Source organism: Acinonyx jubatus, chromosome B4, assembly GCF_027475565.1.
Source record: "Acinonyx jubatus isolate Ajub_Pintada_27869175 chromosome B4, VMU_Ajub_asm_v1.0, whole genome shotgun sequence".
NCBI lineage: Eukaryota > Metazoa > Chordata > Mammalia > Carnivora > Felidae > Acinonyx > Acinonyx jubatus.
Genome location: NC_069387.1, coordinates 48879041 through 49023219, shown reverse-complemented (window position 1 = coordinate 49023219; position 144179 = coordinate 48879041). Strand labels below are relative to the sequence as shown.

The 144179-nt window shown below is 36.7% G+C and overlaps 1 protein-coding gene and 2 long non-coding RNA genes across 20 annotated transcripts; 1 reads left to right on the top strand and 2 right to left on the bottom strand.

Moving 5' to 3' along the window:
* Positions 1–29111: 29111 nt before the first annotated feature.
* LOC106965682 (uncharacterized) lies at positions 29112–97966 on the bottom strand. Of its 10 annotated transcripts, none has more exons than XR_008300130.1 (10): positions 84866–97966; positions 83676–83833; positions 57855–57974; positions 57259–57416; positions 48526–48712; positions 47734–47807; positions 42477–42532; positions 39021–39149; positions 36323–38219; positions 29112–35317 (listed from the first exon to the last, which is right to left on the bottom strand). It is a non-coding gene; the product is annotated as an uncharacterized LOC106965682 (long non-coding RNA). The 10 variants fall into 10 exon arrangements; XR_008300131.1 differs by having other exon boundaries at positions 39021–39129; XR_008300134.1 differs by lacking the exon at positions 48526–48712 and having other exon boundaries at positions 29114–35317; positions 39021–40607.
* A 16525-nt stretch (positions 97967–114491) lies between these two features.
* MGST1 (microsomal glutathione S-transferase 1) lies at positions 114492–130296 on the bottom strand. Of its 9 annotated transcripts, none has more exons than XM_015061757.3 (5): positions 130157–130293; positions 127170–127285; positions 124016–124162; positions 121697–121791; positions 114492–115100 (listed from the first exon to the last, which is right to left on the bottom strand). In XM_015061757.3, the coding sequence occupies exons 3-5, from the start codon at positions 124139–124141 to the stop codon at positions 114854–114856; spliced, it is 468 nt and encodes a 155-aa protein (XP_014917243.1). In that variant the 5' UTR covers positions 124142–124162; positions 127170–127285; positions 130157–130293; the 3' UTR covers positions 114492–114853. The 9 variants fall into 9 exon arrangements, with proteins under 9 accessions (XP_014917243.1, XP_053081859.1, XP_014917242.1 ...); XM_053225884.1 differs by having other exon boundaries at positions 127175–127285; XM_015061756.3 differs by having other exon boundaries at positions 130126–130267.
* Position 130297: 1 nt separating this feature from the next.
* On the top strand, positions 130298–142753 carry LOC113592983 (uncharacterized). Its single transcript, XR_008300139.1, has 3 exons — positions 130298–130533; positions 131152–131340; positions 137663–142753. It is a non-coding gene; the product is annotated as an uncharacterized LOC113592983 (long non-coding RNA).
* Positions 142754–144179: the final 1426 nt, after the last annotated feature.

Sequence of the window (144179 nt, the reverse complement as noted above, 5' to 3'; positions counted from 1 at the left end):
CATTATTTAAGAAAGGAAAGTGGACCATGATATGGCAAAATGAGACCTACATAGAATGAGTAATTTGCTGGGCTGCCTGGGTGGCTCGGTCAGTTGAGTGACTGGCTCTTGAGTTCGGCTCAGGTCATGATCTCACCATTAGTGGGATTAAGCCCTGTATCTGGCTCTGTGCTGAGGACATGGAGCCTGCTTGGAATTCTCTCTCTCCCTCTCCCTCTGCCCCTCCCCTGCTCTAACCCACAGGCACGTGTACATGCATATATGTGTGTGTTTGCAGATGCTCTCTCTCTGTCTCTCTGACAAACAAATAAATAAATACTTAGAGAATGAGTGATTTGCAGAGATTCACAAAACAAACTAGCAGCAGAATTAGAACCAGAATACATGTCTTGTCTACCAGAGCAGTTCTCGTTCCATTATACCATTCTTTTTCTCTCTCAGCCATCAGGTTGTAAGCTAACATAGAACAATTAATCATAGTACTTAGAGCTATAAAATTCCTGCAGAGATCATTTATTTTCAGCTTCTAGTCAATAAGCTATGAAGTATTTCCAGCTCTATTTTGCACATGAGGTAATTGGGATCAGAGTGATATGTCAAATATTAAACATCTAGTTGGTTTAGAAAGAAAGACCATAAGTCATATCTCCTTAATCTTAGATGACTATTCTTTCTGCTGTTATATAGTGTCTTTCAAAATAACTATGCCTCTAACTGAGGTTGAACCACCAACATAGCTAGCAATTAAAAGCAAAACATGTAAATACTTATTTACAGAAATTTTGGTTAAATATCATATTACAGGAGATGTTCTCAAATGGTAAATCAGAAAGTAAGATTCTCTGCATGATGTGGTATCTTGAATCTGGAAGCAGTAAATAGATATATTTTCCATTTTGCTCATTCTACGCATTTGAGGAGTTCGTATTTTGGAAGTAATACTTAAATCATGTCATTTTATGATGTTTTAGGATCTTCTAAAAAATTGAAATTTGACCCTTAAAGTAATGGGGTCTCATGTGTTCTAGGATGGATAGAGAGGTTTTGATGGAGGAGTTAATTACCCAGACTCAGGTACTATACAGACTGATTTTATTATATGTTTTTTATATTTTATTTATTTATTTATTTATTTATTTATTTATTTATTTGAGAGAGAGAGAGAGAGAGAGAGAGAGAAGACAGAGGGGCAGAGAGAAAGAAAGAGAGACAAAGAGAGACAGAGAATCTCGGGCAGGCTTCACACTCAGCATAGAACCCAACATGGGGCTCAGTCCCTCAACCCTGGGATCACGACCTGAACTGAAATCAAGAGTCAGGTTCTCAACTGATTGAGGCATCCAGGCACCCCCATGCAGCCTGATTTTTAAATCTTGAACCTACTCTGTTCTTTACATGACTCTCTTAAGTTTTGGTTTCTTAATATGTAAAATAGGATAATACTATAGGCTTCACAAGTTTGTATAAAGATTAAATGATATATGCAAAGTGCTTAGTACAATGACAGTAATTGTTCAATAAACATTAGCTAGTACTAGCTAGTAGCTCAATAAACAGTCAGTATTTGCTAAGATAAGCTTCCATAACAAACAATCCAGGAATCTCAGTGGCTTTAGATACAAATGTTTGTTGTTCACTCATGTTACATATCAGCTATGGATCAGATTTACTTTGGCTCTATTTCACTTCTCCAGTCTGGGATCTAATCTCCCATCCCCCTGTTGCCCATATATAAGACATGCTATTCTCACGGTAGAAGGAAAAGAGTAATGTTCATAACTGGTGGCTCTTAAAGCTTTTACATAGATGTGGTGTATGTTACTCCCCCTTCACGTTGTTTTGGCCAAAGTAACTCACGAAGTGAGAAAGTATATTTTTCCAAAGGGAGGTAATGGAATTACATGGCAATGAATGGAGATGTATAATTCTTTCTCATATAGACAGCAAATAATTGAGAATGACAACTAATTCTACCATAGTGACTCCATAAAGGTAAAAAGGGAGATATAGGAAGCACTTTACCACGAGCAAAAATAATTGGCTGTGTCTAATGTACCTCTACTACTAGTACGATGTTCAATAAGACATTGGTGCCTCTAAATTATAGGTTCCTTGTATGTTCAAGGACTGTTGTAAGAATTAAATGATGTAAAGACACTCAACTAAAGCCCTGTATGGAAATTCAAAGCAGTGATGAGCACTTTGGGAAACTGACCAATTGTTGCCCTGGATCGTAAACACAAAAATACAGGCAATCCAAATATTTTATTAAGAGCTCTGAGTGCTTATCAATCATGAGGGTTCCCAGTGGGCATAGGTAGGCAATAGTAAAACCATTTACCACCAAGAAAATCTCAAAAATGAAATAACTTGCTGAACCTCAGCAAAAACAAGCATGAACTAGAGATCTTGAAACAGAAATCATGAACCCTACTACTACACTCCCAAGATAAAGGAGAAAATGAATGACAAACTTACACTGATATACAATAGCCCCACATTGTCTTCTCAACTCATCATTCATTATTCAATCAGTGACTCACTCATTTGTCCAGTAATTATTTATTGTTCACCTGTTTTGTGCCTATTTAAGGGGTAGAGAAATAACGATGAATAAAACATAACACATCCATGATATTATGACCCTTGTGTCTAACTAAGTGTCTAATTAAGGAGACCAATATTAATTAGATAATTATATTAATAATGTATAATTGTAAAATAGGAAATGTGCCATTGAAGAAAAGAAAATGATCTCTCAAGAGTGTATGAAAGTGGGAACAGGGAAGACTTTTCCGAACAGGTGATTTTGACCTGAGATTTGAAAAGTACCTACCGTACGTAGTTCACTGGACCAAGGAAACAGGGGGTTGGGAGACATAACGGTGAAGAGCATCTCAGACAGAACACTCCAAGGTGAGAGAGTATGATACATTGAGAAACTGGAAATTCCCGGTGCCTGGAGCACAGAGAGGAAAGAGTGATGAGAGAGAGGATGGCCTGAGGCATGGAGGCTGAGTTCTACAGGGTCTTATAAGCTCTAACTATCTATCTTTATTCAAATATCAGTGAGACACCATTAAGTAAAATTAAGTAGGAAGGAGCTTGGTATAATTTGATTTTATTTTTTTAATCAAAGTAATATATGCATTCGTTAAAAATTAAATTGTGGAGGAAGATTTATAAAGGAAAGCGATAGTCTCTCATCTCAACTCCACACTTTCCTAGACTCACTCCCCAGAGGAAAAACCACTTTTAACCACTTTCTTTTTAGTTCTCCTTTCATTACTATGATAGTGCTAAATGAATTGTTTACTCTTTAATTTCTCAATCCATGCTCAATAATATACTTTTCAACTTCCTGGTACTGAAGGTGGAGATTTAACTCACATTCTTTCACTTCTCATTACCCCATTCACCAGTCAATTTTTAAATCATTATTTGAATGCTTCTGTCATTCCCTTTGTAACTGTAAATAATATATTTAAACCTCTATTATATGTTCCAGGAAATATAAATAGTATGTCTCTAGTAGTGCCTCTACTATATTAATATATTAATACCTAGATAACTCTTTTCTTCCTCTCTCCTCCTTATTCATTTCTATAACTACCACTTGCATCTATGTGCATCAGTGAGATTGATCATCATTGACTATACTGTCTTTATCTAATTTTGCTATCAAAAAATGCTAATCTTTTTTAAAATTTTTATTTATTTTGAGAGACAGAGAGAGGGGTGTGAGAATGTGCATGCAAGCGGAGGAGGGGCAGAGACACAGAAGGAAAGAAAGAAGGAGCCAAGCCGGCCCCGCACTATCAGCACAGAGCCCAATAGAGCTGGATCTCACAAACCATGAGATTATGCCCTGAGCTGAAATCAAGAGTCACTTGCTTAACCAACTGAATCACCCAGGAGCCCCTAAAATACGCTAATCTGATAAAAGTTAGTTGGAAAGCCCTTCCTCCATTTCTCTTCCTTGCAAGTGTTTATGCAAGATTGAAATTATTTGTTCCTTAGAATATTTAGAATTCAGCTGTAAAATTGTCTAGATTTGTTGCTTTCTACATAAAAACAGATTTGATTTCTTGTAATGAACAACCTATTCAGTATTACTTGCTCCATCAAGGGTGAATGTCCAGACCTCACATACCACTGGTCTTCTGGAGCAGTTTTTCTTGGGGAAGACCTCACTGAGGCAAGAGCAGTAGCTAGCCTGAGGGTCCACCCAATGCATTCCAGAGAAATACACAAGGATCTTTCAGGGCCCAATACCAAATTTCTATACAAGTTACCCTTCCCCTTAGGCTCCAGGGTTTTTAAGTTGCCTGGTTAGGAGGGGTGTCTGGGTGGCTCAGTCAGTTGAGCATCTGACTTTGGCTCAGGTCATGATCTCATAGTTTTATGACTTTGAGCCCCACATCAGGCTCACTGCTATCAGCACAGATCCCACTTCGGATCCTCTGTCTCTCTTTCTGTCTGCCCCCCTGCCCCGCTCACATTCTCTCCCTCCCTCTCTCTCTCTCTCTCTCTCTCAAAAACAAATAAACATTAAAAAAAAGAGTTGCATGATTAGGGAACAACTAGCCTCTTCTCTAGGATACATCAGCTGATGTATCTCAAGGATTCAACAGCAGAAAGATATGTTGCCCTCTTCAACACTGATGGGCTAACAGACTACTCTGATGTAATGGAGAGCTGGAATTCAAGTCCTGCAATGATAGCACTGTGACCAAATGGTGAAGAGTTTGTGCCCAGTGCTTCATCAGCCCCTTAGCTTTCAAGAATTGGGAAGAGAGAAACTTTTCCCTGGTTGGAATCCCAAGACTGATGATTCAGCCTCATGACATGATAGACCAATGTCTTGATCTGCTCTTATCAGCATTCTTTCAGAGCTGACCATAGTAACCACTAGGCTCTGACCAATTTTCATGGAGTTTTACTTAAAGCCAAACTCCTTTTCTGGAAAAGCTAGGCTATAGAAAATCTGTCTTGGACAGTTGAGCCTTACCTCTTAGGTTTTCTGTTTCTTCCTAAGTCATTTAAACAATTTTTTTTTAATGTTTATCTTTATTTTTGAGACAGAGAGAGACAGAGCATGAGCAGGGGAGAGGCAGAGAGAGAGGGAGACACAGAATCAGAAGCAGTCTCCAGGATCTGAGCTGTCAGCACAGAGCCTGACGCGGGGCTTGAACTCGTCAACTGTGAGATCATGACCCGAGCTGAAGTCAGACACTCAACGGACTGAGCCACCCAGGTGGCTCTTCCTAAGTCATTTTTAATAACATTTTTAAGAGAATGCATTTACTTCATCTAATTTATCAAATTTCTTCAGATAAAATTGTTCATAATATGCATATCACTTTTTAAATTTCTCCTTTAAAAATGTTTTGCCAATTGTAAGTTTTTTAAAAAAGCAATTTTTAACCTTGTCTTTCTATTATTGTAGTTTGTTTTTGTATTTGTTGATTCCATTTACTTAACACATTCGATTGAATTCTGACAACAAGCAAAGCATTCTTCTAGGTTCTGGAGTGAAAAAAGTTTAAAAAATCCCTTATCTGATGAAACTTGGATTCTAATGTAAAGACAAGAATAAATATGTAAAGTACATTCTGTGTTAAATATGATATACTTAATGGAGAAAAATACATCAGGATAGAGGAGTTAAGGGCTCTGGAAATAGGAGTGTAGTTTTGTAAAGGGTTGTCAAAAAAGACCTCACAGAGAAGGTCGCATTTGGGAAAGATCTGAATAAGAGCAGAGGGAACCCTGCCTTTCTCAGAAGGAAAAGCAGTATATATGGTGGTACCAGCATGATCCTGGTGTGAAAGCAATGTTGGGCACATTAGAAGGTCATTGAGATCCTTTTGTGATTGGTGTGGAGCCAGCAAAAGAGAAAGAAGTGAATGAGAGGGAGATACTTGCTTTTACCTCATTATTCCTTGCCTTCTAATTTCTTTGGATTTATTTTGGTATTACTTTTCTAATTTCTTGAGTTGAATACTTTGTGCAGTAATTTTTAGGTGTTCTTCTTTATTAAGACAAGTACTTAGGACTAAATATTTTCCTCAAAATATATGGCCTTTGCTAAAATACATGTATTTTATGTTTTATTTTTATCACTCAGTTTTAATAATATTCTAGCACCTATTTTATTTTGGCTTTGGTCTATAAATTGTTTGGCTAAAAATATATGGATATGCCAATTAATTATTGGGAGTTTTAGAAGGAAAGAGTAGTGAGAAGAGGGAAAGCAATGGTTACATACATAATGTCTGAGAATTTTATAGAAATTTTAAAAGATAATAATCCTCATATTCAGGAAGCTGATGAATCCAAAATGGATTAAAACATAATCCATCTCAATATGCTCAAATCTTCTATGTTTTTATTAATAATTACTGAGCCATGCATAACTGTTGAGCACTTTAAATATGGTTAGTGCAACTGAGGAATTGAATTTTAAGTTTTATTTACTTTAAATAAATTTAATACTAATACCCATATGTGGCTAGTGGTTAGCGTATTGAACATCACAGTTCTAAAATGAGGTTAGAAGAGGGCCTAGGGCTAATCCTTAAGAAAATGTGGCATTTGATGGCCACACAGAAGATGATGACTCTGCAAAAAGAACCAGGAATCTGTCAAAGAGGTGACAACAATACCTATAGAATGTACTTGCACAGAATCCAAAAAAAGAAAGTGTTTCAAGCAGTCAACAGTGTAATGTGCTGCTGAGAGAATCCAGTAATCCTTACTTTTGGTTATTTAAGCATAAAGAAATTTAGGAACTTGTAGCAGCATACAAAATGCCTTACAAGGAATAAATTCTTTCTTGTGCTTTCTGGAAACACCTCAAAACAAAACTATACTCCGAAGAATCTTCTAACCCTAAGGCAATCAGGGTTTGCAAGTCATTTTATAAAATCACTGCCACAGAGGCCAGCTCTTGAGCCATGCTATTTCTGCTACAATTCACACCAACAAAAGAGATGCCTTTTGATCTACCTCTCTCCCAACTCAGTTCCAAATGTAAGGCTCAGGGGAGCTCATGTGGTTTTTGCAGACTAAGTTACCTCCAGGAGACTAGCTGCAAGGGAGTCTGACAAATGATGTTTTTAGCTTGAGGACGTTTTAAATTGTAGGTGGAGGGATGTATTTAGTTGTGTTATCTTTATGTTATTGGTCTTTAACTTAGTACCACTTTAGCAAGACACTGTGTCCTATGTGATATTCATTTTTTGAAATATGTTGGTATTTGCTTTATGCCTAGAATGAGGTCAGCTTTTGCATATGTTTTGGGTCTTCCCCAGAATGTAGGATGTATCTTGTGTGTACTCTAATTTTGTGGTGTAAATTTCTAAAAAGATCCATTGGGTCCAGCAGGAAAACTGTATTGCTCAAATCTTCCATATTCATTCTTATGAATTATTATAAGAGTTTTATGTCAAAATCTCCCACTATGATAATGAAATTCATCAATTTTGACTTTTTATTCATCCATTTTGCATCATATGCACTGAGATTATGTTACTAGTGCACATTAGTTTTAAAAATTTCTATGTTCCTGGTGCAATTAAAACTGGTGAGTACGTACCTTTCATCAATTGGAGTGGTCTTCACCTCTAACAATATGTTTTGCCTTAATTTTTATTTTGTCCAATATTAATATATCTATATCAGTTTTCTTTTTGTTAGTGTTTTCCTAGTATAAACTTCCTTTGTTTTACCATCAACATTTCTGTGTCCTCTTTCTTCTGCTCACTTTCTTTCTTTCTCACATTCTTCCTGCCTCCCTTTCTTCATTCCTCCCCTCCTTCCTTCCTTTCTTTTCTTTCTTTTTTTCTACTCTTTCTTTTTGGCCCTCTATACTCATTTCTTCCACCTCCCCCACCTACCACCTCGGGCAAACACCAACCTATTCTCTGTATCTATAAGCTTGAGTTTTTGTTTTTGTCATGTTTTTGTTTGTTCTTTTGTTTGTTTGAGATTCTACATATGAAAGAGACCATACAGTATTTGTCTTCCTCTGACTTATCTCACTTAGCTTAATGCCCTCAAAGTCAATCCATGTTGTCACAAATAGCAAGATTTCAGGTTTTTAAAGGACTAAATAATATTCGTGTGTGTGTGTGTGTGTGTGTGTGTGTATCTCACAATTTCTTTATCCATCATCCATTGATGGACACTTAGGTTTCTTCCATATCTTGGCTATTGTAAAGAATGCTGCTATGAATATGGAGGTGCATATAGCTTGCTAATTAGTTAGCACTTTTGTTTTTTTTTAATTAAATTTAAGCTTATTTATTTATTTAGAGAGAGAGAAAGAGAGAGCACGAGTGGGGTGGGGCAGAGAGAGAGGAAGAGAGAATTCCAAGCAGGCTCCATGCTATCAGCCCAGAGCCCCATGTGGGGCTCAAACTCATGAACTGTGAGATCACCACCTGAACCAAATTCAAGAGTTGGATGCTAAAACGACTGAGCCACCCAGGTGCCCCAGCATTTTTGTTTTCTATAGATAGATAAGCTAGAGGTGGAATTGCTATACTATAATTGCTATACTATAATATACTATAATTGCTATGTGGTAGTTCCATTTTTAATTTTTGGAAGAACCTCCCTTTGTTTGTCATACTGGCTGCACCAATTTATACTCCTACTCACAGTGTGCAATGGTTCCCTTTTCTCCACTTCCTTGCCAAAACTTGCTATTTCTTGTCTTTTTGATAATAGCCATTCTGATTGGTGTGAGGTGATATCTCATTGTGGTTTTGATTAATGATGTTGAGCATCTTTCCAAGTACCTATTAGCCATCTGTATGTCTGCTTCAGAAAAATTTCTATTCAGATATTCTGCTTATTTTTATTTGGATTTTTCTTGCTATTGAGTTGTATGAATTTTGCATATATTTTAAATATTAGCTCCATATCAGATATATTTTAAAGATTAGCTCCTTATTTGATTTGCAAACATTTTTCTCCCATTTAGTAGGTTGCTTTTTCATTTTGTTGATGGTTTCCTTTGCTGTGCAAAAGCTTTGTAGTTTGATGTAATCACACTTGTTTATTTTTGTTTTGTTGCTTTTGCTTTTGGTGTCAAATCTAAAAAGTTACCATCAAGATCTAGGTCAAGGAACTTACCACATGTTTTCTTCTATGAGTTTTATGGTTTCAAGTCTTACGTTCAAGTCTTCAACTCATTCTGAATTAGTTATTGTGTATGTTTGTAAGATAGTGGTCATGTTTCATTCTTTTCCATGTAGCTGTCCAGTTTTCCCAACAAAATTTATTGAAAATGTTGTCCTTTCCCTATTGTATATTCTTGGCTCCTTTGTCATAAATTAATTGACCATACATGAGTGGATTTATTTCTTGGCTCTCTACTCTGTTTCATTGAGATATATGTCGCTTTTGTGCCAATACCATACTGCCTTGATTACTATAACTTTGTAATATAGTTTGAAATTGGGGAGCATGATGTCTTCAGCTTTGCTCTTCTTTCTCAAAATTGCCTTGGCTATTTTTTTGTTTTGTTTTGTTCTGTGGTCCCATACAAATTCTAGGACTATTTGTTATATTTCTTAGAAACTGTCATTGAAATTTTGGTCGGGATTACATTGAATTGGTAGGTTGCTTTGGGTAGTATGAACATTTTAATAATATTGATCCTTCAAATCCATGAGCAAGGAATAAGCTTCCATTTATTTGTCTCTTCATCAGTTTTTTTCATTAGTGTCTTGTAGTTTTCAATATACAGTCTTTCACCTCTTTGGTTAATTTATTCCTAGGTGTTTTATTCATTCTGACGAAATTGTAAATGAGATTATTTTTATAATTCTTCTTCCTGATAGTTTGTTATTAGTGTATAGATATGCAATAGATTTTCATGTATTGATTCTTTTATCCTGAAACTTTACTGAATTTATTAGTTCTAGCAGTTGTTGATGGAGTCTTTAGGGTTTTCTATGTGTAATATGTCATCTGCAAATAGTGGCAGTTTTACTTTTTACTTTCCAATTTGGATGTCTTTTATTTCTTGTTCTTGATTCATTGCTCTAGCTAGGATTTCCAATACCATGTTGAATAAAAGTGGTGAGAGTAGGCACTCTTGCCTTATTCCATACCTTAGAGACAAGGCTTTCTCATATGAAAGGTTAAAATATGATGTTAGCCTTGGGCTTGGTATAAGTGGCCTTTAATACATTGAGGTATGTTCCCTCTGTACCCATTTTGTTGAGAATTTATTTATCATGAATGGAGATGAATTTTGTCAACTGCTTCTTCTGCATCTATTAAGATGGTCATATGATTTTTATCCTTCATTTTGTTAGTGTGGTGTATCACATTGTTAGATTTGCAGATGTTGAACCACCCTTGTATCCCTGGAATAAATCATGGTGTATGATCCTTTTAATGTATTGCTGAATTTGGTTTGCTAATATTTTATTGAGGATTTTTATATCTATATTTATCAGGGATGTTGGCCTATAATTTTCTTTACTTGTGGTATCTTGTCTGAGCAATGCTTGCTTAATAAAATGAGTTGGAAAAATTCTCTCTTCTTCTATTCTTTTTGGAAGAGTTTGAGAAGGATTGGTATTAATTCGTCTTTGAATGTTTAATAGAATTCACCAGTGAACTTTTGTGGTCCTAACCTTTTATTTTTTAGGTTTTTGATTACTGATTCCATCTCCTTACTAGTAATTGATCTATTTAGATTGTCTGTTGCATTATGATTCAGTCTTGCTAAGTGTGTTTCTAGAAACTTACCCATTTCTTCTAGTTTGTCCAATTTGTTGGTGTATAAATGTTAATAATAGTCTCTTTAATCATTAACCTCTCTTGACCTCTCACTTGAGGTTATTTTCCTCCTGCCATAAATATTTGGATAGGTTCTTTTGGTGGTAATCTAGTTTAGTTTTCATGAAAATATTTTTATTTTGCTTCTCTATTTTAAATCAGATTTCACTAAGATGCAACTTACATCAAACATAATTGTATTTTCAGCACCTTAAAGGCATTATGTTATATGCCTTAGCTTACATTGTCAATCCACATCACTCCTTTCTAGGCAAAATGTCTTTTCTCTCTAGCTCTTTTTAAACCCTTATTTGCTTTGGGTTCTTCAATTTTCCTACCATATGACTTTAAATAATTTTTTTAGAATTTTCCTGCTAGAGATTAGTTATGTATTCTGAGTATGAAGATTGATGACTTTCTTTAATTCTGAAAAATTCTCAGCATTTATTACCTTGAATATTACCTGCCCATACTTCACTCTCTCCTTTTTTTCTGAAACTGTGATTGCATTATTTTAGGCCATCCCACTCCAGCCATATCTTATAACCACTATTTTTAAATTTTATTTAAATACAAGTTAGTTAACATACAGTGTAGTAAGGGTTCAGGAGTAGAATTTAGTGATTCATCACTTACATATAACACCCAGTGCTCATCCCAACAAGTGCCCTCCTTAATGAACATCACCCATTTAGCCCATCTTCCCACCTACCTCCCCTCCAGCAACCCTCACATTGTTCTCTGTATTTAAGATTCTCTTATGATTTGCCACCCTTTCTCTTTTATCTTATTTTTCCTTCCCTTATGTTCATGTTTTGCTTCTTCAATTCCACATGAGTAAAATCATAGGATATTTGTCTTTCTCTGACCGACTTGTGTTGCTTAGCATAATACACTCTAGTTCCATCCACATTGTTGCAAATAGCAAGATTTTTCATTCTTTTTGATTGCCAAGTAGTATTCCATTATGTGTATATATATATATACATATGTATATATATATATATATATATACATATACACACACACACACATATATATATACACATATATATAATGGAATTGTATACACACACACACACACATATATATGTATATAATGGAATTGTATATATATACAATTGCCAAGTAGTATTCCATTGTGTGTGTGTGTGTGTGTGTGTATATATATATATGTATATATATATAATGGAATACATATATAGAATGCAATTATATGTAATATAAACATACACATATAATATATGTAATATCATATTACATATATTACACATATATTATATTATGTATATTATATTACATTATAATATATTATATGTATTATATATAATGGAATTGTATACCTTTATAATGGAATTGTATATATATATATATATAAATAAATTGAATTGTGTATAGGTACATGTATGTATATGTATATGAAATAGAATCTATAAATGTATGTATGTATATGTATATACACAATGGAATTGTACATATATATATAAATTGAATTGAATTGAATATATATGAATGTATATATATGTATGTATGTGTGTATATAAACATTCCATGCCCATGGATTGGAAAAACAAATATTGTTAAAATGTTAATACTACCCAAAGTAATCTACAAGTTCAATGCAATCCCAATCAAAATAACACCAACATTCTTCGCAGAGCTAGAGCAAACAATCCAGAAAAGAACTTGAATAGCCAAAGTAATGTTGAAAAAAAATCAAAGCTGGAGGCATCACTATTTCAGACTTCAAGCTATATTACAAAGCTGTAATTATCAAGACAGTATGGTACTGGCACAAAAACGGACACACAGATCAGTGGAACAGAATGGAGAATGTAGAATGGAACCAGAAATATAGGGCCAACAAATCTTTGACAAAACAGAAAAGAATATCCAACAGAAAAAAGATAGTCTCTTCAGAAAATGGTGCTGGGAAAACTGGGCAGAGACATGCAGAAAAATGAAACTGGACCACTTTCTTACAACATACACAAAAGCAAATTCAAAATGGATAAAAGATCTAAATGTGAGACAGGAAACCATCAAAACCTACAGGAGAAAACAGGCAGCAACTCTTTGACCTCGGCGTCGCAACTTTTTACTAGACATGTCTCTGGAGTCAAAGGAAATGAAAACAAACATGAACTATTGGGACCTTATCAAGATAAAAAGCTTCTGCACAGCAAAGGAAACAATCAACAAAACTAAAAGGCAATCAATGGAATGGGAGAAGGTATTTGCAAATGACATATCAGTTAAAGAGTTAGTATCCAAAATCTATAAAAAAAAAAACTTACCAAATTCAACACCCAAGAGACAAACAATCCAGTGAAGAAATGGGTAGAAGACATGAATAGACACTTTTCCAAAGAAGACATCCAAATGGCTAACAGACACATGAAAAGATGCTCAAAATCATTCACTATCAGAAAAATATGTATCAAACCTCACATCTGTCGGAATGACTAAAATTAACAACTCAGGAAACAACAGATATTAGCAAGAATGCTGAGAAATGGGAACACTTTTGCACTGCTGGTGGAAATGCAAACTAGTGCAGCCACTCTGGAAAACAGCATGAAGTTCCTCAAAAAACTTATAATCACATTTTATTTTTCCCAATCCTTTCTCTTCATGCTTCTCTCTGTGTGGTCTTTAATCAACCTTCTAGATAATTAATTATTTCTTTAGTCATGTGAGTTTTTGTGAGTTTATACTTTGCTGCCCTAAATCTGATTTGAGAGCTCATTCCACAGAAATGATGGGTTTTTGTTTCCTCCAAGTATCTCTGGGCATGTCTTACTCAAGTCTACTTTTTTTTCTATGTAAGTAATTCAATACTTATTTTTTTAATATAAAATTTATTGTCATATTGGTTTCCATACAACACCCAGTGCTCATCCCAACAGGTGCCCTCCTCAATGCCCATCACCCACTTTCCCCTCCCTCCCACCCCCCCATCAACCCTCAGTTTATTCTCAGTTTTTAAGAGTCTCTTATGGTTTGGCTCTCTCCCTCTCTAACTTTTTTATTCCCCTTCCCCTCCCCCATGGTCCTCTGTTAAGTTTCTCAGGATCCACATAAGAGTGAAAACATGGTATCTGTCTTTCTCTGTATGACTTTTTCACTTAGCATAACAGTTCCATCCACATTGCAACTCAAGTCTACTTTAATTAAACATTTTGGCTTCAGGTTCCTGGACCATAATGATAATTTGAACCATAAACACATGTGAAGATAGAGATGTTGTTATAAATTTCCACTAAGTTTTTTTTTTTTTTCTATTCTACTTGGAAGCTTAGGCTCTAGGTCAGCAAACTCTGATTGACAACCAAATCTTACCTGCAGTCTGCTTTTGTACAGTGTATGTGTCACAAAAAAAGGGTTTTGTGTTTTAACATTTTTAAAAGGTGATGAAAGTAATTACATAAATAAAGAATATGTGACAAAGATCACATGTATAGCCCTCAAAGCCAAAAATATTTATTATCTATTCTTTTACTAAATAAAATGGCTAATCTCTCAGATTAGAGATCAAGGAAGGACCTTTTGTTTAAGTATCTATCCAAATCTTTTGCCCATTTCTTATGTTAACTTGTTTGTTCTTTTTTTATTGACTTGTAAATTTTCTTTACGTGTTCTGTATACAAGTTCATCATCCAATATGTGTTTTGCAAGTATTATCTCCCAGTCTCTGGCCTGTCTTTTGATTTTCTTAATAGTTTCTTTCAAAAAGCAGGTTTTTATTTTAATGAAATTTAATTATCATTTCTTCTTTTAAATTTTCTGTGTCCTATCAAAGGAATTTTGCCTAATCTAATGCTACAGAGATTTATTCATATATTTTCTTCTAGTAGTTTCAAAGTTTTAACTCTTACATTTACTTTGTGATCCATTTTGTGTCTTGATTTTTGTTCATAAAATCATGGGGGTTTTTAGGTATTTTAAAATATTTAAACTATTATGTAGCAGGATTATATGAGAAATCTGTGCTTTCTGTTCAATTTTGATGTGAACCTAAAGTTGCTCTAAAAAAAAAAGTCTAAAGGAAATCCTGCCATTTGCAACAATATGAATAAACCTGGAAGACATTATCTTAAGTGAAATAAGCCACACATAGAAAGACAAATATTTTATGATCTCACTTATATGTAGAATCTAAAAATGTGAAACTTACAGAACCAGAGAATAGAATGGTGCTTACGAAGGATTGGGGAATAGGGCTAATGTTGGTCAAGGGTACAAACTTTTAGTTATAAAATAAGTTGTGGGGATCTAATGTACAGCATAACGACTATAGTTAATAATACTATATTGTATTCTTAAAATTTATCAAGAGAGAAATCTTAAGTGTTCTCACCACACACACACACACACACAAAGATTTTAAAAAGGTAACTGTGAGGTAATAGATATGTTAATTAACTTGATCATGGTAATCATTTTGCCTTATATATATATATATATTTATATATATATGATTACAAGATAATTATGATTATATTACATAATCATAATATGTATATAATATATATAATCATCATGTTATCCACCTTAAAAATCACATTGTATGGCCTAAATATGTGAAATTTTAATTTGTCAATCATACCTCAATAAAGCTGGAAACAATGTTCAGTAATGTCTGTTAAAAAATTTGTGGTATATTATGAAACACTATATGCCAACAAATTGGACAAACTGGAAGAAATGGATAAATTCTTAAAAATATATAAACTACCAAAACAAACATGAAGAAATAGGAAACTTGAATAGACTGTTAACCAGTAAAGAAATTGAATCAGTAATCAAAAATATCCCAACAAACAAAAAGTCCAGGACCAGATTGCTTCACAGGGTAATTCTACCAAACATTTAAAGAAGAGTTAATATCTATCCTCCTCAAACTATTCCCAAAAATAGAAATGGAAGGAAAAATTTCAAATTTATCCCATGAGGGCTGCATTACCCTGATACTAAAACCAGACAGTGACACCGCTAAGAAAACTACAGGCCAATTCCCTGATGAACATGGATGCAAAAAATCTCAATAAAATACGGGCAAACTGAATCCAACAAAAATTAAAACAATCATTCACCACAATTAAGTGGGATTTATTCCTGGGCTGCAAGGGTGGTTCAACATTCACAAATCAATCAATGTGAAACACCACATTAATAAAAGAAAGAATAAGAACCATATGATCCTTTCAATAGATGCATATAAAGCATTTGGCAAAGTACAACATCCATTTATGATAAAAACTCTCAGCAAAGTAGGGTTAGAGGGAACATACCTCAACTTCATAAAGCCCATTTATGAAAAGCCCACAGCTAATATCATCCTCAATGGGGAAAAACTCAGAACTTTCCTTCTATAGTCAGGAACAAGACAGGGATGTCCACTTTCACCACTGTTATTTAACATAATACTGGAAATCCTAGCCACAGCAATCAGACAACACAAAGAAATAAAAGGCATCCAAAGGAAGAAGTCAAACTTTCCTATTGGCAGATGACATGATACTCTATATAGAAAACCCAAAAGACTCCACCAAGAAATTGCTAGAACTGATATACAAATTCAGCAAAGTCACAGGATACAAAATCAATGTACAGAAATCTGTTGCATTCCTATACACCAATAATGAAGTAACAGAAAAAGAAATCAAGGAACTGATCCAATTTATAATTGCACCAAAAACTATAAGATACCTAGAAATAAACCTAACAAAAGAAGTAAAAGATCTGTACTCTGAAAACTATAAAACATTGATTAAAAAAAAATTGAAGTGGACACAAAGAAATGGAAAAACATTCTATGCTCATGGATTGGAAGAACAAATATTGTGAAAATGTCTATATTACCCAAAGCAATCTACACATTCAATGCAATTCCTATAAAAATACCACTAGCACTTTTCACAGAACTAGAACAAACAATCCTAAAATTTGTATAGACCCACAAAAGACCCCAAGTAGTCAAAGCAATCTTGAAAAAGAAAAGCAAAGCTGGAGGAATCACTATTCCAGACTTCAAGTTATATTACAAAGCTGTAGTGTTCAGGACAGTATGGTACTGCCACAAAAACACACATAGATCAGTAGAACAGAATAGAAAATCCAGAAAGTAACCCACAAGTATATGGCCAACTAATCTTCAACAAAGCAGCAAAGAATATCCAATGGAAAAAAGACAGTATCTTCAGCAAATGGCGTTGTGAAAACTGGAAAGTAACATGCAAAAGAATGAAACTGGACCAGTTTCTCACACCATACACAAAAATAAATTCAAACTGGGAGAAGACCTAAATGTGAGACAGGAAACCATCCATCAAAATCCTGCAAGAAAACACAGGCAGTAACTTCTTTGACATCAGCCATAACAACTTCCTACTAGATATATCTCCTGAGGCAAGGAAAACAAAAGCAAAATAAACTATTAAGACTTCATTGAAATAAAACGTTTCTGCACAGCAAAGGAAACAATCAACAAAACTGAAAAGTAACCTTCAGAATGGGAGGAGATATTTACAAATGACATATGTAATAGTATTCAAAATATACAAAGAACTTATAAAACTCAACACCTGAAAAAACAAATAATCCAGTTAAAAAATGGGCAGAAGACATGAGTAGACATTTTTCCAAAGAAAGTGTACAGATGGTCAACAGACACATGAAAAGATGTTCCACATCACTCACCATCAGGGAAATACAAGTCAAAACTACAATGAGATATCTCCTCACACCAGTCAGAATGGCTAAAACTAATAACACAGGAAACAACATATGTTGCAAGGATGCAGAGAAAGGGGAACCCTCTTACACTGTTGATGGGAATGCTGCTCTGGAATTTCCAGACTACAGCCTCTCTGGAAAACTGAAATTCCCCCAAAAAGTTAAAAATAGAGCTTCCCTACATCTCAGCAATTGCACTACTAGGTATTTACCCAAAGGATACAAAAATAATAATTCAAAGGGAAATATGTAACCCAATGTTTATAGCAGCATTATCAACAATAGCCAAATTTGGGAAGAGTCCAAATGTCCACTGACTGATGAATGGATAAAGATGATGTGTTATATACGCAATGGAATATTACTCAGCCATAAAAAGAATAAAATCTTGCCATTTGCAATGACATGGATGGAGCTAGAGAATATTACGCTAAGTGAAATAAGTCATAAAAAGACAAATAACATACGATTTCACTCACGAGTGGAATTTAAGAAAGAAAACAGATGAACATGGTAGGGAGGAAGAGAGAGAGGCAAATCATAAAATAAACTCTATAGACAACATACAGATGGTTATCAGGGGGGAGGCTGGCAGAGAGATGGGTTAAATAGGTGATGGGTTTACCAAGGGCACTTATGATGAGCCCTGAGTGTTTTATAAGGGTGATGAATCACTAAATTCTACTCCTGAAACTAATATTACACTATATGTTAACTAACTGGAATTTTTTTTTAATTTTTTTTAATGTTTATTTCTGAGACAGAGAGAGTCTCTGTGAGGGAGGGGCAGAGAGAGAGGGAGACACAGAATCAGAAGCAGGTTCCAGGCTCTGAGCTGTCAGCACAGAGCCCGATGCGGCGCTCAAACTCACAAACCATGAGATCATGACCTGAGCCGAAGTCGGTCTCTCAACCAACTGAGCCACCCAGGCACCCCTACTAACTGGAATTTAAATAAGAATTTGGGAGTGAGGTGGGGAGGAAACTTGGAAGGAAAAAAATGTGATGTATACATATAATGGAATACTATTTGGCCAGAAAAAGAAATGAAATACTAATATATGCAACAACATGAATAAACACCAAAAAATTGCTAAGTAAAAAAGCCAGACACAAAAGGGCACATATTGTATGATTCCCCTTATATCTACTTATATTCCATGAAAACATCCAGAACAGGTGAAGTCCGTAAAGAAAGAATGCTGATCAATGTTTATCCATGTTTGTGAGGGGTTGGGGGCAGGGGTGAATGGGGAAAACTGTTTAATGATACAGTGTTTTCTTTTGGAACAATGGAAATGTTTTGGAACTAGATAGAAGTGGTACATTCACAATGCACCACACTGTGAATATACTAAATGTTACTGAGTTGTTCACTTTAAAATGAGAAATTTTGTTATGTGTATTTCACCACAATAAATTCTTTGAATGTTTATTTATTTATTTTTGAGAGAGAGAGAGACAGAGAGAAAGAGAGAGAGAGAATGAGTGGGAGGGGAGCAGTGAGAGAGGGAGAGACACAGAATCCTAATGCAGGGCTCAAACTCATGAACCTGAGTTGATCATGACCTAAGTGGAAATCAAGAGTCAGATACTTCACTAACTGAGCCACCCAGGCATCACTATCACTGCAATAAATTTTTAAAAATTTAAGAATCAAGGTGAATTCCTTATAAGCTTAATTCTTTTTAATGTGACCAAATCTATAAATTTATAAATTTTTAGATATTATCATTTAACATCTATTTTATATTTAAAATATCTTTCCAACCTTCTGAAATTTGCAAAAACAAAACAAAACAAAACAAAACCCAATCACCAGAATTTTCTTCTACTAGCTTTATGGTTTAACCAGTCTGAAACATATTTTGATATAAAATATGTAATAAAATATAAATATAGTAACAGCAGGCCTTCACAGGGAAAGAATCATGTGGGTTTGGAAAAAGTGTTTTGGAATGGAAAATATAACCGCAAGGCTATGAGTTAATGAGAAACCAGAGAGTATCCAATTGTCCTGTATCATAAAAATGAGAAGAATTTGTTTTCATTTTGTTTTATGTTGGGCTTTGAAATGAGTGAAACATAAAGGAAGGCTAAAACCTGATTTTAAGAAGACACCTACAAATGGACAGTTTAGGAAATGAAATGTTTGATATTCAATTTTTATGTTTATAATGCTGCATTGTCAATCCCATTTATTTCCCCAAAGAATCCTTAACCTTGGCTAACACCAAAAGCTCTTGAAAGCAGATGAGCAAGGTGAGTTTCATCTCCAGGACAATGTAGTGGAACAAGGTAGCAAAATGACCTGGGGGCTGAAATACCTCTTAAGAAGCAGAAATCTCAGGTAGGATGTATTTTCTCACACTGGACTTTCTACTGGACATAAAATAAGGGCTCAAGTTCATCTTTCTTAGATTTTTAAGAGGCAGTATGACTTTAGCTAATAGCTGAGCATTAGGTATAGACAAGAATGAAGACATTTCTAATATATTCTACAATTATGATTGTTCAAATGCACTGTAATAGAAAAGTAATTTAGTAAGTTTGTCATAAAGTACATGCTTGAAAGAAACTTGTTTGTATTAGCCTTTTTGAAATCGCTAAAATTTAAGTTAGGGAAGATCCAATTTGTATTATGCAGATAGGAAAAACAAACTCAAAACCAAAAATTATTTCATGCATTTAACTCATTTTGGAATGAAATTTCATAAGTTTACTTGTCACTTTTTAGGTTATAAAAAAACAGATGCTATTTTTGAACTCTACGTGTTCAAAGAGAATGGCTGATAATCTACTTTGCTAAGGACAATAAATTTTATCTCATGATCAGAAAAAATCAGGAGGACATTTTTACCGATTTTACCAAACCAGCAGGATTAACTTCCAACTAATCTTTCTGTTTTAGCAAAACCACATATAAAAGTGAATGAATATAAGATTTTAAAATAATTCCTTAGATATGAGTAATATCTTTCTTCCAAGAGCTCAAAGCAATTTGCTTTCTGTTCTTATTCAGTCAAGAAACACTTCTGTGAAGACGATGTGCATTACGTGAGAGATAAATATGTATTTTCACTCTCATTTTATAAATAGGAAAATTAAAACTTGATAGACTAAGTTGAGATTAAGTTTTGAGATTAAAACTTGATTTTGAGATTAAACACTTGAGATTAAGTTTTGGCTCAAGATTACAAAACTAAACTCAGATCTCCTGACTTCCTGACTTAATCTCTCTCCAAAGACTACTTACTCTCTGAGCAATGCAGAAATCCCCTTATCTCCTGCTGGATTTCAGTGAATGACCTTGTCAGGTCAGGCAGGTACCATGTTGTCTACCCAAAACTAGTTTCTTTTTCGCTTCCATATTTCCATCTATCTGGAATGTTCCTTACCCCTTTATGTATTCAAATACATCCTTCATGTTCCATCTCATCTAAAAATTATCCTTGGACTAAGGAGACTCAATTTCAGTTGGTTTAACCCACAAAACGAATATATTTAACCAATAGGTTTAACCAATCATGACCATGATTCTGCTGTAGATATCAGCACCTTTCAGAAGAAAATACCCAGTTAGTTTGTCCTCTTTGAGGGCAGAAACCATGTCTTAGTCATCTTTGTTCATTTAGTACCTATATAAGGCCAGATACAGTTGACAATGAGAGTAAATCTTACTGAGAAGATTGCTATATGTAGCCATGTTGATATATTTTATATATATATATATATATATATATGTATATATGTATCAACTTATACTAATGACATATTAATAACTTAGATTAATTAACCTGCATACCCTATACTAACTATTCTATTAATAACTTCTGAAACATATTAATATGTTTACATAACAGAGCACAGTACTGATTTAGTTGATGGCAAATAAAGCTAGCAATGACCTCACAACCACTATTGGCTCCCTATCCATGCTGCAATGTCTTTGATGTCTGTCAACTAGATTATGATGTTTAAAAATATGAGGAGTCTTTTTTTTGGTGCTCTTTACATCACACCATTCTTAGTCTCTAGCTGCAATCACTATGGTTATTCCCCTTTGCACTCTTGGCTTATTCTTCACCATTTACTCATATATTACCAGGTCCTCATAGGGTTTGGAACATGGTTATGAGAGTGGGGGGTGGGTGATGGCAGATGTAGGATGGCAACTGAGTGATCAGCTTCCTCTTTCTAGCCATGGCCACATTCCCTTTTAACATGTCTCCAACTCTTTCCTGAACTTCCAGACAGACATGTTTTCTAGATGGCTATGGGCTTTCTGCTTTACTAAATCATTTTACCTGTGGCTTTCTAGGTACTTAACAATGAATCAGGCACATAGTAGATGCTCAGTAATACTAATTAATTCATCAGCCACCTGGAAAGGGAGTGCAGCAGAGGCACTTCTGAAATACCAGAAGAGCCAAGGTGACTGATCTTAATAAGAATTACTATTCATCCCAAGAATCAGCAAAAGAACTGCTATTGCCAATAATGCTCTTAACTAACACAAGCCCAATCCAGCAAGCCATATTGGTATTTAGTCCAGTTGCCATCTATTCCCCTCTTGTCAAAGGGGGATAAGAAATGCCTTTTAGTTAAAATAACAGGAACATAGACTTCCTACTTTTCCATCTTCTTCGTTCACTGGAATAAGCAAAACAGAAATGTAATGCTATTGACAACAGAGATATGCAAGAGATTGTGAGATCATCAAAGAACTGGGATTCATTTATCTACGAATAATTAAGAATATACATTAAAAGTATGTATTAGGAGGAGGAGCCAAGATAGCGGAACAGCATGGAAGTTTTTTGTGTGTCTCGCATCCATGAAATACAGCCAGACCAACACTAAACCATCCTACACACCTAGTAACCTGATTGGAGGATTAACACAACAATCTGCACAACCTGAACCACAGAATTCAGCAGGTATGCAGAGCGGAGAAGTGAACTTGGGGAGCAAGAAGCCGCGAAAGGTAGGGAACCGCTCTTGAGGGCAGAGAGAGGACGGAGACTGGGGAGGGGGGAGAATATAGGAAAAGCACCCCTCCTGAAAAGCAGTTGGAGAATAAGTGGAAAATTGGAAACAGCTGCAGGCACTACACTAAAAAGGGAGAAAGGAGAAGGGAGAAAGGAGAAAGGAGAAAGGAGAGGGCTTAAATTCCATTAAGACTCTAAACAAGGGGAGAGCAAAGGCTGCAACTCCACAGCTCGATACCTGGTGGTGCTCTGGTGGGAAGGGCGAATCCCCAGGAACAAAGTGGAGTCCGGGAGGTTCTTGGGCCACATGGGGAAAAGCGGTTCCACTGCTGGAAGGACATTTGGTAGAGACTGTTGAAGCCACCTGGTCCCAGCAGACTCCAGAGGGAGGCCACATTCGCTGGTGCTGGAACAAGGTCGTTAAGCGTGAAGCCTGGTGCCAGATGTCTGTTGTGATTTTCCGTAATCCCTGAAATACTGCTGCTACACTATCTCGCAAACTTTTTCTGAGGCGGGCTGGCACCTGGCTGCCGTCTCGGGGCACCGGCAGCAGCAAGCGTTCCTGGCTGCAGCTGACATTTGGCCGTTGCTCATTCGGCCATTGCTCGGTGAGACCCTCCTGCAGAGGGGCAGAACAGGTCAAAGCCGCAGTCCTTCAGAAGTAAGGGGCCGGGGAAAACAGCCACATCTGAGACAAAACTCGGGAGTGAGGTACTGCCTGAGGCCTGATCACGGAGAGTGGAAAAGCGGGGTGTAGATGAGAGCTGAAGACAGAGGACGGCTGTGCGATTGCTGATCCAGGAGAACAGACTGGATGGCTGGATGGCGCCATTTTTCAGCGCTCCCGCGCATGCGCATGCGCACTGAGGAGCACCACAAGAATCCACCCCAGTAGGCTAGCAGCGCCATCTAGTGGAGAACGGAGCTGTTACACAGAGCCCCGCCCAACTGGGCCAACTTCGCTCTTCAAGAACACAAGTCTCACCACCAGCTTAATTTATGGACTATAAAGAGCTACATAGACTGATTTCTAGGGGAAAACGAAGCAATTTCAGTCCTACTTCAATCTGTTAGCAGGTTCATCTATTCAATTTTTTTCTTTTTTTTTCCTTTTTCTCTTTTGCAATTCTTTTCTTTTTCTTGAATACAGAAAGAGAAGAAATTCATTTTTATTTTTAATGTTTATTAAAAATATCTTTCTTTAATTTTTATTACTATATTTTTTTACTTTTGTGTAAATTTTTCCAAATTCTACTTTACTTCCATCATTTTATTTTAGTATACTTCAGTGTACTCACCTTTTCAAATTTTCAAACAATTTCCTTTTTTTCTTTCTTTTTCTTTTTCCTCTTTTTCATTTCTTTTCTTTCTCTTGAATGCAGAAAGAGAAAAACTTCATTTTTACTTTCAATTTCTATTAAAAATATTTTTAATTTTTATTACTATATTTTTTGGCTGTTATGTAAATTTTTTCAAATTCTATTTTACTTCCATCATTTTATTTTAGTCTACTACAGTGTATTCACTTTTTCAAATTTTCAAACACTTTCTTTTTTTTCCTTTTCTTTTTTATCTTTTTTCTTTTTCATTTCTTTTCATTTTTCTTAAATACAGAAAACGAAAAAATTCATATTGATTTCTAATTTCTATTAAAAATATTTTTCTTTAATTTTTTTCTACTATATTCTTTACTTTTGTGTATATTTTTTCCAATCCTATTTTACCTTCATCATCTCATTTTAGTTTACTTCAGGGTATTCATTTTTCAAATTCTCAAACGATTTCCTTTTTTTTTCTCCCTCCCCCCCCTTTTTTCCCTCTAATCTGTCAAACCAATTTCAACACCCAGACCAAAACACACCTAGGATCTAGCATCACCTATTCGATTTTGTGTGTGCGTGTTTTTAATTTCTAATTTTAATATTTTTTTAATTTTAATTTTTTTATTTCACTTTTTCTACCTCATTAATTCCTTTTCTCCCTTCAAAATGACAAAACGAAAAATACACCCCAAAAGAAAGAGTATGAAGAAACGACAGCCAGGGATTTAACCAACACAGATACAAGCAAGATGTCTGAACCAGAATTTAGAATCATGACAATAAGAATATTAGCTGGAGTCAAAAATAGATTAGAATCCCTTTCTGCAGAGATAAAAGAAGTAAAAAATAGCCAGAATGAAATTAAAAATGCTATAACTGAGCTTCAATCATGGATGGATGCAGCAGCGGCAAGGATGGATGAGGTAGAACAGAGAATCAGCGATACAGAGGACAAACTTATAGAGAATAACAAAGCAGAAAAAAAGAGGCAAAAGAGCACGATTTAAGAATTTGATAAATCAGTGACTCATTAAAAAGGAACAACATCACAGAGCGCCTGGGTGTCTCAGTCAGTGAAGTGGCTGACTTCTGCTCAGGTCATGATCTCACAGTCCGTGAGTTCGAGCCGTGGGTCGGGCTCTGTGCTGATAGCTCGGAGCCTGGAGCCTGCTTGTGTTTCTGTGTCTCCCTCTTTCTCTGCCCCTCCCGCATTTGCTCTCTGTCTCTCTCTGTCTTTCAAAAATGAATAAATGTTAAAAAAAATTAAAAAAAAAAAAAGGAACAACATCAGAATCATAGGGGTCCCAGAAGAGGAAGAGAGAGAAATAGGGGTAGAAGGGTTATGTGAGCAAATCATAGCAGAAAACTTTCCTAACCTGGGGAAAGACACAGACCTCAAAATCCAGGAAGCACAGAGGACCCCCATTAGATTCAACAAAAACCAACCATCAACAAGGCATATCATAGTCAAATTCACAAAACACTCAGGTAAGGAGAGAATCATGAAAGCAGCAAGGGAAAAAAAGTCCCTAACCTACAAGGGAAGACAGATCAGGTATGCAGCAGACCTATCCACAGAAACTTGGCAGGCCAGAAAGGAGTGGCAGGAAATATTCAGTGTGCTGAATCAGAAAAATATGCAGCCAAGAATTCTTTATCCAGCAAGACTGTCATTCAAAGTGGCATATACCAAAAGCAACAAAGATTAGAAAGGACCAGAGAACATCAAAAGAAACTCCAACTCTACAAGCATCATAATGGCAACAAATTCATATCTTTCAGTACTCAGTCTAAATGTCAATGGACTCAATGCTCCCATCAAAAGACATAGGGTAACAGAATGGATAAGAAAACAAGATCAATCTATATGCTGTTTACAAGAGACCCACTTTAGACCTAAAGACACCTTCAGACTGAAAATGAGGGGATGGAGAACCATCTATTATGCTAATGGTCAACAAAAGAAAGCCAGAGTAGCCATACTTATATCAGGCAATCTAGACTTTAAAATAACCATATTAAGAGATGCAGAAGGGCATTATATCATAATCAAGGGGTCTATCCACAAAGAAGACCTAACGACTGTAAACATTTATGCGCCAAATGTGGAAACACCCAAATATATAACTCAATCACAAACATAAAGAAACTCATCTATAGTAATACCATAATAGTAGGAGACTTCAACACCCCACTCACAGCAATGGACAGATCATCTAATAAAAAAATCAACAAGGAAACAATGGCTTTGAATGACACACTGGACCAGATGGACTTAGTAGATATATTCGGAACATGTCATCCTAAAGCAGCAGAATATACATTCTTCTCCAGTGCACATGGAACATTCTCCAGAATAGACCATATACTGGGACACAAATCAGCCCTATGTAAGTACAAAAAGATCGAGATCATACCATGCATATTTTCAAGCCACAATGCTATGAAACTTGAAATCAACAAGAAAAAATTTGGAAAGGTAACAAATACTTGGAGACTGAAGAACATTCTACTAAGGAATGAATGGGCTTAAAGAGGGAATTAAAAAGTATATGGAAGTCAATGAAAATGATAACACCACAACCCAAAACCTCTGGGACGCAGCAAAGGCAGTCATAAGAGGAAAGTATATAGCAATCCAGGCCTTCCTAAAGAAGGAAGAAAGATCTCAGATACACAACCTAGCCTTAGGCCTTAAGGAGCTGGAAAAAGAACAGCAAATAAAACCCAAAACCAGCAGAAGACAGGAAATAATAAAGATTAGAGCATAAATTAATGCTATTGAAACAAACAAACAAACAAACAAAAAAACCCAGTAGAACAGATCAATGAAACCAGAAGCTGGTTCTTTGAAAGAATTAACAAAATTAATAAACCACTAACCAGTTTGATCAAAAAGAAAAAGGAAAGGACCCAAATAAATAAAATCAAGAATGAAAGAGGAGAGATCACAACCAACACAGCAGAAATAAAAACAATAATAAGAGAATATTATAAGCAATTATATGCCAATAAAATGGTAATCTGGAAGAAATGGACAAATTCCTAGAAACATACACACTACCAAAACTGAAACAGGAAGAAATAGAAAATTTGAACAGACCCATAACCAGTAAGGAAATCGAATTAGTAATCAAAAATCTGCCAAAAAACAAGAGTCCAGGGCCAGATGGCTTTCCAGGGCATTCTACCAAACATTTAAGGAAGAGTTAGCACCTATTCTCTTGAAACTGTTCCAAAAAATAGAAATGGAAGGAAAACTTCCAAACTCTTTCTATGAAGCCAGCATTACCCTGATTCCAAAACCAGACAGAGACCCAACTAAAAAGGAAAACTATAGACTAATTTCCCTGATGAACATGGATACAAAAATCCTCAACAAGATATTAGCCAACTGGATCCAACAATACACTAAAAAAATTATTCACCACACCAAGTGGGATTTATACCTGGGCTGCAGTGCTGGTTCAATATCTGCAAAACAATTAATGTGATTCATCACATCAATAAAAGAAAGGACAAGAACCATATGATCCTCTCAATAGATGCAGAGAAAGCATTTGACAAAATACAGCATCCTTTCTTGATAAAAACCCTCAAGAAAGTAGGGATAGAAGGAGCATACCCCCAGATCATAAAAGCCATATATGAACAATCCAATGCTAATATCATCCTCAAAGAGGAAAAACTGACAGCTTTCCCCCTAAGGTCAGGAACAAGACAGGGATGCCCATTCTCACCACTGCTATTCAACATAGTATTGGAAGTCTTAGCCTCTGTAATCAGACAACATAAAGAAATAAAAGGCATCCAAATCAGCCAGGAGGAGGTCAAACTTTCACTCTGCGCAGATTACATGATAGTCTATATGGAAAACCCAAAAGATTCCACCAAAAAACTGCTAGAATTGATTCATGAATTCAGCAAAGTTGCAGAATATAAATCAACGCACAGAAATCAGTTGCATTCCTATACACCAATAATGAAGCAACAGAAAGTGAAATCAAGGAATTGATCCCATTTACAGTTGCACAAAAAACCATAAAAGACCTAGGAATAAATTGAACCAAAGAGGTGAAAAATCTATACACTGAAAACTATAGAAATCTTATGAAGGAAATTGAAGAAGACACACACACACACACACACACACAAAGATTCCATGCTCCTGGATAGAAAGAACAAATATTGTTAAAATGTTGATACTACCCAAAGCAATCTACATTTTCAATGCAATCCCTATCAAACTAACACCAGCATTCTTCACAGAGCTAGAATAAATAATCCTAAAATTTGTATGAAACCAGAAAAGACCCCGAATAGCCAAAGCAATCTTGGAAAAGAATACAAAAGCAGGAGGCATCACAATCCTTGACTTTAAGCTATACTACAAAGCTGTAATCATTAAGACAGTATGGTACTGACATAAGAACAGACACTGATCAATGGAACAGAATAGAGAACACACAAATGGACACACAAACGTATGGCCAACGAATCTTTGACAAAACAGGAAAGAATATCCAATGGAATAAAGAGAGTGTTTTCAGCAAGTGGTGCTGGGAAAACTGGACAGCGACATGCAGAAGAATGAACCTGGACCACTTTCTTACACCATACACAAAAATAAACTCAAACTGGATGAAAAACCTCAATGTAAGACAAGAAGCCATCAAAATCGTCTAGAAGAAAGCAGGCAAAAACCTCTTTGATCTTGCCTGCAGCAACGTCTTACTCAACATGTCTCCAGAGGAAAGGGAAACAAAAACAAAAATGAATTACTGGGACCTCATCAAAATAAAAAGCTTTTGCACAGCGAAGGAAACAATCAGCAAAACTAAAAGGCAACCAACAGAATGGGAGGAGATATTTGCAAATGACACATCAGATAAAGGGTTAGTATCCAAAGTCTAGAAAGAACTTCTCAAACTCAACACCCAAAAAACAAATAATCCAGTGAAGAAATGGGCAAAAGACATGAATAGACACTTCTCCAAGGAAGATACCCAGATGGTCAACTGACACATGAAAAAATGCTCAACATCCCTCATCATCAGGGAAATACAAATCAAAACCACAATGCGATACCCCCTTATACCTGTCAGAATAGCTAACACTAACACCTCAGGCAACAACAGCTGTTGGCGAGGATGCAGAGAAAGAGGATCTCTTTTGCATTGTTGGTGGGAATGCAAGCTGGTACAGTTGCTCTGAAAAACAGTATGGAGGTTCCTCAAAAAACTAAAAATAGAAGTACCCTATGACCCAGCATTGCACTACTAAGCATTTATCCACGGGATACAGGTGTGCTGTTTCAAAGGGACACATGCATCCCACGTGTATAGCAGCACTGTCAACAATAGCCAAAGTATGGAAAGAACCCAAATGTCCATCGATGGATGAGTGGATAAAGAAGATGTGGTATATATACACAATGGAGTATTACCCGGCAATCAAAAAGAATGAAATCTTGCCATTTGCAACTATGTGGATGGAACTGGAAGGTGTTATGCTAAGTGAAATTAGTCAGTCAGAGAAAGACAAAAATCGTAAGACTTCACTTCTATGAGGACTTTAAGAGACAAAACAGATGAACATAAGGGAAGGGAAACAAAAATAATATAAAAACAAGGAGGGGGACAAAACAGAAGAGACTCTAAATATGGAGAACAAACTGAGGGTTGCTGGAAGGGTTGTGGGAGGGGGGATGGGCTAAATGGGTAAGCGGCTTTACGGAATCTACTTCTGAAATCATTGTTTCACTATATACTAACTAATTTGGATGTATTAGTTTAAAAAATAAAATTAAAAAAAATTTCAATGGCAAAAAAAATCTGTATTAAAACATGGCAGATCCCCAATAGCATAGAGACTCAAGCACTTGCATTTTAAAAATCATGTTCATCAGTTTTAATTTATAAGGCAAAGCTTTCAAACTGAGAATTAATTGATTCTCTTACTCTTCCTTTTCACTGTTCATTAAAAAAAAATAGGTGTGGTACTCTCTCACTTATTTTTTTCCTCTCACCCATTTTTATTAACATTATTTAACATTCGTTGAACAACTCACGTATATACTAGGCCCTGTTAGGGATATAGAATTGGTCTTCTGTTTTACATTGTCTTGCAAAGGCACCTTCTGAAACATGATTTGCTACTGTAATCCACAAATGGAACATGATTGTACCCTTTGTTTCACCTTAAGCCAAAAGCAGCTCAAGTTAAATGCCAAGCTTCCCTGAGTTACAAATTTAGAATCTCTCTGAGGTGCTTGTTCACATGGTGCATTAGCCTACTGCACTGGTTGATTAGCAATGCTCTCTCAGAGTGGTATATTGACTTCCATGTGCGCTTATCATTTATCATACTTATGTTCATTTTATTCTTATCCCAATAATGACAGCTTTCATGTAAAATGAAAGGAGAAAATAAGATTAATACCTTCTTAGGACACCTTTCACACCATGCACAAATACGCAGGCTTCTGAATCAAACACATCTTCTCTGAATTTGTATTTTTGTATCATTATTATTATTATTATTATTATTACTCTCATTCAAACATGATCTGAAGATAACCATTTGTCATTTCTTCAGGAATGGTCGAGCAATAAAAGTGGCAGAGGAGTATAGAAAGCAAGAGAAAGGGGATAGAGAGGTTACATGATGTGCATGTTCAGTAAGGAGAAAAGCAATGACAACGGAAAATCAGACCAGTCGTCTGAGACAATACTCATTTTTAAACTTAATCATTTGAGAGTTTATTGAAGATATGTATTCAGCTTTGGAGCAATTTTGAAAGTCTGTGTTGGTGTTGATATCCAAGAGCTGCAGCAAGTTTGAATGAATTCCAACAACTGTAAACTTTTTTTTATAGGTACTTCTATCAGTTCAGAATTAACAGGATAAATGACAGCTGATTAATGCACCCTATCCTCTAGAAAAATTTAAAATTAGAAATATCCCTACTGCTGGAACTGCAAAGATACCTTTGCATGTTCTGTCACTTTATGACATTTTGTCTTTTTTGCTATTGGGCATGAAATGGTTAAAGAGGGAAAAAATTGAGTAGTTGCAGCAAGTGGGGTCGAGAAGTAAGTGGATTTTTACTGATGTTGTACAGGAATGTCATAGTGTTTATATTTACAGTCAATGAAGGGTGCCTTTCCAAATGGAACTTCCTCAGGAAGTGATCTTTTCCGTGGAAGGTTGCAGAACAAATCTCTCACTCTGTCTCAGTATGGCACAGAATGGTCAGTTTAGACACAGAGCTGCTGAGCAAGCAAAACTCCCATAGGAATAATAGGACAAAGGCTGCTGCTTAAAATTAATCTGAGGCCATTGCATTCTCAGTGATTAGACTTGTTTGCAAATAGCAATGCAGAGCATGAAACAAGGACATGACCAAACAAAACACAGATGACCTAGTGAATTGCGTGGGAGACAGGCACGTCAGCATCACCAGAAAACTGAGGAACTGACCAGAAATATATAGAAGGGCTCTTCCTAGTTCCTTAGAGAGGAGCACTAAAAATGGGTATCAGAAGCCTAGTGTATTACTTTGAGAATTGTATATGTTTATGTTTAACTTAAGTCCCAGTCTATGCCTGCAATTCTCATTCCCAAATGTGTGGGCCAACATTTTAACCTTCTCTGGTTGTGTTCCTAACGCCCTTTATTTGGAACACGGCTTCTTAACCTCAGCACTACTGACATTTTGGACCAGACAATTCTTTATTGTGGGTGGAATGCCCTCTACGATGTAGGATGTCTAGCAGCATTCCAGACTGCTACCCATTTTATGCCAGTACCAGCCCCACGGTGGGGACAATAATAATGTCTCCAGACATTGACAAATGTTCTGGGGCAAGAGTGATGTGGAGACAAAATTGCTCCCTTTGAGAATCACTGACTTGGAGAGATATATAAACCTTATACTAAAGTCAAGGTTCTGGCTAACAGATTTAAAAATTGTCTAGTAGAATTATGGATGGAGTCTTGGCCAGGTTTATTTCTGACTGGATATGCTCCATGTAAAAGGCAGGGACTGATTTTGCTGGAAGAATTTTTTGCTCTGAAGGAGTTCTTTTTGCCTCCATGGAAAGACTAACCTACAAAATGCAAGGAGCTAAGGAACTGATTCAAGGATTTCCAGATGTCTTTAGAGCTGGGCTCAATATCAGCATTCCACCTCTTATTGGAAGAAGGCAAAAGGTTTTCTGATTTGGTTTTGGTTTGTTTTGGAGTTTTTGGGTTGTTTTTTTTTGAGCCTCTTCTTTTACTGTCAGTAAAGTACAAAGCCAATGGAAATAAACTGTTTCAACTACTTACCTATTAAAGGAGCACTTTAAAAGCTCATTCACTACCTAAGCATATTCATTTGGATATCTTTAGTCATTCATCGTCATATATGATTTTATTATCCCTCAATATGGATAACAACAAATATTGAAAAAAAATATCTCCAAAGGAATTTGTCATTTCAGGAAAAAGAGTTTATTAAATTAGTAGCTGATATATCAGCACTTTGGAGGGTGGAAATGATGTCTGATACTAACTTCAGCCACTAACACTCACCATTTTTCAGCTCAGCCAAGTACCCAGGTGTGCAGGTGTTTACCCAAATTATTTAAAACTCCTGATTTCTGAACATTAAGGAGGTCTTGTTCAAAACAGGTGGTGCCATCATTAGTGGGACTTGTCGTTTGGTCAGTACTGCTAATTAACAAATATTCACTTTTGACCCTCAATTTTTTATTTCTGATTGTGAAGATCAGAAAAAAAGCTGTTTTATAAATATATTTTATTGGCCAAATGAAGAGTTGACTGACAGAGTACACACATTTTATGCATTTATAATTCCTTGAGGGATTATAGCAGTTTATGCAAGAATGTGCATAATGTATATAATCTCAGAGGAAAGTCATGTATATTCACTTGGGGAGAGGTAAGGAAGGGATTAGCAGAGGGTAAGGTGAAGGCAAGTAATGGGTTTGGGGAACACCAGGAAGTTGATGATTGGCGCATTGGAGAGATCGTGTATGAGTGTGTTTGAGGTCTACAGTTGGTAAGTATTCTGTTTGTTGCATCTGCCTATAACTTCAGAGATGGATCAAGATGCCTCCATAGCACTTTCTTCAACAACATTAGTGAGTTGTCAAGGAAGATTAAAATATGTAGGTCTATATTCTGGTCAATTCATTAATCACTCAGAATAAGATTTTTCTGCTACTATCTATAGTAACTTTTCTATAAAATTAGATAATGTTAAATTTCTGGACCTGAAAGCTGAACTTTTGTTGTAAATACATCTTTATGTATACTCTGCACTATTCACTGAAATTAAATGGCACTTTTTTTTTGCTTTGTAGCTGAAAGTCCTCATATTTTCCTCATGCTCAAAAATCATAGCATTAAAATACCCAGTGTTAGTGCAATAAGATTATTTCATATACAGAAATACAGAAATACCATACAGATTATTAAGTATAATTCAGTACAATAATTTTAACAGAACTGGTTAGTTTATTGATTGATAAAAATATTAATAATGTAAACAGATGGGGGTGTTTCAATTCTAATATTCCATAGTCTAAGATTACCAACTGAGAAAATAATTATTCCCCTAAAAAATGGCTTGTGCTCACATTGCATAATTCTGCTGTTCTCCATTGTCTTCAATATTGGCCACCGCCAGAGGCAAGTGTTAGACAAGACAGACAAATGGTCTGATCTAGAATGGCAAATTCTATGTTTCCTTAATACGGTCTCCTGGAATGACAGCAGTTATGTATTTTTAAGTCTGCTCTTCCATTATGGCGATAAATGGTTATTTAAATACAGTCAGGTTCAAATTATACTAGTGGAAAATGCAGTAGGGAAAAGTATCAAAGACAAAGAACTTTTAAATAAATCTCATCTCTCCTCCCACCATATGAGTTAATTTCTATGCCAGATGGCAGATGTTTATGCTGGTACTTAAAAGAAGTAAAAATTAAATGGATCTCAAAACTTAATTGTTTTTAGTTTAGAAATGTTCTCAAATAAAGGGAGGTTGGTAGAAATTTTACTTAAAATGATCCCCCAAACTCAGGATCTTAGTACATAATTGTAATTTGGAAAAAAATAGGTAGCTTTCAAGTAATTGATTATTTTTTCAGTCCATTATTGAATTTTGCTATTATTTTTCAGGTAATTTTAAAAAATGCAACCAGTTATTTTTTTCTAGAAGTGATTGCCAAAAATCTTCAAAGGACTATATTTAAATGTATAGTGATTCAATTAGCTCTTTAAAATCGAGCCATAAATGAGGTTTTTAGACACTCTTAATCATCATCTATGTCAGTCTAAGTCACAAAGTTACCTATCCAAGGCTATTTTATTTTGATGTGGATTAACACAACACAAATAACAGAGAGTCTTCCTGAAACAAGTAATTGCTACATGATTAAGTCCTGTTTACCCAGACAGAACTGATCAGCTTAACAACAAGAAGGCTTTTCTTTTCTCAAAAGGTTAGTATTATGGAGAAAAATTATGTTATTATAACATCGACATTTATTGCTCAAAATAGCAAACTTAACCTAAGTGTTATATAGAGATTTTCTTTCCTTTTCTGCAAATACATTGACCCTATCAGAAATAAACACTGCCTTCTTAATCTAAAATGCAGAATAAAATTTATGGCAGATATTTCTGGAAATCTCAACTGAAGGACAGCTATAAGCTCAAATAACTCTAGTAATCACTTGATTTTTTTGTGTTCAGTAAACTCCCCCAAACATTTCCTTTTGTACTAGAATAATGGCCATTTTGTATTTGGCCAAAACAAACAAACAAACAAAAATGACCAAAAAATAGTATTTTGATTAGTAAATTATAATGAAACTTTCTGTAATATTCTTGAATATCTGTATTCTGAACAATCAATTAAACAAGTCTCAATTGAGCCCCAAAGTTAAGTTTACTGTTTTACTCTGTACAATAATATGATTTCTGTGTAAGCAGAAATATAAAACAACTTTTTTCTTCCATTTTTTATAATGTGTGTGTGTGTGTGTGTGTGTGTGTGGCCACAAAGAAGCTTTTAGAAAAAAAATAGTTTCATCATCCAAGGCTAAGTTTAAGCTTTGTTTTCAGTTATTTATAAAGCCTAAAAGAAATTCCTGTTGATTTTATTTGAGGCAGAGTTACGGACTGCATAATCGATGAAGGTAGCCTGGTCTGAGGATCTGTGTGGTGCTGACTTCTCAAATGTGCAGCACCTCTTTACAAGGAAGACTTCAACTCCAACCAATTTTGCCCATATTTTACTTGGGAGCTGGCATTCTTAACAGAGTCCTCTTCAGTCTTCAATATGTAGGACACAAACCCTCTTGCAAGGGTCCGGTCTAGCTGCTTTCTCAGATTATCATAGACCTACTAGGGGACAACAGGTGAATCCATGAAATTCTAGAATGGCACCTATGGAAAAGAACATTATGCATTTATGTAAAAGAGGCTGCTAGTGAAGGTGCAGTGACAAAGATACTCCAAAATACAATCACTCAAAAAGAAAATAGAACTTTATTTCTTTCACATGTAAGAGTGCAGCGATAGGGGACAAGTTTCTAACACATAAAAAGCTTTACTTTATCTAGATTCCTTCTGCCTCATTTTCTAGCATTCCCTAAGTGTTGCTCATCTCACATGAGTGAAGATGGCTCACTACCACCCATGAAAGGATGAAAGAGATAGAAGGTACCAGTTTCATTGTTAAAGAAATGAGCTAGACATTGAACATATTATCTATCTGCTAGCCAGATGGAGAAATGTAGTCTCTAACAAGACAGCCGTGTGCCCTGCTAAAACTGGAGGATGGGGATAGGCATTGTGTTCCTACAGGAAAGAAGAAGTGAGTAGATATTAGGGGGCAATTAACAATCTGTACTTAAGCATTTAATAGATAGCTTATAATATAATGCTTTTGATTAATTTATCTTCCAACATATTTTTCCTGAGTGCCTACTTTGTATACAGCACTTCATTAGGGCCCGCAAGGGATTTTAAATATATACCAATTTTTACTCAAAAGGAAGGTCTGATATTTTTAAGGAAATCAGCTATATACACCAAATTCCATCAATAATAATATGAATTATAATGCTGCTGATAACAGAACATATGAAGGATGCTAAATGAGTGGCGTGGAAGATGTGTGCTATTCGTATTCAGTGTTCATTTCCTGCTGGAAGACGGAATGAGAGGCATTAGCTGGCTCATGGGTGCCCACTCTTGTTTTGCACTTTTCACCCAATAACAAGGGCCCAATACAAATAAGGGCATTTCATACCATGAGACCCATAATTTCTATCTTTAAAAATTATATGTATCTATGTATAAATTTATGTGTATCCATATCTGTATATAAATTAACAAAGAGCCTGCTGTTTTTCTAAATTCTGACGTAGATGTTATGCCTATACTCACCTTTTAGTTAAACAGCATCCGTTCTTATTGTTAGTGAGGTTGAATCAATCAACTGCATTCTCTAATGATGGAAGCAGATGGAAATAGAATGAGCTTCTGAATCTTCCTCAAGGGCATTGTAGAGGATGCTGCACCCTTGACTGAAAATTGCTCAATTTTGCAATAGAGTTGGCCAATGTAGACATAGTCTTATATTTTCACTAATTTTGAATTAATACTCTAGAAACCAGCAGCTGACAATGAGCCTGAACAGTTGGTTTCACACCTGAGGCCTCTTTTAAAAGACCATTCTCATCACAGTCAAACAACAGGAGGATATATTAGAGGGGAAATTAGCGCATTTTCTCTAAGACTACTTAAGTAGAGTTTCTCTTGAACTAATTAAGATTCGATTCTATTTCGGAAACTAATGTCTAAAGCAGACATTCTGTTTGGGAGTTATTAATAAACGAAAGCAGGAGGTTCCAGAACACTCGAAATGGTACATTTTTGCCTGGTGGATGTTCAATAAAAGCGCTTGTTGGAAACAATTAAGTAGAGAATGGCATTTTAAACGTATTAGCAAATGTTCAAGGTGAATGATTATGGTATATAAAATTATTAATGGGAACTAAGAACTTTGAAAAAGTAGAATGAGTGACACTCTTGACTATTGAAAACATCCCTGATGCTCTCCACATTAAGCTTGTAGACTCTTAGAATTTTTAGATGTGTGGAGGGAACAAAGGACAGCAACCTGACTTTTTATTTTTTTTCCAGACTATATTGGCTATAATATGAATTCTGGTTCCAATTTGAAAGGAAAAATATTTAAATATACGTATGAAATTTACATACTGGATGTGATGATTCATGCAGCCCGATTCAAAAAGATCAGCTGGTCTAAACCAGAAAATGCTAATGTAGCATGGAGGAAAATATTTTTGCCTGGCAACTTCAATAAGTGCTCACAAGTTGTCTGAGTTGCACTGTGCATTTTCATATAATAAATTGCTACACGTGTAAGTACTGGGCCAGAAAGCACTGTCTTGCCTTTCGCACAATGCATCTTTCACGGAGACCTGAAGGTGGATGTTACATTTACCTTCCAGTGATAACCATGCTACGTGAGGTTAGTGACTGCCAAAGCCCTTAGATTTGTATTTCACATCATATGACAACCCTCATTTTTTTTTCAAATAAAAGAAACTTCTCTGTGATGTTTCCTGTCATTTTATTTTAATAGCAGAAATAGGCATTCACGAAAGCCATCTGCCACCCACTATGAAGTCTCAGGGTCAGACTGCCTTTTACAAGTTGCATGGAACTGAGATTATCAGGGGACAGGAGTGATAGTTATCAGTGCTACAAAATTGTGGGAAATGTTAAATTCTTAGAAAAAAGGGAGGAAACATAAAAATGCTCAATATTCAAGATTTTAGGGCAGGCATGTTTTTTAGTGCCTGATACAAAAGAGGGGGTGTGTCAAGAGAAAGAAAAATAAAGAGTTCGTTATTGGACTCCTTTATCTTTGTTACCAGTTTCCATCTAGAGGAAAAATTTGTCTAATTGGGATTCTTGTAGTTTTCTGAGGCGGCTCATTCTGTTCCATGCTGATACAAACAATATCCTCTGCTGTAGCCATTTTAGACGACTCATTTTTCTTTCGTTCAAGCGGTTCATGTCTAATGACCTCAAACTAGAAATCTTTTCTTCTTCACTGTGGTATCAAAACCGTTCTTAAACCAAGGTTGATGAATTTAAGACTAGATGACAAAAGTAAGCTGTACCAGTTTCTTTGTCATGGCCAAGTTTCAATAATAACCTTCTCTTTATGCAAAACTGTTCTGTCAAAGTCCAATTACATACAGTAGAATCCTTCACTTTTCATCAGAATCATTATGCTTGACCTAGACAGCTGCTGAAAAAAATTCAGGGTTCTGTGAGAGGAATAGTAGTACAAAAACCTCAAACCATTCACAAATCCATTCCTTCTTTTCCCAGGGCACAAAAATACACTACCTACTGCCGGGTTCAGTATGGCCATGTGACTATTTGCCAATAACTATGCGCAGAAAATGCAAATGGTATGTGTGTGTGCGTGCGTGTGTGTGTGTTTAAATATAATTACTGTACTAATCAGCTTATTATACAAATTAATAATTCTTGAATAATCAAGCAATTGAGTCTTTAAATAAGTACAGATATTTCCATAAAATAAATGTTCATTTTTACCTCCAGAGAAACTTCAATACTTAAAAAAAGAATAAGAAAAGTAAGACCTATAAGTTATGTCTTAACTGAGAAACAACATGCAAGCCAGAGAATATGAACAACAGGCCTAAAGTGAAAAGGCTGAAGGGGTGGGAGATGTAAAATTTTGGGGAACATAGCCCATCACACTTTCTGTACTAATAGCCCCAATCCATTTAAATGTTAACTAGTTAAATTTAGACCTTAAAATACAGGATGTGAGCAGAGTTGAATCTGGTTGGTCACACTTTCCCATAAGATGTATGCCCTTCAGAATAAAGTGAATTAGAGAAATTGTTTCATATTCTTCACCTTGTGTTTCATAAATGTTTTGAGTTCAAAGGGATTCTATTTAAGAACAAGCCCCTACTGGTCTGTGGAGCGATTCTTCCCTGTCCGAGCACACACCATACCACCCCCCTTCAGGTGGCCACTATCCATATTGAAGTCAATAAAGGAAACTTACAGTCTCAAATCTAGGATGCATCTGGAAAACGGGCTGCTCATACACACCATTCTTTGCCGAGAGGCAGTCTTGGTACAGAGTACGGTATTTCTAGTTTGCTGTTCCAAGTCTGTGGAACACACAGCCCTGCTGGTGTCAGGTAAACATGTGCACAGGGGGAAATGAGGCATGGGTTCTTAGAAAGCAGGCAGATTGGAAAGCAAAAGGACTTTCTCTTTGAGAATTCCCTTCTCTTTATTTGTAGAGGTTATCCAACAATTTATTGAATTGCAACACATTACACCCGAGAGGACTACAAAGCTGTAGGATATAGAGGGGCCCCAAGATGGAAGGCTGCTCGGTGTCACAGTCACTACATAAAGCCTTGTACTGACTCAGGAACACGGGACTGACTGTCATTTGAGCAGAAATGCGTAACTATTAGGTTCAGGTTCTAAACTGTTGAAATTATATGTCAGGGTAATGCCTGTGAGTGCCTGTGAGTAGGAAGCCAGGGCATACAAACTCCATGGCTCAGGAAGGAACCTTACTCTACACTGTAATTCCAACAACTGGTAGATTGTTGGTGGGCATGACACTTGCCCTGAAGCAAAATACACACAGCCCTTGCTTAATTATTATCATAGACTCTTGGATTTAAATTTTTAATCATACTACGATCTGAAGCCAAATCACTCTGGGGCAAAAGAAATCATTTACCAGAGAAAGTACCCATTTTACCAAAGAGGGAAAAAAACCTTTTCTCTAGAGGCTACCAGTCAGGAAAAAAAAACAAAACAGGAAAATATTAATCATGAAAGCTTTTCTTGTTTATGGCATTCGATAGATTAAAGTAGGAAGAATAGTGTGATGAGAGAAATGTTACTTTGCATTTCTACCGCATTAAGTGTTTCATGATAACCACTATCGAGCATTCACTAGGTGCCAGGCTGCATGAGAAGTATTTTTACACAGATTCTTTTACATAATTTTCATGACCTATAAAGTAAATAGTATTTTTATACCCACTTTACAGATGAAACTTGTAAGTTACAGTCACATAGTCAGTAAGCCATGAAACTGGCATTTGAACCCAGGACAATTCATTGAAATAACTTATCATCCCCTTAGCTTCGGTTGTCTCCAAAGCAACCCCACTTTATTTTCCTTGTTTTTTTTTTCTATTACTTTATCACTTCTATTTTGCTTTACTGTTAGTTAATTTGTGTAACATTCACTTCATCCATTTATTGTGCATCTTCCTCTACATCTTCTCTTAAATTTTCTCCACCATGCAAGTAGGTTAAATATATGATTTAAGAGTTGCTTGGAAAGCTTCTTGCTTTATACTATCTCCTTTAATGGCCTGCTATGGAACCTAGAAATTTACCTTTTAAGAACAGTTACCTGTTAAGAATAGTTTGTTAATGGGGCGCCTGGGGGGCTCAGTCGGTTAAGCGTCCGACTTCAGCTCAGGACTCGATCTCACGGTCCGTGAGTTCGAGCCCCACGTCGGGCTCTGGGCTGATGGCTCAGAGCCTGGAGCCTGCTTCCGATTCTGTGTCTCCCTCTCTCTCTGCCCCTCCCCCGTTCATGCTCTGTCTCTCTCTGTCTCAAAAATAAATAAACGTTAAAAAAATAAATAAATAAAATAAATAAATAAATTCGTTAAAAAAAAGAATAGTTTGTTAAAGTTCAGGTACGGCATCACCAGACATCTGTTAAAACACAAAAACCCCTCTGAGTGTTCATTCACTCACTTCATCACCCACTCCATAAACAACTTATTTGAAAAACAAACAAAAAAACCCAAGCCATTGCAATTTAATCGGAATTTAAATGTGAAATCATTTACCAAAGATGGAGTATAAAGAATGGGTTAAAAGTGAATAGGGTGGAGGCGATTAACAACAAAAACAACACCCAGAGCATGAGCTATTTCTCCAAAGAAAGTTACCCTGAATCCACTGCCATCCTAGGAAGTATTAGGCAGCCTCAAACAGTGAGGGAAGTCACAAAAAAGAAGAGATGCCTTGGCGGAACAGAGACCACTTAAGGTTGGGAGCAGAGCTCTCACAAGGAAGGTGGGAGTAGGTAAGAGAAAATGTTTAGTAGTTTTTCATTTTGTCTAGGCCTACTTAAGTTCTTGGCAGCCCATATCACCTTGTCCTGCATGAACTCTAACTCTCTAACTGACCATATGGCTCCTCGAGTTCTCTCAATTTCTCATTCTGTCAGGAGAAAATGTCCATGCCATGCTTTTTCACTCACAGTTTCATTGAATGATAATGATAGCTCAAGTGGACATTTAGTTTTTCATCCAAACCGTTGTAAGGGGACACTACAAGAAACCACGGCTATCCTAGGCAACCCAGACATGTGTCTTCCTATTATAACCTTTATTGAGAATACACTGTAGCAAGCACTATACTAGATTCCTTACATGGACTGTCTCAATTAGTCTCCACATCAACCCTAGATATGAAGTGTCCTCTATCATCATCCTGAAACTACTGAGGAAACTGAAACATAGAAGGATTGTATAACATTTCCAATCCATTTAGCTTTTATTTCCATAATACAAGTGGGTAAAAAATGTGATATTCAGATCCATAAAGTATGCCTCTTCCATAGCCCATGTCAATCCTCGTTGCTGTTTGAGATTGTTGAAGCAAAGCCACTATAGAGACCTTCCCCATAAAGACAGACATGACCCAAGGCCATATTTGAAGTAAATTTCCACTGGGCTTTACATGTACCATCAAGGTCATGAGGGCAAAAGATGTAGTTGAGAAGCTGAGTTCCAGAATTCTTTGAGATATTCTAGCAAAAACCTGAAGCACATCCTGAATCAGATAAGATTCTCTACCTTGATCTGACCCTTGATCTGACATTTCCTTCCCACCGCTTCATTCCTGACCTTGGTTGAATCAAAAAATAAAAGTTGGCCGTATGTACTATTGTTGAATTAACCTCAAGTAATAAAAATTAGACAGAAACGTTTTTGATCTCATTTTCTTTTTCCTTTACTATACTATGCCACACTAGAGAGCCCCATGCAACAGGTAATTCAGACACCCCAAAACTCATGGGATGAGTAGGAAGTTTCTTAGATGTTGGTGTTCTCATCCCCATGCTTCTTTGGGTTTAAAATTTCCAAGAGGTGGAGAATCTTCTGGAGTTTACTATTCATAATTTGAGAGGAAGCGAATGAAAGAGAAGTTAACTGATTAATTTTGGAAAAACAAATAATGCCCTATTGTCATAAAGCTTTAATAGACTTTTGCAGTTTTAAGCGTTTTATAATTTGATAACAATATGTAAGCCAGAGTTGTCCCTAAAGCTCAGTAGTGCTCCAGGTATAAAATGCTGTCCCAAATTGCCTGGACCTGTTTGGATTTCTGTTAGAATTCCCAGCTTTCTCACTCTAGCTCAGCAGGATAGGTCATATAGCTTCCCTAACAAGCCACTACTTACCACTGAACATGGAGACTTCGAGATGTACTTAACCTTGATGGAGGGAAACCTTGTATCTAATAAAGAGGAATAAAAATCCCGAATTACTGCAAAGCACTGCAGCGGGCAAGCTGCAATTCCAGTCATATGAAACCTCTGTTTACAGTAAAATGATGATATGAATCACAATGACTCTCATATAAGGACTCAACTGCCTACCTAGTCATATTCCATATATTTAATATATAATTTCATTTTCATACAAGCTTATTATACATATTAAAGCAATACTTTTCCTTGTACAGCCAAGATTCATTGATAAAACAATGAAGTGAACTAACACCCTTCCTAAATAAAGTTTCACCAATAGCACCGTATGTTAATGGACCTATTTCATTGTTAATGTGACTGACTGCTTATTGATTCTTGCAGGAATCCGGCAAGGGCTTCAGAGTACAATTTAGTTTGGAGAGCTCTGGGTCCAACATCTATGCTCAATTACAACTTTCAGAAGAGGAGATCAATAAAATTTAAATTGCTTATGGTAATCACAACTTCAAATCATTGCGATCAGCATAAGCAATCTGCTGACCCCAGCCAAGCTCCTAAATTGAAACTTGTAATGAGTGGTCATTTAGTTTGGGTCCATTCATATTATTTTGGAGGCAGGTGATGAACAATTAAAGATCAGCCAGCACCTTCTCTGCACAACATTCCCATCTTTATTCCCAAAGTATTAATATGCAGTAACCCTCGGGTTCACGCTTTTGCACTGCTTTAATGGGTATTCTGTATGAATAAGCAATTATATTTTCTATTAAACAATTTCAGTGTAATTGAATTAGCAGCTATAATATTGCTAGGGCAAGCAAAAGCTTTCCTAGGGAAAAATTAAGTGATATTGGGTAGTGCAAATTAATTTATAGAACTGAAAAATGTAACCAATTAAATAGAATTGCCTTTGCTCCCCCCTCCTCCAAAATACAATTAAGCAGCACATTGTTTCAAAGAATATGTTTCAGAGCAATTTGTTTTCAATCATAATAGCTGTTTTTCATTCATTATGAAAAGCTGTCTATTATAATGAAAATTTCATAGGCAGTTTTCCTTGACAAAGCAGGTTGCAAGTTTAAACAAAGATAGCCTGCAGATTACTTCCTTGATAAGGAGTCACCTTAGAATTACATTTTAATAAATCATTGAAAATAAATCTTCTGCATTACAGCACGAAGGTTTAGAGAAAGAAAAAGCAAATAGAGAGAAACTAATCAATGAAAATCTCCTGCTGCCAATATAATAACAGATGGACAAATGCTAATATATAAACTGTATTACACTCACACACACAGCCAAAAAGAAAAATGTAAGATAAATATCACGGAAGTCAACTGTCACAAATGAGACTTGAGTAATAACCCCATCTTTACTATTCATCATCTACTGTGCCTCCTCCAAGCACTTTGCTGAATAATAAACTAGGGTATTTAGGGCACATTTTTTGCAACCTAATAAGATGGCCATCTTTAGATTACTACTACTAAGGTTCAAAGCATCTTACCAAGTTTTTCAAAACAAAGTAAAATGTAAACATATACATCTATGTAATGCATATACATAATACATACAACATATGATATGTACATAGATATTTGAAGGGAATTTAAAACTATAGCTGGAATCATTGTAAATATTTAATAAGTATACATTAGTTAAGAATTTTGTAGTAAAACTATTTAGTAATACCAATGTCATTTCTTTTATTCATGCTCAGCTCTGAAAAGACTGGCACAGAAGCCATAAGTCTCTCAACATGAATTCCATAAAAAGAATGGTTTAGATTCTTTAGAATTCTTTAGATTCTTTGGCTAGAACTTACAAGATTTTTATGCAGGGAATGACAAGTCAGGTCTTTAACTTGGGTGAAGTGAAGACTGACTGGAGGGCAGAGCGGACCAGAGGGAGGTAGGGCTTTAGTGACTCCTGCATTAGTCCAGGTTAGAAGGTGGGCATTTGAATTAAGGAACAAGTGGAGAAGGAAATGAATGCCATCAGTTTTCGGAAGCTGAACTGACAGAATTTCACATTTGATTGGCTGTGGAGAGGGAGAGGACTTGAGAATAGCTTGAGGTTTCCATTTTGGAAAACGTGGAAGGCTAATAATGCTATTTATGAGTTAGAGAACGTAGATGAAGAAGTATGTAGGGGAGGTGATAAAGTTCATGTGTTAATTAAGAGTATTTCCAAAATACTGAGTTAGATTAATGTTCTTTCTGGGCCCTTTGCCTCTAGTGAGGTAGTGGTGATTGAAAATGGCATTTATTGCAGAAATAGCTACCGATGTTCCTTAGGTAAGTTTATTTTTGCATATTCCCATTTATTTTTTATTTAGTATGTAGGTTAGGCCCATTGTCTGAGAGGGTATGGCTTCTGCACCTGAATAGAATTTTTTTTTTTTTTTGCAACTGACTGAAATAGCTATCTTTGGGTTAGTACCAAGGCTTAAAGGCATACTAATAATTTTCTCAAAAAAGATGGAAAATATAAGTATATTTGTAAATTCAGCCTCTGAATCTGATAAACATAGTGAATAGTGGTTTGAGGCTGCAAAAATTTTATCTAACATTCAGAAAATATTTGTCAAAAATTTATATTCATTTATTTTTAATTATTATTTTTTATTTCATTTTCTTTAGAGAGAGTGAGTGCAGGTAGGGGAGAGGGGTAGAGGGAGAGAGAGAGAGAGAAAGGGAGAGAGAGAATCTCAAGCAGACTCCATGGTCAGCATGGAGCCTGAAGCAGGGCTTGATCCCACAATGCTGGGGTAAAAAACTGAGCCAAAATCAAGAGTCGGAGGCTCAACCAACTGAGCCACCCAGGCACCCGTATATTCACTTAAAAGATGTAGAAATCAAAATTCTCTAATTGGGGAAAATTAGTAATGCCAAGTGTTTCCACAGTTCGTAAACAAAAAAAACAATTTAACAAATGGTAGTTATTTTTTATTTTATTTTGTTTTATTTTAATTTTTTTTAATTTTTAAAGTTTTTAAAATTTATTTATTTTGAGAGAAGGAGAGAGAAAAGTGCACGCATGCAAATGGGGAGGGGGCAGAGAGAGAGGGAGAAAGAAAATCCCAAGCAGTCTCCACTCTCTCAGCACAGAGACCGATGTGGGGCTGGATCCCACAACACTGGGATCATGACCTGAGCCTAAATCAAGAGTTGGATGATCAATTGACTGAGGCACCCCAGTAGTTTTTTTTTATTTTAAAAATACGAAGACATTCTGGAGCCTGGCACAATATTTGGCATATAACAGAAACTCAATAAATGTGAAATAAATCTGTTTATATTTGAAATGTAAATAGTGGCTTATATATTTTAAGTTGTCCATATCTTGAGGCAGTTGTTCATATATTTTAGCATCAAAGTATTTTGATGCTAAATAACTCAATTATTTAGTTATTTTCACATTGACTAATTTTGGCATTTTTTATTTATTAAATAATTATTAATTAACTATTTAAATATGTATTAATATTAATTAAATATTATTTATTTTAATAATATAAGGCGTTTTGCCATTTAATAGTTCAATATAACTTTCCATACACTCATAAACACACTCCCAAATAATTCACCTATCATCTATTTTGTTTTAATAACTTACTGCTGAGGGGCTCCTGAGTGGTTCAGTTGGTTAAGCATCTGACTTCGGCTCAGGTCATGATCTCATGGCCCGTGAGTTTGAGCCCTGCTTGGGGCTCTGTGCTGACAGCTCAGAGCCTGGAGTCTGCCTTGGATTCTGGGCGTCCCTCTCTGCCCCTCCCCCGCTCGTGTTGTGCCTGTCTCTTAAAAATAAATAAACAGTAAACAAAATTTATAAAAAAAATAAAATAACTTACTGATGAGATTTTTATGGTTATACAATATTAATAATATGGTTCATATTTCAATTTTTTGAAATAGATAATTGCAAAATATATAAATTTCCCAGGGAAATTCTTTCCATGGGTTTCATGACCATTAACTTAAACTTAACTTTCTTATATTGATTTCTGAAATTCAAGATCTGATGAAACACAGCAATATATGGCAGAGTATTTCCCTTTCTACACAAGGTTACCCTGTCTATCCATGCTTATGCATAGATTACTTTACTTGATGAGGCTTCTTGGTTCGGATGTTTCCTCTCATTCTGTAGCATCATCTGCTTTATCCCCTGAAGACACCCCTGTACTATTCAGCATTTCCATGCACCCAATCCTTAATAAAACATAACTTAAAACTTCAGTGCACTTTATCCAACATTTATTAAATACCTGCCGAGTGCTATGATAGGTGAAAAAAAAGCTGAATTAAATTCCTTCATGTATCATTTCTTCTTCCTTGGTGATATCAGTGGTTAAGAGTAATTGCTCTGAATAATCCAGTGGGTCCTTTACTCTGTGACTTCTAAACCTCATTTTCCTCATTTTAAATGGAGATTGTAATACTACCCGCATCATAAATTTGTTGCAGGGAAAAAAGCAATATTGATAAACTATTTGCAACCGTCCCTGAAAGATAGTATGTGCTCAGTTAATGTTGGCTATTACTCTCCTTTGCATGGATCAATTTTCAAACCAGTAGAATAGATTATTATGGAATTATGTACATTTACTACACTTATATCTAATTATAATCCTCAAAATTCTATGGAAAATGTCTTCCTATAGACATTTTCAAAATTTTAATTCCAATATATTTATATATACTTACTAATCATTTCTTGCACACCAGACAGTGGTGATGCAAATATCAAAGTAAGATTTGTTTCCATTATGGGATTAGGTTCAATAAACTGTTTTCATTCACATCTTTCCTAATGTAAGATATCTGGCTGCAGTCTTTCCTGGTTCTCTTCAAATCTCCCAGGTCTTTGTCTATTCAAATTTATTGAACATTTTTCACATTAACTACAAATTTCATCAATGATTCAATTTTGACACCTTGAACTTCTCCTTTTCACACTCTTAGCTAAGGAGTGCTTTTACTTATATGGTGGCCATGTCTTCCAGCAGGAAAATTATGTCTAAAATGATTCATCTTTGATCTCTTCTTCCTGTATACTTTTACAGGCTGTTTTGTGCTACCAAAAATCAAATACATGGGACAGCACAGTGATAGTTGACCTTTTTGATTTCTACTTATACAACTCATTATCCATGTGACTTTAGTCAACTTATTTGACATCTTTCTGTTTTGCTCATCTTTCTAATGAGAATAATTGCACTCACCTTTTGAAGTCTTAAGATACATTGAGATAGTGAAGTACAGTGCTTTCTGCAATGCCTTTGATACCTAAGTGTCCCTGAAAAGAGAATTCGAGATTAAATTATTGTTATTTAACTATTTAGTATATTGTTCTTGTGAAGCTTCCATAATTTTCTACATAAAATGTGTGAAACATATACACTCTCACCTTTAAAATCTTATTTAACAATTTAATTTTCCTATCAGAAAAAAAAATCAGTTTTTAGGAGTAGTACCTGGGGAGTGCAGATGGTTGGACAACAGATTATTGATTTCGGCTCAGGTCATAATCTCACAGTTTGTGTGTTTGAGCCCAACATCAGGCTCACACTGCAACATGGAGCCTGCTTGGGATTCTCTCTCTGTCTGTCTCTGCCTCTCCCCCAGGCTCTTGTGCACACGCACTCTCTCTCCCTCTCTCTCAAGATAAATAAATATTAAAAAAGAAAAGAAAAGAAAAAATCAGTTTCTAAATGAAATAATTTATCCCAGTACACTCTTCGTAAGTTGCAGCCTAGGCAGTGGGAAACCACATTGTGTTTATATATTGGAATCTGAATTTCAGTCCCAGTTCTGCCACTGACTGTGTTCAGTAGGTAAGCCACTTAATTTCTCTGGGCTGAGGTATTCTCATATGGAAGACAGATGGATTTCTAAAGTTTCTTATAACTCTATTCTGATCCTAAATATTTCCCTCCTTTCAAAAGTTAAAGCTTATGTTATGAGGTGAATTGGGTCCCTTCAGAACCCATATTTGAAGTCTTGATTTCCAGTACTTCAGAATGTAACCTTATTTGGAGACAGGGTTATTGCAGATGTAATGGTAAGATGATGTCATATCGCAGTGGAGTAGGCCCCTGATCCAATATGATTGGTGTCCTCATAAAAGGGGAAAACTGGAGACAGAAATGCACACAGGGAAACTGTCATGTGAAGACGAAGGCAGAGATCAGGCCAATATTTCTACAAGTCAAGAAACATCAAAGATTGTCAAACTACCAGAAGCGAGGGGAGAGGCACAAAACAGATTCTTCCTCACAGGCCTCAGAAGAGACCAATCCTATGGATGCCTTGAACTTGGACTTAGAGACTCCAAAACTGTGAGACAGCACATTTCTATTTTTAAGCAATCATTTTCTGGTACTTTGTTATGACAGCCTTGGGAAACTAATAAATCTTATTCCGTAATTAACTAAAAAATGCTGAGTGTCAATTATGATATAAATATATATGCATATATGTGTATCTGTATGTCTGTATAAATAATATAAAATACACTATCGGAGGCTTTGTTTGATTTATTGTATCAAGTAGACTGTTGATTGAAATATTGAGCAATTAAACATTGAATTCAATTACTGAACATTAGAGTTTCAAATTGAGAAAGATATATTTTAAGGAAAAGCTTCAAAATTATAATGGCTTTTTATATCAGAAAGGTCCCTAAATATATTTCCTCCTCTTTGAAGTCTAAGAGGATGTTGCTATCTCTAAATTGCCTCTCTCAGTTTTTAACAACTCCCTAAATGGGTTTCCTGAGCAAGTAAGAAGAGTAGAAGCTTTCCCGGTCAGCAGTCAGCATTCTTGGTTCATATCACACTGGTTAGTGCTTCTGAGGTATTTTGATTTTCTTATGAGACTGCTTTTCCCATTTGCCCTGCATGTCTTTCTGTTGCCCTTTATGAGAATGTAAGCCCTGTGAACTTAAGGTTCAGAGCACTTTCATCCAATCTGAGAACTATCAATTTGACCATTGCCTAAATAATAACCTGCTATGTATCCTTTCATCCTAAAGAAAGACCATAATTGATAATTTGGGCACATTCTATCACAAACCTTCTTCCACAAAGTAACGAGGGGACCACTTCTAATTCAAAAGATTTCAATATAGGCCAGGAAATTATAATGCCCTGTCATTCACTGAAACATAGTCATAGATGCTTTTGTTAGGGGAATATCTTAGGAATATTTTTAAAATATTTTTTTAGTTTTTATAAGTTTATCATAATGATTAAGAAGACCGGCTCTGGGGGTGCCTGTGTGGCTCAGTCGGTTAAGTGTCCGACTTTGGCTCAGGTCATGATCTCACAGTTCGTGAGTTCGAGTCGCGCGTCAGGCTGTGTACTGACAGCTCAGAGCCTGGAGCCTGCTTCGGATTCTGTGTCTCCCTCTCTCTCTGCCCCTCCCCTGCTCATGCTCTGTCTCTCTCTGTCTCAAAAATAAATAAAAACATTAAAAAAAAGAACATCAGCTCTGGAGTTAGACCTAGACTGGGTTCAAATCCCAATTTTACCACTTTAATAGCTTGTGGCCCTGGGATCATGATGTAACCTTCATAAACACATCTCATTTCTACGACTAATACCAACCTTGAAAAGTTATTGTGAGGATTAATGAGATAGTACTTAACACAGCACTTAGAGCATAGTACTGACTACCAAAGGCTCAGTAAAGGTTCTCTGTTGGGTTCTTCTTAGCAGTGACAGTAACATCAACAGCATTGCCAGGTTTCAGTCATTATGAACAATGGAAAATTTCAGTGGGGCAGACTGAGTGCCTCCTAGGTGATTACAGGCAACTAAATAGGTTCATTTGTATTGGCCACTTCTTATAGATGCAATCTAACTTTGGCCTCTGAATATTAGGACGTAAATCTGAAAGCGTTCAGTCCTATGTGACATGGGTTATCTACATAAACATAGGGTTCTCTGTGAGAAAGACTGATGTAGGACACGGAGATATAATAGAAAATAAGGACATAGACCGCAAATGATTGCTTTTAATTGAGTATGTCATCGGAAGGCAAAGTAAAAACTTTGAAACTCTCTACAAGTCTCGGGATTTTATACACTGCCCACGTTTAGTTCCTCTGTCAGACCTTCCATTTTATGTGTAATATAATACTGCTTAAGGTTATCAATCTTTAAAAAAGTATACCATTGCTTTATAGCCACTCCTGCTTTGCAATACAAATGACATAATTACTTGTTCTGGCTGGAGGGGGTCCAGTTCCTCTAGTTCATTTTTTAAATGCAAATCTTATTAAGTATTTTATCCTAAAATGGCTAATGCAAAAAGGGCAGTCCTAGACTAAGATGGACAACATGCCTAAAAAATAAATACTAGGCAAGTAATGAAACCTGAATTAAATCAGCGTAGTGGAAACCAAATTGATTACTTATTGAAATATGTTAACATGGTGTAATGGGTAACTGCCAAAGTCAGATATACAATAATATTACATGAATCATTGTCAGATAATCACAAAGGTTTATAAGAGCAATGAGAAATTTTAAAATCTTTTCTGCCGAAATCTAGAAGCTCATAAAAAAAATTACAGATAGTGATCCGTACATTATGTAGTTCAGTTAAAAAGATCCTTTTGTTTTTTACAGGTTCTCTTTTTGGTTTTCTTCAAAATTCATAGGCTTGTTGTCAAATAGAATAATGGGCAGTTTTTCTATAAAATCTTGCAAGAAACTTTTAAGAATGCTAAATGCATTGTCTCTGCTCAATTCATTTTAAGATTTCAGCTATGCAACAAAGTCTTTTTGAAAATTCTTTTTTTATTTTGAAATGTGGAATACACATGAAAAGTATATATTGTATATTTTTTGCGTGTACAGTTTAAAGAATTAAAAAAAAAAGAAACACCCAATGTACACACCACTGTCCTAATCTAAAAAAATACAGTTTCTGTCCTTGGAGCTACCTGGAACAATGCCTTTGAAGAGATTGCTTTCATTGAAGCTATTCTGAAAATAATTGAATTAAATTGTTTGGTTGCTTTAAATGTATCCATTGGTTTCTAGAATGTATCCATTAGTACTTATAGGCTTTTTTTTTTAACCCAATTGTTTAAATGTCCAGTTTCACACAAACGATTTGCAATGTAATTTAAAAAATTGAAATGTAATACTTCATACATTTGTTCAGTGTTTAACAATTAGAGAGCATTTCACAGCTATTGTTACTCTCCAAGTTGTTAACTTAAAAGATATAATACCTGAACAGCTCTTATTCATTTCACAACGTTTAAATAGCAGTAGGGAAACGCTGGAGCAGAAAATCCATCCAAACTCAGATAATTGTACTACCTTTAAATTTTAAATTTGATCCTTTACGCCTCAGTTTCCCCTAAGATACATTTGAAAAACACACTGCCTGCCAGGATTGACAAGGTATTTGAGTATTTTGTTTGCCTGATCAAAGAGAGCTCAACAAAGAAGGGAAAGCCCATTGACTCCTGCTGGGAAGAAAGTGACTTCATTAGCACATCATAGGGGTGCCCCTTTGAAAGTGTGTTAAACTGTGTTAACAGTTTGGTTTAGAGGTGGGAGTGTGACTGGTTTAAACTTGTCTCATTAATATACTAGTGTGATTCTGAGTTGGATTTTGCAAGCCTGTTACAGTATTGCCCCATTGCTCTCCCTAGAATTCCTTACAATTTCTACTTCTCCGCGGCTGACTGTTATCAAGGCTCTGTTCTTGAGTGATTTCTAGCCCTAGGACTCTTCCTTTGTTTCAGTCATCAAGAACTGTTAGCAGCTCATTTTCCCAAAGAAGGGCCATTTCAATGTATTCTGTTGTTTCAGCAGCCCTTTGTCTTCCCCTGGAAGAAGAAATGAACCCCCATGCTTTCCAGAGAGGCTGGCACTCAGAGAAGCATATTGCTTTATGTGATGAGAGATGTAGGAGGAGGCCCAAGTGACTGGACACACACACCCTAAGGGTTATCCGTGCAACCAATAATTAAGTTCTTAGAGGCTGATTACTTTCTGTTGCTTAGATGCAAAGCAAACAGAAGTGTCGTACACAGGATAAAAGCCAAAGAGCTGAGTATGTGTAAACCTCTTTTGGAAGATTTATTACATGTCACAATGTGGCTATAACTTATTCTCATCTGTCCCTCTTGGCACTTACCAACAGTGATGAAAATGGAGAGTCTTTACTCAGGGAACTCTTGACTGCATTACTATTAAATTATTTGCATATTGGTAGCACAGAGGAATCCTGGGATGGCATTTTTCCAAGTTTCATTACCCTAACCCTCACCACTCAATAAGAGTTCCCACAATCCCAATGAGGTGGAGAGAAAGCAGTGGAGCTATTTGCCTTCTGAGTATTTTCACCGTTAACTAATGAAGAATTGCAGGTAAATGACACTAACTGAAAGAATGGAAGGATGGAGGGATAGATGGATGGATAGAAGGCCCCAACAGTTTATTAACAAAGCAAAGTGGTTCATTGGAGGGGGTTTGGGGGGGCATTTAAATGAATGAGCACAATTGTATTGCAAAGCCACAGAGCCCCCTATTGGTAATACAATATAGTTTATCTTGGTTACTGCCGTTCTGTTTTGATGAACAGTTTCATCATGGAGTATTTGTTATGTCACAGACAGACAGATGACCATGAATCAATCTTTCTCCATCCAATCGCATGCCTTTTGCTAACTACAAAATGTCCACCTGCATATGCACTACGGTATACTCACCTCAACAACTAGACTTAAAAAAGTTCAGCACAGACCCCATATCATGATTTTCTCCATCTTACTAGGTTTAAAATTACCAGTATTTTTATGAGTTATTTTTAACAGTGTTAGCTTGACTTTTAAAGACCTAACCTTCCCCTACCTCACTTACAAATGAGATCTAATTTAAAGTGAATTTCTGCCTTTCAGACCAATTAGGGTAATGTTTCCTGCTTTCCTCTTTCATTTAGAATCTTCCACCTTGTTCTTCTATCAACACATTAATGCATTTCATTAGCAGAATGGAGATAGTTTGGGATAGGATTGGAGAGAACTAAAGGTCTTCTAAAATCCTTAGTAGCTTCCCCAAACAACCCCAAGTTAAATAATCACTTAATTATTTAAACGACAAGAGAATTAGCAAATGTGTGTTTGAAAACATCAACTCAATATTATTTGCATTGATCTATACCACAGACTTTAAATTTTAAGTGTATTTACTAGGGAAATGCGGCCTCCAGACAAGTGCCCTGAATCTGCTCTCAACTACATTGTTGCTCCGAATCTCCATCAACATGAAAATGCTGGAGCCATTGTTTTGTTTTTTTCTACCCTGACATGTCTCTTTATTTCCTCATGTGCATTACAGCAGCAAAGTCTTAATCCTGCTCATGCTTAGCTGAGGGCAGAATTAACCCTATTCCCTACATCTATCCCATTTCATCATGCTTTGATCCAATTAGTCTTTAACTCAAAACTTACTCTTCTTAGAAATTCTTCCTCATCGAACCCTAATCCTTGATTTACCCACAAATTCATATGATCTCTTCCTTGTTAATTATACAAATTCTAGAATATTACAGCAAAAATTTGTTAATTAACTGAAGCACAACAGAATGCCTAGATAAAATATTTATGTTCCTGTCACTTTTTCAGTCTTTTCTGAATTCTCATAATCTTGTACCCTATAAATACTGTTGTTCCCTAATTTGTTGTTTTAAAATTTTTCCTTTCTTTGGTCTTGTATAATCTTCCTTGAAAACATTAACCACTCTTATAGCCTCTTTTAACTATTGCCGATATACAGATAATTCCCAATGCCTCCTCAATATTTTCATCAGGATATACCAGAATTCCCTTCAACTCAATAAATCTATTTATTCAGCATTTATTAAGAGACTTCTGGTTCAGGCCATGATAGAGTACCTAGTTTTGTAATTAAATTCCCACCATAAACAACTAAAAAACTTAGAAAACTATATATGAGGGAACTGTTTTTAGGCATTTGATAGCAATTGGGACAAGGCTACAACCCATGAAAAAAGTCAGGCTCATGGGTGAGCACCATTACCACCTGTCAGAACCTTGGACATCTCCTGAGTTGACCTTATTCTGAGACTGCTTACAGGATGTCTGGCTGAGAGCAGGGGCTGGGAAAGACTATAGAGTGCTTGACGGAGTCAGTTCTGTTATGCTAAGATTAGGGCTCTTGCTGGGAAAGCCTGAAATCCTGACATATGATGATCATCTGAATGTATGTGCCCAAACATTTGGGCTCCCCAAATCCTCTAAATACTTAGATCCTATACAGGTGGCCTTTTCTGCATGTGGGGAAACACTGTAGAGTCCTCTCTCCCACAAGGAAACAGGGTCAGCTTCAGGATTTTCCCCACTATCTTCTTTTCTGCATGTCAGGACAAACTTTGATTTAAGTCATAGCAAAAGCAAGTCAAAGATCTACTGGGCTTGATTAGTGAGGAAAGAGACTATACTTAAAAAAAGAAAGAATGAAAGAAAAGAAAGGAAAAAGATATTCAATAATTAGCCAGCATTGATGGCGAAAAGCCTGTGCAGAGTACTCACAACTGAATTTTGAAGGTTCTTGATCAAGAAGACAGGCCATAATACTAAAAAAAGGAGAGTTTATTAATTCTCCCAGGGTATGACTTTAACACTTGGCAAGGACTCCAGAGAATGATGCAAATTTGTTGCTTTATAGTGGCTTTCAGAAGTTTAGAGAAAGTGATGGCCCATAATAATTGAAGTTGCAATGCTTGAACTGCCATGTGAGACAATGGGGAAAATGATAAAAAGTCTCAGGGAGGTGGGCAGGCTAGAATGGCTATATTATGTGAGACCAGAAGACCCACCAGAGGATTATGTTCCACAGAAACATAATTATGTTCCAGATTATGTTCCAGAGAAAATGTCATTCAGCAATGCCATCAGGAATCCACTGGTGTGAGGGATACCAGAATCAATAATAAGTTCAGTGGTGGCTCTGTTCCTCAGGCCAAGGTAGATTCTAGGAAATGCTGTCACAGAACTTAGTTTGTAAATGATAAGGTTTTATAAAACACATGAGCTTCTGGGAGTGGAAGACAGATTCTGCAAAGATTCTGGGACCTGCCACTTTAGCAAATTTCTAGTGCTCAATCATAAGGGCTATCCCAGGACAATCGCACCAACGTAAAGGCTTTTACTGTATCTTTCATCACCCACCACAAAGAACCACAATACCCAATTGGCCTCTTTGGGTTCTGGAAGCAGCACACATTCCACATCTAAGAATACTCTGGCCCATGTAGTGAACTGATAGACTTGAATGGGGTCTGGAATGGAAAAGGACTCTACAGCAAGTCCAGGCTGCAGTAAATAAAACCGGCAGTTTGGGACCTAAAATCCAGCAGACTTTATGATTTTGGAGGTTTCAGCAGTGTAAAATATGCAGTATGGATTTTATGACAAATTCCAGTGGGAAAATCACAATTCAAGCCGCTAGAGAAGTCATGCCATCTGCAGCAAAAATACAAAACAAAACTAAACTATGTTCCTTTAAAAAAGCAGCTTCTGGTATGCTACAAGATTCTTAGTTTATCCGTTTGTTTAAAATTTCCTATGAGCTCAATTATATTGGACCCACCAAGTCATGTAATCAAGTGGTCCCAGCAGCAATCCATCACAAATTGAAACTGTATGTACTAAGCAAAACCAGAAGGCATAAGTAAGCTATGTGAACAGGTTGCTCAGAACCACATGTCACTCACCATGGTTGTTTCACCATGGTTCCTTCAGTTTATTCATACCTATGGTCATGTGAAAGATTCTACCTAATCAGCTGAAGGAGGGAAACAAAGCCCAGTGGATGGGTTGACTAGGTTAATGGAAGGATTGGCTCAGTATGTGGTATAAGCTGAAAATGATATGCCTGCTCTATAGTTATTCTTAGAGGTGGCCTTAAAAGATATTGGTGAGGCAAAATTTTCCCAATAGGTGGAACTTTTAATGCTGTTTATGTCTATGCATGCTTTGGTAAAATAAAAGTGTTCTGAGTGGAAAATGGCTTAGCTAGCTTGCCAAGGAACTTATAGAAATAAATTGAAAGATCAATAACAAGAGAGTCTGGAGGAAAGGTTTCTGAAGGATATATAAAAATAGGTATAAGGTGAATATTTTTTTAATAAAAGCTAATGCCCACAGAAAACCAACTATGGAACAGGCACTGAAAAACCGAGCAGACAAGATAATTCAGAAAGTTGTCTTAAGTCAGCCTTTGTCATTAGCCACTTAGAACTAGCTAAAAAGGCACCCGGAAGGATTGACCACGGTGGCAAAGACTTAGATTATGTATGGGACTAATAGCATGGAATACCACTTACCAAGGCTAATATAGCTACTGTATCCTCTCATCAATTTTCCAGAAATAAGACTGACACAAAATGTGGCACTATTTCTGAAGGAGATACCATCACTCGGTGACAAGGTGACTACTTTTGGCTCCTCTTATCTGAGGATGACAAATGACATTTTTATTGGATGTGAGTTTGAATTCTGCTTTGTAGGACTTCAGCCAAAACTATTATCTGGAAGCCTACAGATGTCTAATTTACAGCTGTGATGGCCAATATTGTGAGTTAAGTTTGCTACACCATGGTACCCAGTTTTTGGTCAAACACCAGTCTAGATGCTGCTGTGAAGGTATTTTTTAGGTACAATTAATTTAAATTAGTAGATTTTGAGTAAAGCAGTTTACCTTCCTTAATGTTGATGGGCCTCATCCATTCAGCAGAAGGCATCAAGAGAAAACACTGAAGTCTTCTTCAGTGTTTATAGAATTCTTCCTATAGACAGTCTTTGGACTCAACACTGCACCGTCAACTTTTCTCTGAGTCTCCAGCCTGCTGGTCTTCCCTGAAAATTTGAGACTTGTCAGCCCCCACAATTATGTGAGCCTGTTCTTTAAAATATCTGTCTTTGTCTCTCTGTCTGTTTCTGTCTCTCTCTCTCTCTCCACACACACACACACACACACGATATGAAAGTATCCAAATATTGGGATCCACTAGTCATATCGTACAATGTACCACCCAGAATTAGCTAGCCTTAGAACATTGGAATGACCTGCCAGAGGTAATGCTAGAAGCATCAGCTCAGAAGTAATATTCTGTGAGGATGGGCTGCCATCTCTTAGGATGCAGCATCCATATTGAATTAGAGACGTATATAGCACTGTGTCCCCCCAAGAAAAACATGCATGCATACATGAACCAAAAGGTAGAAGTAGAAGTGGGTCTACATATATACCACCATTCCTAATGATCCACTGTAAGACTTTGAGATTTCCCTTACCACAACTCTGGATTCTGTGCAGTTTGAGCTCCTGGTCCCCAATAGGGTCATATTCTTGCCAGTGGACATGTGTAGCAATTGACCTATATTCTTTGATTGCCATCTGGGCACTTTGGAATGCTGAGATCAGGGAACAACAGACAAGAAGAATAGTTATCATCTTGTCAGGGGCAATTGATCCTTACCAGTAAGATGAGTTAGGATTATTCTTAGATAATGGACCAGAGAAAAATATTCATGGAATCTACTTGGATGTCTCTTGGTACTCCATTGCCTGACAGTACATGTGAATGAACAAATGCAGTAACTCTATTCTGAGAAGGGTTTTGTTATACGAAACTCAAACACCCCTAGGTCACTCCACTAGTCATGGAAACCAGCAGAAATAACACTGAGGATGAGGGTTATTTAAATCATTGTGGAAGAGAGACTATGAACACCAGTTGTGGTCCCAAGAACAACTACAGCAGTGGTGGTTATAGTGGTCCCACTAACCTCATGTTTTTTTTCCACCCTGGAAGAGAGGTCCATCAGAACCCTGAAGGGGCTACAACCTAAATACATAAAAAGTGAATCCATGTAATGCAAGACATGGATCATGTTAGTCATAGAGTTATTCCTCTCTGATCTCTCTTTGAGGAGAATTCGTCATTCAGTTGTATTGAGTATATTTAGCTAACAGCCTCCAACTGCAATGCTTTAAGGATGCACTTCAATGTTCCAGCCAAGGCTATGTTTTTGCCAGGCAGCACCAAACTAATGATTAAACAGAGCAGGGGTATTATAACCTGGCTATTTCTCACTAACATGGGACTTCTCAAACAGGTAGAATTTGCTTCAGAGCTCTCCAAAGAGTTAGTCAAGGTTGTGTCAGATTTGTATCATGGGATGAGGCTCTTCCTGCCCAGGTCTTTTTCTTTCTTAATTTCTACTCACAGATGTCAGATCAGCCTCACAATCTGACATACCTGCCTTCTGCCTTTTTATCTTTCACAGGAGTTACCTACTCCTCCCATCCTCCAATAAACATTTTGTGCTCCTTAATCTTGCATCAATGTCTGACACACTATGGAAGCCAGAAAATATCTTTCGAGTGCTAAGGAAAACAACTGCTAAAATCTAGCATGCTATCTCCAGTGAAATTATCCTTCAAATGAGAAGCTAAAATAAAGACATTCTCAGACAAAGGAGAAAAAGCTGAGAGGATGTGTCACTAGCAGCCCAACATTACAAGAAATACTAAAGGATTTCCTTCAGCTGTAAGGAAAATAAGCCAAGATAAAAGCAGAGAGGTGAAAAGAAATAAATGGCTCTGGAATGGTAAATAAATGGATAAACATGAAACTATTTACTATTTGGAGCAACAATCATATTTTTGGAGGGTTTTTACATTAGGATGAAAGGCATGACAAAATTAGCAAAATATAAAAAATGAAAAAGAGATGAGAGTGTATTAAGTGGAGTCAACTGGTAGAAAGAGCTTACATTGTTTAAGATGTTCTAAAAGTACTAATTTAAGGTATACTGTAATCAGTTAAAGAAGTAATTTCTTGGATAACCACAAAATAATGATACTAAAAGTTATAACCCCCCCAGGAAAAAGCTAATAGAGGAATAACAAAAATATTTAATCAATACAACAGTAACAAATAATATATGGAACAACAAGACCAAAAAGTAAGATGTTAGACTTAAACATAACCATGTCATAAATACACTACACATGAATTGATTAAAACTCCCTATTAAAACACAAGGATTATCAGAGTGGATTTTAAAAGATCTAATTGTATATTGTTTACAAGAAGTGTACTTTAAGTATAAAAGTAAAGGTATATTGAAAATAAAACAATGGACAAAAAGGTTTTCCATGTAAATACTTACCATAAGAAAGATGCTATTACTGTATTAATATTAGACAAAACTGCATTGAATGCAAGAAATGTTACAAGACATAAAGAAACACTTTGTAGAGATAAAAGTCTTATTTAATAAGAAGATATATAAGCCTAAACTACTATGGACCTAATAGTAAAGATTTAAAATATATAATGCAAGAGTTAACAGAACTAAAAGAATAAACAAGTATATGCACAAGTTCAAGTGGCAGTTTAACACACCTTTCTCAGTAACTGAGAGTATAAACAGGTAAAAAATTTAGTAAGGATATAAGATTTGAAAAATATAACACACTCAAGTTTTAACTGATGAATATAAAACACTGCAAGATTTCAACCCAGTTGTCTCAATAACTAAGAGAACAGCACACAAAACCCCCAAAGGTAGACTCAGAATAGCCAATACAATATTGAAGGATTACAAAGTTGGAAGACTGACACTCTCTGACTTCAATATTTACTAAAAAGCTAATAATCAAGGCAATGTGGTATTGGTGAAGGAACAGATAAAATAGAGAGCCCAGAAGTAGGTCCACATAAGTATAGTCGACTGATCTTTGACAAAGGAAAAAAGGTCATCTCAAAATAGAAAAAGTACTTTTCCAACACATGGTGCTGAAACAACTGGATATCTGCATGCAAACAAAACAAACAAAACAAACAAAACAAGGGGCGCCTGGGTGGTGCAGTCGGTTAAGCATCCGACTTCAGCCAGGTCACGATCTCGTGGTCCAGGAGTTCGAGCCCCGCGTCAGGCTCTGGGCTGATGGCTCAGAGCCTGGAGCCTGTTTCCGATTCTGTGTCTCCCTCTATCTCTGCCCCTCCCCCATTCATGCTCTGTCTCTCTCTGTCCCAAAAATAAATAAACGTTGAAAAAAAAATTTTTTTTCAAAACAAACAAAAGCAAAGAAAGAAAGAAAGAAAAAGAAAATAAAGAATTTAGACACAGATCTTATGTTTGTCATAGAAATGAATTCAAAATGGATTCTAGACCTAAATGTAAAATGCAAAATTATAAGCTCCTAGAATTTAACATTAAGAGAGAATCTAGGTAATCGTGAGAATGGCAATGGTTTTTTTTTAGATAAACCACCAAAGGCATAATTCATGAAAAAATAACTGATAAGCTTAAATTCATTAAAATTAAAAACTTCTGCTCTGTGAAAGACAATGTCAAGAGAATGAAAAGACAAACCACAGACTGGGAGAAAATATTTGCAAAAGACACATCTGATAAAGCAGCATTATATATTTTATAATATACAAAGAACTCTTATGACCCAACAATAAGAAAATAATCCATTTAAAACATAGGCCAAAGACATTAAAAGACTGCTCACCAAAGAAGTCATATAGATAGCAAATAATCATGAAAAGATGCTCCACATGATGTGTCTTCAGCGAAATGCAAATTAAAACAATAGCAAAATATCACTCCAGACCCGTTAGAATGTCCAAAATCCAGAACACAAGACACCAAATGCTGGGAAGGATATGGAGCAACAGAAACTCATTGCTGATGGAAATGCAAAATGGTTCAGCCTCTTTGGAGAAACAATTTGGCAGTTTCTTCCAAAACTAAACATACTCTCACCACACAACCCGGCAATTGCATGTCTTGGCATTTACCCAGAAGAGATGAAAATTTATGTCCACACAAAAACCTGTATATGAAAATTTATAACAGCTTGATTCATTATTGCCAGAATTTGGAAGCAATCAAGATGTCCTTCAGTAGGTGAATGGATAAATAAACTGTGGTACATCCAGACAAAGGAATGTTATTCAGTACTAAAAATAAAAGCTATAAAACCATGAGAAGACATGGAGAAACTTTAAATACACATTACAAAGCGAAAGAAGTCATTCTGAAAAGGTCACATACTGTATGACTCTATATAACATTTTGGAAAAGGAAAAACCATGGAGACAATAAAAAAGATCAGTGGTTGGCAGGGGTTGGGGGAAGGAGGGATAAAGAGGCAGAACAAAGAGGATTTTTTAAGGTAGGGAAACTATTCTGTATGTAATTATAATGGTGGGTATATGTCAATATACATTTGTCCAAACTTATGAAATGTACAACATGGAGTGATTCCTATTGTAATCTGTGGAGTTTGGATGTAAAAGATGTGTCAACGTATTCTCATCAACTGTAACAAATGTGTTACACTTGGGTGTAGGATATTGAGTGTGGAGAAGGATGTGCATGTATATGGATAGAAGGTATAAAGGAGCTCTGTAATTTCTACTCAGTTTTTCTCTAAACCTAAAACTTCCCTAAAAAATAAAGGATATTTAAAAGAAAAAACAAGTTAATTGCCTAACCTCCCCCCCACCAAAATCAATAAGAATAAGATTTGAAGAACTGACAAACCAAATTTATCTAGTTGACATATATAGAACATCATATGCAACAACCACAAAAAGCATATTCTTCTGTGGTGCACATAACACATTTACCAAAATAGACCATATTCTGTCCTTAAAATAAGCCTTGACAAATTCCTAAGGATTTAAGTCACATTCTGATCATCGAAGTATTTACATTAGAACTGAATAAAAGATAGACGACTAGAGAATCTATAAATATTTAGACATTAAGCAACATACCCCTGCAAAAGACTTAATTCAGAGAATAAATCACTAGGGAAATTAGAAAATATTTTGATCTAAATGATAAAAAATACAACATGTCAAAATTTATGCAATGCAGCTAGAGCATGCTGAGTAATAATTTTGTAGTTTTATATGCATGCATTACAAAAGAAGGATCTAAAATCAATAATTTAAGCGTCTTCCTCAAGAGTGAGAAAAAGAACAGCAAACTAAACTCAAAGAGGGTGGAAGGAAAAAAAATAATTAGGTAAGAGTAGAAATAGGCATACAATAGAGGCAGTCAACAAAGCCAAAAGTTGGTACTTTGAAAAGATTAATGAAATTCATAAACAACTAGTAAGATGGACAAAATAAGGGGTTGGGAGAGAATAAGAAGCATAAATTATCACTATTCAAAGTAAAAAAAGGAAAACTATATTGTAAAGATATTAAAAAGGTAATAAGTGATTTTTTTAAAGAATTTACATTCACTAAATTTTTAAAAATCATGAAATGGGAAAAAAAATCCTTTGAAAACACAAGTTACCAAAACCAGCACAAGATGGAAAATCTAAAGTGTTGTATGTCTTTAAAAAAATTTTTTTTTAATGTTTATTTTTGAGAGAGAGAGACCGAGTATGAGCAGGGGAGGGGCAGAGGGAGAGAGGGAGACATAGAATCTGAAGCAGACTCCAGGCTCTGAGCTGTCAGCACAGAGTCCAATGCGGGGCTCAAACTCATGAACCATGAAATCATGACCTGAGCTGGAGTTGGATGCTCAACTGACTGAGCCCCGCTGGCGTCCCTGAACTGTTCTATGTCTCTTAAAGTGTTTTTCTCCAAGTTAAAATCTATTGATTCAATACCATTCTAATCAATTTAGAACAGTTTGGGGGGGGGGGGGTAGTAAGTAGGAAGTGACAAGCTAATTCTAACATTTGCATGAAAAGCTAGCAACCTAGAATATTCAAGACAATCTTAATAAAATTCAAAATTAGAGGGTTTACTCTACCAGATTTCAAGATATAGTAATTAAGGCAAATATACCAATGATATCAAATTAACAAACCAAAAGTAAGCCTACACATATATGGTCCTACTGCAAGCTAGTGACAGTAAAGATGATCTTTTCAATAAATAGTTCTGGAGCAGTTGCATTTGTCTATGGGATATAAACAAATCTCAAAACTTTCTGCACACCATAAAGAAAAATAAGTTTGAAGTGGGTAACAGACCTGAATTTGAAAGTTAACAAATCAAATTTCTAGAAGAATTACAGAACAATATCTTTATAAACTTGGCTAAAGATTTCTTAAAAGTACATAAAGAGATGAAAGAAAAAAAAAGAATGGGACTCAGTTAAGAACATCTGTTCATCGGGGTGCCTGGGTGGCTCAGTCGGTTAAGCACCCGACTTCAGCTCAGGTCACGATCTCACGGTCTGTGAGTTGGAGCCCGCGGGGCTCTGGGCTGATGGCTCAGAGCCTGGAGCCTGCTTCCGATTCTGTGTCTCCCTCTCTCTCTGCCCCTCCCCCGTTCATGCTCTGTCTCTCTCTGTCTCAAAATAAATAAATAAATAAATAAACGTTAAAAAAAATTATAAGAACATCTGTTCATCAAAAGAAAGGCAAACCACATCTTAGAAACTTTATTTGCAATACATCTGACAAGGGAGTTGTATTCAGATATGCAGAGAACTCCAACAAATCAGTGGGAAAAGACAACCCAGTAAAAAGTGCAAAAGAATTGAAAAGGCAATTAGTAAAATATGATATCCAAATGGCCAATAGGTACGTAAAAATGTGCTCAACATTATTGGTCAATAAGGAAATGTAAATTTCATCTACAAGGAGGCCACTTTAAAGCCACCAGAGTGGCTAAAATCAATCACTGACAATATGAATTACTGGCAAGGATTCGGAACAAGTGGGACTCCTAAATTTAGCTTTTGAGTGTATCAATTGCCCCAGCCAATTTTAGGAAGTAATGAAAGTTGAAAAACTAATCTTATACCTATCCTATGACATACCAATCCAATGCCTACATATATACTCAAGAAAATGGCATAAATATCCACAAAAAATGAGTACAAAAATTTTAATAGTAACTTTATTCATAGAAATTAAAAACTATAAATAGTCCACATGTTCATGAAGAAGAGAATGGATAAATAAGTCATGTCATACTTATGCAATGGGATTCTATACCATAATACAAAAGAATGAACATAGAACAGCATGGGTGAATCTCAAAAACATTGTGCCAAATATAAGAAGTCAGACACAAAAAAGTAAATACTGTTTGGCTCCACTTATAGACTCCCTATGTAGTTCAAAACCAGCAAAATTAATTTATTGCATTAAAGTTAGAATGGCAGTGACCTGGTAGGGAGGAGGTGTTAATTAGGAAGGGGCATGAAGAAACCCTCTGGGAAGTTGAAATTGTTCTATACCTTCATCTGAGTCCCAGTTACATGGAGGTATACAAATGTAACAGTTATTGAGCCCTACATTTAAGGTGTGTGTGTGTGTGTGTGTGTGTGTGTGTGTAATTTCTCACTTTATTTATATTTATCTATTTATATTTCTCAATTTATTTATAATAAAATGAAAACACACATATACAAATATATACAAATGTTATTTAATCATTATTCATCACTTAAATTGTGGTTGCCACTGAATTTGAAGTTAGGACTCACAGAGATGAATGAACAGTGGCGCCTGGGTGGCTCAGTTGGTTACATGCCCAACTCTTAATTTTGGCTCAGGTCTCTGCATTGGGATGCTCCCTGCTCGATCTCTCCCTACCCTTTCTCTCTGCCCCTCCCCTGCTTTCTCTCTCTCTAAAAAATAATAATAATAACAAAAAACATGAATGAACATCCTACCACACATTCTGGTGGTGGGGTTGTGAAGACAGGTATTTAAACAGACAAATCAGAATATCATATCATAAATTCTTTTTCAGAGTCATCATTATGTTGCTGAGGTAATAACTAGGATGACAAAAACCAAGTCTTTGTGGGGGCTGATGGCGAAGGCTTCACTCGAGAACAAATTTTGAGCTTGGAATTTTATATTTTATTTTATTTTATTTTATTTTATTTTATTTTATTTTATTTTATTTTTTTATTTTATTTTATTTTATTATTTTTCAGCTTGGAATTTTAAATGAAATAGAAATGTTCTGGGGAGAAAGAAAATAGAGTAGGTGGAGTTTGCTTTTCCAGATGGATATATAAAAAGGTGAGATTCAGGAAAAATAAGTGGGGTTCATAATGCTAATGAAATTAGTGACCTGGATTATATCCATATTACAAAAGGCTAAATAATTTAACACTAATGATTCCTAGGCATGAGTTAGGTGTGTTTAAATAACTGTGGAGTCTTCTTTATTTTATTTTTTAAATTTTATTAATGTTATATTTATTTTTGAGAGAGACACAGAGCATGAGTGGAGGAGGGGCAGAAAGAGAGGGTGACATAGAATCTGAAGCAGGCTTCAGGCTTGTAGCTATTAGCACAGAACCCGATGCTGGTCTTGAACTCATGAGCCTCTAGATTGTGACCTGAGCTGAAGTCAGAAGCCCAACTGACTGAGCCACCCAGGCACCTATGGAGTCTTCCTTCTCCTTCTCCTTCTCCTTCTTTTCTTAATGTAATTTATTGTCAAATTGGCTGACATACAGTGTGTAAAATGTGCTCTCGGTTTTGGGGGTAGATTCCCGTGGTTCATGGCTTACATACAACACCCAGTGCTCATCCCAGCAAGTGCTCTCCTCAATGCCCATCACCCATTTTCCCCTCTCCCCCATCCCCATCCATCCTCAGTTTGTTCTCTGTATTTCAGAGTCTCTTATGGTTTACCTCCCTCCCTCTCTGTAACTATTTTTCCCCCTTTCCTTCCCCTATGGTCTTCTGTTAATTTTCTCAAGATCCACATAGGAGTGAAAACATATGATATCTGTCCTTCTCTGACTGAGTCTTCTTTATAACATGCAAGTTACTCCAGAGATCGTCATGCCCCTCTTGTACTTTCCACGCCTCCACCTTATCGAACACTCTCATAGGGAGCCACTGTAACTCCAACAGGAGTACATCAAGTACCACCAGTGTTTTGGGGACAGGAAGAAAAAAAGATTGAAAATAAATGTTTTAGGACAAGGCTGTGGTAAGCCAAGAAAGGAAAGATGAGGCTCTCATCAAAGGCAGAAACAGAATTTTCAAGCTATTTCTGAATAAACACAATAGGAGTAAGAATCTGATTGGTGGTTGGAGATAGTCACTCTTCCAATCCTGAAGAATATCATCCTCGTATATTTCTTGTATATTTCTGGTTTCCACCTTGTTACCGAATTGGAACAGACACTCCCTGAAACACTCAGTTCTTAGTAAAAACAATATTACATGAATTATAAATGTAATGAGAATCTTTCTCAAAGTGTGTATTTTTAATGTTCACTATGTTCCTCTTTGTACCCGACAAATGCAACTCTGAAATAGTCCTCTGGTTTTGTGGCAGGGTTTCATACAATCACAAGGGGATATAAATAGTCTTCTATCTGGCTTTTTTTTTCACATGTCTTACTTTTTCCATACAATTTATGCTATCCTGAGAAGTTGGAGATTCCTCACCTTTCATCTGTAAAAATATTCTGTGTTGTCAGACTGTTTGAGCAGTACATTTGACAGGCTTTCATGTTCCATCTTTCCTATTAAAAATTGCCCCATGAATAAATACTGCCCCCAGTAGTTAGTTAAAATAGTATCCGGCCACCTTTCACCCCTTTTTGCTCACAAAGTAATCTAAACCTAGCACATTAAGGGAGAGATCAAAGTGATGTTGCTGTTTTATGTACAGTAGGTGCAGCTGGCTCATTTGTGAGTTACCCCTCTCTAGGGCAGAGATAAGGCATGCAAACAGTTAGTTGTGGCCTTTCACCCGCAAAATCGAGTTCATAGTAAAATATGTGTGATGCACAAAAGAGATAAATAGGAAGAGATGTAGAAATCAACATAAAGAAGGAAAAGAGACAGATTTAAACATTTTCCAGATATTAAAATGTCACAGTATTTAAAATGAACAATTATGACAGAATCTAAATTTCTTTATGTGTGCTACGTGGGGAAGAGGCCATATTATCTCTGTCCAATAAACGCAGGACAGACAGACAAGGCATGATGCAACCTCTATTCACATGTTAACCTCTAAAACTACCCTGCTAAGCAACTTCTGAAAAAGTCTTTTCTAAATCTGAACCTGATTTATCTCCCAAGTTATGAGCTTCGTCACCAGAGAGTCTAGTTCAAACATCAAACATTGTTCTTCGAAGGAAGAAAGTAACTCCCCCACTGTCAATGTAATTTTATCCCAGTGGCTGAGGATCACATTTTCCATTGTGGAGCACATTTTGCTTTTTCTTTTGTCCTCCTCTCCTTTTATAGAAAAGTCACATTAACGCCAGCCAGGATGTGGAATGCAGATGTCCAGCCACTTCAGGGATATTCAGGGAGATGGCAGGTATGACTAACGCAGGCAATGTACTTTTCTTGCCATATTTCTTTTGAGGATGCCTTCAGATTTGCGCCATGTCGTTGATTTTACAAGCTGTGGGACATGGCACTATATTTAGCCCAATGTTGTCTTCCAAGAGCAGGCAAAAGGTTTTTTTTTTTTTTTAATTCTACTATATCACAGAGGTAAGCCCAGGCATGCCAAACAGTTTTAAAATGTTATGAACCCTGTGAGGACAACCCGGGTCCTAGAGGAAAGACATTCAGGATACTTTAAAACATTTGATCTAGGTCTTTCACTTCCTATGAGACACGTTACCAAGTCACCTTCTGGTAAAACTTGGGGATAAATAAATCTGTGAGAGATTTATTTCTGTTTATTCTATGTTTTACCATCACTTGTTTCTGCCCTCAGTGCTCTTTTCCAAACAGAGTTTATGATCTCTTACCTTCAGAGCACATTTGCAAAAGGATGAAAAGGTGTGTTCCTTCTCTTTTGAAAATGCCTAAACTTTTAGGAGTGATCACGCAAAGTGCCTTCCTTTTGGAAGGGAGAGAAAAGAGTGGCTTGCCTTTAAGGTTGACCAAGAAGGAAGTGAAAGCTAGTTCGGTCAGTCAGCCTGAGAAGAAATCTGAGGTCTCCAGAGTAATGAGAACTTGAAAGTCAACTTGTGCCAGCCATTCGTGGAGATAAGACTGCAGAGCGTTGGGGTTTATTCTGGGAAGAATTTCTGGAAGCCACCAAATCCTGGGCACAGGGTGGATTTGTTTTGCCAAAGATTCAGGTGTCACCAGATTTGAAGATTCAAAAAGAGCCAGTGTCAGCCTGTCATTTGCTTCAAACAGATTTTCCTAACCATTACCCTTGACTCTCAAACAGAATCATCATTCCAGACAGCCTGGTCTATACATGTTTCCCAGAGCATAACTGTTTGCTGCTTAGAGTCACACGACTTTGATTCGTGACATGGTTTCTCTCTGGAATATGTCCCACATCTTTCTTCCTGTCTGATCTCACCTTCCCAGGACTCTAATCTGAATTCCTCTTCCTCCAGGAAGTCTTCTCAGAGTACTCCGGATTTCAGTAATCTCCCCTTTCTCTAACGTAATCATGTATACCCTTGCTCCTCATTTTTGAGATTAGTTACAATAGCTATAATTTTAATGTATTTATTACTATTTAGCTACTTAAGTGATGCAAACATGCAGTTTTCCCGGTTATATATTAAGTTCTTTGAAGGAAGTGACCATGTCAATATCATTCTCTATATTACCCACAGAGCTTTGAGAAGCATTGTGCAGTGGTTAAGAGCACAGATGCTGAAACCAGATTTCTGGGATTAAGTCCTGGCTTAACCACTAACTAGCTGTGTGATCTTAGACAAGTTGTTTAATTTTTGTGCTTCAGATACTTCTTCAGGACAACATAGATATAACAATAGCAATTATTTCAGTACAGTTTTGAAAATTAAAAAACAATACATTTAAACAGCAGCACTTAACAAATATTTGCCATCATCATAATTATCATTATACTTATTATTATAATTATTCACATTTTCCCTGGAATACCTTCTTTTATTGCATTTACTTATGTGGATTCAATTAGAAAACATTTCTTGAGTTTCTACTGAATGCAAAGCATTATTCTAGGCAACATCGAGAGAGAAAAAGACATATACAACATATTTCCTTCTCTCAATACATTTAACATGTGAAGAATACCTATCATTTAAGGAAAACTTATTCCATCTCCTTGTTCAGGTCTTCCTGGAAGCTTTCTCTGAATGTGGCACATCACATGGCATAGCTTGCCTAACTAAATTATTAAACACCTGAGGACAGAGCCTACCTTAAGGTGATTTTATCACTCGTAGTATCCAACAGAATGTTTTTCACATTGTAAGAACTGGGTAAATATTTAGTAATTGATTTAGCTTTATTTTGTCATTGTTTCTTTAGTGTAACTCTCAGGAAAAGCAAATACTAGCCTATTAGAAATACCTTGTTGTTGGAAGAGGTTGAAATTCCATAGTGTTGACCTTTGTGGTAGTACTAATTAGAGGCTCTAAATGATTTCAGTAAAGCCAAGGAATTATGAAGTCAATTTTCAAAAGAATTTGTATACGTGAGATATATACATATATATTATTGTATCAGCATCAAAATAGTTAGTTTCTTTCAAGGATATCACATAGGTTCTATGTTTGAATTTTTCTGCATAGATCTTATGACTTAAGGGCTATTGAAAACTCAAGGCTATCTTAGAATAGTATCTGAAATAACAATGCCCCTAAGTACAACACATTTCATTCTTTATCCTATGAAAAGATAATAAACAACACAATCATGTCGAATTTTTAATTTTCCACACTTTAGTCTGAGGGGTTTGTTTCTTCTATGAGATCTAGGGTTACAACTGTTTTCATAACTTTTAGAATTGTAGCTCTGATTTGGTTATATGCCTTGTCTTTTTATTATTCTATATCTACCATTCAGCATGTAAAAAAGAATTATTAAATATTTGTGGAATGTTGAAAGGGAAAAAAATTCCCTTTTATTAATACTCAGAATGTTGAAGGAGGAAAAAGATGATTTGACAAAAGTGTTTCTAACATAAAGAAATCAAAATTCATAGTCAGAATTTGATTGAAATCATATATGTTTTAGCTATGAATTGGAGAAGATAAAATTTAGAATGTAAAATTCAAGGTGTAAGTTTACTTTAGGCACATTTCCTTAGAATTATGAAAACCAAAGCGTTTAATAATATTGCCAAAGTATTGCCTATAAGTTGTAATTATAAAGCAAGGGAATTATGAACAATAACTTACAAATTTACCTGTGCTATTTCAATATTCATTCATTTGTACTTGAATTTGAACATTTCTATGTTCTTGTCTCTCATGACTCTTTATTTGTACATTTAATTAGGACAGGGAAATGAAATCAGCATAAAGCCAATTAAGATAAATAACAAGTCACTGGGTGTTGTATGGAAACCAATTTGACAATAAACTTCATATATTGGAAAAAAATAAATAGTGATATAGAAGGAGCTTATAAACAAACAAAAAAGACAAATAACAAGAGTATACTGTGAAAAGTTTTTATGTTATCTGTATTCCCAGGTCCTAGAATAGTGCCTGGAATATTGGTATATAGTAGGTGCTCAATAAATTGGAGCTGAATGTTTTTAAATGGACTTTTTTGGTAAAAGATGGACATCCTTTTGTTAGATATATTTAAAAGAGGATCCCAGATAAAATTAAAAATAAACAATGAAAGAGTTATACAAACCTACCAGATTAAGTTAACTAAAAATGTCATTTCTCCTCTTTCATTGCTTATGTTCTTTCAATTTCATAAGAAAATTATTTTCTAAGCCAAACTAATATCAAATGTGATCTCTATTTATGAGAAAACCACACAGCGGAAGCTATCAAAGTAGGGTTAAATTTACATTCTGTCAAATCGTTTTACTTTAAGGGTTCTTGGAAGTCAAGCATGCTGGTTAATTCCCCATAGAGATTTGAATGCTCCAAAAACAATTCAGAACTTCCACTCATCTCTGCTAAAAGAAAAAAAGAGCGTAATGAGTATATAGGAGGCGGGATAAGAAAGAAAAAGTAAAAATGAAGAACGGCTGTTTAATTAAGGTGACAATGAATCTTTGAATCATCTAGGGACTTAACTGGTCATGGAATAATTCTCTACGAGTTTTTCCTAGTGTCCAGCATATAGACACAAGCCAAATCTAGTTGCAGCATGTTAAAAATGGAACAGAAACATACACACGCACACACGCACACGCACACGCACACGCACACACACACAAGTTGAAATAAAATAAATGAAAATTACTTGGAACTATAATGAGACATAAAAAGTGATCGCAAGAACCAACAATTTCTGTTGTTTAATCTTGTGTTTTAAAACTAGAAAGTGTTTTATAATGCTGTACAGCTCAACTGGATGACTTGCTACCACCATTCATAAAATGCATTTCTTTCTTATTTGCATAGTGTTTCATGATTTCTGCATTAAATATTTGTTTTCAGTGATTATTTCATTCATCCATTTATTAGCCATTCATTTATCTGTTCACTCAATAAACATTGACGGTGTGCCTATATGAGGAATATTCTTACTAGTCCAGATAGAATAGAGATAAATACATGCTTACAGATATACATATAAGGTGCTTGTTGTTACATTGCAATGGAAAATATAATGGGGACTGGAGAAAGAGATGGAAATAGTAGAAGTTAGTTTTGGAAAAAAGAAACAATTTACTCTCATACAGGAAAAAGTATTGATGATGATATAAACAATCTAGGAGTTGCAAATTCGCAGAAAATAGAAAATTAGTCTGAGATAATGGCTTTTATCAAAATCAACCCTGTGGACATCAGAAAAGAAAGGTAGAAGCATAGATATGAGAAACCAACATTAAAACTAACAGAAAGCCTTGGGGACACTGAAGACCATCTTGGATTGGAGGTGTGTGTTTGATGGTTAACTTGAGTAGGTCACAAGGTGCACATTGGTCAAACATTGTTCTGGGTGTTTCTGTAAAAGTGTTTTTAAGTAATATTGATATTTATATCCATACACTGAGTAAGCAGATTGCCCTCCCTGAAAGAGTGTTGTTTTATCCAACTGTTTGAAGGCCCGAATAGAATAGAAATATTGGCCTTCCCCTGAGTAAAAGAGAATTAATCGTACCTGACTGCCTTCAAACTCACACACTAGCTTTTCCTTCCCTTGGGCTCAAACTGAAATGTCAGCTCTTCTTGGGTTTCCAGCCTGCTGGTCTTTATTAGATCTGGACCATCTGTATCTTGGTTCTCAGGGCATCAGACTAAGACTGGAGCTACACCATCGACTCTTCTGGGTCTCCACCTTGTCAATTCACCAGCAGATCTTAGGACAGGTCAGTCTCCATAATCATGACAGCCAATTCCTTATAATAAATCTCTCTTCCCCATATATATATATATATATATATATATATATCTCATATATACATATATAATATGCAATATATATGCATATGTATTACCTCTATATGTGATACATATACACACATTCTATTGGTTCTATTTATATATATGTATATATGTATGTATATATATGTATATATGTGTGTGTATATATGTATGTGTATACACACACATATCCTGTTGGTTCTATTTCTCTGGAGAATTCTGACTGACACAGTATATGTGTGTATATGCATGTGTGTGTGTGTATATGTGTGTGTGACTTAGGGGTGAAGATGTATTATCAGGAATAAGACTATAAAGTTGGGGGGGGCAACAAAAACAAAAGTAGAAGTTTAAGATGTTGAATAATTTAAGCTTCATTTTTGGCTCATCCCATCTGCTCTTAAGAGAATCATTGCTTCAACCATGAAGCAGAAAACAACCATCCAGGGTTGACTAGGTAATATGCAGGCTGCTCATAAGTATTTACTTATTTTCTCCCACTGCTCCAAGCCCTAACTAAGTTAAGAAACATGGAAGAGTGAAGAGTACTATTTAACAATCTGAAAAGAAGGAAAACATATATCTACATATGGTAATGGACATCAACTAGATTTATTGGGTGATCATTTTACAATAAATACAAATATAAAAATCATTATGTTGTGCATTTGAAGTTAATATAATGTTATATATCAATTCTATTTCAATTAAAAAAAAGAAAGAGGAAATTATAGGAACAAAACATCAACTAAAAAATTTAAATAAGAGTTTCAAACTATCAACCACAACACAAGAGTGACTGTAAGAGCCATAGAAAATAGCTGAAATGACCCAGCATACATATGACTTTCTGAAAAAGAACAAATATTAAAAACAATAAGTTTTTAAAGTTTTAAATTAAAATAAGGCTTGAAACTAGCTATACAATCACTCAAAGACAAGAATACTTTCGTGGGAGTCTTGGAGTCAAGGAGAGCAATTCCAGAACACTAGTGGAACAAAACACCCAAAAATAGATGCAAGAACAGCTTTACTTTATCTGTATCACTCATCTCCCAAGGCAGCACAGTTCAATTCCAAGAGAGATTCCCTTCAGCCAACGATTTCTTCTACACAGAAAAGAGAGCACAGTGAGGGAGAGACTAGTTTTCCTAGCTAGGCAGGATATTGCCCAAAGCCTACCCGGAATGCTGAGGTGATTGGCATGGCCAAGTGATTGAGAGCCTAGGAGCAGGGAAGATATATGTTCTGGGAGTAGGGACTCTGGTTCTAAGCAATCGGAGCTCAGAATTCATCAAAGGGCCAAGGATCCCACCAACCACTTTGTGAATTCCATCAGGAAATCCACCCATGAGCTGTGTGGGATGCCTCACCTGTGGACACCTGAGTGGCCTATGGAAAACCCCAATGCTCTGCACACCTCATTCCCCTCCCAACATGGCAGTTTCCCCATGTGCCCCCACAGAAGATGACTGTGTTCCTTTGCAGGTGGCTTGTGAACTTATGCAGAAAGCCAGCCCAACTCTGCAGGATTGGTAGGAGGCACACAAATTTGAACATTTTCCAGGCGCTACTTTAGGGAAACCAAATGAGAGACTCTCAGCACTCAGCTTGATAAAGAAAAAGGCACGTCATCCAAGAATTCCCTCCCCCTGACCCAAACATATCGGTTTTGCTTTTTTCTTTGGTACATATACATATATTTATGATATGGTGTGTGCGTGTGTGTGTGTGTGTGTATTATATATATGTATATATATATATATATATATATATGCGTATATATATATATATATATATATATGAAGAGAGGTAAAGAAGAAGCTTTACTTTGGTATATATACATATATTTATGATATGGTGTGTGCGTGTGTGTGTGTGTGTGTATTATATATATATATATGCATATATATATATATATATATATATATATATGAAGAGAGGTAAAGAAGAAGCTTTACTTTGGGGAAGTATGACTCATGTAGACTTGATCTGTATGAATAGGGTAATAAAATAGAGGCTATATTTCCCTTTCCAAGTATGAGGGCTGATGGTAGTTTTAATGATGGTGGGGAAAATGACAAGGTGACAGTTTAAAAGGTGAGAAGTTCAATTTGTGCCAGATTTAGCTTTTATGGGTGGCAGTATATACACATGCCCATGTCACTCAGGCAGCAGCAGATATAAAACTGGAGCACAGCTGAGAAATTATGCCTTGGATAAAGATTTGGAAACCATCTTCATACTCCATACATGTGGTAAGAGCAAGTAAGTGAAGAAGTAACAGAGCACAGATTTCAATCCTGGATCTCAGAAGGATTAACTAGAAGAAAAGGTAAAAATGGTAACTCAATGCCCAGGAATGAAAAGGTGTCCATGAGAGAGGAGAGTTTGATATTATCAATGGCAATGTACAGATTTCAGAAGTTTTAGATCACTAGATTTTGCAGAGAAGTTTGGAGGTTTTTGCAAAGTGGTACATGAAGGGCTTTACTTCATTCCTGTATACTTTTAGATAGAAAATGCTGTCTATTTCTTCCAAACATTCTCTCAGGAAGACTTAAGTCAAAGTGAAGTTGATTCTGATTGCTCTGTTGGACTGAAAGACTGTGACGTGCTCATGTAAGTAAACAATATATTCTTCACAAGGTAGGTGCTAAAAACATTTAATGATTGATTAAATTTAATACAGCATTTATTTAACATCTATGTTTCTTCTTGGTCCTACAGAAGACAAGAAGATGAATAAATCATGGTTTTTGCTCTCCACTGACTCGTAGTCTAGTTGCATCAAGAAATACGCTTAATAATAATACAAATCTGGGTAGGTCATTTTATTGAATGTAAACAGGAAAATATGTTGGATGAATTGAGGAGGTTTTCGGAATTAATGGGAAGCTTAAGAACCAGGCTAGAGCACTGAGAGCCACCACATCCAGAAAGAAAGCTAAAATGCAAGAACCATCACAGAGGAGTGATAGCAGAGTCTGGTGAGGCTTAGGTAAGTTTACTTATGTGCTTAGGTAAAATGACCATTTTCTTTCCAGGGAAGGAGTGTAGGATTGGCCTATCATGGAGCAAGTGCCTTTAGACAGAAGAGTGAAATAGAAAAGCCGTCATTTCAATAATAGAATTCATAATTCCAAGAATAGAATAGGCAATTAGGAAGGGTCAATGAATGTTGGGCAGAAAAATAACAAGTCCTCAGATAATTAGAATCATAATGAATGCACAAACAAAATGCCAAGGGAAGGCCTAGAAGAAAGCACCTGTCCCACAGTAGAAGGATTCAATGGCCATTGAGACGGAATGACCCAGTCAGTTGATGTTAGCCAGGCTTGGCCAATAGCCATTGCATTGTTGGCACAATTGGTGTAAAAGTCTAAGATGGTAGAATGAAGACTATTTATACATGGGTGTAGCATGCACTTACTAAGGTTGAACTAGCCACTGCTCCTAATGATGAATATCAAAGCAGCCAGCCACAGAGATCTAAAGTGATGACAGGAATGAATGCTGGGTCCAGATTTGTTACCATCCCTCAGGGAGATTAAAACAGCCACTGAGAATCAGGTTGATTACATTGAACCCTTCTACTCTAGAAGGTGGTGTTATTCATCTTGACCAAAACGGACACACATTCCAAGTACGGGTTGCTCTTACTATGATGGGGCTTATAGAGTATTTGACTCATCAGCACAAAATTCCATCTAAGAGTGCTCCAACTAAGAAACCACTTTACAGGGGTGCCTGGGTGGCTCAGTCAGTTAAGCGTCCGACTTCAGCTCAAGTCATGATATCACAGTCTGTGGGTTCAAGCCCCTCATTGGGCTCTGTGCTGACAGCTCAGAGCCTGGAGCCTGTTTCCGATTCTGTGTCTCCCTCTCTCTCTGCCCCTCCCCTGCTCATGCTCTGTCTCTCTCTGTCGCAAAAATAAATAAAAACATTAAAAAAAATAAAAAAAATAAAAAAGAAACCACTTTACAGAAAAGGAAGCATGGCAGTGAGTTTATCACCATGGACATAACAATGGATCATATGCCGTACCATCCAGAAACTGTTGGTTTGATAGAGTGACAAAAGAACCATTTGAAGGCAGAAGTGAGGTAACAACTAGGAGATGATTCCATACATAGAAAATACCGTTCACATGAAAAATACATTTTAAGTATAAAACACTTATAATATGCTATGCTATTGAATATGCTATGTATTCAATAAATAGGATACATAGATCTAGAAGCTATGAACTAGAAGTAGAAGAAGACCCACTTGGGAAATTTGTGATTCTCATTCTTGGAACTCTGGGCTTCATAAGTTTAGTGGTCTAGTTCCCAAAAGGGAAATGCTTTCATCAGGGAAGAAAATAAGAGTCTCATTAAACTTTAAGCTAAGGCTATTTATTACCTCATCAGACAGAGAGTCATCCTTCCAAGAAACCTGCAGGAAAGGAAAGGAGTAGCCCTACTGTTAGAAGCAACAGACCTTGATCAATAAGTGATAAGGTTACTTTTAAACAATGGGGGTGTATGTTTGGTACTCAGGTGATCCACTGTTATTCTCTCACCCAATTTTATTGGTAAATGGACATGTGCAGCAGCCATGGGTATAGCAACTCCTCAGGACTGAAGTCTGGATCATTTCATCAGGTCAAGTAATGTAGACAAAAAGAGGTGGTAGTCACGAGGCAGGGAAATTGGTAGCAGAATTTAGTAGAGGAAGGAGACAAGGAGCATCGACTGCAGTCTTGAGAACAATTGTGGAAATGGGCTAGTAAGGCATCCCAGTAACCTTTCCCAGGCAAGCTTCACCCCAAAAAGGGACCTATCAGAATCCTGGAGAAAGTGATCCTAGAACTTATCATGCAAAGCAAATGGATCTGATAAGCTCAATGGGTAGACTGTAATAGATGCTGAGGCACTCATTGCCTCAACTGCTGGGAACCTCAGCTAATGCTTAAAGATTCTTAGATGAGTCCTTTGGCAATTGACAGGAGACAGCAGTGTTTCCCAAGTCACCTCCCCTTCCCACTGACAGCCCAAATCCAATTGCTGTTTGGATAAAGGTCCAACTCTGAAGAATCATCCCAGTTCCAGAATTTTCTATAGGATCCAGGAGGTATTGTCGTGATTGCATCACAATTCAACTTCCTTCTGCTATTCTTCTTTCACCCCATCACCAGTGTTGATCCTAAGAGCACACCTCTAGAAACATCCAACATGGTAACCTCAGACTCAAAATTTATTTCCCAAGAAACCTAAGTTAAGACAGTTTTCTATTTAGATTTAAAAACATGTAAAAAATTACATAGAGTCTGGGAAAGTTCATTACAAGAGCCTTTCTAATGACAAGGGATGTGAGTTTTCCTTAGATTATGAATATGCTCAATGTTACAGAATCAAAATGCAATTAGCATCCTCAATGAAAAGACCTGAATCTGCAGTTAGGGTATTTTGCCCCTTATGGAAGTGGGCACCTAGATGAGGTGGTCTGGGATATCAAAATGTGCCTGAGTGTAATTATTTTAAAAGATTAACATTTTTAGTCACCCGTGAAAGAAATAGGAAAAATTATTATTTTGCATGATTGATTCTTAAAGCCAATACATAAAGACAAACTTTAAGGAAAATAAAATCAGAGTAGAAATAAATTGTTAGCATAAACATTTCCTTCTAAATCACCCTTAATCCTTACACTGGATTCAAACTGCTTTCAGCATTAATATACTTTGGTTTTTCACCAAAATCCCTCTGGACAGCCTTTATCAGCTGCCAATATGTCTCCATCACAGACCCAAGTAGTCTGTTCACTCTGATTAGACTGTTGGAGCTAATTTAAAGTATGGCCTTTGTTATGTCTACAGCAGTCTAATCAGCTAGGAAGATTCTCTGACACCCTGGCATCCAATCCGTCTCCATGTCATTGAAGCAGAAAGGCAAAGATTATGGCCATCAAAGTATATCTTCAGGCAGAGATATAGCTTTCCAAACCAGTGCTTAGTTAAAATTGTCATGTTTTAAAATCACTTTAAAATCAAAGATATTCATATATTTCATAGAAATTCCAGGAAGCTTAGAAGTGGCTCAGTTGTTTTATCTCGGCTAGGTCTCATTTCCCTCACTAGAGGGTAAGCTCCTTGAAGGAATAGATCATATTCTTCTCAATATTTCCTACAGTATCTTATAGATAGAATGGCTTTATACACATTTATGTAACAAGATAATTTACTGGGAAAGTTCCTTGTTACTTTGAATGTCTCTGATGCTCTTTCAGCAGAGCACTCACTTTGGACTAGACCCAATGTTAGGTTCTTTATATGTATCATCTTATTTACTCTCTACAACCTTAGGAGTGACATTATTATTATTATTATTATCCCTGTTGAGACAACCAAAGCACAAAAAGGTTAAATATTTGCCTACATATATCTAGTTGGTGGGAAAAGTGGTATTTAAATACAGACTCTCTGTCTTCAAAGCCCAGAATTTCATCTTCTTGCTTCTTGATGGTAGTAGAACTCTCAGAATATGCTCTGAGTATTAGAGTGTGCTCCTGGGTACAGAACAAGTGAGGGAACTGAACTCCTGTTCCTGGCACTCCATGTTGAAAGTCATTTTGATCAGAGAATAACAAGGATAATGAGTGCAGCCCTTCTGATGATATATTTGTTAATTCAACAAAAATATAAATGATAGCACTTCCTGATTTCCATCTTCCCTACTTCACCTTCAGGTGTTTTTTTTTTTTTCCTCTCATTTGAACCTTGCTTTCATCCTTGGAGGTGGACTGGTATGCTGCAAAGAACATGAACCTTGGAATTAAACTAGCCCCATTCCATTTTTGCTTACCATTTACTAACTGCATCCTTGTGCATAGTTTTTAAAATATTAAATTCAGTTTTCAATAAAATGAAGACAATAAACCCTGCCACATAAAGTTGTTTGGATGATTAAATGACATGACAAACATAACATTCGGAGCCTATGGATGATACTCAATAATCATGAATTCTCTCTGCCCTGCTTTGACTACTTTATTTTCTGATGAAGGGATACATGTGCAATCAGCCACCAAGTCTTAACAGTCTTTCCCTATAGCAAGGAGCAAGGAAGAGCTGCTCAAGCTGGCAATTGAAGATTTCCTATCTTCCATATGTCGAATTGCTTTAATTGAGTAATTAAGGAAGGACCTCAATTACATTTAAATACTTGTCTTGATACTTTAAATACTTGCTTTAGTGCTTTTGTATTTTAAAACCAATACCTTTGATGTTTTAGTACTTGCATCTGGGGATGTTTTCTAGGTTCTGAATTTGATCCCTGTTGTACGGATGTTAAGGCCCATTACTTCAAATACTGTAGGTTTGCTTTTAATAGTTCCAGAATAGAAAGGTCTTTATTAACCTGCCATGAGTTAGAGGTACTGATTCATTTACATAACTGCCAAGCATTCTCTGTCTTTAGTATTGGTCAGACTCTTAAACTTCAGAAGTCTTATAGAAAGAGCACTAAACCAGGAGTTGTGACAACCTGAGTTAGCACATTGGCTCTGCTACTATCTGTCGGCAGCATCTTGGACAGATAGCTCTCTGAGCTCCTCTAGCCGGGTACCATTTCTCATTTATTTGTTCTTTGTACAGAGTCTATCAGAGTACCTAGAACAAGGTAAAAACTACAAAATCAAAGTTTGTGGAATCGAGAAATATTTTAATCAATTAGACAATTAGTATAGGAATTGAAAGCTAAAGAGCTTGGCGCATTTTCAGCTGGCTACCTTGTGGTCACCCTTTGGATCTGGACTTGTAACAAATGAGATGAGGAATGGTAATCTACAAATTTCTAACTTCAGTTTTTAACAGTGAACTTCCAAATTTTCAACCAAATCTCTCCAGTCTGTAACAATTCTTTCTACATCTACCCTCTCATCCATTTTGTTTATTTTCCTCTGAAATTCCTCCAAGTTTCCAATCTTAAACAATAGCACTTCAATCTAGTTTAATAGTTATACATTTTTGTATTTCTTTTCTAGGCTGAGTTTGACCCTTACTTATTTGCAACTTTTGAAAACTATCTTCATTTACGTCATTAAAATGACAAGCTTAGCACATTTATAAACAATAGTTTTAAGCAAAAATACAAAACAGTTTTTAAAATAGAGGTGTAAATTGACTTCATAATCAATGAAATCTATAACTACAAAGTTATTTCTTTTCCACATGGTTTCATTTCATATCTTGTTCCCAAATAGAAAACTAAACCTGGGTAGCTCAGTCAGGTGTCTGGCTCTTGATTTTGGCTCAGGTCATGATTTCATGGTTTGTGAGCTCCAACCCTGTGTTGGGCTCTGTGCTGACAGTGGGGAGCTTGCTTAGGATTCTCTCTCTCTCTCTCTCTCTCTCTGCCCCTCCCCCACACTCTTTCATGCTCTCTGTCTCAAAATAAATAAACTTTAAAATAAACGTATGAATAAATAAATAAATAAATAATAGATAGATAGACAGGTAGATAAAATTAATAGGCCCATCTGACCCTATGTTAAAGGCAACCATTCATTTATGTATATACAAACACACATGAAGGGACTACATATTATTCTTTTTGCTAAAACATATAGAATGTATATAGAGAGTGCAAACCTTTCAATTATTTCTAGAATATTGCTACAAACATTTATAAAAGAAGCTTCAAAGACATTTGTTTGTGAGTTTTCTATTACTGGTACTTGAAGATAAGCAGGTCATCCCTGACAGTGAGAATTTGGGCTTCCCCTCACTTGTGTGATTAGGTGTATTTCACTTATGGCCAAGCAAATATGGTGAGTAAATAAGATGATGTCTTCAAATCTGTATACTTCACTATGCACCCCTCTTCACTATGGAAATTAATTAACTGGCATCATGAAATAAACAACATAAACTCCAAATGTTAGCGAGAAAAATTCTTGCTTTTGTATTCAAACTGGAAAATGGAAAGACATACGTGAAGAGTAGACTGCCTAAAATCTTAATGTATGGGAAGAGTAGCAGAATATGCTACCCAAAAATATGCTGGTTTGATACAGTGATTAATCTGAGCTGTAGGCCTTTGGAAAAGAGTAAATGCAGGGATAAGCTTTCTCTTCTGCCTAAAGACAGACCCTCCAAAAAGAACTCAATGGCCATGAGTTCCCTCCCTGGCTTTCATCAATGAAGGAAGACTGATTTTTGTCACAGAGGAGAAGACAAGAAGTAGACACGATGTGTGAACTTTGTCACAAATGATCATACCTCCCATATATGCTTCCAAGGACCCATTCACCTTTCTTAAAAATCATTTAGGCTCTTCTAAGACTAAGTCTACATCCTGCCTCTCCTTTCTCTGTTAAGACAGTATTTAAGCCTGAATTTTAAGCAAGCTTAGGGAGTTATTCATTTTCCCTTGGGTATCTCCAACGTGTACATATGTATCAATAAACTTCAGTTTTTCTTTTGTTAGTCTGTCCTTTATTACAAAGGTCTCATCCAAGAACTCAGAAGTGTATATTCCTCCTTTATATGTGATTCCAGAAAATTACATATCAACTATGAAATGCAAATTTGGCTTTTAATGTTCAGTTCCTTATAAATGTTTTAACCTACCATAAATACTAAAACATACAGTAATTATCAGAAAATATATATTTTTTAAATAACCATCTTGAGACCTAAAGAAATCAGGTAGTATGGAGGAAGTCATGAATCTTCCACTTTTTGTCAATAGTTTGAATGTAATAAATAGCTTACCAATTGGTTGTGAGTCTCTGACCTGTAGAGTCCACATTTTTAGTTTAAAAAATATCACAAATCTGTGTGCATAAAACTAAAAGGTAGTAGCTAGAATAATTGACATCCCAAAGGGATAAAGAGAGTACAGAAGTTTAGGAAGCCTAATTGTCTTTTTGGACACCAATATTATTTCTCTTGGTAGAACTAGCAACCCACTTTTCCCTTCTTGCAGCATATTCACAAGTGAACCAGCATGTTGTTTTGATTTTTCATTATTCGCATAAGAAAAGTGCAATTCCTAGTAATTTTCAGAGACTTTGAAATCTCAATAGGAAGGAGAGAAGAAATATAACAGCAAAAAATATAAGAAAAAATAATAAATATAAAATTTGATTCATAGTTAGCAATTACAAAGAGTTCTCATCATTTCATTTAATAAAGGTATATCCTTAAATGTTAAGTTGCATACTATAGGCTTTATTGATGCAGGGGTGTGGAGAAGAAAAAGATTAGTATGAGTAGTACTAGTTTAGGAAGCCGTCAGTTCAGAATAGATTTTTAAGTTGGACTTAAAAAACATGAGAGGATAGTGTTGACCTAGAATGTTCACAGCCTCCGAAATAGCTTAACACTGGCAGACATATCTCGTAAAACATTTATTTAGGCACCAAGCCCCAGTGTCTGCAATTGGAAGGACTTTCGAGTCAACCACCTACTGGTCTATTTGGTTGTACAAAACATCTGTGAAATGAGAGACATGATAGACAAATGTTACCCTGAGTACCACTTGGATATGGATAGAATAACAGAATCACTTTAGGAACTTTAAAAATTACAGGCACTCTTTAGACCTACTGAAACAAAATCTACAAAGGGATGAAGAATTTTTATTTTTTCTACAAGCCCCAGATAATTCTGGCAGTTGGTAAGATTTGAGAATTACTAGATTTGAGTTTAAAGTATGCTATTTTGTCAAGACGTTTTTCTTAGAACTGACAATGAGCAATGAAATACTGAACAGTAATTCTAATAGGACTTGCTGAACACGGTAGCAGCACCCTCACAATTAAACTCACCCTGGTTCTCTTTTCTTTACAAAGCTCCATGCACTCTTTATCAGCCTTCAGGAGTGTCCAAGATAAAGGCAAATTCCAGCTCTTCCTTGATAAGAAGATGGAGATCAAAGTGTTTGGTACTATGTTAGAGAGGGCCATTGGGAAAGTGGTATGTGGTTCTAGGAAGAAGGACATAAATATATGACTAGGAATGAATACTCACTGACTCTACTTCAGTATTATAATTCTCTTTTTTTTTAAAAAAAAAGCAATATTTTTTGTTAACAGAAGAATTACAAAATAGAATGATTCTAAAGGAATAATACAAGCACTTTTAACTACTTTTACTCTATACAAAGTACTAGTTTACAACGAGGTTAAACTTGCAACTCATTCAAAATTTATGTTGAAATGTGTGACTCTCTCTCTCTCCCTCTCTCTCTCTCTCTCCCATCTCCCTTACACCAAGGCTTCCAATCATGATGTTCATAACTTTTCATCTTGGCATTCTTTAATATCTGAAATGTTTGTATAATAGAATTTCAGGTATCCTGGAAGTTGGAGTGAAGAATATTTGGTTACAAAGAGCCTTCTACAGACACAAAAAATTATACCAAGTAGGAAATAAGTAGGAAATACTTATATGGTTATATAAGACCATAGAGTCACAACTCTTACTAGGCATGTATCATGACACTTAACTACTGATCCTACATAAAACTTAAAGTTCACTCTGTTTTAGAACAAAAAATGTTGCACAGAGTAAGGCTTACTATTATGTTTACAAGAAGAGAATAATACGTATATACATTCGTTCATTCATTTGGTATTTGCTAAGAGTTTTCTATGTGCCAGGAATTATATGCTAGAGATGCCAAGATTAAATGACACTATTAATTGCATAGCCTAGAAGTGGAAATAAATGTAAACAAATATTGGCAACATACTATGACAGGTGCTAGAATAACAAGATGTAGTGGTTTACCCAAAAGGAGGGGATAATCAACACTTCTTTGAGAATGTGTGGAAAGAATTAAGAGTAGGTGAGACACTTAAGATGTATCTATAAAGATAAGTAGACTTTGCTTACATTATCTGGGGAGAGGATAAAAGGGAATTCTAGTGTAATGAATATTTCATCATCATTTTTCCTCATGAAGATACTCAGGCTGGGAGATTTCTCTCTCATCAAATGCTGCACAACCACTTACTTGCTGTTTTCAGTGTTCACAAAATGTCCCAGCCATTAAAAATTGGATGACCTGTTCATAATGGGATTGCTTTGGATGACAGTCAGCAAAATCTTGGGCAATGAACAGATGTCTTTTCTGCTGAAGAATCCACAGACAACATGCAGGCACCTGTGAATGCAAGACTCTCCCTTAACAACTACATGAGCAGCAGCTAACAGGGCTCCTCAACACAAGTGACACGTGGTGGCCACCAAAATGGCAACAGAGCATCACGGGAATCAACTTGCTCTTTCACATCAAATTGAGGTTGAAAAACTAGAGTGATAGTGGTTCTCTTGATGCTGATTTGCTAGCCTCATCCATTCCCTTCCCTCCTTTCTTTCTCAGTGGTCCTCACTGAGTAACCACACAACTCACCCCGAAATTAATGACCACTACCACCACCATCAAGGGTAGGAAGACCAAGGAGTTCGTTACTTTATTTCTAACTTATTATCATGGCATATACTCTATGTTCTGCTTCTTTCAGAGCCCTCTTCTTGATCTTAAGAACCTTTTCTTCTTTCCATAGAAAAACTGAGTCTTCTAAATTAAAAAAAAATATTGTTTTCAAAATTACTGCTTTTGATGATGGATCCAAAAGCCTATTCTGGAAGAAATGTCAGTTGTTTTTGTTTTTTTGTTTTTTCTCTAAATGCTTCTTAATATTTACAATTCTAATTCTCTTCAAAGTAATGAATGCCTCTGACCAATTCCAACCAGGAAGAGATTAGGACAAAATTAATATTTCTAAGTAATATCTCACTACATTTGTCTGTGAACAAAATGATAAAAAGGAAACCTGGCAGATCGGGGTGGGGCAGTTACTTTAAAGATTATATTTCATAAGTGTAAAACAATCCTCTGAGATAGATGTTACCATACCTCACATGATTGATGTAGTTGTTAAGATTTAGGCTGTGCCCATGGTCACAGTTAGTGAGTTGGATTCAAATACAAGTGTTCTGACTTCAAGTCTAATGCACTTTAAGTTTGATCTATAAAAAGAAATAACTAGGAATACTGTAGCTCCAATTTCCACACTGCATATGCATGACTTCTAAATGCAAAAATTCAGACATATCACTGGCCAAATAACAAGAATAGCTAACATTTATAAGTAGTCTACCATTTAGGAGGCACTATGCTATGTACGTTATATGAGTTAATTGTATTTTTACCAAAACTTTATGAGATTGGTATTACCATTAATTCCATTTGACTCTTATGTCAAGTAGGGCTTATAGAACTTATGTAACTTTCCAAAGACCACAAAGCTAAAGGTGAGTGAGCCTAAATATGAAGTCAGGCCTGATCCTAAAGTCCATGCTCTTAATGATTACTCTCTACTACTCTTATGGCTAATATACCTCTTTAGGGAACATACATCATCAAGGAAGTCGTGGTCCTTCCCTAGTTCTATCCTCTGCTTAGAGTATTAGAGAGCAACTTTGTTATGATGCTACTCTTTTGAGGAATTACATCACCTGAAACACCACCATTTGTATATCCCTTTATCATGTCACATTAGCTTTTATTAGAATTAACTGCATAAGCTAAGTCATCCAAAAACATCATACATTATTAAAGTAGACTGACTTTTCAAAAAAAATCTTTGTGGGCTTTTTGAACTGTAACCTCTCACTGTCCCAGTAGTCTGTTAAATTTAACACAAAAGTATCTTAGGTAATATTCTCTATATACTTAAAATCTTTCTTTGGCTATCTCACAATTGTGGCTTATATAATAACTCACTTCACAGGATTTAATCATTATAATGTATGAGATATACTCAGCATTGTATGTAATTTTTTTATTTATTCAATGAATATTTTTGAAAACCTACAATGATCCAGGCAGTAGTGTTGCACAAGACCTTGAGGACTAGAAGTCATGGCGAGTCCAACAGACATGGTTCTACCCTAATAAAACTTAGGCCTAGAATGAAGACAGCCAATAAATAAAAACAGACAAATATACAATTACAATTTTGACAAGTGGGTGTTGCCTTGAAGGTCTCTTAACAGAAAGATTTTATAGGAGATAGAGGTCTGGGAAAGCATTCCTAAGTACATAATGGCTGAACAGTCAGAGCTAAATAAGCGGGCATGGAGCCTGGAGGAAGTACATTCCAGCCAGAGGGAAAGTCACAGCAAAGGTTCTATGCAGGACAGCCTAACTGGGTACAAAAGCAAGAGAGTGATAGAATGGTTTTGAAGAAGTTTGAGGGAAAACAAGACCAAACCAAGTAAGTGTAGTCTATTCTGTGAATAAGGAGAAATGGATGGGTTAGGAACACTGGTAATATGGCTAATGGATGATTGAATACCAAACTTGCCTTGGAAGCAATGGATATGGTATTGTTCTAGAAAGGTTTAGAGACTTAGTTCCCCAGGAGCCATTTGTTTCATTCCAGGGAGATAAAAATCTGAATATTCCTTTCCTGTCTTCTTAAAGAGAATTTGTCTGTTTTTCAGAGTAAAGATTTCTCTTCCTCTTTTTCCTCTCTCTCTTTTTGTGGAGATGAAGAAGGGTAGATGTGTTAGCTCCAATCTTCCTTATTTTCAGAGATTCTTCCCTGTGGTACAACCCCACAGCATGCATCGGTGAACATGTAGCCATCATGACTTCACCTTATTAGATACTGGTTTATGGTTAACAGATGCTAAAATGTTCTGTGAGTAATAAATGGTCTGTTTTCTGAACAGACATTTCTGTCAAAGTATATTTGGGAATATATGTACATACATATATACAGACAGACAGACACTGCCTTAACTCCAGGCCTCAAATAATTCTACAAATAAATGTCTTTTATTTTTTTTAACATTTATTTATTATTGAGAGATAGGAAGAGATAGAGCATGAGCATGGGAGGGGCAGAGAGAGGGGGAGACACAGAATCTGAAGCAGGCTCTAGGCTCTGAGCTGTCAGCACAGAGACTGAAGCAGGGCTTGAACTCACAAACCTAGAGATCATGACCTGAGCTGAAGTCAGATGCTTAACCAACTGAGCCACCCAGGCACCCCAATACATTTCTTTTAAAAAAGCAGTTCACATTTTCTTTGTAAACTATTCATGAAAACTAGACATCATAAACATGAACTCAGAAAGAGAAATCATATCCACAAAGACTTTAAGTGTTTACATTACAAACACAGAATATAAAATACTAATGTCTAGTTGGTTTAAAAATAAGAGATAAATTTAAGATTGTGTTCAGAGAATATAAAACTTTAAAGAATGACCAAGTAAATTTGTACACAAAAAAAGAACTTCCGAAAATGAAAAATACTACACTCAAAATTTTAAAGTGAATACATATAGAATTTAGAGTGGATTATATGGAGTTTTGAGTAGATTAGACTCAGCTAAAAAGAGAATTTGTGAATTAGACAGAGATCAAAAGCAATTATCCAGAATGTAGCACAAATTTACAAAGAATTAGAAAATATGAAAAATGTGAAAGAGAGAGTGAGATGATCTGACATATTAAATCAGAATTTCAGAAGTAGGGAAAGGAGAACAAAAAAAAAAGATAATATATTAGCTAATAATTTTCTAAAACAAATGAAATATACCAAACCACAAATACAAGAATCTCAATAAATTCAAAGTAGAGGAAAATATTCATAGTAAAATTGCCAAATGCCGAAATAAAAGAAAAGATTGTAAAAGTAGTCAGAGGCAAAGATTAACTTTAAAGGAGGAGCATTTAGACTGGTAGCTTTCATCTCAACAGTGCTCAAGGAAGTGAAAAAGAAATAGAATGATAGTTGGAATGTGCTTATTGAAAAACATTTATCACACTATAGTTCTATACTCATCAAAATGTCTTTCAAGAATAAAGGTGGAATAAAGACATTTTTCAAAAACTAAAACTGCCACCAACATATCCATGCTAAAAACAAGTCTATAAGATGTACCTCAAACCAGAGGAAAGTAATCCTAGTTGACAGTTCTATATACACAGACATAAGGAGCAAATAAAGTGGCATATGAAGATGTAAAGCTAGATCACTGACTGAATACAATAGTAGTAATATCTCTACAGTTTAAAAATTAAAATAAACAAGGACAATAGCATAAATGTATGGAAAGAAATAAATCAAGCAAAATTTTAATGATCTCTAAAACATCTCAGAGAAGGTTAAAAGTATTGGCTAAATTTGGACTCGATCAGTTAAGGATGCCTGTAGTAATTTAAGAATAACATTTAAAAATATAAACAGAATGGGGTGCCTGGGTGGCTCAGTCAGTTAAGCGTCCGACTTGGGCTCAGGTCATAATCTTGGGGTAAATGTGTTTTAGCCCTGCGTTGGGCTCTGTGCTGACAGCTCAGAGCCTGGAGCCTGCTTCAGATTCTATGTCTCCCTTTCTCTGCCTCTCTCTCTCTCTCTCAAAAAAAAAAAAACAACATTAAAAAATATATAAACAGAATACATAGCTTCTAAACTAGTTCTGGGAAAAGAATAAATGATTAATTATAAAAAAGAAAAATAGAAGATTAGGTATAAACACAAATATATCAGCAGTGAATAGACTAAAAAGAAACCAAATGCTCCTGTAAAAAGATGAGGATTGTCAGATTGAATTTTAAAAAATAATCTAATATATGCTGTTAATTATTGTAATAATTCAGACAAGTTGAAAGTAAAAAGATAGGAAAAACACTGTGCAAACATTAACTAAAAGGATGCTAGTGTAGCTATATTAATTTTCATGCAAAACAGATTTTAAGGCTGAAAGAATTTCTTGGGAGAAAGAGGAACAAAAGTTACAACTCAAATATATATGCATATATTTGCCTATATAATTTTGTATCTGCTTAAATCATGACCTCAAACTACCTACACAAAACTGAACTAGAAGGAGAAATGAATAGCTCTGCGATCATAGTGGAAGATTTCAAGTTTGCTCATAACTGACATTAAAAAATCAGACAAAAATGTTACAGCATAATTAAACTTTGACACATAGAGAACATTATATCCATCAATTGCAAAATAAGTTTTTTTCAAACACATGGAATATTTGCAAAATTGACTATATGATGGGCCATAAAAAACGTTTAAACAAATTTCAAAGGACTGAAATCATACATGGCATATCTTCTTGCCTCGTGAATTTAAGTCAGAAACTAGAAGTAACAATGAAGCAAACAAGCAAAAAAAAGGGAATAAACTCACACATTTAGTATTAAATATAATCTATGAGTCAAAGAAGAGTTGGAAAAAAAATTGAGAACATTTTGACTGGATGATAAAAATCCTACATGCCAAATTTGTAGGATGCAGCTAAATCTGTTCTTTTAGGAAACTTACAGTCTTAAATATTTATATTAAAAAACTGAAAGAATAAAAATTATTGAGTCTAGCATCCATCTAAAAAGTAGAATAATTTTTAAATGTATAAAAAAGGCAAAAATAAAATCCATAATAAATACAAAGAAAGTAGAGGAAAGGAAATAGATTAGCAAACAGCAGAAATCAATAGAAAACACACATAGAAGAGATCAACAACAGAGAAAGTTGGTTCCTTAAAAGACAAATAAACAGCAACAAAAAACACATACAAATATCTGTTAGACTAATCAAGAAAAGCTTACAAGTCACAAATAAATGGAGAATCCAAAAGAATCTATCATATTAAGAGATTTGAGTAAGTTTACTGGATATAGAATGATATATAAACTCCATTACATTTCTATACCACTGCAACAAACAGGAAAAAAATTAGAAAAATGTCCTATTTAAATAACATGAAAAATAATAAGAACTACTTATAAATCTAACCAAGGATGCACAAAATTCTATAGAGAAATTGAACTATTTGTGAGAGATGCCATAGTGCATATAAGTATATGGAGAGATATTTGTGACCGTGAATTAGAAGATTCAATATGTACAAATATCAATCTTCCAACAGGTCTTCTAGTGACCTATAGATTTAATGTAACCCTATCCCAAATTTTAATGTAGTGCTGTGGGCAGGATGAGGGGGAGGGACATTACACAGCTATTTTAACTAAAATACTGGGCTGTTGATGCTGGAGTAGACACATAGACTAATGGAAATGAATATAGAGAGGTCAGAGAAGGACATACACATATATGGAAACTTCACATATGTTGATATAAAAATATCCAAAAAAATTTATATATGTATATATAGTATAACATATATATTATTGTATATATATAGTATATATATGTATAGTATATAGTATATATTGTAGTATTGTATACTACAATTATAGTATTGTATACTATAGTACATAGTATTATAGTATATATTATTGTATATACTATAGTATATAGCATTATAGTATAGTTAACTATACTATATATACTATACTGTATACATAGTAAACTTTTGTATATGTCAAAGCATCAACTGCAGGAAAAAAAAATGGCAAGTCTTTTTCAAAGAGACCTCTAGAGGGTGAGGTAGTGAAGGGTATTCAGAAAGTGGAAAGACACTCATAGAAAGAGATGTGATATACTTGTGATAAGAGGGAGATTATGAAACAGAGAGGAAAATGTGAATTGCATTCTCAATGTTTTTCTAGTCAAAATATTTTTAATTGGATTAAATGGTAATACAAATATTATGAACCTGCCTTAATTTTCTTATGTATTTTACTTCAAATGTCCAAAATTTAAAAATATATCATTTGATCTTTTAATTTTTAATGTTAATTTTTAATTGTAAGTTTTAAATTTATAAAACCATACATGACCCAGGTTCTTTCACAATGCATACTATAGGCCTTCAGATTTAATTGTACATGGTTTGAAATTCTCTCCTTGACCCGACTATTATAGGTTTGAAAAGAGAACTATAGCAGTAATATCAACTAGGCCCTCAGTTATAAACATAAAAGCACAGGAATAAGAGGAGAGAAGGGACTAGGGAGAGAGAAGAGCAGGTTTATTTCATTTAAATGGGAAATGATGGAATTTCAATGAATGGTAATGAGAAAGTGGGATTTCCTACCTTGTACGATATTTTCTTTTTTTTTTTTTTTTACAACGTTGTACAATCACCACCTTTAGTAAGTTCTAAAACATTTTCATCACCCCCAAAGAAAATCTCATACTCAATAAGCAATCGCCCTCTATTTCCGCCCCCCAGCCTATCCCATGGAAACCACCTCTCTGCTTTCTGACTCTATGGATTTACTTATTCTGCCTATTTCATATGCAATATGTGGCTTTTTGCGTCTGGCTAGTTTCACTTAGCATGTTTTCAAGGTTCATCCATGTTGTAGCATATGTCAGCACCACATTCCTCTTTATGGCTGAACAATTCTTTTGTATGTATGTATCATATTTTGTCTATCTACTCATCCCTTTACAGACTTTTAGCATGTTTTCTCCTTCTGGTTATTGCAAATTGTGCTACTATTAACATATGTGTACAAGTACTTGCTGAGTGTTTTCAGTTCTTTTGAGTATATAGCTAAGAGTAGAAATGTTGGGTCATAAGGTAATTTTATGTTTGCCTCTCTGAGGAACTACCAAAGCATTTTCCAAACTGGCTGCACCATTGTACATTTTTAACAACTTGTATGAGGGTTCCAATGTTTCCACAACTTATTGTTTTAATTATGGTCTTCCTGGTGGATGTGAAATGATATCTCACTGTGGTTTTGATTTGCACTTCCCTAATGACTAATGATGTTGAGTATCTTTTCACATGCTTGGCCATTTTGTATACATCTTTGAGGAAATGTCTGTTTAGGTTCTTCACCCATTTTTAAATTGGATTGTTTTTATGTATTCTGGATACTAGACCCTTGTCAGTTATATAATTCACAAATATTTTCTCCCAATCTGTGGGTTGTCTTTTCACTTCATCAACATTCCTTGATGCACAAATGTTTTTAATTTTGAGGAAGATCACTTTATTTTTTCTTTTGTTGCTTGCACTTTTGGTGTTATACCTAAGAATCTATTGCCAAAACCAAGGTCAAAAAGATTTACCTCTATGTTTTCTCCTTTAGTTTTATAGTTTTGGTCTTAGATGTAGCCCCTTTTTAGGTGTATGTTTATTAAATTTATTCTATAGATGACTTTATGTGTTTTATCAATCTGATTCTCTTTTCAGTTTTATCTTCTGCTTAGTTACTATGATTAATATTTTAATTCCAGTATAGTAAATATACAGTGCCATGTTAGTTTCAAGTGCACAATTTAGTGAGTCAATAATTCTATACATTACTCAGAGCTCATCATAAGTGTACTCTTAATCCCCTTCACCTATTTCACCCATCCCTCCACCTACATCCCCTGTGTTTACCATCTCTTTGTTCTCTATAGTTAAGAGTCAATTTTTTGTCTATTTTTCTTTTGTTCATTTGTTTTGTTTCTTAAATTCCACATATGAGTGAGATCATATACTATTTGTCTTCTTCTGACTATTTCACTACGCATTTTACCCACTAGATCCATCTATGTTGCTGTGAATGGCAAGATTTCATTTTTATGGTTGAGTCCTATTCCATTTAATATATATTTATATATAAATATAAATCACCTCTTCTTTATCCCCTCATCTATCGGTGGACACTTGGGCTGTGTCCATAATTTGGCTATTGTAAAAAATGCTATTATAAACATAGGGGTGAATATATCCCTTTGAATTAGTTGCATTTTTGTATTTGTGGGGTAAATACCCAGTAGTGTGATTACTGGGTAATAGGATATTTTTATTTTTAACTTTTTGAGGAAACTCCATACTGTTTTCCACAATGGCTCCACCAATTTGCATTCCCACTAACAGTGCACGAGGTTTCTGTTTTCTCCACATTCTCACCAACACTTGTTCCTTGTGTTTTTTATTTTAGCCACTCTGACAGATGTGAAGAGATATCTCCTTGTGGTTTTAATTTGCATTTTCCCGATGATGAGCAATGTTGAGCATCTGTTCATGTGTCTGCTGGCCATCTGGATGTCTTTTTTGGAGGTATGTCTATTCATGTTTTCTGCCCATTTTTAATTGGGTTGTTTATTTTTTGAGTGTTGAGTTGTATTAGTTATATATATATATATATGTGTGTGTGTGTGTGTGTGTGTGTGTGTGTCTGTACGTATGTATATATATATATATATATATTGATTTTAGCCTTTTATCAGTTAAATCATTTGTAAATATCTTCTCCCATTCAGTAAGTTGTCTTTTAATGTTGTTGATTGTTTGCTGTGCAGAACCTTTTTAATTTGATGTAGTCTCAGTAGTTTTGTTTGTTTTGCTTTTGTTTCCTTTGCCTCAGGAGACATATCTAGAAAAAAATGTTGATATGGCTGATGTCAGAGAAATTACTGCCTGTGCTGTCTTCTAGAATTTTTATGGCTTCAAGTATCACATCTAGGTCTTGAATCCATTTTGAGTTTACTTTTGTGTATGATGTAAGAAAGTGGTCCAGTTTCACTTCTTTGCATGTAGCTGTCCAGGTTTCCTAACACTGCTTGCTGAAGAGATTTTTTTTCCCATTGCATATTCTTGCCTCCTTTATTGAAGATTAATTGACTATTAATCATGGATTTACTTCTGGAATCTCTAATCTGTTCCACTGATCTATGTGTCTATTTTTGTGCCCATACCATACTGTTTTGGTTACTACAGCTTTGTAGTATATCTTGATATCTGGGATTGTGATACCTCCAGTTTGTTCTTCTTTTTCAAGATTGTCTCATACTATATTTTCAAATGTCACTTCCCCGTGTGAATTATGGCCTATAAAGAGATAAAACTATAAATATTTTAGAAATACAGAGAAATATTTTTATAAACTCAGAGTATTGTCATTCATTTCAGCCAGAAAGCACCAAAACAGAAAAAGAAAAGATATTTTAATTCAATTACACTAACGTTAAAGATTTGTGTTTATCAAAAGACACCTCAAAGAGAAGAAAAAGGTAAGCTTATCAGAAAATATTTACTGCATATAAAACTGGTATGAGCTAGTTTTCAGAAAATATAAAGAAGTTTTATGAATCAATAAAGAAAGGGCAGATAAGTCAATAGAAAAATCATCAAAAGAGCTGAATAAGCACTTGCAAAAAGACAAAACTCCCAGAGTCAAAGATGTATGAAAAGTTGCTTGCCACGATAGACAAAAAGGCAAACTAAAGCCACAGAGAGATATCATTAACCATTCATAAATTTGAGAAATATTAAAAAGTCTGACAGTGCCAAGTGTTGATAAAGATGTAGGGCAAAAGGAGGTCTCATATACTGTTGGTGGAAGTGTTTCATGAGGCCATGATGTTGGAAAAACAGTTTGTAATTACCAAGTAAAATTGGAGATGTACATATTCTACAGCCCAATAATTTGTCTTCTAGGTATGTCTCCCAGAGAATATCTTGTATGTTAGCCCAGGGACACGTGTATCTGGATGTTCACAGCACAAGTTAGGAAGCAACCTAAATGTTTATAAGCTGGATAAATGTGGTCTATTAATGTAGTAGATTGTCAAACAAAACCGACAATAAAAGAACTATACCGTCAGGTTGGATTGGGTTTGAGTTGCGTGTCAACTGATAACAATATCCTAGTGGCTTAAATGCATTACAAATGTTTAAGTGTAGCAGATATTTTGGGGCCACTGACCAAGGGAAGAAAAACATAAGGATGTGGGTAATGGAAGTATAACAGGCTGAGCCCCAATTAGCATAGTCTCTGAAATATCAGCCTCCTTTCTTTCCTCAAACCATGTCTCTCAAATACAGGTGATTGCCAAAAGTTTACAAGCTTTTTGATTACGAGCATCAACCCTGTTACCTGCTGTTCCTCCAGGCCTCAGGTTTGATGAAAGTGTACTCCAAATCTGTTGGTTTTCACCTTTGCTGCTGTGGTAATATCTGAGAGTCACTGCTCTTGTGTGGACAGCCTCTCACTGCAGGTTTTTCTTGCCCTGACAGGAAAAGAAAACAGGAAGGAAACTCCAAGAAGCTAGTGTTGACAGTGCACATGACAGGGGACATTCCTCTTTATTTCCCACATTTTTGGGGACACACTCTCCTGCTCCTGTCTCTTCTCACCAACTTACTCTGAAGCTAATGGACTTTAAGCATCAAGACCCCTTCATTTGCACAGGTGTCTTCAAAAGGTCTGGAAAGAGCCCTAGCAGTGTGTTCACATGATTATATGTCTTTATAAAATTTGCAAAACTAATGTATGTAAACAGGAATGAGTTGAGACCACTCACTGTCTATTTCCTCCCTGACACACCCTTCAGAAAACTTCAGCTCATGTTGAGTGACATTACAACAGCTCAGAGCATTTTTGATACTTGGTTCAGGGGAAGTTGAACTGGGAATACACTAAAAAGATTTTAGGTGGGAGGGGTGCCTGGGTGGCTCAGTCAGTTAAGCCGTTGACTTCGGCTCAGGTCATGATCTTGCACTCCGTGAGTTCGAGCCCCATGTCGGGCTCTGTGCTGACAACTCAGAGCCTGGAGCCTGCTTTAGATTCTGTGTCTCCTTCTCTCTCTGCCCCTCTGCCTCTCACGCTCTCTCTCTGTCTCTGTCAAAATAAATAAACATTAAAAAAAAATTAAAAACAAAAAAAAGATTTTAGGTTGGGGACGCTTGGGTGGCCCAGTCGGTTACAACGAAGACCCATTTCTGTTCAGGTCATGATCTCGTGGTGGGTGAATTCAAGCCCCACATCAGGCTCTCTGCTGTCAGCACGGAGCCCGCTTCAGATCTTCTCTGTCTCTCTCTGTCTCTCTATCTCTGTCCCTTTCCCACTTGTTCTTCCTCTCAAAAATAAATAAACATTAAAAAAAAAAGATTTTAGTTGGATATGGATAAATATCAATTTCTCTCTATCTATCTCTCCATCCATCCATCTGACTAGATATAATTACATAATAGATATAAATAATTATATAATAGATACAGCTAAATAAAGATAAAGATAGAGATGGGGAAGAGACAGATATTGCTTGTAGTCATTTCTGGGCAAGGTTAAGTTATTGCTAAGCATCCATGTGTAGTAATGGCTTGTAGGAATATTCATCTTGGCCACTGTGCTGAGTCACTGGTAAGAACACAAGTGACCGCCAAGAGTTTATATTATGATTCGAACATACATTATTGTGTTAGCCACCCAAATCACATAAATACAGGGAGAGAAATCAGGCTGAAACACATGCAACCAGAGCCTGGTCTGTAGAAATCTTTCTGACCATTCATGTATGAAGAAATCTGATGGAAATGTTCCTAAATTTGTCAACAATCCCGAAAGTTTGCATATTACTGATAACATATTATAAAACTAAAATTTCTCTCATAGTATCAGTACGTGTTTAAATTTTTTGACTAAACGTGTGTAGGGGAGGAAAAAGTATTCTTCCACCCTCTTGCAGGCCCCGACGGGGTTTGAAAATTAAATTGACAATGACAGATAAGCAGCAGAAGAGCACACAAATGTATTTAATATGAGTTTTGCCTGACACAGGGGCCTTCGTTAGGGAATGGAAACCTCAAGAGATGGTTAGATCAGAATATTTTATGCTAGGTTTGATAAGGGGTGAGCAGTTGTATAGAAATATGATAGGTTAAGGAGTATGGGATAAGTGCAGTGTGCTGGCAAAACTTAACAAAGTGGTTTGTGAGGTTCTCCTTGGCATCCTTTTGTCTTCAGAGATAAGGACACGTCTTTCCTCCAGGTGTTGGGAGGGCACCTCTTTCACGAGGGTTGTATGACCTGTTTCAGGAGAGAAGGGCTGGGAAGGTCAGATTGACATTCTTGCTTCTGCTATTTTTTTAAAGTTTTTCACCTTAAAATACTCCATATGCTGGGGTGCCTGGGTTGGCTCAGTCGGTTAGGCATGTGACTTCAGCTCAGGTCTGGATCTCGCAGTTTATGAGTTCCAGCCCTGCATCCGGATCTGTGCTGACAACTCAGAGCCTGGAGCTTGCTTCAGATTCTGTGTCTCCGTCTCTTTCTGCCTCTCTCTCTCTCTCTCTCTCAAAAATAAACAAACATTAAAAAATTTAAAAAAAAATACTCCATATGCCAAGATGCCATATTTTGAGGTAACTGATCCTCAACCCAATCACATGAAAGGTGCAATGAAAATATGTAGAAAAAATGACACAAAGATGGCTGGCGATTAAAAATGGTTATGTTTTCTGTATTTTGTGGTACTCGTTTGCTCTTTAAGATGGATATTTTGTTTTGTTTTTATTTTCTCATCTCAATAAATACTTAACTTTTATACCTAATTTTATATATTTTTAAATTTGCTTTTTCTCTGAGGTACCCACAAAGTACATATGCTTCAGGCTCAACGAAACCTGTTTGTGTCCCTGCCTGTGTTATATTTTCCAAGGAAGATGCTGCAGAGGTCGGCCCTCACAAGAGGCATCATTCTGGAAGGACATTTTTAGGGCCCGTCTTTTGGAGCCCTTGCCACATAAAGGCGAACATATAAACGTGAGCCTTACCCCGTGGAATTTCAGTCCCTGGTTGATGGACCTGTGTATATTGCCCCTCAATTTCTTTTCTCACGTGCACATTTCTTTCTTCTTCTTTTTCCACTTGTGCAGCTTCCTCTCACTCTTCTACGCACTTCCTCTTGGTAGTACCTGATCCAGAGTTTCTGGTACTCACCACTCTGCATCGTCTGTGAGACATCCCATGCCTAGCTCCAGGCCACCGCTAGAAGATTGTACCACGCAAACCCCAACCCTCCTCATCGAAGATGGTTTTATACTTCAAACTTCAAAGAAACAACTTATGAAACCCTTCTTCCACATTTCCCTTTGTCTGGAATCCTACTGCTATGAGTGTCTCGGGTCATATTGCTGTCCTGATCAGAGCAAGGAAATTCAGAGAAACCCCGTGCCTCCAGCGGCTCTCCTGAGAAAGGGCAGGGAAACCTTCGATCAAAATGGGTGTAATAGAGAAATCAATGTTCTCTGCCAGTGGACTTGACCTAACCTATGGAATTATAAAAGAAAAAAAAACATTGCTTTGTTATTTTAATTCAATTACTGCCTGGTTTAAATGATATTCTGTGAACTAACAGGAAATTTAACCACCATCCTCGACTTTGTCTTTAAGGCAAATTGTGCTTTTGCATTACGCATAGCTGGCTTAATAAATGATTGTTGGGACACAAACTGTTGGTGCATTGAGTAAACAAACTATTTCTTTCCCGTTTGTGAAACTAAAACTCTCTTCCCCTATTTCTGTAATTGGAGCCGGTTGCTGGGTAAGCCATCACACTATCTATCACCTAGGCTTCACTATGGCTAATTATTAAAATGAATCCAAGTACGTGGTATTTACCATCCCTACCCCACCTTTATTTCTTTTCTAAAGTGCAAGTGAGCCCTTACAAGGCTCACTTAATTTCTGCAAGAAGTTTCAGAAGCTGTAAGAACTCTCATTCCCTCTCCACTGTTGTTGCTTCCAAGGGTCACCCATTGTTTCTGTTTAAAGGAGCCATAATTTGAGGGGCACCTGGGTCTCTCAATTGGTTCAGCATATGACTCTTGATTTCAACTCAGGTCATGATCTGTCAGTTCATGAGTCCAAGCCCTGCCAGTGTGGAGCCTGCTTGGGACTTTCTCTCTCCTTCTCTCTCTGCCCTTCCCCTGATCTCTCTCTCTCTCTCTCTCTCTCTCATAATAAATAATAAAAAAAAAAGTTTAAAAAAGTATCCATAATTTGAGATGCAGTGCAGGAACTCAGTGGAAGATCCATATCTGACCTAGAGCAGGTGCCCTGAAAAGACAGAGACCACACCCTCCACACATGGCATGAGTCTCCATTCATGTTTTCCAAAGCTGCCTTTAGTTCCCCATTTCCTCATGGCCCATTGGTTTTAATTCAAGGATGTAGAACTAAGCCTTAGGGTAACACTAGACCAGTGCTGCTCCAAATGTGGTCCTCAGACCAATGCTGCTCTGCAAACTGTTGCCAGTCAATGACAGCAGAAATACAGAAACTGAGAGTTCGCACGAGAAAACACTTACAGTCAGCTTACGCTGCAGTACAATGGCACATCCAAGACATAATCAGTGAACTCATTTCCTTAAACAGGGAATACCCAGTTTGGATGTTACCAAACTCGCCTGTTGAGTTACATGTGATGTGAGGGGCAAGCTGGCCGGGCACCAGTGAGACTATGCATTGGTCTATGAGAGAGAGATCAGAAGCATAAAAACATATTTTTAAGAGCTAGTTCTTCATGACAGTTTGAAAAGCTTTGGTTCAGGGTACTGAGAGTGGGCTGACAGGCAGGGAAGTTTAATGACTGAGAGTTGGAAAGGACCCAGGGACCTCTGTAGAGAGATTCCTGGTTTCTTCACAATCTCGGAGTAATTTTCCCCTTTGCCATGCCCTTATGTTTGAAATCAGGGTATGAGAGTAAGGTGTGTCGGGTGCCAGCCTGGATAACACTCAACTGTAAACTGGCTCTTCGGACATTGTAGAACGCTCTCCTGCCATGCAGCAGGGCAGAAATAACTTGCAGGCACACAGCACCGATGTCCAAAAGAAAAGCCACACAGGGACATCTAGTGGCAATGGGAGATCCCGGAAATGCACCCGTGGAGCCCAAGAATTTCCAAACCACTAGCTGCTTGGGGGCTATACATTCATTTATTGAACTTCACCTCCTACCCTAACAAATCAGTCATTGCATTTGAAGGCAAGCAGAGGTCAGAAAGATTTGCAGCGCCTGAAACCTTCACCACTTGATAGACCACACCTAAAGAGTCACTGGATAGCCAAACAAAGCAAAGAGTGAAGGCAGATTCTTCAGGCCAGTGTGCTGAGGAGAGAATCCGGATGGGAGACCCTCATTTTACAGATGATTACTTCCATACTCTCGTTCTAGTTGTCTGCAAAACAGACCTGACCCTTGAGAGGTTGAAAAGATGCAAAGCTTCAAAATGAAGTGAATACATTAAAAACAGTCCTCCAAACTTGCTGATCTATAAATTAGCATCAGCAGGACTCTTAATGAGAGTCACTTGTGAGCTTCATGGCAAGATGACAAAGCCAAATCAAAGCCAGCCACCCAGACTGATAAAACAAAGCCCTCAGAAGAGGCAGGCTTCTCCTGGCCTTTGATGGTAGGACTGAAGCTGAAATAGATACAGTTGCATCAGAGATTCATTGTCAAAAGCTGACTCTTTCACAGGCAGACAGATGTGCAAATAAATTAAATTAGATCTAAATTAGATGATAAAAATCACAGTGGATTGTATTATGACAGAACTATTCGAAGTCTGTAGGCACTGATCTTTTTTTGCCTCTTCTATGTGTAGCAAGGTCAATTTTTACATACTACGTGCACCCTAGTACAGCTTTTCAAAAAGTATCTACTTGATGTAATTTCAAAGTCCTCAGTTCCACCCACCTACACCCCCATCATCTAATGACAAGAAAAGTCTTAAATGTGCCCATGCATGCTCATCAACCCTCTTCTCGAGTACAATCATCCATTGCAGGCAAACTCCTACTACAGTTCAAACTAGTTATTTGAGCAATTTCTCTTTGCAAGGTTCTGCTCTTTCTCCAAGTGAAATTTGGGCACATGAAGAAGTTCATATGGGGGAGGTGATCTCCAGTCTCTTGTATTTCTCTCCTGTCTTCTGCTTCTCTGAGCTATATGGGGTTTCTTCTACTCTCCCACCTCAGACTGTTCTGTCTAAATGCACTCTAACAGGTCCACACTCGTGGAATCCCTGGGCAGTTCTCTCAGCACATTTAGTGTGTCTGGTAATACCCTCCATTCCCACCCAACCTCTGTCCCAATGTCTATCTCTACCATCCACCTGTGCCTGTCATCTCTGCTGTGACCCTCACTAGAGTCTGGCCTCACCGTGGGACCTCTGTGATAAGGCCACCTGTTCTCAGCTATCTCATCTGAAACAGGTCAGAAACTCAGAAAACAGTGTCTGAAAGTGAGCCAGGAGAGACTTGGGAGTCTTATTTCTGGGCCTTTCCCTTCCAAACTATGTGACACTGACATTGCTATTCTCATATTGCCCTGAAGCCCCTGTGAGATGCACTTTTCCCAGAGCCCACCAACAGAAGCTGGGCATATGAGTTTCTTGGGGTTCCTGTGGCAAATTATCACAAATTCAGTGGCTTGAAACAACAGAAATTGATTCTCTTCCAGTTGTGGAGGCCAGAAGTCTGAAATCAAGGTGTCAGCAGGGCTGGTTTTCTCTGGAAGCTCTGAGGGAGAATCTGTTCTATGGCTCTCTTCTCACTTCCCATGGCTGCCACCAACAATTGGTGTTCCTTGGCAGGGGTTGTATAATGCCAGTCTGCCTCTATCTTCCCATCACCTTCTTTCCTCTGTACCTCAGCCTCTGTTTCCCTTCCCTTTTCTTCTGAGGATTTGGTATTGGATTTAGGGCCCATCCTAATCCAGAGAAATCTCCAGTCACGATCTTTAATTTAATTACATCTGCAAAGATCCTTCACATTTATAGGTTCCAGTGGGTTAGGACTTGTACACATCTTTGGGAGGGGGCACTATTAAACCAATTAGATGGGACACGGTTCTTACTGGGGCCTCTATCTTCTCACAAAGGCCAAGGGGGTGTAGGTCCCTCATAGGATCTCAGTAGCAGTTCATTCCTAGACCCATTCTCTCTTTTTGGTGGTTTCCTGTCCCTCTTCAATGAAGAATTCTCCTGTGTCATATCTTCCCTCTTTCCTACCAATGGGCCTCTCAATTCTAGAAGGTACCTACTCTTTTCTTGCCTGGGGTGATAAAGTCTCAGGGCATGTACTAATGGCAAAAATTGTGTGGTTTAAAAGAGATTAAATTGTTTGAGAAAATATTATCTCCATTATATATGTACAGATGCACATCGAGTCTGTTATATTAAGATATTGGCCCCGCATGGCAATATCTTAACAGAGATTTTAAAGGAGAAATCCAAAGTTGGAAAATAATATAAAATTTTACTGTGGCTAAAAATGCTAATCATAAGCACCAATTAATGTACCTCAGCTTGTCTATAATTTTCTTCTATAGAGTACAGAACATTTTTCCCTTCAGTTGATCATTTATTTTTATCAGTTTTTATTCCAGTATAGTTAATATGCAGAGTTATATTAGTTTCAGGTGTACAACATAGTGATTCAACAATTCCATATATCACTCCGTGCTCATCAGAGTACAAAATATTTTTAAAGTATTAGTTCAACCGACAGCATCTAATTTATTTAGACTTTGATAAAGCTATAGTTCTAGGTCTTAGAAGACTTTGTTCACCTCCCCCTTTATGTTTTAATGTTTTATTTTAAAACATTTCAAACACAAATAAGAGCAGAGAGAACAGTATAGTGATTTTCCATGAACTTATCACTCAGCTTCAACAGTTCAAAACTCAAGACCAATGTCGCTTTCTTTACACCGACCCTTTCTTGTCCTCTATCCCATCCCTGCAGTTTGAAATTATCTCAGACACCACATCATCTGTAAATATTTCAGAGATGTTTCTAAAAGATGGAGACTTTTTTGCATATTCAGTCTCATTATCACACCCGAAAAATGTTAAAAGAATTCTTTTCTAAAAAATATTCCTTTATATCAAATATTCAATCATGTTCACATTTCCCCAATTGTTTACTGGTTTTCACTTTGTTTCTTGATTTAGAATCCAAATGACATCCATACATGGACAGATGATAAATCTCTCAAATTTCTTTTATCTATTGGTTCCTTCTCTGTCTGTGTCTTTCTTTTTCTCTGTTGCTTTTATTCTCTTTCTTCAAGCTTTTGGTGAAAAAATGGATTGTTTGTCTTTTAAAGTTTGCTTCAGTCTGAATTTTTAATCTCATCCTCATGGTGACTTTTAATCCTTTGTATTTCCTATAAGTTTGTATTAAAAATTAGAGACTTGTGGAGACTCATGCTGGCTTTTTTTGCCCAGACAACTTCATAGGTGGTGCTGTATACTACCCTCAGGAATAAATTATTGCTGGCTGTCTTCTTTTTGTGATGTTAGTGGTCATTAAGAATCATTGTTTGGATCCATTAATTCATAAGGTATTGAAAAGACAAATTTTTTTCTTCAATTATTAGCTGGCATTCTTCTACAAAGAGACATTTCCCTCTCAACAGCAATTGGTAACGCTGAGGTACAGTTTGTAAAAGAGGCAACATAAATGCTTGTTTTTTTTTTAATCAGTTTTCAAAAACAATGGGACCCCTAACATCCTTCAAAGAAGATAATATATGTGGTCTTTTATGTATATTAGATGTATAATATGCATGCATGTACACATATGTATGCGTATGTATTTGTAAATATTTTATCAACTCACATGGATTTAAACATCTTTGATGTTTTACAATTTACTGCAATTATTCCTCCTGATACTCAAGTCATCCTGTATTTGACACAGGAGTCTATTCATTTAGGCCCCTGAGTCCTTTTCAAGATGACACTAGTGGTGTTGAATAGCATCCTTATTTTCTGATGTGACAAGCTATATACCAGGTTCATCTTACATTTCCTGCATCTGGCTGTTAGTTCTTTTCAGTGAACGTAGATAGAAAATAAGGTTTTCTCTGTTTCATTTTAGATGAAACACATCATAAGTTCAAACTAATACTTCCAATTCAAAATCAGGAGTACAGGCTTTTCACTCTACTAACTGATTTCATATTTGTATCTCCTTTCTGCCATGCCCCTAAATCCTGATTTTCAACGATGCAGGATAACTACTCATTTGCTTTATTTCACACTAAATACACAAACGTCTTAGAATAATATTGACACTACCACCAGTTATAGCATCACAGAAAAGAAGATTTTGTTTGTTTGTCTTTTTATGTTCTTTGGTCCCACTAAGGATGTACAATCAATCTGTTACGCTTTAAAGTCACTTGGGATAGTTCCTCTGCGGGAGGTTATGCCATCAACACCCACTCTGAGGATTCTTTTTCTTTTGACTTTCAGTGTTTAGGAATTGCTCTTTGTGTTTAATTTAATTTTATTATTATGTAAAATATTTACATTTCCAAAGTCACATCTTCAAAACAAGGTATTTAAAGGAAGAAAAGAACAGTTTCTATCCTTCCCCCTTCCACTCTACCTTCTTTTTCCCCTGCAAAAAAAAAATAGTTATTTTTTTGAACCTTATGGTTTGTCTTTTTATTGATTTTTAAAACATAAGCACACACCGGCATGCACATACACACACACACACACACACACACGCATGCACACACATACATTCTTACAACCTGGAGATTATTCCATAGTTAACATAGAAATTTTTCTCATTCTTTATAGCTGCATAATAATCCATGTGCATCATAGATAATTCAGCTATTCCCTATTGGTGGGTATTTGGATTATTTTCAGTATTTTGATATTCACTCGTGCTTCAGTGAATTCAGGTGCTTCAGCTTTGTTCACAAGTACTTTCATATTTTGGACTGGTATATCTTTGGGATGGATTCCTAAAAATGGGTATCTGTGCAATTTTGCTAGTTCATATTTTGAAATAATTTTAAAACTCGAACTCAGAATTCTAAAGGTAATGGTTAGTGTTTTTGTTTTTGGTAAAGGGTTTGGGGTGATTTTTGAATTCGTGAATTTAAAATTCGTTTGTGTGGCAGAGCAATGAGAAGTGATTTTTCTAGTCGAACAATATCCTATTTCTCCATAAAATAGTAATAAATTTAAATCCATCAAAGAAACTAGGAACAATTTTAAAATCAATAACCATGACTATATTATATGTATGCAATATAAAATCACCACCATGAGCATAAATGTCCCAGGAAAAACCAAAGATGTTGAATTAAACCTTGTCAATGGTTTCTGAGTCTCCCATTCACTTTCATTTGCCCACAGTTTATTCTGCTCTCTGTTAGTGTAAACTACCTGAAGTGATTAAACATTAATGGTTTTAACTACCGTGTCTGACATGTGAGTGAATAATAGTGTTACACTGGAAGTGTCATGATTTCTGTACGTCTAATCCAAGCAACACGAAACTTTTACAGCCAAAAGGCCTTCAAAACTTCAACATCCCTCTTGGTAACATCAAGAGTACTGATCTCAAGGAGAAAATTCAGCTCCCAGGGAGCACTCATCCAGATTCAAAACATGCTGGTAAGAAGCTGTGTTTTCACAGAGGTCAATTCACAATATCTCAATCCCTTTAACAATTGAGCGAATGCTTAAAAGATTACCAAATATTCCAGCATACGCCATATCATGTAGGACATAATAATTTGTAACAAAAATAGATAATTTAAGTCAAACATAAGAGGATCAATGTTGAAATGAAGGGTTTTTTTAAATTTTTTTAATGTTTATCCATTTTTGAGAGAAAGAGAAAGAGGCAGGATGTGAGAGAGGGAGGGACAGAGAGAGGGAGACATCGGATCTGGAGCAGGCTCCAGACTCCGAGCTGTCAGCACAGAGCCCCACGTGGGGCTCAAACTCACAGACTGTGATATCATGACCCGAGCCAAAGTCCGACACCCAACTGACTGAGCTACCCAGGTGCCCTGAAATAAACTTTTCTTAGTTGCTTTGATTAAATTCTGGCATAAGTTATTTAGTGAAAGAGAACTAGAGACATTGCTGCATCCATTTGTGTCCTTTTGATTCAGTTGTGTAGATCAGGAACCAACAACATTTTTTTCTGTAAGAGCCTGCATAGTGAATATTTAGACTTTGTGAACCAAAAGCAAAATTGAGTGTGTTACGCAGCTACTTTTATGACAAGAGAGAAAGCAAATTTCCACATTTTTAATTGAGGAAATTCAAAAGACCATTATAATGGAGCCCAATTCTGTTTTTGTAATTCAGATCCACTAGAGAGAAGAATGGAATTTTATTCAAAGGATACCATTTAGCTTATTTGGGGTTCAGGGTGAGTGTGCTCAATTATCAACGTTAGTGCAAATGCTCATTAGTTAAAAACAAAAAAGAAAAGAAAAAAATTGTAGCTTATGGATCTAACAATAACAGGTAGCAGGTCAGATGTGGCCCACAGGCCACAGTGACCTGAACTCTGGCATAGACAATTCCCATTATAGCTTAGGTTCAATCAGTTGAACAAATCCTTTTGCTTTCCTTTGGCCTTCTTTACAAGTCCTAAATTAAAGGATCCCAACTAGAATGCAAACTCTATGAGGCAAAGATCTTCATTTGTCTATCATTAATGTATACCAAGCACCTAGAGCAGTGCCTGGCACAGAAGAGGCCCTCAGGGAATATTTATTTCTTTCATAAAACAATGACTAAAACCTTTTCTGCTGTTTTACATGTAGATATTTGGACTAGATGGAACCTCGCTAACTCTTAGAGTCAACATTCTGGAAGCCAAGAATTAAAAAAAAACAAGGAATCTTATTTCGCTCTGTCCCACAAATGATCACCGCTACTAGTGACTGGACTACTGCAGTGATAGTATGTTTAATGTCTGAAAAAGTTTAATAGAAGGAAAGCTTAAAAGTGGGAGCAATAATGCATTTTTTTCCAGAAAATTAACAAATGATCATTTGGTTTTGGTGACATCACATTGGATACTCAGAGAAAATTAAAGATTAATATTCTAAGACATTAAACCACAAGTTGATATTTAACTTACAAACTTATCTTTGATGTCATTAATAGATGCTACAAGCTTTCTGCTATAACGATTCCCACATCTTGCCATTCACGTTTTACCACTGGAAAAAGAAGAGTCCAATACCTGCCTTCAAAACAAATAGAACTTCTAGAGTCAGAGAATATGTCAAACGTTTTTCTAATTCAACCTCTTTCTTTTAAGTGTGAAAAATGGAGAGAGCAAGGGTAGGTGATGTGCAAGAGTGTCTCATGCAAATTAGTGGCAAAACTGTTGTTGGAACCAGTTCTTGGTTCTCAAGTCTAATTGTATTGTCATGAAATATGAGTTATTAAGGAAAAGTAAATTATATACCATTAGTTATCAAGTTTATAGATTTAGTAGCTCAGAGAAGAATTTAGCACAGTTCTTACTTTCATGATTAATACAATGCATAGAAAGATAATATACAATTGTTCCAGCAAATACTAAAACAAGAATTTTACATTTGGGCCAGTAATATTGTCTATTCTATATTCTACACACCAATAGTCAGAAATTGATTAGATTTGAGGAAACACTTGGTTGGGAGCAGGGTGCAGATCATAATTCAAGAGAACAGACTGGGCACAGTTTGGGAACCAACTTGATTATGGAGGCAATAAGGCTATCCAAATATTTGTTCCTTGTCCCATCTGTCTCCCTAGGCAGCACATTGCAAATGAGAGGGAGAAGGCCAAGTTCACACACCCAGTATCATATTTTTTATTTAGTTACAACTATTGCTATCATACTGAGTCTATAACAGATTACCACGAATCTGAAAAGAATTATTACACATTAGAATGAATGCTGTTTTAATGTGGTAGAGTTTATAAGATGCTTTACATGTGTTCGAACTGAACCTTACACAACAACATCATAACATGGGCAGATGTGGTAGACTGCTTGCATAAATAGCCTAAACTCTTTCTCTCTCTGTGCATCCATGCCTTTTTGCCATGTGACTTAGCAGTTCTCACTAATGAAGTTGAGTCTATTTCCTAGCATTTTCATTCTGCAGTTACACATGTGACTCTTTTTTTTTTTGGCCAATAGCGTGTTAGCCTATGTGATGCATGCAGAATGTTGAAAACATGCTTACATTTTTCCATTTCCTCTATTGCTCTTTGCCATGGCCATGGTGACACATCAAGCTAGCCTACTAGAGCAAGAGTCAGCAAAACTTTTCCTGTAAAAGATGAGATCGTAATTTTTTGGGGTTTTTTTTTTTTTGGTTTTGTGGGCCATGTGGTCTCTTTTGCAACTCTTCAATTACTCATCTCTGCCATTGTGACAGGAAAGTAGCCGTAGAAAAAATGAAAATCAATGAGCACAACTGTGTCCCAATTAAACATTATTTATAAAAATAGCCCGTGGGCTAGATTTGGCTGAAGAGCCATCCATGGTTTGCTGACTTCTGCCTTAGAGGAGGAGACACATGGAATAGAGGTGAGTTGCCCCAGTAATCCTAGTTGAGATCATTTGGAATCAGCCAAGCTCCAGCCAGTTCCCAGAAACATCAGACAACTAGACACACGTCCAGCAGCACTGCCCGGCCAACGCGTAGCTTACAGCAGACATGTGAGCAAACCCAGCCAACATCAGCTCAACCCTGCAGAATCATTTGCAAAGCCATTGAGTCATGGGTGATTTGTTATACAGAATTATCGTGGCATGAATAATCATTCATATAGTAGGTAAAGTATTAATTTTGCCATTTGAGAATTAAGGATGGGGCTTAAGGACGTTAAATACCTTGGTCATTATCTCAGGCAGCCAGAAAGTGTCAGAGTCAAGACTTAGATATAGATGTTTTCAAATCCAATGTTCTATTCACTATACAAAACTACTTTGATCCTTCTCTTTTCTCTCTCTCTTTCGTTTTGTTTACATGGAGATACAGATACAGATATGTACAATGTAGGCTAGAAAATAAGAATTTTAGGCAGTTTCAAACTCTTCCCTGCTTCCGCTTTTAGCTTTTAGCTGTTAAAAATCCTATCACGTCACTCAGGTTTAACGTTTGGATTATTTTCCTTACATTGCTAACGCCGATCTCCTCGTGGTGTCTCATAGTCTATGTTGTCCTGGTTCGTATTTTCCAAAACTCCAGTAAAAGGAAATAACTTAAATGGCCCACTCTTGCACACAGCTCCTATTTCTCCATTTTACTGCTCCCATTTTATGCAGGGCTGTCAGGGCTCCCTGAATTAAATGTGACTTAGGGTCTGCGCACGCTGACTGAGGGGGCTCATAGGTTCTATAGCTCATCCGCAACCCTGTACTTGAGCTGTCAAGTGTGAGAGATTGGTGCCAAATTCAACCCAACATAGCCCCTTCCCAGTAGTCTGCCTTTGACAACTCCTCCTTGTCAAATCCAACAGTTTACATAGGATATACAGTGAATAAAATACTCTGGAAGATACGCATGTAGAGGTGCTGCTTCCTCTGATAGCAGGAACACCTATCAGCTTCCCACAGGGCTGACATTTCAGGCTGGCAGGGGGGAGACGATCATGGGACTTTTGTGCCGCCGTTTCTAAATGGATTGTGGCGACTCCCGAGGCAAATTGCCTCACGTCTCACCAACTGCCTTCAAGAAGAGTCAGTGTGATGCAACTGTGCATCTCAAAAATTTATTATTATTTTTTTGTATTTATAAAGTAGACCCTTCAGGTGAATGGCTTATACAGTCCATGCAGGATTCCGTGGATTTGAGTCTCTTTGCCTTAAAGTTTCATGCTTTAGGCACCAGAAACTCCATGCTCTTCACACCGCCTGGGGAGACATCTGGCCTTAGAATCATTGAATGTTAGAGCGCTAACTGCTGTTAGCAGTGCTTAGGTGTTTCTGGAGGTTCCCCTATTACTAGGAATCAAAGGTTGAACAATTAATTTTTGACAGTTAGTCTCCTAGCTGAACATAGTGTAGGTATAAGTCATTAGCTTCCAACTCATTAAGACTCAAGAGGTAGACTCTCAATCGGAAGAAGGATCAGATAGCTAGGGAAACAGGAAAAGAAGAACACAAAGATAGCGTTGACTGTGCCCGTCTAAGCACCCAGGTTGGAGAGGGGCTCGCATTGTCAGTGTTATTCTTGCTAGTCCCCACTTGCAAGGCTGTTCCAAGTGTGGAGACGAATGTGAAGTGCTGTAGCCAGGGGACTATGAGTATTTTTAATCCTGTTCAAAAGATCATCTCTATTTTGAAATGGATGGATCAGATTATTTCAGTCTTATGCCATTTAACATTTGATTCATCTAACTCTCTTGGGTCTAAACCCATGCTCACCAAGTATGATTTTTTTTTTTTTTTTTTTTTTTTTTTTTTTTTGGCCACATAAGCCTACCTACAACGTGTAGAGTGTTAAGGGGTGGAGTAACTTTAGTACTTTTGGCAGCACTCCTTGGATAAAATCAACAGAGGCTTTCTGATCATGATTTTAGCTTCTAAGTTACTGTGACCATGGGGACACAATGGACTGGTCCCTGGGATTTAGACCAGAACATGGGACACTTATAAGACTGACTTTCAATGAATTCCCTGCCATTCTGGTTTACACTGCAGTCTCACTTATACTTTGGTTCTTACGACTTTGCATCTCAGGTCCTAAGGGCACCTATGCAATGAAAGAGTAAATCTCTGAGCCTTCAAAACAGATGGACTCCTTCATTCGGCATTGATTGATAAAGTTTTCTTAACCTTTTTTAAAGCACTGAGCCCTTTGATATTCATGAAACTCACCATCTTTCACAACATGCCCCATCCAAATAAGTACATCTTATAAATAGATGTCCCCACCTGCTCAGAAGATTCTATACAATATCATAAGATAAAACAATAGGGCTTATATCCTAAATAATATAGATTCAATTTTATATATAAAATTGTGTGTACAGATGCTAGCTGTAGAGAGTTTAATGAAACATGTCCTACCTTTCACCCTCATTTGAGAGCCACTGCATCCTCTCCAACAAAACTCCCATCGCTTCCCTACATACGGCATCTATAAGAATTACAGATAAATATCTTCTGATTTCTGCAGAAAAATCTTGACTTACGATAGAGCTGTTTTAGGGTAGGTGAGGGGATAGCAAGGCATGAGTGAAGGGAGATGGCGAAGTTTGAAGAAGTAACATGTTACCCAATCACTAAGTATCCATAACGGTTAGTACTGGTGATGGTGCTGGTACCGGCTGTGTGTGTGTGATGTAGGGTTTGAGAATACAACGTGTGTGGGTGCGAGTATTTATATGCATGTCTGTGTACATGAATGAGAACACGTATACAAAAATAACTAAGACACAATCCTCGCTTTCAGAGTTCCAATTAAGTGGCAGAAACATGAACATATCCACCATATGCCTCGCAGATAACAGTGTGTGTAAACTGTGCACTCTCTTTTCCATGTCTGTCCGATCACAGGTGAGTTGCTCACTGTGCACTGTGCTCTAAAGCTCAGGGTACCATGCGGCCAAGTGGGGAATCCTTGGTGCAGAAGAGACTAGACCAGTATTTGTCCCCTTCATCCATCTGCTTCCATTAAAACAATTCCACTGGGGCACGTAGGTAGTTCAGTCGATTGAGCCTCCTACTTCAGCTCACGTCATGATCTCATGGTTTGTGAATTCGAGCCCTGCATCAGGCTGTCTGCTGTCAGCACAGAGTCCGCTTTGGATCTTCTGTCTCCCTCTCAATGCCCCTCCCCATCTCGCTCAAACATAAACATTAAAAAAAAAAAAAAATGATTCCACTAGTGAATCTTCCAACATCTACAGCTTCTCTTGTAAGGGAAAATAGAGTTGGAAACCATTTAAAATTGTCTTTACAGGGCGTCTGGGTGGCTCAGTTGGTTAAGCATCTGACTTCAGCTCACGTCATGACCCCGCAGTTCATGACTTTGAGCCCCGCGTCGGGCTCTGTGTTGACAGCTCTGAGCCCGGAGCCTGCTTCAGTTTCTGTGTCTCTTTCTCTCTCTGCCCCTCCCCTACTTGCACTCTCTCTCTCTCTGTCTCTCAAAAATAAACATTAAAAAAATTGTTTTAAATTAAAAAAATAAAATTGTCTTTACAACTATTATTCGAACTTGGGAATTAAATGAAGTAGGTTACTTCTGGACATTTTCATTTTTTCTTAAGTGTTTTCTGCACATACACATAGTTCTTATGCCTCTGAGAATATAAAACTTAAATGTCTTTTTTTTTTTTGTCCTGACAGTTTAGTGATGGGTATCAAATATTGGTAACTGAATGGATAACCATTATGATAACCACAGTCTACTCAGCTAATACTCTGAGAAGCATTACTAGGGAAGTAGAAATTTAAAAAAAACAAAGAGAAGAATGACCATGGTTAAAGATCTCACATGAAGCTAAGAAAACTTCAGCTAACTGAATCGTTAAGCCTGATAGATTACTCAGATAATTTTTCACATGGAGAACACTAATTGTTTAGAAAGTATTTTTTTATAGGCTCCACACACAGAGATCATTAGACCTTTAAAAAATCTCACAAAAAGTTTGAGGAAAATGAAGCTCAGACAGGGTAAATAGGTTATCCAAATCCAAAGAGCAGGGAGAGAGAGAGAGAGAGAGTGTGTGTGTGTGTGTTTATGCAGGTAGATCCAATCCTTGAACTTTGGGCCTTTCACTTCTAAGCTCATGGACTTTTCCATTAATTACACCACAAGCTTTTCTGAAGCCAAGACCCATGCTATGCCCAAGCTGCTTTTAAATAGAAAAAAAAAAAAAGTAAAAAGAAACTTGTACAGAATTCTCCATAGGCCAACAGTTTCTGTTTATGTACTTAAGAGTTGCTCAAATTATGAGACCTAAAATATTACACAATGATATTCTCTTGTGCGGTAAACCTGAATGAACAATTATGAGAGCCACTAAAAGCACTTTTTTTAAGAAATATGTATTTATAATTGAGACTAATCAAGAGATAGCAAAACTAATAATATAAATTTAGTGGCAAGTGTAATATTGATATTTTAGAAGTTCATCCTTTATTATAAGATATTAAGTACACATAATTCCATTTAAAAATCTAAATCTGTGTGGATTTATATGTGTTTATATGTTTGTATACTTATATATATTTCATGAATTTTTATATGTATATATTAATATTTTTATGTGGAAACCAAACAGCATTATTAGAATGCTCAACCCATTGGGTGAAAGTTTATAGGAAACCAGGATTTGGGTAGTGTCAATTTGTCCCCATGTATGATTACAAAAATAAAAAGATATCTTTACAATGGACAAATATGGTTGATACAACCTTACTAAGTTGATCAAATTGAACAACACCAATTAACAGGGCAAACTGACATCATATGCTTATTGATATGTTGTAATGTGGAAGACACAGCATCACCAAAAATGTTTAATCTGAATATAAGAACAAGAAAACAATAGAAAAATAAAGTCAGATTAAGGTTCATCCCGTAAAACGAGCATTTACTCCTCAAAAAAATGTCAATGTTATTAAAGACAAAAAAAAAAAAAAAGAAAGAAAAGAAAAGAAAAGAAAATGAAAGAACTCTTCAATTTCATTGAAAACTAAATAGAAACAATAACAAAATGCTTGTGTGGTCCTTGTTTGATTCCTGGATCAAAACTATAGCAGTTATAAAGGACGTTATTAGGAAAATCAGGGAAATTTAGATATGAATTATATATAACATTATTATATTAATGTTAAATTTCTTGTGTGTGATCATGATATTGCACTTATTTGGAGATTGTCTTATTCATAGGAGATCCATGTTGAAGTATTTAGAAGTGAAGTATCATGATTTCTGCAACCTACTTTGAAATGATTCAGAAAAAAACATTGAGAGAGTGAAAGCAAGTAAGAAAAATGTTAACAGTTGGTAAACTTGGGTGAAACATATATAAAGGAGCATTGTACTACTTTTCCACTTTCCTGTAGGTTTAAAACTTTTGAAAATATAAGATGGGAAAAATTAAACCAAATTAAACTATTCTTCAAATTCTTTATTTCGTATGTCTGTTTCAGCAATATTGCAATACAGGGGTATCATACATACACTCACCCTTTTTATAGATTTAAAATATTAAATGTTGAATGAATGTTACAAATTATAATCTGAATTATCACAAGGCACTTAAATAGGAAATCAAAAGACTTAAGAATTGTGTTAAAATTTCAGTACAAGCATAAGAATAAAGGATATTGGTCATGTTAATATTCAGGCTGTTTGCCCCATCTAAATTTCTCTGCTCCCCTCCCACTTAAAATCTAAAAAAAAAAAAAAAATCATCATAAATTGGAAGTACAGAATTCTTAGAAAATAACTGGATGATGAGTTGTAGGATTCTCCTTACAGGTACAATCTACTCTTTAGCAACCTGTAAGCCATTGAAAAAGTAACTCCATAGCCAAGAAAGAAAGCCAAAGCACGATTTGGCTGGGGAAGGGGTGTCAAATACGCGACTGTGTGGTAGATCCGTGCTCCAACAAAGAGTCTGAAGTGCAGGATGGCTGTAGAGAGATCTGGACCACTCAAGGAATACAGAAGGCCAATACCAAGAAATGGCACAATGTTTTCAAGGTCATTCAGGTGAGCTCTGTGGGAAATTAGCAAAACACTACTTTCAAAATCAGTAGACATATATTCATTGTTCCATTTCTTTTAAAACTAAATGGATTTTTTAAAATGCATATTTATTTCATTTTTGTTTAAATTGCCTTGCCCTTTAACCATCTGGCTTTTATTTAACATATCATTATTTTTGTTTCTACTAGTAGTGTATCTCAACATATAATAACGAAGACACTTTGCACTTTCAGGAATATCAGTCTTAAAGCTCTTTTATATTATCCCAATAGAAGCAGTGACAGTGATACACACACAATAATGTCTCAGTGAATGCTTTGTTCATGCACTGGGGCCAGAAGGGAAGCCATCTAGTTCAACTCCTAGCCCATGCATCAGTCCCTTAGCAGAATCCCCAGTGAGTATCACCTAGACTTGATTAAGCACTCTGAGGGAAAGGGGATTCTCTGCCTTTGAAAGTAGTATATTCTAAACATCTCTCCTTTCCCTATATACCAAAGCCAAGCCTTCCTTCTTTTCCTTTTGAATGGTACCCTTTATTTCTCCAGCTGCTCTGATTACCTTGCAACTTTCCTTTTATCTTGTATTGAATGTATGTATGGTCTCAAATTCTTTCCAGAACATGGTGAGATAGGATTAAATAAACACATATGTAAAATGTTTTCTAATCATCACTGATTTCTGTCTGCCCAAATGCAAGTAACTTACTTTAAGCCATTCATTTATCTTAACATTTCCAAGACATATTACTTTATGTTTTTAATTATTTGTCCCACATGTCATCGATATCAATTTTTTCAGTATTGCATACTGAAAGCATACTTCATTTCACTTCATTTGTAGCCCCACTCAGTCTCTGACATTGGATTTACATGTGGAAATTTACATATTTCTATACTAATAGAAATAGCTTTACATGTGGAAGTAATGAAAAGAAAAAAAAAGTCAAGGTTAAAAATGAAATGGGGAGATTCTGGAAAATCTTTATCTGCAAAGTATCTCCAAAGGCGAATTGTTACTAGAAACTTTTTGGTGGGGTCGATAAAGTCTCAAAAATTACAACAGGAAACCCGACAGTCTTTCTTGGAGACTCTTTCTCCTGTCTCCACACTGAAAACCCAGTGTCTGATCACCAGGGGGCGCTGTGCACACAGTCGCTGCATCTCTAAGGATACTGACTCCTTTCAGAACTAAGGTCAATGGTTATTGACAACCTGACTAGAAGATCAGCTTCAATAATGGCTTTCTCCTCTAGAAGTACAATGGGCATGGGGGGTGGGAATGGGAAGGGAAAGTGGGGAAGAATCTAAAATCTCATAATAAAATATCTTTTATTAAGCTTTCACACATGACACTTGGATCCTCCCTTCAAACTTACTAATGCTATTGAGAGTCTAATTGTTATCACTTTCAAGTCCCGGGCAATGTTATGAGTATAGGGTCATGATTAGCATCATGGATGTGATTACCTTCTCTAGAAGGGAGGTACAAAAAGGTAAAGACAAAGTTTTAAACTGCTTACTGTCTTTTTGGTGGTTTTAGTAACTCCACAAAGCACTACTTACCTTTTCTAAAGTTTATTCTTTTTCACCATAACACTTATAATTTTCTGATACAGTTTGAAATTTTCACATTGATTCTCTGTCCTGAAACTATTTTAGATCCACACGCTTGACACAGTCCATTTTTAAGACTGGCTGATTTACTCTGCAGGACTGCTAACTTAACAAATATATAACTAAGTGAAGCAGAGGCTAAAATTTTATTCACGCTATCTAGCACAGACTTAGAAGAAAAACATTCTTGTTTAATAAATAACTTGGGATTGAATTTTTGCATAAGAAAAAAATGTGAATTTCATTTTGGTACTGGTAGAACAAGAGAATGCATGGGGCAAAAGCAGAGCCTGCAAAATGATGTCCTGCTGGGCATCATCCGAAGCAAAGAAGGTACAGTGCAACTTCCCAGGGAGAGGCCGCTGAAGGACACCGTCAGAGCTCTGTCTAACCTACAACTTGAAATGTTTGCGTTGCCGTAACGTGACTCAATTTAGTCAAGTCTCTTTTAGCCACATTTCTTAAGTTGGTTTGTCGAGAGTTGAGGAAAGAGCCAAGTTTATGCTAGTCTCACAAAATGTAGACAATGGAAACACGCACAAATGTAGGGACCAGACTGACAGGGAATCTGCAGAAATCTTGGGAGAGGTTTCAGACTCTCACTGGGAATCAAAAATGTGATAATGTAAATATGATCTAGATCCTAAAGGGACTAGAGGCTCTAACTGATACCTGAATTACAGAAGTAAATTTTTCTTATTTCAGTATCCATTTCATTCTTCATATTCACCAAACAGAAGTGGTGCCATCAGCTATACTCATGATGTTTCCTATCGTAACTATTCGCCACAAAACTAACTATCTGTATGTTTGAGTATGGTTGTGAAAACACTTCATTGTTTCTTTAATTTTATATAAGTTTACTTATTCCTTGAAATGTACCTAGAATTGCACCATGTGTGGATGAGCATTAGAAAATACTAGATGTAGCTCAGTCAATTAAGCATCCGACTTCAGCTCAGGTCATGACCTTGTGGTTTGTGAGCCTCAGCCCTGTGTTAGGCTCTGTGCTGACAGGTCAGAGCCTGAAGCCTGCTTCAGATTCAGTGTATCCCTCTCTCTGTCCCTTCCCTGCTCATGCTCTGTATCTCTCTCTCTCAAAAATAAATAAACATTAAAAAAAAGAGAAAAGAATACACTAAATGAGAAATTGATATATAACTTTGATGTTTCAGTGTTAGGACACGGTAATTAATAGATCAGTAATAGAATCCCAACAACAACAAAAATTCTGTGGGTGAAAAAGGGACAGCCAAGATGGTGACACAGGAGGCTCCTGAACTCCCTCCCTTCCACAGCCACATCAAATGTAGAGCTCCACACAAAGTAATTACATCTGAAAGAAATCCAGAAAACAACTGCGTGACTCCTAGACATTGAACAATACCCATCTTTAAGGCTGAGACACAGTCTTGCCATAAACCCTATCCCCAGCTTACTGTCACACAACTGAAAGGGAATTTCCAACTCCCAGCTTCTTCCTGAGGAGGAGTGGGTTTGGACTTCACATTTAGCGCCCAAACATTTAAGACTCTCACCCCAGGACAGAACCCCCAAAATATCTTGCTCTGAAAATTACTGAGGATTGCATCTCAAAGACCCACGAGACTTACAACAAATAAAATAGAGAAGTTAAGGGATGTACAAGGCTTGTGTGTCAGCACAGAGGGAGCAGGCAAAATTGTCCATCTCCCAGTCTTTCTCTTAAAGGTCTGCAACTACATACTTTGAAATCTACTGCCTAAGCATCAGCATGCTTGTATCTAGGTTCAGTCTTTGATCCTTTGTAGAAACCAGGGAAGCTGGCAGATACTTCCCTGGCCTTCTCTCTCTAGCTTGATCCCAGTCACCACTATCTCCCTGGAAGGAGTTTATACACATGTATGCACTCCAACCTTTATGGCTGCAGTCCTAGGGAGGGGTCCCTGGGTCACCTGGCCCTGATCAGCACTAACAGTCATGAGTTAGTTAGTTAGATTTTATTCCCACAAAACATAGCAAACAAAGAATCAGTTCTCCACAAGCTCAAACAGTCACTTCGACTATCTGTTCACATGGCTATACACAGGCCCAGCACAGATGGAGTTGACAAAAATGCCCAAACCCCAGTATCTCCTTAGAAGGGGCATAACTACATACTTTCCCAGCTGTTACTTAAATGTCCAGCTTCCAATTAGCCTATATTTAAATGTTGACTGTGATCCTCCCTTTGGAACACTTGACAAATCTTGACATACCTTGAACTATTGGGAGCCAGTAAAAACAAAGATGGCAGCTTGGACTGTCACGAAGGTCTGAGAGACAACAGGGCTCAGGCTAGGATAATTGACAAGGTTCATTTCCTACATGACACCACTCTGTCAAGACTGAGAGAAGTGGTTGTTTTATCTAATGCACAGAAACCAACACAGTGCCAAAGAAGACGAAAAAACAGAAGAATATGTTTCAAACCAAAGAACAAGATAAATCTACAGGAACAGATCTTAATGAAACAGAAATAACTAGATTTACTTAATACAGAGTTCAAAATAATGATCATAAGATGCTCACTAAGGCCAGGAGAGAAATGCATGAACAAAGCGAGATTTACAACAGAAATAGAAAATATTAAAAAGTGCCTAAAAGAAAACACAGAGCAGAATACAGTAACTGAATTTAAAAATTCAATAGAGTGGTTCATCAACAGACTAGATCAAGTAGAATAAAGGATCAGTAAACTTGAAGACATAGCAGTGGAATTCATCCAATTATAGGCACAAAAAGAAAAAAAATAATGAAAAAGTAAATATAGTTTATGGAACTTATGGAATATAATTAAAAAGATTAATTGTATGTATGTATGTATGTATGTATGTATTATGGAGGTCCCAGAAGTAGAAGAGGGTGAAAAGGGGGCAGAAAGCTTAGCCCAAAAAATAATGGTTAACACCTTCCCTAACCTGGAGAAATAAACAGATATCCAGATACAGGAACCTCAGAAACTACAAAAAAATATGAATCCAAAGAAACCCACGCTGAAACACATTATAAGTAAATTACCAAAAGTTAAAGACAGGAGAGACTCTTAAAACCAGCAAGAGAAAAGCAGGTTGTTTTATACAAAGGAACCCTATAAGACTATCAGAATATTTTTTACCAGAAACTACAAGACAGAAGGGAGTAGATGATATATTCTACCGTTTTAAAAGAAAAAAAAAAAAAAAAAAAAAAAACAACAATAAAAAACCTGCCATCAGGAATCCTATACCTGACAAAGTTGTCCTTCAGATTGAAGAAGAGATAAGAGTTTTCCAAATAAAAGCTGAAAGTGTTCATCACCACTAAAGCAGCTAGAAATATTAAAGGGTGTTCTTTAAGCTGAAACAAAAGGACAGCAATTAGTAAGAAGAAAATGTATGAAAGTATAAAACTCATCAGTAAAAGCAAATATAATTAAATTCAAAATATACTAATGTAATGATGGTGGGTAAATCACATAACTCTAGTATAAAGACTAAAAGACAGGCACCTGGGTGGCTCAGTCGGTTAAGCGACCAACTTCAGCTCAGGTCATTATCTCCTGGTCTGTAGGTTTGAGCCCCACGTCGGGCTCTGTGCTGACAGCTCAGAGCCTGGACCCTGCTTCGGATTCTGTGTCTCCCTCTTCCTCTTCCCCTCCCCTGCTCGTGCTCTCTCTCTCTCTCTCTCTCTCTCTTTCAAAATTAAACACTAAAAAAAAATTAAAAAAGAAAAGACTAAAAGACGAAAGTAGTATAAATAACTATAACAAAAGATACAGAATGAATGGATAAAAAAAAAAAACAAGATAAAACTAGATGCTGCCTACAAGAGACTCATTTCTGCTTTAAGGACACAAAGACTGAAAGTGAAGGGATGGAAAAAGATATTCCATGGAAATGGAACACAAAAGACAGCAGGAATAGCTACACTTATATCAGACAAAACAGGCTTCAAGCTAAAGATTATAAGAGATAAAGAAAGCCATTATATAATGATGAAGGAGGTCAATTCATCCAGAGGATATAACATTAGTAAATATTTATACACCTATCATAGAAGCATCTAAATATATAAAGCAAATATTAACAGACCAAAAGGGAGAAATGACAATATAGTAATAATAGTAGGGGATTTTAATACCCCACTTTCAACAATGGATAGATCATCCAGGGACACCTGGATGCTTTAAGTATATTATAGATCTAAGTATATTAATTATCTATCTATATATAGATATGTATATGTATATATATATTAATTATATTAGGAACCTGTGTGAATGGTATCTTGGCTTATTGTTTTTCATTGTTTATTGAATTCTCAGTGCATTAAACATAATACCTACAAAGGATAGAGAGAAAGAAGGGCAAGATTTCCCATGTTCATATTCTGAGTCTTGTTTTTTCAATTTTTATTTATTTATCTTGAGAGAGAGCTAGAGAGTGAGTGAGTGAGTGTGTATGAGACGAGGAGGGGCAGAGAGAGAGAGAGAGAGAGACAGAGACAGAGACGGAGGGAGAATCCCAAGCAGGCTCCATGCTGTCAGTACAGAGCCCGACATGGGCTCCATGTCACAAACAGTGAGATCATGACCTGAGCCAAAATTGAGTCAGACACTTAACTGACTGAGTCACCCACCCACATTTCGAGTCTTATGCAAAAGTATCTTCAACCTTTCACACAAGCTGACACTCTCAACTCTAGAGAAAGATGACAAAACACAAGAATCTACTATCCTCATTTTACCTCCTACCTGTAACTACTTTCGAAAAATCCCTACACAGAACAAAGTTATTAACCCCAACAAAGTAGGAAATTGGCAACATGTACAATTGCAGTGAGAGTTGGAGACTTCTACATCCCAATTTTCCATAATTATTATATGGACTATATAAGATGACTGCTTTTCCCTCTTCTTAGGACCCTCAACATCTCACTGAGCTCCTTGACCAAAACTCTTTTATAAAATAGATAATTTCAGTGTGTTTACCTTCGCACACGTTCCACTTTGTCATCTGTCCGAAGATATTTCTTGGCATTTTCTCCTTTGCCAAACCCTGCACAGTCTTCTGGGTTGGCAAAAACCTATTCCAAATACCAAGGAATAAAAAACGCTGTTCAAATACCAAATAACAGGTGAGTATTCTACCTGATAAGTTATTTGGATTTTAACAGAAGAAATACAGGCATCCAGATTGGCCCTTAGGAAAAAATTCAGAGCTCAAGCACAGGTAAGGGTCTATATTTTAAATCTTCATTTTTATTAACAGTCCAAAATTTTTTTAAAGAAAAGCATAAATAGGGACTTAAATAAAACCAAAGTATAAAAATAGCAAAAAGGAACCAAAAAGGGAAAAGAGAGCATAATTTTAAGTTATCATTGACTATTATTATGGTGAATTGGCATTTTTTTTCACAGTGATGTTGATATAACTTCTCTCAAGGGTATTAACATTTCCAACTGACTGGTTCATAGGAAAGTTGTAAGTTTACCAGCCAAGGATGTTAGAGAACGGGCAAGAAACATAAAAGAGTGAGAGGCAGGAAATGTATTTTGTACTTTGTTAGGATATGTGTATCTCTTCTTTTGCTGAATTAACACTTTGGGTTCAAAAATACAGTGAAATATAAGAAGTTGAATTGCATTCCTATAAAGGACATGTTCTACGGCATATATTCATTTATTTCTTCCTGCAATGATTATGCTCTTTGATATGATTTCCCCATCCCTTGAAACTTGAAAAATGCATTTAAGAAATATTTAAGTATGCTCCACTGCTTAATAATTCGAAGCAAAGAAAAACATGAACTACAAAATTAGCCTAATTTACACTTAGAAATCCATAAATATTATAATATTTTTCTTAATATGATATAAACATTTATTTCAGATTAAGATGTTGAAGAGAACTGATGAGAAAGGACATGATACAGGATCAGCTCTTGAAGTCAGCTCTGTCTGGCACACACTAGATGTTCAGTAAACATGTTTCAAACAAGTAAACAAATGTATTACAATGACAAGTGCATGAGATTTGAGTTTAAAGCAGTCTGAATTAGAATCTCAGCATCACCCTTTATTGGTGCATAACGTCTCTGATCTTCAGTTCCTCAACTGTAAAATGGGGGGGCTAACCCTCATTTCCCGTGATAATATGAACGATGATGTAAAATGATCCTGTGATTTCACACATACCAAGAGCACCACACGGCTACATATCGTTGGTATTCCACAAATCTGAGTTCCTTTCTCCTTTTCTTATAAGACGGGGAACATTTCTGCTATGCTGCGTGCCATGTTTCTAGAGGACACTGTGGAGCTGGTGGTAGGCAACTACCTTACTGCTTGCTGCTCTAACACCTGGACCTATTAGAGCCTTAAACGTGTCTGTGTGTGCCCGCGTTAAAATGTAAATGTCCTTGGGAAGGAATTATACCTCAAGACAGTAACAGGGAAATATCTTAAGGATGACTGGGAGCTCTGGACAAAAGCAAGTCTCTGGGCAAAAACTTAGGACAGGCACTCCTAGAGAAATAGGTGTTTCCAGGAAGTAGTTGCTGACGAAGGACGACACCAATGAAAATAGTTTCTGTGTCCAGGTAGCTTTGCTCTACCCCCCTTACTGTGTTAGAAACCCTGCTTGAGTACAGGATATATGTTCCAAAATCTTTCTAATACCTTCCCCAACCCTCCATTTTAGGAAAAAAATCACATTCTTATAATGCTGGGCAGAAATAGCATCTACTTAAGAAGTTGGAACTACACAAAATTCAAATGTCTTGTCCCAGTCATAAAAGACTCTATTGATAATCATAAGAACTTAATTCTGTCCCCAAAGGTATATCCTTCACCTGTCATAGAACTGAAGACACCAGTTAACTGTCTGGAAAATGACTATTTTCTAAACTCTAGCAGGCAAAATTAACTCCAAAATTATAGAACGTTTCCTTGAAAACTTTGATACTACGGGAATCTCATATACTAATATGAGGAACATACAGGAATCTCAGGAATCTCATACACTAAGAAGCATGGAATCTGCTTATAGAATGCAGGAATCTCATATACTAAGCAGCATGACAAAAGGTAAAAGCCACAATGAAATCAACCACTTAGTCGTTTCCAGGAGAAAGTGCCTGTTCCATAAATATATCAGATGCATCTGTACCAAATGACTGCATAATGCATTTGCAATATTAAACAATGTGCCATTGGGCTTTACCAAAAAAAAAAAAAAAAAGTAAATTAAGAAAATTGTTTTCCCAAATTTCAAGTCTTAAAGGAAAATATCGCCCCTAAATGTCTTACCTTTCTTGTCAATCTAAAGAATGCAGTTGCAGTACTCATAAACATCATTTTTGAAAGAATAATCGTTGTATAGGAAGCAAAGGCCATGAATACTTCATTTTCCATAAGCTCAGTGAGGTCAACCATTTTTCAATTTTGGTCTGGAATCTTAAAAATATTTTAGACAAGATAGGAAAAGCAGACATAAATACCCCAAATAACTTGACAGTCACATAATGTTCTTACATTGCAGCATTAACTATATTGTTCTTAAAAAAAGGATCTTAGGTTTATTCACAGAAGAAATCATCTCTTTTACAATTTCAAAATAAATAGTATCAGGTTGTTTTCTAGTTCTATAACATTAAGCCTGAAGATATCAAACAGGCATGGAGCGAAAATGAAAATGTAGGGGTATGAGAAGCAAAGATCAATGGGCAAAATTCTATAAAGAGAGACTAAAATCATATTTTTGCATCAAACTGCAAGCTGGACCCAAAAGACCAGAGTTCATGGACTGATCTCATTAGAAACATCAAATTACGTATATAGTAGCACCATTAATGTTTGATTGGGAATGCCTAAATTCTAATACATGTCCTGCTTTAGAAACCCAGCTTATAGCTTTTTGCCATTTCAATAGTGTTTAGGATCCCAGGCTACAAGATTTGAATTCCAGTCCCACCATTTGGTTAACTTTGGTTCAGAGATTCGACCTCTCTGAAACGAAATTCTTCATTTATAATATAGCAATAGTAATGGCTCCTAACTTACTGGTTTGTTGCCAGGATTTAATTGAGATAGCATGTGGAATAAATTTATACTTAGCACAGCACCTGGCCCATGAAACACCCTCAGTAAGGTTTATTATATTGTTATGATCATCATTATCAGCATGATTACGGTCATCATCAATACCAACACAAGTGAAGAAGGGGAAGCAGGATATTAGAAACAAAATGCTAGGCAAATGCAAAGTAAGGAATTGGCATTGATGGTACTTTCATAGAAGGAATAAGGGAAGAAAGATTATCTTTAATTTTTTAAATTTAATTTAATTTATTCTATTTTATTTTATTTTTGAGAAAGACAGTGAGCACACGAGTGAGGAGGGGCAGAGAAAGAAAGGGACAGAGGATCCTTAACGACAGCAGGGAGCATGACTTGGGGCTCGAACTCATGAACCGTGAGATCATGACCTGAGCCAAAGCCAGACGTTCAACTGACTGAGCCACCAGATGCCCCAGGAAGATTATCTTTATATAAGTCTTCAGGTTACTTCACATTGCAATGAATGTTACTGTCTGGAGTTGGAAGTATAATTGGGAATGTACTCAGAAGGAGTAGACTGGTGATACTGAAGTCAAAGTGGGTAGGGATTAAGTAAAGCTTCAAATTTAAATTTCCTACCCTGTCCGGTAGCCATTCTCTTTAATGTCCTCTCATTCTATGATCAGCCCTGCTATCTGCTTCTTCTATCTTGTCCACATAAACACACATCTTTTCTCATATCCACCCTTGGCATGTAGTACTGTCTCTTATAGGCAATGTCCACTCCTGCCTTTAAAACTCAACCCCTGAATGCCACCTTCTTAGAGTGACATCTATCAAATTCTGATCATTCTATCCATATACCAATAATCTATAAATTTATATCTCTTCTTATACTGTGTTACTGGTCATCCTGTGTCTACGCATTGCTGTTAGTGTGATCGAAACAACATACATATACGCTTAATTTTGTAAGAGCTCACTAGGTGTCCAATTCTGTCATGTACTTTATATGCATTATTTAATCTTTGTAACTATACCATTACAGTCCTTATAACTATATCCATTTCATAGATGAAGAAAATGTGACTCCAAGATATTAAGCAGCCAAGTTAGGACGCAAACCCATGCCTATGACTTCATATCTTGTACACTAACTACACTGTACTATCTTCTTCAAGAGACTGCAAACCGCTGGGGTGCCTGGGTGGCTCAGTCACTTTAGCACCCAACTTCAGCTCAGGTCATGATCTTGCAGTTCACGAGTTTGAGCCCCGTGTGGGGCTCTGTGCTGACAGCTCAGAACCCGAAGCCTGCTTGGGATTCTCTCTCTGCCCCTCCTCTGCTCACACTCTATCTCTCTCAAAAATAAAAAAAAGAGAGACTGCAAACTGTTTAATTCTCATTCAACTAACATTGTTGAATCCCTGCTCTGTGGCCAGCTGGCACATCTTACATCTGTTATCTTGTTTCCTCTTCCAATGACGCTACAGGGTAGGTACTATTATTCCCATTTTTCAGGTAAAGAAACCAAAGCTTCCCAAGTAACCCCTGTTTTACAAGGTAGGCTGAAAAGGTACTTTGGATTTAAGCAAACAGAAACTATATGTCCCCATTTAAGAAACAAAACCAAATACATACAATAAACTAATCCACCTCCACAGGTCAGTAGTCTTGAAAGCACAGAATGTTATATAAGCTCTCAGTGCAAGACAATACTTTTAGTGCCATTTAACGTATCTGATCTTGTTCCACTAGTGGGGGCAGGGGTGGGGAGGAAGTCATGAATAAACTGCACTATCCCTCAGAGTTCATGTAATTAGCTTAATAAGGGATCCCTAAGCCTCTGGACAGAGATCTGAAGAAACATAGCAGGAATGTTAATTTTAAAAAATTGAGAAAAGTTTATCAAGCAGGATTGTTGTTATTTAACAATAATTTTACATCTAAAACAGTTTCTGTAGGTCTCTACGAATGTTTGCAGAATGAAATTTATTTAGCAGTGGAATGCCCAGAGAATGGTCTTCCCTTTGTGAAAACTGGTATTGAAAAAGTAGAGGGGTGCCTGGGTGGCTCAGTTAAGCGTCCGACTTCGGCTCAGGTCATAATCCCACAGCTCGTGGGTCCGAGTCCCTCATCCAGCTCCGTGCTGACGGCTCAGAGCCTGGAGCCTGCTTCAGATTCTGTGTCTCCCTCTCTCTCTGCCCCTCCCCAGCTCGCACTCTGTCTCTCTCAAAAATAAATAAACATGAAAAAAAAAATTTTTTTTAAGAAAAAGTAGAGAAAAAGTGGAAGCTTTCCAGAACAGCTGGTGGTAAAAGCACACAAAGATGTCAGCAGTTGGAGGAAAAGGGCAATGAGAGGTTTTTTTTCTTTAAATGTGAACAACACATTGAAAGTGCACCTCACACAAAGTTTTTCCAACACGGAGAATGTGGCTGAACTCCTCAGGTCTGTGGCTTGGGGAAATGGGCCAATGCCAAGCTTCTGATTTCATACCACAAACCACCTCTCAGAGACCTGAGGGCCAGGTGAGGAATAATGAAGGTAAGACATTAAGAAATAGAGAAGTGATTCATAGCATGGAATAAAATGATGCCGGACTAGACTTCTTTTCAAAGCTGATTTGTCAGTAAGTTGCCTTGAGCCCACGTCATGGATGGACACTGTAGTCAAAATGCAATTACTGAAAGCTTTTTACTAGAAAAGGTTGCCAGGAAGGAGGAGAGCAATATAGTAGTACTAATAATTAAAAGAGTAAAATGTTAGGTGTTTTGAGTATTCTAGGAGTGAGGTACAAATCATCGAAGAAAAGACAAAACATGCAAGTTGGTTATGAATTATGGAAAATAAAATATTACGGGGCCCCTGGGTGCTTTAGTTGGTTAAGCCTCTGACTCTTGATTTCGGATCAAGTCATTATCTCACAACTTATGGGATTAGGCCCTACATCGGGGTCTGCATTGTCAGTGCAGGCCCTGCTTGGGATTCTCTCTCTCCTTCTCTCTGTCCCTTCCCCACTCTCTATCTCAAAAAAAATAAATAAACATTAAAAAACGAAAATATTACAATGATAAGTCATATTTGTATAGTGTACTGTTCCTTTCATTGTCCATCATGGGTCAGCACAGCAGAGCATACCTCCATCATTTTTGCCAGAGAGTAGGGCTCAGTCCCCTAAGGTAGAGGTGACTGCTTCTCCTCTGAAGGGACAAGGAGAAGAGTGTTGAGCACACAGAGACTCTGGAACTAGACTAGAGTCCAGGTGAATTAGATTCTGCCACTTACTGGTGGGGATTTAACTTCTCGGGGACTTACCTCTCCTGTATAATGAGGTTAATACTTCCTTTCTCACGGGATTCTTGTGAGTGTCAAATGAGTAAAGTCTGAAGATCTTGGAAAAGTACTCGGACCTGGTAAGTGCTATATAAGCATTTGGTAAATAAGTTCCTACTTTGGTACTGTCCTAGGCACTGAGGAGATCATTTTAGAGTTTTCAAAAAGCTTTTACATGATGTCACCTGATCTAGAAAACTCTAAGGTAGTCGGAGCAAGTAATATTTGTCTCTGCTTTTAAGGTATAAGGAAACCGAGGCCTGGAGAGGTAGAGTGAGTAATCTGACCCAAATTCACAGTAGAGGGACCAAGACTAGAATCCAGTTTTCTTAAGTGTTCAGCTCATCATGGGCTATCCACCATCAAGGCTAAGAATTCTAGACTACTTTGGTTTTCTGGGAGGCTTTTTCTGCCCAATCTCATCTTCCTACCTTGCCCTCCCCACCCAGCACCATGCCTACCCCCACTGTATCTATTACAGTTGAGTCTATCTCTCAACTATGGACTATTCCTCTTGTCTTTACAGGCTCTTGGCCAAAAAGGACAAAGTTCTTATTTATGGTGGCCTTGTCACATCAAATTGCGAAACACACAAAAAATCTGGGCACACATCTCCGGAGCCATGACTCTGCAACTTTTCACCTTCTAAAACAAATAGAACGCTACCACAAGATAAAGAAAAAAGATGATTCAATGGCCTTTTTGCTGGTTATCAATTCTAGAGTTTCTGGATGGGTTGAGGCGACTGCAGCCCTGGCCGCCTATACTTCAGAACCCAGGTGCTGGGAGGAAAATGCTGAGGGATCTGGGTGGATGTGGGGTAAGGCTGTTCTCAGGGGCCAGTGCTGACCTCCCTTCCCAGCCTCAGTGACTAATAAAGTCCTCTCTCAAACAAACCCTTAGAAAAACTGTACTTGTCCACCACAGAGCAATATTCAAATTTGGACTATTTGTCATTTTAAAAAATGACCAAAGATGGTCAACGAACACACATAGTCCTCTTATTTTGGAAACAGGACAGGACCACAAACCCTATTATAATCTACGCTAACTCCCAGGGCAGGAAGCCGCCAGGGGAGGCAAAAGGTGTGTGTAGCTTGGTTCTAAGGCCCTAAGAACTCTAGTCTTACATGGCTGAAAGGCTGTAACCTGAGGGCCTGGGGGAATTTTCCATCTGCCGTACAACAATGCTTGATTACAACCCACTTGGCATTCCCTTGGAGAGAAAACAGGCAGAAGGCAAAGGAGAAAATAAGAGTGCCCAGACTACCAAGAGGCCTTGGGACTATTTCAAAGGAAACAAGGAGATGGGAGATTTACACGCACCCTTCTCTCCACTGTCCCAGTCCAGTGATAGCAATACTGTCTGAGGCCTCAACTCCCAAATCAGAGTTTCCCACGGCTTCTGCCGCTGGACTGGGGAGCTGGCTACAGTATTACAAAGTTTAACCTATGTCCTCCTGCACTTTGCCGCTGCTGTGGCCGTTGTGGTTATCTCATTATCATTAGACTTGCTGGTGTTTTTCTTGCCTGTGAAAGTGAACCACGAGGAGCAAGTTTTTCCTGTATTTCCGGAGGTGGGAAAGCCAACTTGGCCCAGGGCTTGCAGGAATTCACACTCAGGGTGAACAGACGTTGCTTCAACAGTAGCACCTTCACATATGACTACAACTTGCACCTCCTTTTTATTCTCCCTAAGTTCCAGGGGGCCCATTCAAAGTGGACGTTCCTCTGGCTCGAGAATAAAACATGAGTAACTCACCACTTAAACTCAAGAAAGACTGACTCTCTCAAGTTTCTTTCCCGGAGTTTGACAAAAGGGAAAACTTACCTACAAGGGAGGAGGGGCTCAGCTCCCTTTCGGAGGTGACAGATTGAAAAGCCAGCGCGTAGCAGCTAAATGGAGCCAAGGAGTTTCACGCGGGCAAAGACCACTCCAGCCCACACCCGCCTCCTGCAAGGCTCCTGCCCGCCCATCACCCTCTCGGTGCCCTCTCCTTCTGCATCCCCTGCCCGGCACGTACAGTGAATCCGAGTAGGAATCCAGCCACAAACCTGTCCCCAGCGGGCGTGTCGCGCTGCCACCGCGGGGCGTTCACAGCGCGGGCAGACGGGACAGCAGGCAGGCCCCCTGCCCACTCTGCTAATTTCCTGGTACTCGCGCTGCAGCTCCAGAAGCAGGACTCCCAGCCCTGCGAAGCACCTCCCCCAAATCACCCGATTGTTGTGTGAGGGAGGAACCGTGGCCCACGCGTTCCCCGCTGGGACCTCCTCCGCGGCGCGCTCCAGCGCTCGGGTCGAAGCCCTGCCCCCCCCCCCCGCCCCCCGCGCTGTGTCCCCTATTCAGGGGGGTAGGGGTGTGAGCGGTTAGTATAGGACCTTGGTCTCCTCGGACTTCTCCAATGTGGGAGTGGAAAGCAAGGAAAAGGCAGGTGAGTCCTAGTTAGCTGAAAACAGTTTTTAAAGGTTTTACTGTAGCGTTTTGAAAGTTTTAAAGCTTTATAGAAGATTTAAATCTCTGGGGGAGAAAACAAAACCTGATTAGAAATCATTGATAAAATTGCCTTCCAGTGAACTTCGCTTTGCCTGAGCACGTGGCAAGGCAAAAGCTGGCAGGGACACGATATAACATTTAGTAAAGAGCACCTATAGTCTTCCAAATCTGGGATCCCAAGCAACTTGCTTCCTCACTCTGTCCCCTCTTGTTCAGGGTCCAAACTGGATTTAGAGGAGATTATATTGGATCAGTTGATTACACAATCAGCTTAGTACGGTTTTTCAGGGACATTTAGGGAGTATTTTAGGGAGGCATGGTTATTCTAACGTCAATATCTAGATTAGGGATATTTCCAAGCTTCCTAGTCCCCACAAAAATATTTATGGATCTAGCTTCCCTGGTTTTATCTAAAACCGTTTAAGGATTTATGTTTGCAATCTATGTTACTTCTCTCCTGGTAATACTTCTCACACATTTACCACCTGCTGTGTAGTATACTGCCTTTTCTTTTTCTTTTTTCTTTTTTTTTTCATCCTAATTTTACCTACTTCAGGTTCTAAGGAGTGCCCTCAGGACTCGCTGTCCAGGATTTGATGGACAAGTCCTTGTTCTACCAAAAAGGGAAGTAAGACTTACCAGTTTGCTCTAGGAAGCAGAAATTAATCACAAGTCTGAGAACAACTTCTGTACAAGCATCTCAGTAGGAGTATTTGGGAATCTAGCATCAGTGCTTCATTTTCAGGTCTGCATCTTTGAAAATTATACTTGTTTACTTATCTCAGTAAAGGGTTCTGGAACCTGTCTATAACACTAACAGGAGTAGGACGGACTTTGAGATGAATTCTCGCCATAGGAGGTTAGTACTCTTTTCATCTATTACGAGGTGATACAGCCCAAACCATAATATTACAGACAAAGGCACAGAGAGCTATTATTAAGTAACTTTATCTCTAGAATTCCAGTTGAGCAGTTCTAACATGTTTTTGAAAAGAAAGGAGTGAAGGGAGCACCTGACTCATCTGATGCTCTAATTATAAAATGTATCCAAACTTAACTAATCAATGAAGAAACCGTGAGCTCCTGCTATCAATAAACCATGAGCAATTATTGCCTGTTATATATATGACACTGTCTTTGTACAATGTCAACCCTTGGCAGTAATTAATTTAATTCAAAAGCCATTTACGAAGTGAATTCAAAGCACTTCGCTTGATGCTAAAATCTGAAACGAAGATAAATAGCATCAGATAATTTTGCTCAAGGAGTTTATAATCTAGAAAACAAAGACAATGGCCAAAAATGTAAGAAGGTGACCAAACTTGAGGAAGAAAATATTTCTGTTTAGAAATGAAAATGATAATTGGGGTATGAACTAGGGCAATAAAGAATTGACACCTTTGGGGCGCCTGGGTGGCTCAGTCGGTTAAGCTTCCAACTTTGGCTCAGGTCCTAATCTCATGGCTCATGGGTTTGAGTCCCCCTCGTGCTCTGCACTAATATCTCAGAGCCTGCAATCTGCTTCCTATTCTATGTGTGTGTGTGTCTCTCTCTGCCCCTCCCCTACTCACACTCTGCCTCTCTCAAAAATAAACATTTAAAAAATGAAAATAAAGTTTTTATCCAATTTGTTTTACCTTGGGTAAAGGGAGGGGTTCAGACTTTGAACCCTTCTCTTCATCATTGTTTTAAGTCTATAATAAAATCTTTCAGGGAAGTCCTATCCAAGCTCCAGGACAAGTAATTCCCTAGTAAATATTAAAACAGTTTAAAAGGTCAGTGATTTGGGGGTAGGGAGAGCAGTGGTCATTCAGCACAGTAGCTGCCACAGCAAAGACAAAGGAAATCAAATCAGAAAGGTCTAGAAGAATAAAGCATTTGCAATCTTGCAGTTCTTGCCTTTTAAAAAATCCACAGAGGAGAAATATCAGAAAGGACTGACATCACTACAAGACATGGATTACTGTAAGTGGAAGGGATCAGGTGCCCATCATTTCTTGTAATTATCTTAGATTTTTTTTTCTAAATCCACAGAAAACGTGTCCCTATAATCTGAAACTAAGGGGGCATATCCTTCTTGAAGATTGAGTAAACATGCCTGAGAACTTTTAAGAAAAGTGAAATAAAAATAAGCAACATTCTAAGCATACAAATTTTATTTTAGAATTATAATGTGCTTTTTAAAAGTATACTAGAGGGGTGGCTCAGTCAGTTAAGCATCCCACTTCAGCTCAGGTCATGATCGACTCTTGATTTCAGCTGATGTCATTATCTCACCGTTTGTGAGTTCAAGCCCTGTGTTAGGTTCTGCACTGATAGCTCGGAGCCTGGAGCCTGGATCATGTTCTGTGTCTCCCTCTCTCTCTGCCTCTCCCCTGCTCGTGTTCTCTCTCTCTCAAAAATAAATAAATAAACAATTAAAAAATAAATAAATAAAAGTATACTAGATTGTTTATTTCTTCCAACAATCCTGTAACAGAGTTCTTATTTTTTTATTTTTCCTACTATATATATGTGTGTGTGTGTGTGTGTGTGTGTGTGTGTGTGTGTACTGTGAGATAATTCCAGAGCATTTTGGGTTTTACCAACTTCTGAAATAAACTCTGAATCTACTACCTACATAAGGTAAAAGTAGCTACAATGGGAGAAACAGGACTAAAGAATAACAAAATTCATGAAACTAATCAAGAGAATATGGCAAAGGTATAGGATAGGCAAGTAGGTCAAAAGAATGGAATACAGTCCAGAAATAGAATCACACTGAATCAGTCAATTGATTTCCAACAAGATGCCAAAGCAATTCAATGGAAAAAGGGATGTTTTCAACAAGTGGAGCTGTAACAACTAGACAGCCATATTTAAAAAAATAATGTACTTTAACTCTAGTTCACACCATACACAAAGATTAATTCAAGATGGATCATAGACTTAAAGACTAACACCATAAAACTTCTAGAAGAAAACAGGGAAATACCTTGGGGGTGAGCAAGAATTTCTTAGACCAGGCACAAAAAGCACTATCTATAAGAGAAGAAAAATTGATAAGGTGAACTTCATCAAAATTAAAATCTTCTAATCAAAAAATATCATTAAGAAAAATGAATAGGCAAGCTATAGGCTGGAAAAAAATATTCTCAAAACATTTATCTGATGAAGAACTTGTATGCAAAATATACAAAGAATACCTATAACAATAATTAAGAGACAGAAGTATACAATTAAAACTAGAAAAATGTGCAAGAGATTTAAATAGACAATTCACAAAAGAAGTTATATAAATGCCCAGGGTCATATACAAAGGTACCTGATGTCATTAGTATTCAGAGATATGCAAATCAAAACCACGATGAGATACTTCTTCCCAAACATTAGAACAGCAAGAATTAAAAAGACAGAGAAAATAAAATATTGATCACGGTGTGAAGCAAGTGAGATTTTTAAATTTTTTTTAATGTTTATTTATTTTTGAGAGAGAGAGCCAGACAGAGAGGAGCAGTAGAGAGAGGGAGACACAGAATCTGAAGCAGGCTCCAGGCACTGTGCTGTTAGCACAGAGCTCGACGCGGGGCTTAAACTCATGAACCATGAGATCATGACCTGAGCCAAAGTTGGATGCTTAACCGACTGAGCCACCCAGGTGCCCCAGCAAGTGAGATTTTTATAAATTGACTGTGAGAGTATAAAATGTAACACCCGCACTAGGAAAACTCTTGTAGTTTCTTATAATCATAGATCCAGGCTATAATCCAATAATTCCATGCTGAGGTATCATTCAACAGAAATGAGGACATATAGACACAAAAAGAATTGTTTAAGAATTTTTTTGCAGCTTTATTTATAACTGCTGAAACTTGGGGAAAATTAAATGTCCATCAGCAGAAGAATGGAAAACAAATTGTGGTAACATTCACATAAAAATACTAACTAGGTCAATATAAAAAAAATAAAAAGAAACAACTGACAACACAGAAAAAAACACATTGGGGTGCCTGAGTGGCTCAGTCGATTAAGCATCCCACTTCAGCTCAGGTCATGATCTCATGGTTCACAGGTTCAGGTTCTAGCCCCATGTCAGTCTCTATGCTGTCTGCATGCAGCCCACCTCAGATCCTCTGTCCCCCTCTCTGCCCCTCCCCTGTTTGGGCATACTCTGTCTCTCTCTCTCTCTCAAAAATAAATAAACATTTAAAAAAAGAAAGCAAAATACAAAAGACTATATCCTGTAAAATTTTATTTATGTGAAATTCAAAGAAAAGGAAAGCTAATCTGTGACAATAGAAATGAGAAAAGTGGTTATTTGCAGTCAGATGGGGTACCAATTGACTGAAAAAGAACCTAAGAAAACTTTCTGGAGTGATGGAAATGTTCAGGATATCTACATGAGAGTACTCGTTTATCAAAACTCAATGAACTATACATGTAAAATCTATATACAAATTATATATAATTCTCTGTGTACAAATTATACTTTAATAACGAATTAATTTTTTAGGTTTTTAGTGTTTATATTTTTGAGAGAGAGACAGGGACAGAGCACAAGCAGGGGAGGGGCAGAGAGAGAGATAGACACAGAACTCGAAGCAGGCTCCAGACTCTGAGCTGTCAGCACAGAGACTGATGTGGGACTCAAACTCACAGACCATGAGATCATGACCTGAGCCGAAGTCAGATGCTAAACCTACCGAGCCACCCAGGCACCCCTCAATAACAAATTGAGGGGCACCTGCGTGGCTCAGTCAGTTAAGTATCCAACTCTTGGTTTCAGCTCAAGCCATGATTTCATGGTTTGTCGGATTGAGCCCTACGTTGGGCTCTGTGCTGGCAGTGTGGAGCCAGCTTGGAATTCTCTCTCTCCCTGTCTCTCTGTCCCTCTCCCCTACTCGCACATGCATTCTCCCTCCCTCTCTCTCTTTCTCAAAAAAAATAATAAACACTTTTTAAATTTATGAATTCTACGAAAGGCGGCAATGAGCTAAACGTAAAATAATTGCATATTCACCTCTATCAGTTCCTTCTTAATATTGGTTTGAGAGTATTGAAGGAAAATGTAGGTAAATATGTTACAGAGGAAACTGTGAACTCCTTGTTTATTTCTGTGCTTCTCCCTCCTCCATAGAAACAGTAGGTATTGCTTGTTTTTCCCAGAAAAGGGATATTCTTAAGTGCAATTGTCTGCCAAGGATTAAGCAGGACATCATCCCTTTCACTGAAGCAGTCAAATAGCAACACCTAATCCCGCCAAGATTCTCTGGCAAATGTGGCCGGCAACATGGAGACATAATTCTTCATTTGTAGGATTAATGTTAACTTCTCCGGCACATACCACTACACTCATTCATGGATGCTACTATAAGTCCAGGGAAGGCATCCGGACACTCCAGTTTAGTTACGTAATTTAGGTTAATTTAACTAAGCCCCTCAGTGTAGGTGATATTTTGGAGACTTTAAAACACTGAATTCCCAGAAGCAAACCTGAAAATATTTCAACTTTAGAAAATAAGCACTATGCACCACTTGCTAATATCTCCGTAATTGCTCTTGCTTCTTTCACATCATATAAGCTTACTGACAGCAATAACCAGAATGTACTAATCCCATCATTTCTACCATAGAGCCTCTGTTACAAATATTAGAGCCTTCCATGTGCTGAGAGAAATCACTTGGCAAATCTCGTAGAGCCTACATTTTTTTCCTGCCAAACCTGTTTAAAAGTCTTCTTTTTCTCAGTTTTGATTTAGTAACTTTAGATCTCTGCATTATGTTGTGTTTTGCACGGAGCTATTGACTTCAGCTAAGGAACCGTGAACAATAATTATTTTGCATGACTAAGCTCTGGTACACCATTGTCAGACAGGCACTTTATGGTACCAGTAGTTTCAAAATTTAGAACAGAACTGTCAAACAAGCAAATGCCTACACCAAAGACTTCTATTTTCAAGTTACAGGCATGAGTTCTATGATGTGCAGTAATAGAGTGAATCTTTGTGCTCTTGTGAACGCTCCTGATTTGACAGTCCTAGAAACGAAAGCTGGTTTCTTTCTAGAACAGATATATCAGTGGTAGCAACAATACAAAGTTTCAAGCAAGTCTCAGGTATGGCATGAGTGCTGGAAACGGGAGACTCGGGCACTGAGATTATTAAATGCTAAGAAGTACTGTATTTATGATGAGCACAGAACAACATACCTCAAACTGAGAACATCTGATTTGGCTCATCTTAGTTGGACATCTTTCCAACCATTTCAGAAAACATTCATAGGGTTACCAGTTTATACGAACTAAAATTTTTATCCTAGGAATAATATAAATCTAATAGAAATGTTTCTCAACATTTTAAAAAGCCCAAGAATGGAGCACATTACAGCAAATATTCATAGACAGGGACATAGATTTTGTATAAATTAAATGTATTTTACTCTTTCAGCACAGCCAGGTATGACCCATCAGGAACACAGGCCAAACAATTTCTGTTTAAAAGTTGACATTCTACCCTTTACACTTTTACAACACTTCAATTTTTTTCCAAAGGTCTTTTCTTCCACTGATAATTCAATTCTTAAAACAGCACTTTAGGACAAGTATTACCTTCTTGGCATAGATTTAAAAACTTAAGAACAGAGGTTAAATGACCTTGAAATGTGCTATGATCATTGAAAAAATAAAGGGAAGGATGGGGAACATGGATAAGATGCCTCTCAGATGCCTCTGTCTTTAAATATTTCCTTTTTATTGACCCAGGCCAGTGTTCAGGCTCTCTGAAATAAATTCATACTAATCTATTTTTGTTGATTTGTAAATCAGAATTCTTATATTAAATAAAAAGAGGAAGTTCTGCCTTCCCTTTGGCCAGACTAGTGCTACCTACATTACAATGTACTCCTTTTCTAAGTGGGAAACCAATGGAGAAATAACAAATTGTCCAGAACAAAGGAAATACTTCACCAGGTTGTAGTAGAACTTGGAAAATGATCTCAGGTGCCCTTCAGGGGATACCTTCCACGTGACCACAGAAATATTACCACAATTTTTTAACTGGATTCTCCAATTTATCTTATGTCCCCACCAGTGTAGCTTACCCAGCTCTGCTTATTTGGACTTTCTGGAACACAGCTCTGATGAAGTCACTCTCCTATACAAGAAATTCAAGATAGGATTCAAGAAACAATGATTTCAACCGGCCTACCTTTCCAATCTCATCTGTAGGATGTATTATATTACAGTAAAAGTAAAATGTTGGGAAATGGACTGGACTTTCTTACCTCATTTGGTCAACTTCTGGGACATCTAAATCTTGATGTAATACGGAAATAAGTTGGACCTGCACCCAGCTATAATAGTAACCAAAGGAGCTTCTCTTTGAAAAGAGCATAAAGGACTCATTGGAAATTGCTAACGAGACATTTTGAAAATAGACAATAAATCCTAGTTATACATATGCGAAACTATAAAATTTGTATTATGGAAAATTTTTAGTTTACTAAAACTCATGCCTTTCCTGACACCCTCAAAAGGAGGTGGCAACTAAAAAAGAGAGATTTTAAATAACTCTATAGAAGATAGAAGAGAGATAAAAAGAAAAAAGGGTTGCTAGAGCAGAAACTTTACAAACCAGAGCCAGTAGGTCAGCAGGAGCTATTGGAGAAAGGATTGAGAAGGAGATAGGTGGCTGGGGAAGAGAGGAGCTTCAGAAGAAGAACAGATGTGATCAATAGGATTTTCATCCGGATTTCAGGCACAATGTGTAATGTAACCTTGCTTCTCTTTCATTCCCCATATAGTCCTTAGTAAAGTATCCAACTCTCTCCAAAGTCTTAGGGAGTTGATTTTCTTTGTGGAACTCCTAAGAGGTGCTGAGTTGGCCTCCAACAAACAGATTGAGAATGTAGAGGGCCCTTGAACACAGCCATGTCTTGGTTAAACCATTAACGTACAATGAATATACAGCGACTCTGATGACAGTTCCAAGTCCTCCTTGGGAAGAAAATGGCAATCATTGGATTCAATCACTCAATAACTGGCAATAAGTTGATCCAGAATGATTTTCCCCCTATATATTCTACTCTATTTTTGTCCAGCAAAACCCATGCTGCATCTTGCTTTAGAAATTTTACTGTGATATATCTTGATCTTTACTTGGGCACTTGCCCCTAGTGCAGTCCATATATACAGAAATCTATTTATAGCTTCTATGGAAAAGTTTTTCTTTTCAATATGATCTTTAAGTGCTGACTGGCTGCAAACAATGATATTCTCTACGTCTGCCATCTCTTTGTAATATCAGTGACCATCTAAGCTCTTACTCACAATGAACAAGCAAGTTAGAGATGGGGTTTAAACCCTCTAGTAGGATACAGTTGCTTCCTGCTTCACATGAGATCTGAAAATAGATTGCTCTACATTGACAGTGACAAGACCCTTTCTGTCAACACTGTGAAGCTTCTATCCTTCCTAATCTCTGTCAGCGATGGCTTAGGAATGCCAAAATACTTTAATAGCTTATGGGGCCAGTGTACAAATGATTGATATCTTAACTGTATATGAAATTCCAGGACAGGCAGAGAAATCAGAAGACTGGGGGAAAAGAGTCTAAATGCATTGCTTACTTTGGGGTTGGTTAATCGACATATGTTCTACCAGTTTCCATTGCTGTACCTCTCCTCTGTTGTCTTATCTGAGAATATCTTCTTTTTTCACTTCAGTCTATCTAAAATTCACATAGCTTAACCTAACTTCTATTTTCCCTTAATTTTGAGGCTTTTGCCAAATTAAAAGTGATTTCATTCTCTACTGAACTTTTGTTTTACCTTTTTTATGGTATGTTTACATTATCTTATGATTTGATTGCTTTCATAACATTATAACACTCCCACTAGACTACCCATACTCACCTTTAAATGCACAGTGAATATATAGGGCTCTAAGCTCGTTGAGAAACAATGTGCATGTGTGTACCTGCATGTGGACACACACACGTGCACACACACACACACACAAACTAGAAGGAAATAAACAAAATGGTGGTAATTGTACTTTCTGGCCTATAGGCATCTGTATGATCTCCAATTTCTTCCTTTTACTTATCTCTATTTTTGAAAAATGTCCATCATAATATCCATTACTTTTTTTAATGTAAAATACAATAATAAACATTTTTGATCAGAAATTCAAATATCTGAGTACTCCCTTTTCCAAACTTTTTTCCCCCCAAAATACTCTCAAATGATATCAATAAAATACAAGCCACTGACCATGTAGGGTTATTTGCAGGAAGGATAAATAATCTTAGTTCTCATGTTCAATAATGAAAACAAACTCAAGTAGCACCAGTTCAAGTGGTTTTCAAACTACTTTTTTAAATGTTTATTTATTTATTTTTGAGACAGAGAGAGAGAGAGAGAGAGAGGGAGAATGCGCAAGGAGTAGGGGAAGACAGAGGAAGAGAGAGAGAATTCCAAGCAGGATTCACACTGTCAGTGTGGAGACTGACACAGGGCTCAAACTCATGAATGGTCAGATCATGACCTGAGCCAAAATCAAGAGCTGGATGCTTAACCAACTAAGCCACCCAAGCACCCCTCAAACTATTTTTTAAGTATAATTCTGTTTTCACACAAAATCTTACACAGACTCTTAATATTTAAATAATTTACACCAAGGTACAGGTTTCTCAGGTGGTCCTAAATCTCTAGTGGTTGGAGCAAATATGCATTTCCTTGGCTAGGAAATCCCTAAATCACTTTCATGGAATCTTGGGGTTCCTCTAGTCCAATCCCCTTATTTTTACTATAGAGGAAAATGAGATGCAGAGAGGTTGTAATATCTGTCAAGATAACTCAGCTGGTAACTAGAGCTTACACTTTCTAAGTCTAAGGTTCTGGCTATTATGCCATAATGTCCTAATTCCTAATTGCAATTATTTTAGAGCATTACATTTCTCTGACTCAATTCTAGATTGTGACATACACGTGATTTGAATTCCTGGCTCCTTACCCTTTGCTAGTCTTCAATGTCTAGAGTCCTGCTTTCATTTGAGACCTCAGAGATGGTTTCCCTGCCAAAAATCTGATACTCAATAGCTTTTATCTGATTTCCCAGGGCTTGTCTTAATGCCTGGCCTATTATCTGACCATATGCTCATTGCTACATTGTTCCTCTTTTGACAGACAGGATTTGTTTGAACCTGAAGGTTCATCTTTTCTGTCTATTACACATTTGGGCTGACCTTGCATTTTGAAAGCACTTCAGCTTCCACGTGCCTTTCTCTAAACTTACCACCGCCAAGCTGAGCAACACATTTAGACTTTTCCGCGATTATGCTTTCTCTTTTTTGCCAAGCCCATAGAGAAAATCCTTGAGTACATTCTGTCTTGGTCTTCTAAGAATGATTGAAGTGATATAGAACTTCTTTTTTTTTTTTTCATGCACACAAGTCTACAAAGTAATGGTATAAGACAACAAATGACTAAGCTTTTCTCTAAAATCAGGAACAACACAAGGGTGCCCACTCACACCCCTCTCAACATAGTTCTAGAAGTCCTAAAGCAATCAGGCAAGAAAAAGTAACAAAAGTTAACAGAATTGGAAAGGAAAAAGTAAAATTGTTTCTATTTGCAGATGATATGATTTTTATAGACAAAATCCTGAAGACTCAACCAAAAAACTGTGAGGTCTAATTCATGAATTCAATAAAGTTTCAGTATACAAAATTCATATATTAACATGTAAAAATCAGTAGTATTTCTCTACACTAACAACAAATTTTCTGAGAAAAAAATTAAAAAGTCAATACTATTTATACCAGCATCAAAAAGAATAAAATACTTAGGAATAAATTTAACTAAGAAGGTGAAAAATCTCTATGCTGAAAACTAAGACATGGATGAAAGTAATTGAAGAAGACACAAATAAATGAAAAGGTAGCCTGTGTTCATGGATTGGAAAATTAATGTTAAAATGTCAATACTACCAAAAGGCATCTATAGTTTCAATGCAATCCCTATCAAGATTCCAATGACATTTTTTTACAGAAGTAGAAAAATTACTCCTAAAGTTTATAAAGAACCACAGAAGACTCCAAATAGCCAAAGAAATCCTGAGAAAGAAGAACAAAACAGGAGAATTCACACTTCCTGATTTCAAGCTATACTCTAAAGCTACAGTCATCAAAACAGTGTGGTACCGGCATAAAAACAGACAAATAGACCAATGAAATAGAACCAAGGGCCTAGAAATGAACCTAAGCATATAGAGTCGCTAATATTTGACAAGGAAGCCAAAAATAGTTTAAATATATGATGTTGGGATATTTGCATACTCCCACATACAAGAATGAAACTGGACCCGTATCTTACACTACTCACAAAAATCAACTCGAAATGGATTAAAGACTTAAATGCAAGACCTAAAACTGTGAAATTCCTAGAGGAAGGTATAGTAATAAGATCTTCACCATGGGTCCTGGTAATGATGTTTTGGATATCACACTGAAAGCATAAGTCACAGAATAAAAATAAACAAGTGGGATTATGTCAAACTAAAAGGATTTGTGCAGCAAAAGAAACCATCAATAAAGTGAAAAGACAACATACAGAATGGGAAAAAATATTTGCAAACATGTGTCTGATAAGAAATTAAATAAAAATATATATAAACAACTCCTTAGACTCCATAAGGAAGTAAGAATAATAATCTAATTTAAAAATAGGCAAAGGGACTGAATAGACATTTCACAAAAGAAGATATGTGAAAGGCCAGCAGGTGCATGAAAAGATGCTCCACATCATTTGTCATGAGGGAAATGCAAACTAAAATCACTATGAGGTATATCACCTCACACCTGTTAGAAGGGCTGTCGTCAAAAAGACAACAGATAACAAACGTTGGTGAGGATACAGAGCAAAGGGAACCCCTGTGCACTTTTGATGGAAATGTAAATTGGTGCAGCCACTATGGAAAACAGGATTGAGGATCCTCAAAAAGTGTGGGGCGCCTGGGTGGCTCAGTCCTTTGAATGTCTGACTTTGCCTCAGATCATGATCTTGCGGTTTGTGGGTTTGAGCCCCGCATCAGTCTCTGTACTGAAAGCTCAGAACCTGGAGCCTGCTTCAGATTCTGTGTCTCCCTCTCTCTCTGCCCCTCCCCTACATGTGTTCTGTCTCTCTTGTTCTCAAAAATAAAAATATTTAAATTTTTATTATTATTTTTTAATGTTTATTGTATTTTTGAGAGAGAGAGAGAGAGAGAGAGCAAGCAGGGGAGGTGCAGAGAGAAAGGGTGACTCAAATCTGAAGCAGGCTCCAGGCTCTGAGCTGTCAGCACAGAGCCTGACACGGGGCTTGAACTCACAGACAGCAAGATCACCCAGGTGCCCAAAGGCTGTATGCTTTAAACTGGTACAGTGATGTATGTCAGTTATTTCTCAATAAATTTTTTTTAAATTGTTTACAAATAGATTGACCTGATTGAAAAAAAAAAAAAGTAAAATGTTGGCAGAAGGATTCATGCAAGATTATTTTTCATTGGAGTTTAAGATGAATAATTTTGTAGAGTATATTAAGATAATTATAGTCATAAATCCTTTCATGTATCTGCCTTTGATTTAATTCATGTATGGCCACATCCTTCTCTTTGTTTATTAGTCATTAAGTGAGCCTTAGGTGAAACCATAAGGTAGGCAAGAGTTCATCTGGCAGAAAATGTCATCCAGTCTTTTCTCTGAACCTAGAAATATACGAAAATGTCTGCAGTGCTGTTCCGGATCTAAGAGTCAGCTGTCCTGATTCTTTTATGCAATAGCATGGCAGCTGCCTACACTCTAAGGTTAGTGTCAAAAAGTTTGGGCTCATCCCCCTGCCCAAGTTCTCTCTCTCTATTTGTTAGAGGTTTTTTTAATTATTATTTATTTATTTGTTTGTTTGTTTTTTACCTTCGGAATACCCAACCCAAATTCAATTAAAAGAGATTTATTAACTCACGCAATTGGTTAGTCCACAAGTATATTCAGTTTCTTTAAGGACTTAGATGAAGTTTTATAAAATGAATTTGGAATCTCTCTCCATTACTCAGCTTTGCTTGCTTGATGTTGGCTGCATTCCAGGCACCCTCTCCCCTCATGTTTGCAAGGTAGTCCTGTCCCCAGAAATAGATCAAGTCGTAGAGGTAAGCTTTCCTGACCCTATTTGGTGTTAATTAGGTCACTTATGCATCTCTGAAAAGGGGTAGATAAAATAACTTACATTGAAATACTTACACTGTTGTGGTGGTTAGTTGGTCATGCGTGTGGTGGTTAAATAGTCCATGTGTCAACATGGAAGGTGTTTTGAGATAAGATTAATATTTAAATTTGTGAACGTTGAATAAGCAGATTGTCCTATATAATGTGAATGGGCCTCATCCAATCAGTTGGTGACCTAAATGGAACAAAAAGACCAGCCTCTGAGAACAAGAGGGAATCCTCCAGCAGACTGCCAGTGGTGTTCGTCTACACCATCAGCTCTCCTTAGTGTCCAAGCTGCCAGTCCATACTGAAGATTTTGGACTTTCTAGCTTCTATCATCACACAAGCCAATTCCTTATAATAAATC

What these genes read in the sequence shown, in the direction of transcription:
- MGST1 (XM_015061759.3), bottom strand. Translation starts at nt 124,141, where the DNA reads ATGGTTGACCTCACTGAGCTTATGGAAAATGAAGTATTCATGGCCTTT. An exon ending in TCTTTAGATTGACAAGAAAG is followed by an intron (nt 121,792 to 124,015) that starts GTAAGACATTTA and finishes TATTTGGAATAG; the next exon opens with GTTTTTGCCAACCCAGAAGA. An exon ending in AAAGTGGAACGTGTGCGAAG is followed by an intron (nt 115,101 to 121,696) that starts GTAAACACACTG and finishes AATTTCCCACAG; the next exon opens with AGCTCACCTGAATGACCTTG.